Below are 144,179 nucleotides of genomic sequence, written 5' to 3'. Positions count from 1 at the left end.
AGACTTCTGGGACAACATTAAACACACCAATATTCACATTATAAGGGTCCCAGAAGGAGAAAAGAGAGAGAAAGGACCCAAGAAAATATTTGAAGAGCTTACAGTTGAAAATTTCCCTAACCGGGGAAAGGAAATAGCCACCCAAGTCCAGGAAGTGCAGAGAATCCCAAGCAGGATAAACCCAAAGAGAAACACACCAAGACACGTAGTAATCAAATTAACAAAAATTAAAGACAAACAAAAATTATTAAAAGCAACAAGGGAAAAAGGACAAATAACATACAAGGGAACTCCCATAATGTTAACAGCTGATTTCTTAGCAGAAACTCTACCAGTCAGAAGGGAGAGGCACGATATATTTAAAGTGATAAAAGGGAAGAAACTACAACCAAGATTACTCTACCCAGCAAGGATCTTATTCAGATTCGACAGAGAAATCAAAAGTTTTACAGACAATCAAAAGCTAAGAGAATTCAGCGTCACCAAACCAGCTCTACAACAAATGCTAAACGAACTTCTCTAAGTGGGAAACACAAGAGAAGAAAAGGACCTAAAAAACAAACCCAGAACAATTAAGAAAATGATAATAAGAACATACATATCGATAATTACTTAAATGTGAATGGATTAAATGCTCCAACCAAAAGACGCAGGCTCGCTGAATGGATACAAAAACAAGAGCCATATATATGCTGTCTACAAGAGACCCACTTCAGACCTATGGACATGTACAGACTGAGAGTGAGGGGATGGAAAAAGATATTCTATGCAAACGGAAATCAAAAGAAAGCTGGAGTTGCAATTCTCATATCAGACAAAATAGACTTTAAAATAAACACTATTACAAGAGACAAAGAAGGACACTACCTAATGATCAAGGGATCAGTCCAAGAAGAAGATATAACAATTGTAAATATTTATGTACCCAACATAGGAGCACCTCAATACATAAGGCAAATGCTAACAGCCATAAAAGGGGAAATCAACAGTAACACAATCATAGTAGGGGACTTTAACACCCCACTTTCACCAATGGACAGATCATCCAAAATGAAAATAAATAAGGAAACACAAGCTTTAAATGATACATTAAACAAGATGGAGTTAGTTGATATTTATAGGACATTCCATCCAAACACAACAGAATACACATCCTTCTCAAGTGCTCATGGAACATTCTCCAGGATACATCACATTTTAGGTCACAAATCAAACCTCAGTAAATTTAAGAAAATTGAAATCATATCAAGTATCTTTTCCAACAACAGCACTATGAGATTAGAAATGAATTATAGGGGAAAAAAACATAAAAAGCACAAACAATGGAGGCTAAACAATACCTTACTAAATAGGCAAGTGATCACTGAAGAAATCAAAGAGGAAATCAAAAAATACCTAGAGACAAATGACAATGAAAACACGATGATCCAAAACCTATGGAATGCAGGGAAAGCATTTATAAGAGGGAAGATTATAGCAAGACAATCCTACCTCAAGAAATAACAAACATCTTAAATAAACAATCTAAACTTACACTTAAAAGAATTAGAGAAAGGAGAGCAAACAAAACCCAAAGTTAGTAGAAGGAAAGAAATCATAAAGATCAGAGCAGAAATAAATGAAATAGAAACAAACAAAAACAATAGAAAAGATCAATAAAACTAAAAGCTGGTTCTTTGAGAAGATAAACTAAATTGATAAACCTTTAGACAGACTCATCAAGAAAAAGAGGGAGAGGACTCAAATCAATAAAATTAGAAATGAAAAAGAAGTTAAAACAGACACTGCAGAAATAGAAATCATCCTAAGAGACTACTACAAGCAACTCTATGCCAATAAAATGGACAATCTGGAAGAAATGGACAAATTCTTAGGAAGGTATAACCTTCCAAGACTGAACCAGGAAGAAATAGAAAATATGAACAGACCAATCACAAGTAATGAAATTGAAACTGTGATTAAAAATCTTCCAACAAACAAAAGTCCGGGACCAGATGGCTTCACAGGTGAATTCTATCAAACATTTAGAGAAGAGATAACACCCATCCTTCTCAAACTCTTCCAAAATATTGCGGAGGAAGGAACTCTCACAAACTCATTCTATGAGGCCACCATCACCCTGATACCAAAACCAGACAAAGATACTACAAAAAAAGAAAATTAGAGACCAATATCACTGATGAATATAGATGCAAAAATCCTCAACAAAATACTAGTAAACAGAATCCAACAACACATTAAAAGGATCATACACCATGATCAAGTGGGATTTATCCCAGGGATGCAAGGATTCTTCAATATACACAAATCAATCAGTGTGATACACCATATTAACAAATTGAAAAATAAAAACCATATGATCATCTCAATAGATGCTGAAAAATCTTTTGACAAATTTTGACACCCATTTATGATAAAAACTCTCCAGAAAGTGGGCATAGAGGGAAACTACCTCAACATAATAAAGGCCATATATGACAAACCCACAGCAAACATCATTCTCAATGGTGAAAAACTGAAACCATTTCCTCTAAGATCAGGAACAAGACAAGGTTGCTCACTCTCACCACTATTATTCAACGTAGTTTTGGAAGTTTTAGCCATGGCAATCAGAGAAGAAAAAGAAATAAATGGAATAAAAATTGGAAAAGAAGAAGAAAAACTGTCACTGTTTGCAGATGACATGATGCTATACGTAGAGAATCCTAAAGATGCCACCAGAAAACCATTAGAGCTAATCAATGAATTTGGTAACGTTGCAGGATACAAAATTAATTAACAGAAATCTCTTGCATTTCTATACTCTAACAACGAAAGATCAGAAAGAGAAATTAAGGAAACAATCCGATTCACCATTGCAACAAAAAGAATAAAATTCCTAGGAATAAACCTACCTAAGGAGGTAGACCTCAGAAAACTATAAGACACTGATGAAAGAAATCAAAGGTGACACAAACAGATGGAGAGATATACCATGTTCTTTGATTGGAAGAATCAATATTGTGAAAATGACTATACTACCTAAAGCAATTTACAGATTCAATGCAATCCCTATCAAATTACCAATGGCATTTTTCAGAAAACTAGAAGAAAAAATCTGAAAATTTGTAAGGAAACAAAAAAGACCCCAAATAGCCAAAGCAATCTTGAGGGAAAAAAGTGGAGCTGGAGGAAACAGACTCCCTGACTTCAGACTATACTAAAAAGCTACAATAATCCAGCCAATATGGTACTGGCACAAAAACAGAAACATAGATCAATGGAACAGGATAGAAAGCCCAGAGATCAACCCACGCACATATGGTCACCTTATCTTTGATAAAGGAGGCAAAAATATACAATGGAGAAAAGACAGCCTCTTCAGTAAGTGGTGCTGGGAAAACTGGATAGCTACATGTAAAAGAATGAAATTAGAACACTCCCTAACACCATACACAAAAATAAACTCAAAATGGATTAAAGACCTAAATGTAAGACGGGACACTATAAAACTCTTAGAGGAAGACATAGGAAGAACACTCTTTGACATAAATCACTGCAAGATTTTTTTTGACCCACCTCCTAGAGTAATGGAAATAAAAACAAAAATAAACAAATGGGACCTAATGAAACTTAAAGGCTTTTGCACAGTAAAGGAAACTATAAACAAGATGAAAAGACAACCCACAGAATGGGAGAAAATATTTGCAAATGAATAAATGGACAAAGGAATAATCTCCAAACTATACAAACAGCTCATGCAGTTCAATATTAAAAAAAACAAGCAACCCAATAAAAAAATGGACAGAATCCCTATATAGACATTTCTCCAAAGAAGACATACAGACGGCCAAGAGGCCCATGAAAAGTTGCTCAACATCACTTATTATTAGAGAAATGCAAATGAAAACTACAATGAGGTGTCACCTCACACTGGTTAGAATGGGCATCATCAGAAAATCTACAAACAACAAATGCTGGAGAAGCAGTGGAGAAAAGGGAGCCCTCCTGCACTGTTGGTGAGAATGTAAATTGATACAGCCACTATGGAGAACAGTATGGAGGTTCCTTAAAAAACGAAAAATAGAATTACCATATGACCCAGCAATCCCACTACTGGGTATATACCCAGATAAAACCATAATTCAAAAAGACACATGCACCCCAATGTTCATTGCAGCACTATTTACAATTGCCAGGTCATGGAAGCAAACTAAATGCCCATTGACAGATGAATGGATAAAGAAGATGTAGTACATATATACAATGGAATATTACTCAGCCATAAAAAGGAATGAAATTGGGTCATTTGCAGAGATGTGTGTGGACCTAGAGACTGTCAAACAGAGTGAAGTTAAGTCAGAAAGAGAAAAACAATGACTGTATATTAATGCATATATGTGGAGTCTAGAAAAATGGTACAGATGAACCGGTTTGAAAGGCAGAAATAGAGACACAGATGTAGAGAACAAAGGTATGGACACCAATGGAGGAAAGCACAGGATGGGGTGGTGGTGGTGGTATGAGTTGGGAGATTGGGATTGACATATATACACTAATATGTATAAAATAGATAACTAATAAGAGCCTGCTGTATAGAAAATTAAATTATATTTTAAAATATTACTGAATAAATTATCATCTTCACTAATACACGTATTCTCATATTTCTCTACTCTTACAAATGCCTTCTCCAAAGTTTAATAAAATGATCTGTACTACATTTCTACATTCTGTGCCATTCTCTACTACACGACATAATTCTGTAACATTATCTAATATGAACCAAGTCTAAAACCTCAGGTTCGCTAACATAAATCAACATTTCACTTGTAAGATTCACTGAAGTATAAACTGCTGTTAAAAGGAGTCTCCTTGTAATAAGTGCTCCCTTATTTTTAATAACCAATCACCAGGGATGTTATCATACCAGCTTTAGTTTTTCATAAGCTTCCTGATAGTATTGATCCAAGTATGACCAGATGGCTTCTTACAAATAAACTCCAGGTGGAATGATATTAGTTGATTTTTAATCATTCCTCTTCTAAATATGTTTTGTTTTTCTTTCACAGAGAAACAGAATTGAATCAATCCTAGACTGTTTGGAGCCAGTAGAACTTACAGAAACAATGGCTATTGGGGAATGGACATTTTAATATACATTTATGTATTAAATATATATTTAATCATATATAATATGATTTAGTTGACAATAATTATTAAAAATCAACCTAATATCATGAAGACAGTATATTGTTATTCCCAATAATCAAGCCTGGCTCTACAGAGTTGTTCCAACAACATGATTATTCTTGGTGATACCGTTATGTGAAGAGTTATCCTAATCACATAGCCTGAAAGATTATTAAACATATACTTGGTCAAACACTTAAGAACATTCATTCACTTAACTATTTCTTCCTTCTTTTCTTCATTCAATAAATCCAGGAGATAGTCTCATCACTGGGGATACAAAGACACACAATATGCAAGTCCGAACCTTCAATGTCATGGCAGTGTGCTGGGAGATGTGTGCACATATATGAACAGCTACAGTGATGTATGAACATGTTTATGCAGTCCTCTGCAGGCAGAGCCATGCCTGCCCAGAGAGGGAGTGTCTCCCAAAAAGTTTCAGGGCAGAGGTGGCATATGAGCAAAGAAGATAATTAAAATGTGATTCCCTTCTAATTTCTAAAACTTCAGTGCTTTATAATTGCTGAATCTATAAACGAGGTAAACACATCATGGTATCAGAGTTAGGAGCTTTTCCATAGAAACAGGGATTCAGAGAAGAAAGGAGGTATCTCCTCTATGTTGTCCGGGAGGAGTGACAATCAGCCAGGCAAGTAAGGTGGGAAATAGCATTCTAAGCCAAACCATAAATCACCTGGGAGATAAAAGTGGGGCATTTGGGAAATTTCTAGCCTTTAGACTAGAGTGATGCTTGTAGACTGGTTCTTTCTGCTACGTGCCACCTAACCCTCTCTCTGCTGCATTCAGCGAATTGATGTTGTTGCTGATGGCTGCAGCTAGGTGCAAGTGTAGAAACAGCAGAAAATTGGGAGTTAGCTTTGCTATTTATAATTCAGTTGACTTTTGGCAGATGGCATTTTCCCTGTTTCTCCAGCTACAAGATGGGAATAAAGATAATCAGCATTCCTTTCATATGTCCTTTTAACGTGGTTAAATCTATTTTTAAAAGTATAACTTATGTGAAAGGGCTATGCAAATTACCATTCAAATGTTAAATAACATTTTCTGGATTAAAAAATAAAATGAAGAATTACAGCTAGTAAAAATGTCAAAAAAAAAGGAAGAGGAAGAGCGATGAGTGAAGAAAATGTGTAAATGATAACGTGGGACACTATATACACTCTAATATTTGCAAGGCTGCTATGTAGATGTTTTCACCTTTCTAAGATGAGTACTCATAATGTTGCAGAGATTGATTGGGGCCCCGTATCTTCAATTTACTATAACAGAGTAAGTCTAAGTAAGGAATTTACCCTAAAATTCAGTTTTTCTTTAAATTAATTCTATTTCTTTCCCCTTAGTTGGTATCAGGGCTTTTTACTGTCACAGTAGCCTTGTCAGAAAATAACAAAAACTAAGTTATTCACGCAACATTTAGCTCTTGTTGAAAAGAAGCCTAGATGCCTTTGAATGATGCATTCTTACTTTTATATTCAATGACATTTGTTTACCTTGATTCAAAAATGGCAAACTCAGGAAAAAAAATTCTATAATTACTTTTTCCAATAAAGGGAATGTTAAGTTTGAACAATACCACAAACCAAACAAAGCATAGTAGGTTACCAGAGATATCTTTTCCTTTCTGTTACAAAATGAACCAATCAATCAATCAATCAATGAGAGAGAGAGAAAAGAGAGAATGAAGGATAGTCCATGTCTTCCAATAAATTTAGAGAGAGGGAAAAAATATCAGTAGGAGTTGAAAGAACTCAGCAATATCAAAAGTTGTGTGTATTTCCCATAGGAATTTGGTCTATAAATAACTGTGCTGGCAACACTATTTTAAAATCAGCTGCAGAGCTGCAGAAGGTGTTTTTAAGGGATTGGGGAAATTAAAGAAAATTCATATTTGTAAAGTTTGAGCCTGGTGACCTGAAATGTTCCATTAAATTAATCAAAGATTCAAGAAGATGCTGTCTTCTGGTCAAGTCTGTGCATTCCCAGTCCCCTTCTTAGCATTAATTCTTTTCTGTGTATTCACTTAGGCTTGCAGGGCCCATGGGATGAGCGAGTTGCTTTTATTAAATGTTGTATTTCTACCCTATCCTCACTGCAAGAAATTTGAAAGACACTGCAATGATTTCACTAACTATTTTATATAATCTCCCATTGTAAATTCTCCCTGAAATTTTGTCCATACAGAAAAATCTTTGAGCCAGAAAAGAAGGTTAAAAAAGATTAATCTCAAAAATATACAAATTAATCACATGCAGCTCAAAATCAAAAAAACAAACAACCCAATCAACAAATGCGTGGAAGACCTAAATAGACATTTCTCCAAAGAAGATGTACAGGTGGCCAAGAGGCCCATGAAAAGATGCTCAACATCACTAATTATTAGGGAAATGTAAATCAAAGCTACAGTGAGGTAACACCTCACATCAGTCAGAATGGCCATCATCAAAAAATCTATAAACAATAAAAGCTGGAGAGGGTGTGGAGAAAAGGGAACACTCTTGCACTGTTGGTGGGAATGTAATTTAATATAGCCACTCTGCAAAACAGTATGGAGGTTCCTTTAAAAACTAAAAATAGAACTACCATATGACCCAGCGATCACACTACTGGGCATATACCCACAGAAAACCATAATTCAAAATTACACATGCACCCCAATGTACCTTACAGCACTATTTACAATAGCCAGGACATGGAAGCAACCTAAATGTCCATCAACAGAGGAATGGATAAAGAAGATGTGGTACATATATACAATGGAATATTACTCAGCCATAAAAAGGAATGAAATTGGGTCATTTGCAGAGATGTGGGTGGACCTAGAGACTGTCATACAGAGTGAAGTAAGTCAGAAAGAGAAAAACAAATATCATATATTAACGCATATATGTGGAATCTAAAAAAAATGATATAGATGATCTTATTTGCAAAGGAGAAATAGAGACACACAAGTAGAGAACAAACGTATGGATACCAAGAGGGTAGGGAGGGATGGGATGAATTGGGAGATTGGGATTGACATATATACACTATTGATACTATGTATAAAATAGATAACTAATGAGAACCTACTGTAAAACACAGGGAACTCTACTCAGTGCTCTGTGGTGACCTAAATGGGAAGGAAATCCAAAAAAGAGGGGATACATGTACACATATAGCTGATTCATTTTGCTGTACAGTGGAAACTAACACAACATTTTAAAGCAACTACACTACAATAAAAATTTTAAAAAAAAGAAACTAGGAAAGTATTAAAGCAACCCTTCCTTAAATGTAATTAAGAATCTGAAAATGTGTATTTGATGCTCAGCGTTGTATTTATCTTTTATAAGTAAAAGTATTAAATGCTGTTTATTTGCATAGGAATAGCCACTAAAATTTAATGATCCACTATTATGTGCTAGGTAGTGTACTACGCTTTAAATCAAGTATCTCATGTAATTTTCTCAGGGGTCCTGTGAAATACAGCATTATTATCCCCATTATCTGAGTGAAAAACAGGAGACTTTGAAGGATTAGGTAACTTGAGCATCACGGCACAGCTAGAAAGTGATGGACAGTTTAGAACTCAGAGAGTCTGACTTCAAAGCCAGTGTTAAACCATATCGTTTGCTGCCTCCATCAACCTTGTTACTGCACCTGGCCACCGGTCCAGTCCATCCTATTGGCTGAGGTCAATGAAAGTATTCTAAGGAGATGCACAAACACCTAGATCCAACGAGCACTATGCCAGTACCAATCATTGTCCTTTCTCTTTAAGTCCAGAATATGTTTAGTTCTAAGTTTCTTGTAGGACTAATTCACAAATGCACTGCAAAAGAATTGTCTCCAAACCTACCATCAAAGACATGCACAGATCCACAGGATTCTCCTTTCTTATACCAGGAATTCATAGATGATCTAAAACAATTGTGCCTACATCTCCTGCTCCACAATCCAGAAAAGGTTTTATTACCTGAAATACGTTGATCTGATGTTTTTTTCCATACTACTGATTTTTGTAAGCTGCCGAGATCTCAGTTGCAGCTCCCAAGGAACTCCCTGCTAATAAAAACACATTACAAATAAATAAGCAAGATAAGAACTTGGGTCTTATTATACATTTCTTTCCTAACCTGACCTTGAAAAATCACTCACTTACTTGGCCTAAGAAATCTTAGCTTTTGTTTGAATAATGGCAAATTAGGAAATTCCATTTCTCAGAAATCCACAGTCTCTGCCTATCTCCATTAATAGCTACCATATATTAAGTTCTTCCAAACTGCGGAAAATGTGATACTCTACCTATATATGTTTTTAAACTTATTTATTTTATTTATTTTTATTTTTGGCTGTGTTGGGTCTTTGTTGCTGAGCACGGGCTTTCTCTAGTTGCAGTGAGTGGGGGCTATTCTTCGTTGCGGTGCGCAGGCTTCTCATTGTGGTGGCTTCTCTTGTTGTGGAGCACTGGCTCTAGGCGTGGACTTCAGTAGTTGTGGCACGTGGGCTCAGTAGTTGTGGCTTGCGACCTCTAGAGTGTAGGCTCAGTAGTTGTGGCGAATGGGCTTAGTTGCTCCGTGGCATGTGGGATCTTCCTGGACCAGGACTTGAACCCCTGTCCCCTGCAGTGGCAGGCAGATTCTTAACCACTGTGCCACCAGGGAAGCCCTCTACCTATATTATCTCATTTATTTCTCAAGAAAACTCTAGGAGCGTGATGATCCCCATTTCACAGAAGAAAAATCCACTGCAAATGAGACTCCATGTCTCACTTATGGTGAAATAGCTGAGACTTGGTTCTTTTAATCATGGTCCTCTCACTGTAAAAACACATTTCAACCACTATTTTTGCACTATCTCTCTACTTATGCCACTTGACTCTTTCAATATTTTTATTAAGAAAACATAAATGTCTACTTATAATTCCCTTATAAAACACTTTAGTGCTTGTTGCAGAGGGTTGTTTTTTTTTTTTTTTTGATTTAGCTTTTTAATATAATGATCAGAGAACTGAGCTTTATTAACATTCATTTGGATGAAATTGGCTGGAAATTAACTAGAATTAAAATTATTAAATTTGAAGTTTAAAGTAGTGTGTCCTTTCCTCATTTCATTTTGAATTCTGCAGACTTGATACAGCTTCACATAAATTAAGGAAAATCCTAGAGTCCCACCCACAGAGCTGACAGAGGCAAGACAGAGGAATAGCCCCTGTCCCTTTGCATTATCACAATTACCTTTGACAATGTTGCTTTTAGGCATGTTGACAAAGCCCAGACATTGTTAGTGGCTCTCTCCTTCCAGAAGTGCAGACTGCAGAGGTTTACTGAGAATAGACATTTTCTTTTACAGAAGGAGAGGGACATTGCACACTCTTTAAAACTATTAATAGACACCTAACCCACTGACATAAATGTCTTGCCAAAGAGGACTCATTAATCCCACTTTGGAAAAATGTTTAAGAGAATTGAAAGCAAGCAATTCTGTGTATATACAATACCTAATGTTCCTATAAAGCAGGCAGGAGTTAGTAAGTTGATCATTGAGAATTCTGTTTATATTTCTATTAGAAAGGGAAATGATTTCCAAGATTAAAGACCATGTTTCTCATAAAAAGTACTCTTTTGTTTAAATACTGAGTGAAGACCCCTTCTCCCAGAGCTATTTTTGGAAGTCTGATATTTCTTGAGGATTCCACGTCCATCTTTCCCACTCTCTAAAATATGAAAATATTTCAGTGTCTCCTACAAATCAACATGTCCAAAGCTAAATATCAGAATTTGTCCCAAACCAGCAATTTTTCTCATGTTCTATATTCATCATATAGAGTTACCGTTCTTCAGAATTACTACAAGCTAGTTTAATTGTCCCTACATATTCCTTTTTGTCTTCAATCAGTTCTTACATTCAAAGTATACTTGTTGATTTCCTAAAATGTGCGCCATGCTGTTATATGGCTATGTGGGGGCTACAGCAGTGAAAAAAGAAAAAAAGAAAAACAAACTCCCAAATTGCTTACATCATTGAAGACATTGTAGTAGAGTGAGTGACACAATTAAGAAATAAAATATGGAGAATATCAGTTGATGATAAAAAGCCATGGAGAAAAACAAGACAGGAAAGGGGTATACATGTGCTAAGGAGAGTTTACAGACCTGGATGAGACATGGCATGGTTGTCAAGGGCTCCTGGTGGTAGCTGCCAAGATAAGCTAAAAGATGAAAAAAATTTGCTCTGTTGGTTTCAACATGAAAGAAAGTAGTGAGCATGTATACTGGGGAGGAGAGAGGAGTAGTGGTCTTGAGCTGTGCACATTCTCCAGCTTCCTCTTCAAACTTGCCAAAGGTGATTTATGAAGCCAGTGATGTGAATCCCTATCTGACTTATCCAGAGCAAGTGGAGGCCAAAGATTCCTTCATGACATCAACAGCCAGAGGTGTGGAGGTCAGGAGAGGGGGGTGCAGGGCACATCTGGTCATATTTCATACTCACCAAACTCCTTTGATTGTGTGTCTCTTACCACAACTACTTTACAGTCCCAAATTCCAGATTCAGAAAACTGCATTTTAGTTGTTCTTCCATCCTTCAAACTAGGATGGGGGTAAAAACTCAATCCTAAAACATCTGACTGCATTGAAACTGTCACTTTGTACATAACCCATTAGAGTGTAAAATCCTCAGTGCAAAAAAGGTGTGTTATTCAACTTTTTATCCTGTATGCCTTGACTTAGAGTAAAAGTGAGCAATTATTTGTTTGTTTTACCTGAAGGGATAGACTATAGCACTGCCCTCAGAATTTTCAACAGTTAGTTTTTGCCTATAGAGACTACAAACCTTAACCAATCCTCCCAAATTATAAACCAACTATGTTTCTGGCCTGACCTGACTCCTATTATATTACTCCACACAAACCATATTCAAACCATATTGAACTGACTTCTTTTCCCCAAACACAATCAGATATATTTTCAGCTCTATTTTGCTCAAGTTCTTCTCTGAGCCTGGCATACTATCTCTCTCACTTCCAATATGTCATTCTTATTTACTATTCTAAGCCAACACCAGTGTTTTTTTTCCTATAGAGTTTTTCTTAATATCTATTGCATTCACCTATGTTATTAACTGTTTCCTCCTTTGGACTCTCACAGACTGATGTCAGAGAACTGAATCCATCACACTGTGATTATAATTAGTTGTTTACACAATTGTCACACCAAGAGAAACACTTTCTTATCTATCAGCATTTTTTTTTTCTTTCTTGCTTCTCCTAGGTCTCAGGGGAATCAAGTCCATCTTAAGATGGACATGACTGATGCAATTACAGAGAAGAAGAAAGAGAGGGAAAAATAAAAGATTTAGGATTTGTTGGTTTGGGCTGCCTTACAACTAAACAAGATGTCTATTGAATTTTCCCCTTTCAACACTTTGAAGGTCTTGGAGGAAGGAAGGTATTGTTGGAGAAGATTTTTGAATAAAGTTTGATTCCACACTGAGGCATATAAAGAGAGTTATTTCTTCCTTCCTTTGTTACTTAATTACATTTTTAAAAATCAGTGTTTTTCCCACAAAAGAGAACAAGAGAAAACTCTTCTCCAACAAGGAGAAAAGAGTCAAGGGCATGTGTGGGTTACAAAGAGAATGTGAACATAAGTGAATATTTTGATAGGTAATAATTTTAAGATTGATTTCACTGGGAGACATATACGTACTGAGTTAAAAATTAAATAGTTACTTTTGGAATCCTCATTAATAAACATTACATTTTGTAATCCACTTACATATAGTCTCAAGTAAGTTAATGAAAAATCTAATAAATGAGAGATATCGAAGAGAAGAGGTTCCAGAAAGTCTGTTATTTTCATAAAAAGAGCATTGTACTGTCATATGCACATAGAGAAATACATTTCAAAATAGAACAGTTATGTAATCTGACATCAGTACCCATGGCAACCTGTAAGGAAAACTGCCAGTTTCTTGGATGAGGGCAGAATCTATAGTGACATGCCTAAAATATTCTAGTTAGGTCTCTCAACAAAGTGAAACCAGTTAAATGTTTTACGAAACCTTTGTTGTCGTTGTCATTGTTCTCAGCGTTTTGCAGGTGATCCAAGGAGAAGTTTTAACATGTATGTGGCAAATTATTTGGCAAATCTGTGCTAGCAGACCTTAACAACCCCCTGTTCTGGTCAGCCATACCTCAAATTTTAGATTTCCGCCGCTGTTTCTTCCACAGTTCTGTTCTTCCTTCTTCCATTTCTACATTCTCTAGTCCGTCCTAATGACTTACTACCCATCAGAATTAAAAGCCAGTCAACACTTTTTGAATACTTACTACATGCTCATATCTATTATATTAAGTCCTTTGAAGACATCAGTATCATACCTGCCATATTATCTGTTGGAAATCGTTTTTATGGGCTAATTTAAAACAGAGGCTCTGGTTCAATTCTACTTGTCCACTCTTAAAGTTTCAAATTAAACATTTTTTATGATGAGAATTTAATGATCAGTACAAAATTACTTCTAGGCTATTATGTACTTTCTATTAGCAATGGTAAACACATACCTAAAGAGGGTAGATACGTAACATAAATGTGTTAAGGAGACTATATTTAAGAGAATAAGAAATAACAGGGACTACAGTAAACTGACAGTGTGTACATCACATACAGGCTTTGAAATTCAAATTTTATACTATTTTTAAACCGCTGTATAGGTTACGATGAAGGCTGTTTCCCAATTTTTAAAATGAGAGTTTATTATTATGATCATAATGCAGAATGAGGTTTTCAGGTAAATATTTTATGTTAGAAAAATTTTAGATTTACAGAGTGGCTTCAAGGGTAGTACTGAGAGTTTCTGTATAAACTGAACCCAGTTTACACTATTGTTAACATCTTACACTAGTGTGGTACATTTGTCAAAACTAAAGAACTGACATTTTACTCATTATTAACTAAAGTGCACACTTTATTCATGTTTTCTCAGTTTTGACTGTGATTTTCCTGTTTTAAGATCCTATAAATATGTCACTTTTAATCATCATGCCTCATCTTAGACCCCTCTAGATTAAGATCATTTCTCAGTTTTCCTTATTTTTGATGATGTTACAGTTTTAAGAAGTACAGATCAGGTATTTTGTAAAACGTTATTTATTTTGAGTCTGTCTGATGTTTTTTTCTTGTGGTGAGCTGCGGATTAGGGGTTTGGGGGAGGAAGAACACAGATGCAAAGTATTATTCTCATCACAACATGTAGAGGGTACATACTATCAATATCACTGATTATTGCTGATAATCTAGGTCTCATGACTGAGGAAGTGTTTGTGAGATTTCTCCACTGTAATGTAACTCCTTTTCCGCCTTTTCGTATTGCCCTTTGGAAGAGTTACTTTCAAGGCGTTTACTCCTTAAGGAGCCCATCTTTAGGGAAAATGAATTAGACTCCATCTCCTTGAGAAGAGAGTCTCTGCCTAACTCATCTGGAATTCTTCTGTATGGGATATTTGTCTATTCTCCCTCATTTATTCATTTATTTAAACATTTGTTTATGTTAATACAAACTCATGGGTATTTATTTTATATGTTGGGTTATAATCCAATGTAGTTTTATTTATTACCTCCCTCAAATTGTCCCAGCTTTGGTCATTGGAAGCTCTTTCAGCTATCTTTTGTGTCCCTTTGACACAAGCCCATCATTTTTTGTTTGTTTGTTTCTTTGATTTTGTTTAGCACTTCCTTACTTTCTGGTATTATAAATGTTTGAGGCCAATCTTGCATATTCCCTATGCCAGACATAGAATCAGCCATTTCTCTGAAGAGCTCAGTTTTCTTTTGTTGTGGAATGGTACTAGAAACCAAGATCTGGGCACTGGATTTGTTCACTGCTACTGGAATGTCATTGCTTCAAGGCATCTCAGCAGACAGAGCTAACAAATATATGTGTCTAATCACCTGTGTATAATACATCTATAATAACTGATATTTCATCATCTGAATCTATAGTAAGCTAACCATGAGTAAATATTGATGTCTCTAACTCTAATCTAATAACTCATGATTCATTCTTGCCTTCCCCCCTTGCTTATCTGTAACTCCAAACTCTAACAGTAAGAATCTTGTCTCCCACCACCCAAGATACATCAGCTTACTTGTTCAATCCCAGTATCCATGTATAGTGGTTTCAAAAATTTTAACCTATAATCCCATGGGAAACAACTTTACCAAAGCAAGTACAGTGCTTATATATAATTCCATTTGTCTTTAGTTTTACAGTTTCCACTAATTTCCAAGAGTACTGAGGTCAGTACCTTTTTACATTTCCTGCTTCTGTGAGGTTATGTCATGAATTTTTAATAAGGTTGGATTATTTTATCAGAGTCTGCATCCCAGCCTGGATTCCCAGATCTCCTCATTTATTTTTAAAATTTGCAAACATTAAGGTTCCACTCTTTGTACTGTAAGGTACTATGGGTTTTGACATAGTGTCATGTATCCACTACTACAGTATCATACAGACTAATTTCACTACCCTAAAATTACTCTGTGCTTCATCCATTCAACACTCCCCATATCTAAACCTTTGCAAGCATCAAACTGTTTTCTACCTCTATAATTTTGCCTTTTACATAATGTCATGTAGATGGAATCATACAGCGTGTAGCCTTTTTATACTGGCTTCTTTCATTTAGCTATAAACATTTAAGATCTTTGAAGTTCTCATCACAAGAATGAAGAATGGAACTATGGGAGGTAATGGATGTTAAATAAATTACTGTGGTAATCATTTTGCCATATATACATATATCAAGTCATTATATTGTACACTTTAAACTAATATGATCTTATATATCAATTGCATCTCAAAAAACTGGGAGAAATAAAGTGGGTCTCTTGTAGACAGCAAAAAAAAAATTCATCTACATTGTTGCATGCATGAATAGTTCATTTTTCTTTAAATCACTCAATAACATTTCTTTTTTATGGATTTCTCAAAGTTAGTTTATCCATTTACATTTTGAAGGATATCTTGATTGCTTCAAGTTTTTGGTGATTATGATCAATCTGTTATAAATATTTGTATACATGTTTCTATGCAGACACAAGTTTTTTAATCAGCTGAGTAAATGCCCAGGAACAAGATGCTGTATGATGAGTATGGTAAAAATTTGCTTAGTGTTTTCAGAAACTGCCAAACTGTCTTCCAAAGTGGCTGTACCACTTTGCATTCCTACCAGGAATGAATGAGAATTCCTGATGCTTCTTATCCTTGCCAGCAATCAATATTGTCTGTTTCTTGGATTTTAGACATTCTAATAGATGTGTAGTGATATCATATTTTTTTGTGTACAATTACCTAGTAACAAGTGATGTTAAGCATCTTTCCATATGTTTATTTTCCATATGTATATATTCTTTGCTGAGGTGTCTATTCAAGTTTCTGCTACACTGTTGAGTTTTAAAATTTTATTTTGTATTCTGGACATAAGTCCCTTATGAAACGTGATTTGCAAGTATTTTTTTTTACCAGTCTCTGACTTGTTCTTTTCATTCCCTTAACAGCTTTTGCAAAGAAAATATGTTTAATGTTAAAATTCAATTTACATTTTTTCTTTTATGATTTAAATTTTTTATTGTCATGAATTGTTCTATCTAAAAACTTACATAAAATTTGATTATTTTTTTCCTGACATTATATAGTTTCCTGTTTTAAATTTAGGTGTATTTGTTTAATACATTTTGAGTTGATTTTTGTGAAAGGTGCAATGTCTGTGTTTAAAACCACTTTTTTATATACAGACATCATCCAATTGCAGTACCATTTATTGGAAAAAGATGATCCTTTCTCCCTGGAATTGCCTTTATCAAAGATCATTTGGTTATATTTTTTTGGTTCATTTTTGGCATCTTAATTTTAATCCATTGGTTGATGTGTCTGTTCTTAAGGCACTACTACACTGTCTTGATTATGGTCACCTTGAAAGAGGGTAAAGTGAATCCTCCACATGCATTAGCTATTCTAAACCTTTTGACTTTCTAGATGAATTTTAGAATCAGTTTGTTGACATATGCAAAAAAAATTGCTGGGGACTTGATTAAAATTGTGTTGAATCTACAGATACAGTTGGGAAGAATTGGTATCTTAAAAATATTGAGATTTCTAATATATGAACATGGAATATCTCTTCACTTGTTTAGATCATCTGTGATTTCTGTTTTCTGAGTTTTATAGTTTCTACACACAGATTCTACATATATTTTGTAATATTTATACTGAGCTATTGAACTTTTTGGTGCTACAGTAAATGGCTTTATTTTTTATTTCCAGTTCCAATTGTTTATTGCTGGTATATAGGAAAGCAATTGACTTTTGTATATCAACCTTGAAACCTGCAAAGTTGTTATACTAACTTATTATTTCCAGGATCTATCTGTGTGTGTGTGTGTGTGTGTGTGTGTGCGTAGATTTGTTGGGGTTTCTGTAGAGAAAATCATCCATCATGTCATCTGAAAATAAAAACATTTTTAATTCTTTTTTTCCAATTTGTATATCTCTTCTTTTTCTTGTTGTATTGAATTAAGTAAGATTTTCAGGATAATACTGAACAGGAGTAATGAGAGAGGATATTTTTGCCTCATTTGCCATCTTAAAAGATTCATTTTTTCACTATTAAGTATGATGTATATGATGTTAGAGTTTTTCAAATATATTCTTTATTAGGTTAATGAAATTCCATTCTATTCCTAGTTGGGGGGAGGTTTATGTTTGCTTGTTTTGGAACCAGCCTTACATTCTTGGAAAGAACCACACTTGTTTGTGGTATATAATTCTTTTTCTATACTGCTGGATTCAATTGACTAATATTTTGTTAAAGATATTTACGTTTATGTTCATGAAAGATATTGGATTATAGTTTTCTTCTCTTATATGCTTCTATGTAGTTTTATTATTAAGGCAATGCTGGCCTCATAAAATCACATGCAATATGTCCCCCACTTCTATTTTATGGAAGAGATTGTTTAACATATGACATCGGCACTATCTCTATTTTAAATGCATGGTTGAACTTAACAGTAAAACCATCTGGGATTTGTGTTTTCTTTTGGGGAGGATTTTTAGCCATTAATTAAATGTCTTTACTAGATATGGAGATATTTGGTTCATCTATTTGAGAGTTTTGGTAGTTTGTTTCTTTCAAGGAATTGATTCATTTCATCTAAATTATCAAAATTGTGGGCATAGAGTTGTTTGTAGTGTTAATTTCTTACCCTTTGAATGTCTATGGGATTAGTAATTATCCTCTTTTATTCTTGATATTGGTGATTTGTGTCTTTTTCTTTTCTTCTAACCTGAGAAAAAGTTATCAAGATAGTGATTTTTTTCAAAGAACCAGCTCTTACTTTCATTGTGTGTGGGGGGGGTAGGGGACGCTGCAAGGTTGAGATTTATCTTGTTTGGTCTTCTCTGAGTTTCCTAGATCTTCTGTCCTGTTCTCTTTCCTTCCTTTCTGGTGCTCCTGTTATGTGTGTTACACCTTTGGTTACTGTCCCCCAGTTCTGGAATCTTCTGATTTGCTTGTTGTTATTGCTTTTGTTGTTTCATCTTATTTCTCTTTGGATTTTAGTTTGGGAAATTCCTATTGACCTATCTTCAAGGTCACTAATTCTTCTTCAGATGTGTTGGATCTATTGATGAGCCTGATGAATGCATTCTTTGTTACTTTTTTCCCCCTAGCATTTTCTTTTGATTCTCTCTCATTGTTTCCATATCTCTGCTGACAGTAGACACCTGGTCTTGTATATTGTATTTTTTCCCCATTAGGACCCTTAATATATTGATCATAATTATATTAAATTCCTTTTTTGATAATTCCTATATTTGTTTCATATCTGAGTCTGGTTGTGATACTCACTTCACTTTTTGGACTGTTTTATTTATTGCTATTTGGCACGCCTTGTGGTTTTTTGTTTAAATCTGGACCTGTTGTATTGGATAATATGTTCTGAGGCCTTTAGTGTTTATCTGGCTAGGGGTTAGGCTGTTTAATGTTTTTGCATCTATAACTACCAGAGGTTTCACATCTCTCTACTGTCCTTGTTTTTGCCTTCTCGCTTGGCTTTGGGCTTGTACTGTTTTCTTGTACTCTTGCTCAGAGAGGATCTGTGCCACTCTTTCAGCTGCAATCCATTATTATTATTACACTAGTGCCTTGCTGTGTCATGGTATGGTGTGGATGCGAGGGACATTTTACAGTGTTCTGATTAAGTCTCAGTCCTTCAGTGGGCTAGTGTCTCAGGGGTATGACCTTCACAAGAATTTTAGTCTCTCTTCCGAGGTCATAGTTGTTACTACTGGTTTTTAAAACTGTTGTTGTTGTTCTCTGCTTACCCACTCTGTTTTCTGGTTGCGGCTGGTGGGTTTTACTAGAGTGAAAGCATGTGACAGTGTAGGGATCCCCTTATGCCTGCAGGTCCCTAGAGTTTCCCATTCTTATGTTAGTCTGTAGTTAACCTTCAGCACTTCATTAAAATTGTCACTTAACTGTTCCTAACAGTTTATGATGTCCAGCAGCTTTTGCTCCTGATGAGTAGATCTCAGCTGTGTCTCTTTGCACGTACTTCTCTGTCCAGATTTTAGAAGATGCAATTTGCCCTGTAACTTCAGTTCTATGATAAGTCCAAGAAAAGTCATTGATTTTCAGTTTAGTCAGGTTTTTCTTGTTGTGAGAGTGAAAGTGATGACTGCCTCTTTACATGTTGGACCTGAAACGGGAAGTCCTAGGTTACCAATTTTTAATTGAAATATTTTTAATATCTGAACCCTTCTATAAAATAGCGTTATCATATCTGTTCCTTCTATAAAATAGCGAAGGAGTGGGAGTACTGGAAAAATCTAACAATCTCATGACAATAAAATACAAACTATAGAGAGTCTAACTTCAGCTGTCTAACCACCAAGGTTGAGGAAACAGAATTTGAAAATATATTTATACCTTACTAATGTAGTAAAGTCTCAAAATTCAATTATACTACAACTGGGATATACAGAAAACAAACAAGATGCATAATTCTATCTGTAATTAATCTCTTATTCCTTAACATGCCACTGACTAGTTACTTGGAAAATCAATAATTTCATTTAGACCCATTTGGTAAACTCCATCTGAGGAAGTAAACAGCCCTTCTGGGTAACATTATCACATGGTTGAAAAATTGTCAGTATTTCTCTGGGCCCCTGATGTTTTCCACAAGATGACAGCTAGCTTCTTAATGGAAGAGATGTGGTTTAGGACAGTTCAAGGCTTATTTTTTATTGAGAGAGATAAGACCTGCAGATTCTTTTGCTGACATTGTAACATTTGGTAACATTGTCTTTCTTATGTGGTTTTACCAAGAGTTTGGTGGTCTGGGGCTTCCGTGGTGGCGCAGTGATTGAGAATCTGCCTGCCAATGCAGGGGACACTGGTTCGAGCCCTGGTCTGGGAAGATCCCACATGCTGCGGAGCAACTAGGCCCGTGAGCCACAACTACTGAGCCTGCACGTCTGGAGCCTGTGCTCCGCAACAAGAGAGGCCGCGATAGTGAGAGGCCCGCGCACCGCGATGAAGAGTGGCCCCCGCTTGCCGCAACTCGAGAAAGCCCTCGCACAGAAACGAAGACCCAACATAGCCATAAATAAATAAAATAAAAATTAAAAAAAAAAGAACTTGGTGGTCTGAGGAGGACAGAGACTGTGTATTTTAAAAGTTTAAAGAGACAACATGTATTTAACTTTCAAACGATCACACTCATTACACTAACAACCCTCTGAGATAGGTTTGGCCTCCACAGATGAAGAAACTGAGATTCGTAAAGAGTGTGTTTTCCCTATTCATTCAAGGAACAAGGTGTGATGGCAATTTTGGTATCTAGGGCTGAATGCAGAGCCTGAGTTATTTCTTCCTTGATGCTTCAGATTTTATCACCTGCAAGGTTCTCCTCATCCCTAAATTCAGAGAAGAGGAGAGCCCCATGTACCTTCATAGCACACATTCAACATTCATGCAACAAAATTTATTAGTCATATACTATGTACCAAGCCCAGCACTAGCCACCAGAAGTGCCACTGTGAGAAAGGCAGGCAGAAGTAGTTTGTGAACTTAGGAAACTGATAGTCTTCCAGAAGATTCAAGAATGTGAACACAAAATTAAATGCATCTATATGAGTTTTCCAATGGAGAAATAGCAGTGTATTCTTTGTATTTTGTTTTTACTTTCTTTCCAAAGCTTTTATTTTCTCCCTACATTATACCTCAGGCATTTTGGTAATTGCCTTTATCTATGTGCAGGTCTTTTTTTCTCTGCTCTTACTCTGCTCCTTCAGGCTTCAAAGGCCTTAGTAAGACCTTTCACTAAATAGAGAGCCATGGAGTTGAAATAACACTGGATTGAGAGTCAAGAAATCTTAGGTTTGACTCTCAACTCATTTGCTTTATTAGTTGAATAACCTCAGGCAAGTCACTTGACCACTCTTAAGACTTAGTTTTGTTCATCTATAAGCTGAAGGTGATAATAACCACTTTACAGAATTGTTATCCTAATTAAATAAGTTAATAACACTTTTAATTATGCAGAAAACGACAGACATATAAGATTGTAAAGAATTATGCTGCAAGTGTTTAACATTCAAGAGAGTCCAATTATATACTGGGAAGCACTGAAAAACAGACCGTAGTTGAATATTACAAACCTTTTTTTACAAAATATCTTATTAAAGCCTTTTAAAAATAAATAGTAAAGATTTTCTTATAAATGCAAGCCAACCTAGCTTGTGCACAAATAAAGATTTTGCCATTCCAGTCATGACTGTATATACAAAAGAAGTCCTTAAAGCATCAATTCCTTCAGAGTGAAATGTGGTCTGTTTATGGTTGTTTTCTATAGATTTTATCTTTCAACATATTAAATATTGTCAGAGAAAATATGACAGAACTATTCCTAGTACATCAGTTCATAGATTATCAAAGAAGGTTTCCTTGAAGAAACGGCTCCTCTGACAGGGTCCTGCCACAGAATCTCATATGACAAGATTTAAGAGGCAGTTGCCTACAGTTCTTTTGTAGCAATAATGAGACCTAGAAAGTTGTGCTCCAACATGATTAATGTTGCTTAATGTTTCTTCTCTCTGTATAGCATGTGCTTCCCCTCCTCAAACCCCAGGCTACTTTGGAAAGCATCATTATCCTTGTGCAGATGAGTTCGGGATCAACTAGCATAGTTCTGTTCATAAACATCTAGAAGAACTAGAGGCAAGGAATGTTCAAGGGCAGAGACAAGAGAGGGAAGGTTGGGGAGGACACACACAGTTAACTCCTAAACTAGTAACCAATCCTCTCCTTGCAGTGACTTACGTTATTGAAAGTCAATTCAGAATTCAACACTCAACTCACTTTCTGGATGCCATAAATTTGATCTAAGAAAAATTTATAAGATGGCTAGTGTCCCAGATATTGGAATTAAATGAGTTGTTGAGGCTTACAGAAAGAAAACAAGGTTTTAAAGACCAAATAACATATACAACTTTTTTTAAAGACAGTGGTGATTGTAATGGGGAACTATAAATATGATCAGACCAGAAGCAGAATATCATAGGGAAAGAGGTTATACAGTTTTAGAAGATCATGAAACTAGATAATATGTCATAACATAGCGTCACAAGCTTAGTTTATTGAACTTGGGAGAATATTTTTATTCATAGTTACCCTGACATGGAATGCAGAAAGCCAAAATCAAACAAACTGTCTTCAGGTATATCCTCAAAGAACCTAAAACAGGTCAGATGAATACCTAGAATTTTAGTTAGAAATTACCCAAGGAATGTGTTGGTCACTTCAAATTTCTCCACGAATCTCAAGAAAAGTCATTTGTAAGGTCAAATGGAAGAGTAAACAACAAAGTCATGAGCATATGTCACTCTCACTAGCAGGTCTGGTAACTCCCACATGGTTGATACTGGAGTAGGGGTGGCAAAAAGCTGTTGTGTTATAAATTTAAGGAGTTGCATGGGTCACACTACTGGTTCCAGAAAATAGCTGGAGAAATCCAGAGATCAATAATGAAATTTCCTTTGTAAATAGCAAGAGCCATGGTGATCGAACTCAAACAAGAATCCTGCTGTTAAATAAGCATTTTTTCTTTTCACATAAACATGAAATATATCCTAAATTACTTATGAGATGCAGTCATGAATTCAAGCACAGCATTTTTCCCTGACACCATTGCTGCACAGTGCCAAAAGGCTGGCTAGGGATAGTGCCCAATCTGTGACTGTGTCAGGTACCCATCCAAGGATTGCACTTTGTTTCCATGGCCTTGGTCAAGCACTGAGCTAACCTACCATATAATCCTCAATAAAATATGAGCCAATATCATATAGCTGTCTGGCCAGAAATGTCTAAAGAATTTTTGAGTCTCTATTTCTGGAAAAATGGACTGAGTCAAAACTTGAGAAAAGTGAAAAGACTTGCATTCGGGTCTAACCACCAATTATGTAAATACAAGGTGGGAAGTTCAGAGTTAAGCACAAAAAATAGAAAGCAGAACCAGGGTATTTAGTCAGTATAAGTTCCTAATCAATCAACCATGTGATACGGTTTCCCAGATTTGAACAAAGGAGCAAGCCACTTGGACAGTTGTTGGAAGCATCTATCTATAAAACACTTCGTGTTGTTTTTCAGAAGAGGAAACAGAGGCATGCAATTTAAATAACATGTCCAAAATCTATTCCTATAGCTGAAAATGGAGCCAGATCTGACCCCAAATGTTGTATGTTCTTTCCTTTTCCTGAAGTCACACTAATGAGGGAATTCAAAGCCATAATACATAAGAAATAATATGATTGGAAGAACTCTAGACGTTTCCCCTAAGGATTAGAAGACATGGAAAAATACAAGACATGGTGAAGACAAGGAAAAATCATGATTCTATGATCTAAATATCTGATGATCCATTAATAACACAAAAGATAATAATGGAGGAGCAAATGGATGAAATTTAAGGATGGCAAGGTATCTATTGAGCTAGAAAAATCAAAAGAAATGAATGAGTTACTAACATGGTTATGAGCTTCCTGACAAGAAACGTGCTCAGGTAGAGGCTATTTGTCAACAGAATTATTATGGAAGGGATGTAAATATTGTGAAATGTGTCATGCTAGATGATATTAAACTCTGTCCCTCAAAGTTTTTGAGTCTATGATACTCTGGAAGCACACAGATAATATAGGAAAATCTCCAGACTATCCTGTGAGGACTTTTGTTCTGACTCCTTTCCTTGATCCAAGTTAACCAAAGAATGGCTACCAAAAGATAGATGAAAAAAGAAAGAAGGAAAGAATCCCTCTTGGCTTCAGCTGTGCAGCTTTGGTTTCCATGTTACATAACACCATTGCCCATGATGCTTGGTTTCCCAAGAGATGCTCGGCGATATGATTTAGGCAAGTGCATCATGTTACTCACCTCAATACCTGCTTGATTTCTTGCTTCCCCTGAGGACCATATAACAGCTTATCGTTGGTCTAATAATACTCTGCTCTGAGGTTTCCTACCTCTGCTTCCTTCCATTACTGATTGGCTGCATTACCCTGATCAAGTTACAACTGTCTCATGGGTGTGCTGAGCAGTGCTAGCAGTCTTTCATTCTAATTTACTGTAGGAATAAAAAGTAACTCAAGAATGATGTATAGAGTGGTGACAATGCACAGGAGACTTGGTGAACTCTAGAGTGTGCTGTTTGCAGCAGAAGAGATATCCAGGTTAGTTGAATTTACATTCACCTCAGAAAATAAAAATGCAAATATTCATTGTATCACATATATATTAGGTAACTTGGATATGCATTGCAGAGAGCTAAGTTGTTATAAGGACTCAATATGGGGTCGTTCAAGGTTTTTGATCATGGGAGCATCTCACGTGGATACAGAATCACTAATAGGGTCCTGGAATTCTGATAAGGGGTATTTTCCAGAGTAAGAAAAGATAAAGGCATAATAGTTCTAAACCAAACACTATCATATACTACTTGCCTGTATTATTATTACTGATAATCCTCATGATGACCATAGAAGGTATGTAAAATTATCTGCACTGTGGGGAAAATTTCATCAGTGATAGATAATGATCTGTCCCAGTTCAGCTCTTATTGTGTTATTTTGGGCATATGATTTAACTCCATTTGAGATGCAATTGTTAATATATAAAGCATGTATGCTAGTAATGCATACATTTTATTGCATATGTATACATAGTATACAGTATATACATACAATCATAAAATCTGTAAAAAAAGTAAACATACTACTATGATAATGATAGCAAAGCATTGTAGCACAGCAAAACACCATGATTACATAAGCTGAGAAAAGGCAAACTTGGATAAAATGTGATTAACAATTGCCCATCTTCTTTCCCTCAGCCAACCCATGTTCTCAAATGGCGGCAGGATAAAGTTCTTGTAATTTATGGGAATGGGGTTACAGTGAAGGAATTAGAAGGGAGGGAATAGTAAAAAGAAGGATGAAGAAGGAAAAGTCAGGCTGAGAAATAATATGAGACCCCTTCTCAGGAAGAGAGTCAAATTGTCCCTGTGTCATCAGCAATCTCTTGGCTTAGTCTCCCCCAGTAGAGCTGGGGAAACAAGTGTCAACTAATCATGAAGTTCCTGGAAGTCCCAGATAGCTGAAGGACTCAGAATGATTCCCATAATTATTTAATCTACAGCATAAAAACACCACCAGAGTACACTAAACAGCAGCTGTAACTGAGGCATATTTGGATCACTGCAGCTACCCTGGAATTCCCATTTATCAGCTGTGCAAGTTTATTCAAGTTATTTTGTTAACCTCTTACTAGTCAATCCTTCATTTTACCTGAATGAGATTTTTTTGGCCAAATCTATCAAATTAATACAGTGTTTCCCTTTAATAATAACTAACACTGAGATCTTCTTCTGTGCCTATCATTGCCTCTTAATCATCATTCTTGCATTCTCTCATTTAATAATACTAATCCTGTGACATTTGTTCCCTTATTATGCACCACTTATAGATGAGGGAATGGAGGCATAGAGATGCTAAACTAAAGGCAATCCACAAGGTTACACAGTGTTGCAGTTATCTATTGATGTGTAACAAACCACCCTAAGATTTAATAGCTTAAAAACATCAACCTTTTTATTTGCTCACAATTACTGGTCAGAGTTTTGGCTGGACGTAGGGGGACAACACCACAATCTGGGGCCTCAGGTGGGGAGCTTAAATGATTAGGGCTGGATGGGATGCCTGGGATGAACCATATGTCTGGTGTCTGAATTCAGGCTGTTATCTGGGTTCCCTGGTATTTCTCTGTAAGGCTAGTGTGAGCTTCTCTGCGTGGTGATCTCATGGTTGAAGGAGAAATTGTACCAAATGACAAGTCCACTGTGAAAATGCTTATTAAGCCTCTGCTTGCATCATGTTTGCTAATATCTCATTGGGCGCAAGTCATATGCAAAAGTATGGTCACCATGAGAGAAGACTTTGTTTACAAAGTCAAGCCAAGAAAAATAATATAGGTATTTTAGGGGACTATGAGATCCATGGGGGGAGCAATTATACCAGACGTGTGTATGTGTGTGTGAAGGGGAGAGGGTTTGTCACATAAGACTAGAGGGGAAAAAATCATAGAACTATAGAGTTTCAAAGAGGAATCATCTATCTAGCGCAGCCTTTCATTTTGCACAAAAATATATTAGGGCCACAATAGGAAAGGAGCTAAAGGCACAGATCCAATTATTGACAAACACTAGCCTCAGAATGTACATCACACCAAACTCCAAAGGAGAAGCTCTAATAGAGAGTTTGCAGCAGGAGATAATATTGGATAACACAAGAAGAATGCAGGGGCTGAATGAGACTCACAAAGAATGAGAAGAGACAAAGAGTAAAGTCTAAAAGTCCAGTCCTAAGAAGTTTAAGTAGTCCACTTGAGACTCCATTAGACCTGCAGTGTCCTTTCCTGCCCTGGGGAGGCTGAAAAACCATATTCCCTCTTCCACAGCAGTGGCCTGTGTGATTATTTGGAGTACTGTCTACAGATCTACATTTGAGTATCTGTCTTGGAGCAAAAGCTCCTGAGAGTAAAAGGCAGCTCATCTTAAATACAGAGTAAAGTAAAATGCACTATGCAACAAAAGCTTTAGGATTATAAAAATGATGGAACACATATGGTCCCTTAAATTCACTTGGGACCAATATGTCTAGAGAATATGCTATGTAGAAAATTATTAACTATTTTCCATAGAACTTTTACAGCTTAATCAACATAAAAGAAAACTATAGGGTAGGTGTGCTTCTAATCCCTACCCCCCCCTTTTTTTCACAAAGGAAACTAAGAGTGAAAAGGCTAAACGATGTGCCCAGTGTCACACAGCTAGTAAGTGTCCCAGCTAAGATTTAAAATTTGACCATTATCCTCGTGCTCCTCTTCCTTTGATGCAATGAAACCATAATCACATGGAAAGATAGGATAGCATGTTTAAAACACACTGGGATTTGAATGCCAGGTCAGACATTTATCTTTAACATGGTCTTGTAGAAATAATATCACCTCTCTGAATGTGAGTACTTTTAGTTGCAAAATGAGAGGCTAGACATGAATATTTCTAACGTGCACTCCATCCCCAAAATGTTTCTAGCATTCATTGACAATTGAAAACGCAGTTATTCAATGCAACGCCATCTGGTGTTCACTGCTGAGATTACCTGATGGTTCTTGCTAAACAAAAAGAAAATAATCAGTTAAAAGAAGCACAGATACAAACTACTAGATATAAAATAAATAAACAACCAGACTTACTGTATAGCACAGGGAACTATATTCATTATCCTGTAATAAGCCATAATGGAAAAGAAAAAAACACACTAAAATACACAAATAATAAATATGCACTATTTACCCAAAATCTACTCCACTGTGGATTTCATTTACTTCCTTGTATAATGTTTTTAAAGTTGGTGTTACAATATCAAGAGCATTACGCTAACAGAATGGCTGTGCAAAGTTGCATGCAGGGATAGACACTACCCTTACATACAAATGGGGTCGATTATACCTGCACATTCATATTCCCAATAAAAGCAGTAATAGGTCCCATCACATTTCTATGTAATTAGTGTTAAATACATTTTAATCCCATGTAGCTACATGTATTTGAACAATAACCAGAACTATTGTATTTGAACTGTGTAATTATACACTGGATCACTCAGTGGCAGAAAATGTATAATTATGAAGTTCTCCACAATATCAGAAAAAAACAACCATGCCTATGCAGTGGTGGAGGCAATCACAATAAGATTATGCTGCCTGTGATTCCGCATCTCTTAGTTTAGTGCCTACTTAACTTTCTATACAGTGTAATTAGGCATGGGGTGGGGTTGGAAGACAAACCGTATCTAATATGTTAACAATGCCTCTTATTCACAGATAGCTAAAGAGTATTCCACCAAGTTCATGCCAACAGTTTCCTTTGCACAAAATATAAGTGATTTGCCACTCCACACGGAGTAACACTATTATATGTCATGCCTCTTAATATGAGATTCTAAAAATATTTTCCCAAGCCACACAAAATGCATCCTTGGTGTTGGTTTTATATAGGTTTTCTATATTCATGAAACATAATGACACAGGGGAGTTAAAGTGGATAAAGTATGCTCAGTAAGTAAGAAGGAATGCAAACTGAATACAAGCTAAATGCTGAATTTCTTGTTTGCTGTCTCAAGAAATGGGAAGCTCTACAATGACTTTCAAAAGGACGTGGCTAAAGAATTTGGTTTATTTTCTGTGACTCTGTGGCACTTAAATATAAATTCTTCATTTAAATGTGTTTTAAAATTAAATATCTACAGAATTTGAGAGAACAGTTTTTATAGCAGCTCACATAAAATCTTAGTGGAGTATAAGCTTCACGTGAACCAATGAGAAGATATATTTAAGGAAAGCGTCTTGGGCAACATTAGAGAACATAATGTCCAAATCTCAGGAAGCAGCAGTCCCACAATGCTTTGGTTGGGAGAGTGACTGTCTTATCAAAGGTGGAGAAATGAGATAAGTAAATAGCAGCTGGAAGAACGTACGTTTAGCCTGGGCATAGACGGAATTCATACAAAAAAATGCAGATTTTGGAGTCATTAAAAGTACTACATGAAGACAAAAGGTGATGAAATAGAGAAGATTCAGAAAGCAGAAACTGAGATAAGGTGACAAAGGAATGACTTTTCTGAGAAAGTAAGAGTTGAGCTGAAAGCTAAATCATGAGAAGGAGGCAGCGTTGCTGGAACCTCATGGAAAACATTTCAGGCAGGGGCAAATGCAAGTGCAACGTCCTTGGGGCCAAATAGTGAAAGAAAGACAAAGAACTTGAAGCAAAAAGAGCAAGAAGGTGCCACTTTCCTACTGGATGTGTAAACCAGGTAAGCATCCTGGGTTCAAAAGAGGCTAGCGTTGTTTGGGAGTTAAACTGGGTAAAGGTGAATGGATCGGAACATTAAAACTATAGCATCAAATCTTATGTGAAAATAGGTCACATAATGGAGTCCAATTTATTCTCCTCGGTTGCAAAGAAGCGATTAATTACTCTAATTTAAAATATCTTAAGGCTACAGAGAAATTCACTTTACTTTTGTAACCTCGAGTTTTGGAGGTATTTCCTTTGCCATTTATTTTATTTCTATACAATTAAATGAGCATTAATGAGATGATGAAAAACATTTTCAGAGTGTTAAAAGTTATCTGTGAATTAATACACATGATTACTGCGATTTCATATTTAATCAAAATGCTTTTGAATATTAAGATGTCCAAGAGAGTTGTTTTTTTCTTTCTATTTAAGTCAGCAAGTTAGGAGATTCTACCATTTCTTCCTGCAGAAGTTACAGTCTTTCTTAGGGAGACCATATTGTGCAATGCAATGAGCATTCGCTTGCTAATACTAGCTCTGACTGCCACTTGCAAGGCATAAGAACTTGGGAAAGTCATTGAATCTCTTTAGCTTGTTGAATCATGATGTAAAATGAGACTGCACTATATGGCATCTGTTTCTCTGAACATCCTTACTCTTTTAGTAGAACTGTATTATTACCATGGAATAGACCATATAGTTTTTAATCCTACTTCCTGCATCTTCCATATCTAATCATCACAGCTCTTTAGCCTTCAAACAATCTCAGGAATCCTTATTATTCTTCTTTTCTTTCTCAAATGAGTGGACAATATCTTCCTTCTTCTCTCTTTTACCTCATTTTCCATTCTCACTAATTAGTGGACTTATAAGCCAAATTAGTTATGATCATTTAGACATTGATTTTTAACTAAAAAATTATCATTGCATAATAATCTTTACTATTTTATTAGGAAAATTCTGTTGTTTAATTACAAGAGGCAATTATCTATAAAGTATATTTTTAAAAAGCAAATTTAAAAATTCTCATCTATTTCTGTGGACTATATTACTTAGAAACACTAGTGTGAATAGTTTTGCTCATTCTGAATTATGGTATTGGTGGCAAGAGTAGTTACTTTTCTCAAACTTAGGTCATGCTCTAGAGTCTAAACATAACTTTCTGCAAATAGCATTTAGATTATTATGCAGTCTGATTTAATGATTCAGAAAAGAAAAGAGACTCAAGCCCTTTTGTGGTTAGCAACAGATTCATGGGTTGAAGAGCAAAATAGGGCTTCCTTTCATTAGACAGGTAGAGAAAATCTATTCACGACCACTTCCCGTATATGATGTTGGGAACACATAGTTCAATCCATATTGGAGTATCCTTGTTCCCTTTGGTCAGAAAATTTTGAAAAGGCTTCTCTTAACTGTGGTACAGTATATACAACATAAAACTTACCACTTTAACCATTTTAAGTGTACAGTGCAGTGGCATCATGTACATTCGCATTATTATGCAACCATCCTCACCATCTCCAGAACTTTTTCATATTGCAATGCTGAAACTATGTACCTATTAAACAATAACTCCCCAGGCCAGAAACTTTTAACTTTCATAGTGGCAAACAGACAGAAAAGACGTATAAGAGTCAACCATGGGAGGACTTACTCCCTTCTGAGGCTAAATAGGAGATCTCATCCAGGAGGGAATACAGGATGCGGGATCAGCAGAAAAGCAGACTCTCCTTTTTTTTTTTTTAAATTAGCTTATTTTATTTATTTATTTTTGGCTGCTTTGGGTCTTCATTGCTGCACGCGAGCTTTCTCTATTTGTGACGAGTGGAGGCTACTCTTTGTTGCAGGGTGTGGGCTTCTCATTGCAGTGGCTTCTCTTGTTGCAGAGCATGGGTTCTAGGTACACGAGCTTCAGTAGTTGTGGCACGTGGGCTCAGTAGTTGTGGCTCGCAAGCTCTAGAATACAGGCTCAGTAGCTGTGGAGCACAGGCTTAGTTACTCCGCGGCATGTGGGATCTTCCTTGACCAAGGATCAAACCCATGTCCCCTGCGTTGGCAGGTGGATTCTTAACCACTGCACAACCAGGGAAGTCCAAGCAGACTCTCCTTTGATCTTTATGGTTTATAGGTAAGAATCAAGATTAACTTATTCCCTGCCTTCCTTTTTGGGCACACTTGCACAGAGAAACAGGAGGAGCAGACTATAAAAGCATACGGATTGTGTGCATTATTTTCTGGATATAAGTGACCCAATGTTCTTTTTTACATATGCACACTGGTCTGCTGATGAGCAGGTAACAAAACCCAGTGCAAAGAGGTGCATCTCTCCTCCCGGAAGTCGTTTATCCTTACATGGGGTACCTACATTTAACCTCATCTTGTAGTGGAAAACCACAACCTTCTCTGAAGTTGTTCTCCTCTTAAAATAAATCAAAAATGAAAGGGAGCAAAACAAACCAGAAGAAAATGAAGGGAAAGAGAAGATAATATTTATTATATGGCATTATGTTAGAATAAGTGTGCTATCTCCTTTATCTTTACAGTTTTGTGAACTCTGTATTTTTATTCCAACTTTGTAGGTAGTAAGGTGAAAATTTATGGAGTTTCAATTTACCTAAAGCTACACGTCTATTAGAGTCGGGGTTCAAAGGGCCCCTAGCCCTTTCCATTTGCTCTGAGGTCTGGAGAAAGGTGTCTGGAGGGGCAGTCTTCTAGCACTTTCCCACACTTATGAGAGGATCATGTCACTGTTGTATACATGGCATCAACTCATCATGAAGTACATGCTGTTCACTGACAAAATTAGAGATGAAACTAGATAGCTTTTTCAAATGTGCTTTAAGCGCATGACTCTACAAAGTTCATGATAATTACCATGTCACTAATGTAAGCATTTTCTACTTTTAGAAGCATAAAATGTAGACAACTGAGTTGGCATTCTCAATATATTTCATGAAAGTTTTACTATTGAAAACTCAACTCATGGAAACATGAATATTCCAAGTTGAGACAAAAATAAATCATCATTGAATGGTTTTCGTGCTATGCAATAACTTAGTGCCTGATCTTTTTACTCTTCAGTGTACTAGAAAATCCAACTCTCTTGTCAACACCCTGGGGAAAGAATGATATGTCTCAGGAGCTATATGGATATGTGTGTTTGCGGTAGAGGATGGAGGTAAGAACTGAAACAGACTTGGAGAGAAGCCTGTCTTCCCAGAAAGAATTAAGAATCATTTGATTCTTGACCATGAAATTTCCCTCCAGACAAGGAGAACATTTAAACTCTGAAATCATACATGGTTGCAAAAAACTTGCCTGGATAACAGCCAATAATTTTGGGGTGAGACACATCTCTGAGACATTAAGTCAGACCAAATGTATTCTTTTCATGGAAGAAGAACAGGAAGGAAAGAAAATCAGATGGTCTGGTTTCAATACTTGGTAAGATGTTCTTCAGGATTTTTTGGAGGGGAGAGGTGCTATCAGGGAACTTAGATTTAAGATAAAGATCTATTACTGACAGGGAATTTAAATGTAAATCCCTCTCTAATAAAAAGATGCAGCATATGTTATTGTAGGGCAAATGTTGAGCTAAGCATAAATAATGTCTGAGTTTTTATTCCAACTATAGTGTTTTTTTAAGAACAACCATTTAGTACATTGGACACATACTGGTACATTTTGTAAATTGGACACATACTGGTAGAGGCTATTAGCTAAAAGCCCTAGATTTATCCATTATAATGCTTTTTAAGCAAACTTGCTGAATGTTCATTATTTTTGTCTAAGTTGAATGGAAGTGGGTATGAGATGGTTTAAATAAACTCTTGAGTTATTGGTCAAAGGATGCCTAGAAAAATTCTGAAATGAGATGCCTGAAATCGAGAGAAAGAAGAAGGTTACTTTAGTTTAATCATGTTGTATCTGAGGACTATTAGATATATCCAATTTATGGTAAAACCTTTTAATAAGCAAATTTCTATTTCAGAATTTATAATAATAATAAAACATCTGAGCTACTCTAATTTTCTAAACAATAAATTCTTGAATGGAAGATACGTGTTCTATGACTGTTGCAAGAATCACAAGACCAGAAAGAGTCTGGGAAATGTTTAAAATCAAATTCATACCTAATGTTTCAAACTCACTCTGCAAGTTACGGTCATGGGTTATGAATACTGGAAAAGGTAGGATGACTGAGTAGACTTTTATACAGAAACTACTAGTTGAGCAAAGTTGAGTAAATTATTTACCCTCTCTGATTCTTATATTTCACATCTGTAAAGTAAGATGTGTGGGTAATGATTAATGATATCTGCCCATTCCTTTGCACAGAGCTATTGTAAGAATTAAGTGAAGTAAAATCAAATGCACAAAAAGTTTCTATAAGCTATATGACACTATTATTATGTAGCATCATGACACTGGTAATAACTGTGTAGCATTAGTAGATACTGCTAGGTGTTACTGTTGTAATGATTACAACTATTTCTACTAAAAGAACTACTGCTACTTCCATTACTTATGCCACTACTGAGGCCATTTTAAAATAAATGTGCTATTAACCTCTATCAGGAGATGGTCAGTTGTCCATTTGATTGTCTCTCACTCCAGATTCCATTACAAAATAATAGGATATAAAGGGAATAAAATGGTATACATCAATAGAAATGGGACATAATGTGATGATGGATTGCAAGAAAAAATATTGAAAGATGGAAAGCAGGTCAAAGAGTAGTCACTGGTTTACAATGAGGAAGAAGATACAACACAGGTTCAAAAGAAGGGGTTTTGAACTGATTTTCTCTGAAGAACTCCAGAAAATTATAAGACCCAGGAAAGTTGGGAATGACAAACAGAGTGGGAATGAAAACAGAGGGATCACTTGAAAATTATTGAAATGAATACTTGACTCACCCCTTTCACCACCCAGTGCAAAGAATATCAGCAGTCAATGGAATACTACTCAGCCATAAAAAAGAATGAAATCTTGTCATTTGCAACAACATGGATGGAACTGGAGGGTATTATGCTAAGTGAAATAAATCAGAAAGACAAATACCATATGATTTCACTCATATGTGAAATCTCAAAAAAAAACAAAAACAAATGAACAAATATTAAAAAAAAAAAAAAAGAAAGAAACAGAGTTGTGGATACAGAGAACAAACAGGTGGTTGCCAGAGGGGAGGTGGTTGGGAGGATGAGTAAAAAAATAAAACATACCAACAGTCAGATGTGTATTTTACAAGCAGGATTTTTATGCTTTCTTCTGGAGAAATTCATCTAGAGGCACAGGATTCAAAATCAGCAGATATGGGAAAAAGTGCAGGTGATGCACAGAGTTTAAAACAAGGAAGGAAAATAAACATTTGCACATTGAGCCTCCTGCTGGGAGCCTGAGCATCAACAGTGGCTGCCAAATCCTTCCCTGGGAGGTCTGCTGGAAGCATCATCTCTAGGTAAACTGAAGATCTGCAGAGAAATAACACGTACATATTCCTGTTTTCAAAGAGAGTAACCCAGCAAAAGAGCCAGCTGTCCACCCAATTACTGGATCTAGCCCCCTATATTTTGGCCACCAGTATGCAAAGGGCTTTCACACTGATATTTTAATGACTCCTTCTTATATAAGAAGAGAGAGTTAAAGATACCTGACAGTTGAAGAAAGATCTCAAAATGAAAGGCAGAGAAAAAATGTAGAAAAATCATAATTCAGTCTTGAGAAAAGAGAGAACTCTTTTAAATAATTACTTTCTCCACAAAGAAGAGTTAATGCATGCAATTTTTTAAAATGCTATGAAAATAAAAGTCAGCAAAGAAGGAAGAACTCTTGGAAATCAAAATATTGCAAAAAAAATATAGTTTGAGGGGCTTCCCTGGTGGCGCAGTGGTTGAGAGTCTGCCTGCCGGTGGGGGGGACATGGGTTCGAGCCCTGGTCTGGGAGGATCCCGCATGCCGTGGAGCAACTGGGCCTGTGAGCCACAACTACTGTGCCTGCGTGTCTGGAGCCTGTGCTCTGCAACAAGAGAGGCTGTGATAGTGAGGGACCCAGCCTGAGTGAGCCAGAGCCCACTAATCATCTGTTACTTTAACCCCATCCTGTCTGGGAGGGAACAGATACTCTCAGGAGACCTACACGCAGAGGTAGTGTTAAATCCAAAGCTGAATCCCAGAAGCTGGGCAAACAAAGAAGAGAAAAGGAAATTTCTCCCAGCAGCCTCAGGAACAGTGGATTAAATCTTCACAATCAACTTGATGTACCCTGCAACTGTGGAATACCTGAATACACAACGAATCATCACAAAATTGAGACGGTGGACTTGGAAGCAACTGTAGACTTGGGGTTTGCTTTCTGCATCTAATTTGTTTCCGGTTTTATGTTTATCTTAGCTTAGTATTTAGAGCATATTATCATTGGTAGATGTGCTTATTGATTTGGTTGCTTTCTTCCTTTTTTTAATATATGTATGTATATTATTTTCCTTTTTCTCTTTTTTTGAGTGTGTATCTCTATCCTTCTTTGTGTGATTTTGTCTGTATAGCTTTGCTTTTACTATTTGTCCTAGGGTTCTGTCTCTCCGTTATCTTTTTGTTTGTTTGTTTGTTTTTTTTGTATAGTTTTTAGCTTTTGTTATCATTGGTGGATTTGTTTTTAGGTTTGGGTGTGCTTTTCTTTCTTTCTTTCTTTTTATTACATTTTTTAATAAGTTTTTATATTTTGTATTTTAATAACTTTATTTTATTTTATTGAATTTTTTTCTTTCTTTTTTCTTTCTTTTTTTTCCCTTTTCTTCTGAGCCGTGTGGCTGACAGGGTCTTCGTGCTCCTGCCGGGTGTCAAGCCTGAACCTCTGAGGTGGGAGAGCCAACTTCAGGACGTTGGTCAACCAGACACCTTCCGACTCCACATAATATCAAACAGCAAAAGTTCTCCCAGAGAGCTCCACCTCAACGCTATGATCCAGCACCACTCATTGACCAGCAAGCTACAGTGCTGGACACACTACGCCAAACAACAAACAAGACAGGAACACAACCCCACCCATTAGCAGAGAGGCTGCCTAAAATCATAAAAAGGTCACAGACACCCCAAAACATACCACTGGATGCAGTCCTGACCACCAAAAATACAAGATCCAGCCTCATCCACCAGAACACAAGCACCAGTGTCCTCCACCAGGAAGCCTACACAACCCAGTGAACCAACCTTACTCACTGGGGGCAGACAACAAAAACAAAGGGAACTACGAACCTGGAGGCTGTGAAAAGGAGACCCCAAAAACAATAAGTTAAGCAAAATGAGAAGACAGAGAAATACACAGCAGATGAAAAAGCAAGGTAAAAACCCACCAGACCAAATAAATGAAGAGGAAATAGGCAGTCTACCTGAAAAAGAATTCAGAGTAATGATAGTTAAGATGATCCCAAATCTTGGATAATAGAAAGGAGAGAATACAAGAAACGTTTAACAAGGACCTAGAAGAACTAAAGAGCAAACAAACAATGATGACCAACACAATAAATGAAATTAAAATTCTCTAGAAAGAATCAATAGCAGAATAACTGAGGCAGAAGAACGGGTAAGTGACCTGGAAGATAAAATAGTAGAAATAACTACCACAGAGCAGAAAAAAAAAAAAAAAGAGTGAAAAGAATTGAGGACAGTCTCAGAGACCTCTGGGACAAAATTAACCACACCAACATTTGAATTGTAAGGATCCCAGAGGAAGAAGAGAAAAAGAAAGGGGTTGAGAAAATATTTGAAGAGATTATAGTTGAAAACTTCCTTAACATGGGAAGGAAAGAGTCAATCAAATCCAGGAAGCACAGAGAGTCCCAAACAGGATAAATCCAAGGAGAAACATGACAAGACACATATTAATCAAACTATCAAAAAATAATTCAAAGAAAAAATATTAAAAGCAGCAAGGGAAAAGCAACAAATAACATACGAGGGAATCCCCATAAGGTTAACAACTGATCTTTAAACAGAAACTCGGCAAGCCTGAAGGGAGTGGCAGGACATATTTAAAGTGATGAAAGGGAAAAACCTACAGCCAAGATTATTCTACCAGCAAGGATCTCATTCAGATTCGACGGAGAAATTAAAATATTCACAGAAAAGGAAAAGCTAATAGAATTCAGCACAACAAAACAAGCTTTACAACAAATGCTAAATGAACTTCTCTAGGCAGGAAACAAAAGAGAAGGAAAAGACCTACAATAACAAACGCAAAACAATTAAGAAAATGGTAATAGGAACATACATATAAATAATTACCTTAAATGTAAATGGATTAAATGCTCCAACCAAAAGACATAGACTGGCTGAATGGATACAAAAACAAGACCCGTATATATGCTGTCTACAACAGACCCACTTCAGACCTAGGGACACAAACAGAGTGAAAGTGAGGGGATGGAAAAAGATATTCCATGCAAATGGAAATCAAAAGAAAGCTGGAGTAGCAATACTCATATCAGGTAAAATAGACTTTAAAATAAAGAATGTTACAAGAGACAAGGAAGGACACTACATAATGATCAAGGGATCAATCCAAGAAGAAGATATAGCAATTGTAAATATTTATGCACCCAATATAGGAGCACCTCAATACATAAGGCAAATGCGAACAGCCGTAAAAGGGGAAATCGACAGTAACACAATCATAGTAGGGGACTTTAACTCCTCACTTTCACCAATGGACAGATCATGCAAAATGAAAATAAATAAGGAAACACAAGCATCAAATGATACATTAAACAGGAGGGACTTAATTGATATTTATAGGACATTCAATCCAAAAACAACAGAATACACTTACTTCTCAAGTGCACACAGAACATTCTCCAGGATAGATCATATCTTGGGTCACAAATCAAGCCTTGGTAAATTCAAAAAAATTGAAATCTTATCAAGTAACTTTTCTGACCACAACTCTATGAGACTACATATCAATTACAGGAAAAAAATTGTAAAAAATACAAAAACATGGAGGCTAAACAATACACTACGAAATAACAAAGAGGTCACTGAAAAAAATCAAAGAGGAAATCAAAAAATACTTGGAAACAAATGACAATGAAAACACCATGAGGCAAAACCTAAGGGATGTAGCAAAAGCCGTTCTAAGAGGGACGTTTATAGCAATACAAGCCTACCTCAAGAAACAAAAAACATCTCAAATCAACAACCTAATCTTACACCTCAAGCAATTAGAGAAAAAAGAAGAAAAAAACCCCAAAGTTAGCAGAAGGAAAGAAATCATAAAGATCAGATCAGAAATAAATGAAAAAAGAAATGAAGGAAACAATAGCAAAGATCAATAAAACAAAAAGCTGGTTCTTTCAGAAGATAAATAAACTTGATAAACCATTAGCCAGACTCATCAAGAAAAAAAGGGAAAGGACTCAAATCAATAGAATTAGAAATGAAAAAGGAGAAGTAACCACTGACACTGCAGAAATACAAACGATCATGAGAGATGACTACAAGCAACTCTATGCCAATAAAATGGACAACCTGGAAGAAATGGACACATTCTTAGAAAAGCACAACCTTCCGAGACTGAACCAGGAAGAATTAGAAAATATAAACAGCTATCACAAGCACTGAAATTGAAACTGTAATTAAAAATCTTCCAACAAACAAAAGCCCAGGACCACATGGCTTCACAGGTGAATTCTATCAAACATTTAGAGAAGAGCTAACACCTATCCTCCTCAAACTATTCCAAAATATAGCAGAGGGAGGAACACTCCCAAACTCATTCTACGAGGCCACCATCACCCTGATACCAAACCAGACAAGGATGTCACAAAGAAAGAAAACTACAGGCTAATATCACTGATGAACAAATATGCAAAAATCCTCAACAAAGTACTAGTAAACAGAATCCAACAGCACATTAAAAGGATCATACACCATGATCAAGGGGGGTTTATCCCAGGAATGCAAGGATTCTTCAATATACACAAATCAATCCATGTGATACACCATATTAACAAATTGAAGGAGAAAAACCATATGATCATCTCAATAGATGCAGAAAAATCTTTTGACAAAATTCAACACCCATTTATGATAAAAACCCTCCAGAAAGTAGGCTTAGACAGAACTTACCTCAACATAATAAAGGCCATATATGACAAACCCACAGGCAACATCGTCCTCAACGGTGAAAAATTTAAACCATTTCCTCTAAGGTCAGGAACAAGACAAGGTTGCCCACTCTCACCACAGTTATTCAACATAGTTTTGGAAGTTTTAGCCACAGCAATCAGAGAAGAAAAAGAAATAAAAGGAATCCAAATCAGAAAAGAAGAAGTAACGTTGTCACTGTTTGCAGATGACATGATACTATACATAGAGAATCCTAAAGATGCCACCAGAAAACTACTAGAGCTAATCAATGAATTTAGTAAAGTAGCAGGATACAAAATTAATGCACAGAAACCTCTGGCATTCCTATACACTAATGATGAAAAATCTGAATGGGAAATTAAGAAAACACTCCCATTTACCTTTTCAACAAAAAGAACAATATACCTAGGAATAAACCTACCTAAGGAGACAAAAGACCTGCCTGCAGAAAATTATAAGATGCTGATGAAAGAAATTAAAGATAATACAAACACATGGAGAGATATACCATGGTCTTGGATTGGAAGAATCAAATTTGTGAAAATGACTGTACTACCCAAAGCAATCTACAGATTCAATGCAATCCCTATCAAACTACCAATGTTATTTTTCACAGTTCTAGAGCAAAACATTTCACAATTTGTAGGGAAACACAAAAGACCCCGAATAGCCAAAGCAATCTTGAGAAAGAAAAATGGAGCTGGAGGAATCAGGTTCCTGGACTTCAGACTATACTACAATGCTTCAGTAATCAAGACAGTATGGTACTGGCACAAAAACAGAAATATAGATCAACGGAACAGGATAGAAAGCCCAGAGATAAACCCACTCACATATGGTCACCTTATGTTTTTTTGTTTGTTTGTTTCCTTTTCCCTGCATAGGAGATATTGGTTTTTTCTTTTTTTTTAAATTTAATTTAATTTATTTTTTTTATACAGCAGGTTCTTATTAGTTATCCATTTTATACATATTACTGTACAGATGTCAATCTCAGTCTCCCAATTCATCTCACCACCACCCCTCCTGCCACTTTCCCCCCATGGTGTCCATACGTTTGTTGTCTACATCTGTGTCTCAATTTCTGCCCTGAAAAGGGTTCATCTGTACCATTTTTCTAGGTTCCACATATATGCATTAATATACCCTATTTGTTCTTCTCTTTCTCACTTACTTCGCTCTGTATGACAGCCTCTAGATTCATCCACCTCTCTACTAATGACCCAATTTCGTTCATTTTTATGGCTGAGTAATATTCCATTGTATATATTTAACACATCTTCTTTATCCATTCATCTGTCGATGGGCATTTAGGTTGCTTCCATGACCTGACTATTGTACATAGTGCTGCAATGAACATTGGGGTGCATGCATCTTTTAGAATTATGGTTTTCTCTGGGTATATGCCCAGTAGTGGGATTGCTGGGTCATATGGTAATTCTATTTTTAGTTTTTTAAGGAACCTCCATACTGTTTTCCATAGTGGCTCTATCAATTTACATTCCCACCAACAGTGCAAAAGGGTTTGCTTTTCTCTACAGCTTCTGCAGTATTTGTTGTTTGTACATTTTCTGATGATGCCTATTCTAACGGGTGTGAGTTGATAGGTCATTATAGTTTTGATTTGCATTTCTCTAATAATTAGTGATGTTGAGCATCTTTTCATGTGCTTCTTGGCCATCTGTATGTCTTCTTTGGAGAAATGTCTATTTAGGTTTTCTGCCCATTCTTGGATTCGGTTGTTTGTTTTTTTGATATTGAGCTGCATGAGCTGTTTATATATTTTGGAGATTAATCCTTTGCCCGCTGATTCATTTGCGAATATATTCTCCCATTCTGAGGGTTGTCTTTTCGTCTTGTTTGTAGTTTCCTTTGCTTTGCAAAAGGTTTTAAGTTTCATTAGGTCCCATTCGTTTATTTTTGTTTTTATTTCTATTACTCTAGGAGGTGGATCAAAAAATATCTTGCTGTGATTTATGTCAGAGTGTGTTCTTCTTAAGTTTTCCTCTAAGAGTTTTATAGTGTCCGGTCTTACATTTAGGTCTCTAATCCATTTTGAATTTATTTTTGTGTATGGTGTTAGGGACTGTTCTAATTTCATTCTTTTACATGTAGCTGTCCAGTTTTCCCAGTACCACTTGTTGAAGAGACTGTCTTTTCTCCATTGTATATCCTTGCCAACTTTGTCATAGATTAGTTGACCATAGGAGCATGGGTTTATCTCTGGCCTTTCTAGGTTCTCTGGCCATCTCTTATGATGCTTTGTATTTCTGCCATGTCTGTTGTAACTTCTCCTTTTTCCTTTCTAATTTTATTGAGTCCTCTCCCTCTTTTTCTTGATCAGTCTGGCTAATGGTTTATCAATTCTGTTTATCTTCTCAAAGAACCAGCTTTTAGTTTTATTGATCTTTGCTATTGCTTTCTTTGTTTCTATTTCATTTATTTCTGCTCTGATCTTTATGATTTCTTTCCTTCTACTAACTTTGGGTTTGTTTGTTCTTCTTTCTCTAGTTCCTTTAGGTGTATAATTAGATTGTTTATGTGAGATTTTTCTTGTTTCTTGAGGTAGGCTTGTATTGCTATAAACTTCTCTCAGAATTGCTTTTGCTGCATCCCATAGGTTTTGGATCGTCGTGTTTTCATTGTCATTTGTCTCTAGGTATTTTTTGATTTCCTCTTTGATTTATTCAGTGATCTTGTGGTTATTTAGTAATGTATTGTTTAGCCTCCATTTTTTTTGTGTTTTTTACGTTTTTCTCCCTGTAATTGTTCTCTAATCTCATATCATGTGGTCAGAAAAGATGCCTGATATGATTTCAATTTTCTTAAATTTACTGAGGGTTGATTTGTGACCCAAGATGTCATCTATCCTGGAGAATGTTCCATGTGCACTTGAGAAGTGTAATCTGCTGTTTTTGGATGGAATGTCCTATAAATATCAGTTAAATCTATCTGGTCTATTGTGTCATTTAAAGTTTGTGTTTCCTTAGTAATTTTCTGTTTGGATGATCTGTCCATTGGTGTAAGTGAGGTGTTAAAATCCCCCAATATTATTGTGTTACTGTCGATTTCCTCTTTTATAGCTGTTAGCAGTTGCCTTATGTATTGAGGTGCTCCTATGTTGGGAGCATATATATTTATAATTTTTATATCTTCTTCTTGGATTGATCCCTTGATCATTATGTAGTGTCCTTCCTTGTCTCTTGTAACATTCTTTATTTTAAAGTCTATTTTACCTGATATGAGTATTGCTACTCCAGCTTTCTTTTGATTTCCATTTGCATGGAATATCTTTTTCCATCCCCTCACTTTCAGTCTGTATGTGCCCCTAGGTCTGAAGTGGGTCTGTTGTAGACAGCAAATATATGGGTCTTGTTTTTCTACCCATTCAGCGAGCCTGTGTCTTTTGGGTGGAGCATTTAATCTATTCACATTTACAGCAATTATTTATATGTATGTTCCTATAACCATTTTCTTAATTGTTTTGGGTTTGTTTTTGTAGGTCCTTTTCTTCTCTTGTGTTTCCCACTTAGAGAAGTTCGTTTAGCACTTGTTGTAGAGCTGGTTTGGTGATGCTGAATTCTCTTAGCTTTTGCTTGTCTGTAATGCTTTTGATTTCTCCATCGAATCTGAATGAGATCCTTGCCGGGTAGAGTAATCTTGGTTGTAGGTTCTTCACTTTCATTACTTTAAATATATCATGCCACTCATCTCTGTTTGTTTGTTCTTTAATTCTTCTAGGTCTTTGTTAAACATTTCTTGCATCTTCTCGATCTTTGCCTCCATTGTTTTTCCGAGTTCCTGGATCATCTTCACTATCATTATTCTGAATTCTTTTTCTGGAATGTTGCCTATCTCCACTTCGTTTGGTTTTTTTTCTGTGGTTTTATCTTGTTCCTTCACCTGGTACATAGCCCTCTGCCTTTTCATCTTGTCTATCTTTCTGTGAATGTGGTTTTTGTTCCACAGGCTGCAAGATTGTAGTTCTTCCTGCTTCTGCAGTCTGGTCTTTGGTGAATGAGGCTATCTAAGAGGCTTGAGCAAGTTTCCTAATGGGAGGGACTGGACACCTTATGTTTGATAAAGGAGGCAAGATTATACAATGGAGGCAAGACAGCCTCTTCAATAAGTGGTGCTGGGACAACTGGACAGCTACATGTAAAAGAATGAAATTAGAACACTTTCTAACATGGTACACAAGTATAAACTCCAAATAGATTAAAGACCTAAAGGTAAGGCTAGACACTATCAAACTCTTAGAGGAAAACATAGGCAGAACACTCTATGACATAAATCACAGCAAGATCCTTTTTGACCCACCTCCTAGACAAATGGATAAAAAAACCAAAAATATACAAATGGAACCTAATGAAACAAAAAGCTTTTGTACAGCAAAGGAAGCCATAAACAAGATGAAAAGACAACACTCAGAATGGGAGAAAATATTTTCAAATGAAGCAACTGACAAAGGCTTAATCTCCATAATTTACAAGCAGCTCATGCAGCTCAATATCAAAAAAACAAACAACACAGTCCAAAAATGGACAGAAGACCTAAATAGACATTTCTCCAAAGAAGATATACAGATCACCATCAAACACATGAAAGAATGCTCCACATCACTAATAAGTAGAGAAATGCAAATCAAAACTACAATGAGATATCATCTCACACAGGTCAGAATGACCATCATCAAAAATCAACAGACAATAAATGCTGGAGAGGGTGTGGAGAAAAGGGAATACTCTTGCACTGTTGGTGGGAATGTAAATCGATACAGCCACTATGGAGAACAGTATGGAGGTTCCTTAAAAATCTAAAAATAGAACTACCATACAACCCAGCAATCTCACTATTGGGCATATACCCTGAGAAAACCGTAATTCAAAAAGAGTCATGTACCACAATGTTCATTGCAGCTCTATTTACAATAGCCAGGACATGGAAGCAACCTAAGTGTCCATCAGCAGATGTATGGGTAAAGAAGATGTGGCACATATATACAATGGTATGTTATTCAGCCATAAAAGAAATGAAATTGAGTTCTTTGTAGTGAGGTGGATGGACCTTGAGTCTCTAATACAGAGTGAAGTAAGTTAGAAAGAGAAAATCAAATATCGTATGCTAACACATATATATGGAATCTAAAAAAAAAAAAAAAAAAAGATTCTGAAAAACCTAGAGGGGCAGGACAGGAATAAAGACGCAGACATAGAGAATGGACTTGAGGACACTGGGAGGTGGAAGGGTAAGCTGGGATGAAGTGAGAGAATGGCATGGATGTGTCTACACTACCAAATGTAAAATACACAGCTAGCGAGAAGCAGCCACATCACACAGGGAGATCACCTCGGTGCTTTGTGTCCACCTAGAGGGTGGGATTAGGAGGCTGAGAGGGAGACGCAAGAGGGAGGATATATGGGGATATATGTATATGTATAGCTGATTCACTTTGTTATATAGCAGAAACTAACACACCATTGTAAAGCAATTATACTCCAATAAAGATGTTGAAAAATATATCATGCATAGAACTTGAGGAGGAACTAAAGTTCCTTGAGTTTGTTTAGTGACAAAACTATTTTTATTTTGTCCTGTTTGATGGCTTTTTCCTTGTTTCCTCATTGTTTCATTTCTCTGATTAAATTTATTCTTTGACTAAAGTTTTTCCACAGATGAAAAGCAGGAGGAGGAATGGCAGGGAAGAATAATAGGGTCCTGCTTCATTTCAACTCTACTGCATGTATCATTTAGAAAATAAATAATTTAAGAAATTTGTTTCACATTTTTCCTTGCTGTTATTGTTGTGTGTCATTCTATGCCATTTCAAAACAGTTGATTGAAATGTGACTATCAAGCTAAAATACTATTTGACAGTATGAAGCCAAAAACAAGTTTTCCTTGACTTCATATTAAACAATTAAATTTTGTCAAAATAATATGTAAACTCATCCACAACACCCAGTATTTTAAAAATTGGTTATCTCACATGACAAAATGACAGGACAATATATTTGTACAATTTGACATAGACCCTGAAAATCTTCCCCATATCATTCTGAATGGATGTATCATAAAATTCTTATAAAATCAGAATTGTTTTTGTCTAAAAGACAGAAAATTGAATGATAGAAGCCTTCTGCTAACAATACACATAGCATCCCTATAGAACACATTACCAAAATATAGCTGCAACCAAGAGATATAAGAGGTAGACTCCCTTTAACAATCCAGCATTACTATAATTCAGCCAAGGCCTTTAGAGGTCAAATGGAATCTCCTAACTAAGCATTATAGAACATGGAAATTACTGTTACTCTCTTATAAGATGTCTTTATCAAGTTATATTGTGATCTTTAAATCCCTCCTTTAGTCTTTGTTTCGAGTCACACAATCTACCTAGAGTCAAATTACAAGCTTGTACTTTTAAGACAGCAGAGGCTGTTAACCACTTCATTTCACTAGAGAGCAGGGGCAAACATCACTAAAATGAACCAATACAAAGGTCTAATGAGATACTGACATTTAAAGAGGAAAGATTTGTTTCATACGACCAAGATCCATGCTCCATGGACCCTATGCAGATAGAGGGTTGCAACCAAGCAAAATGTGAGGGTTAGATGCTGGGTCCTTGATACCACTGAATCAGCAGGACAGAATGGTTGGCTTGCGAGTTTAAATTGTGCATGTTTTGGCACATTTCCAGTGCCACTTACAAAATAAATGATTCCCTTGCCATCGTTGAACATTCAAGGCACGTTCATCATTAATTCCTAGGTCAACCAAAATGAAGAGAGTACACGGCATTGAGAAGTCGTTTGACTTTTACCTTGTGATGGTAATACAAAGCTTTGGACAAGTATTCTTTTAAACTTCCTTCCACCCAGTTTTAACCAGACATCCATGCTCTTTCTTTAGTTCAGTGTCTTTCTTAAGGTGTGCTTTTCCATTTGAACCCTGAACCAGAACACGCATATCAAATCTATTTTCTCACACTTCCAGGAGAAGGCAAGTTTTATATGTATCTTAGGCTAATTGTCCCTTCAAATCCTGAAGAGCTCAATGTCTTCTATTCTCAGATTTTAATTTACACACTTCAATATTTTTGTTATGTCTAAATCTAAACAAACCCAGGAAATGCTCAGTAACAAAGTTGGGTTACACACAGCTGAATCTTTTGAGAACTCAAGTCATGAAATGTAAACTATGATTCTGATTTCCAGTGATGATTTATATGCAAAATAGTAAGAGTTTCAGTGTTAGAGTTTTGATATCATAAAAGAAAAACAAAAATATACACCAAGTTATAAAACAACAGAGGTTGTTCAGAAAATTAAAATGCATGCTTTTGGGGGGAGAATATTTGACCACTTAAATCCCCTACAAAGATTAAAACCTTTTGTCTACTTTCCTAAAGTAGATTTGAGAAGACTCTCGACATTTCTATAGTTTGTTCATGTGAGTTGAATACAAAAATGAAAAAGATTGGAATGGCAGAAACCATTTTTGGAATCCCATATGGTTTAAAAATCTACTTATTATTATGGTGATTAATGAAAACCAGGAGTCTAAGTTATTTGTAAAAGCACTCCCCCTTTTCAGTTTTGTAAACTATGTGCACATAAAACTAAATATTAACTGAAAAATCGAATCAATTATCAAGATATTTTACAATATTTAGTAACAAAAATATCCAGACATTAAGCTGACCATTTATTGACATTTTCGAACACATGTTTTGAATGAGAGTCACAAAAGTTATGTTAAATTTTTTTTTTTCTTTTAAGATGAAAGCCAAAATGGGAGTGTGCCTACTTACTGATTTTTTTTTTAATAAGAAAATGATCTCAACATAATCATTACTCTCGAAACAGCACAGCTTTTTGTTACTGCTTCGCTAGTAATTCATCACATTATTTAAAAAACAAAAACAAAAAAAACTTGTTTACCAAGAGTTCAGAACATCTCCATGGAAAGCAAAGCATTCACACATCCAACTGACTGTCTCCATAGTGCATTACCCAGATATCTGTAAATGATATCTCACTATCTAAGGACATCTGTGAATATGCTTTGGCCTCAACAGCAAAGCAATGCAATGCCAAAACAATCAATGTTGATTTATACAATCTTTATGTCCTTGGCTGAAGGGCAGAATAATTTTGGTAATACATAGGCAAAAAATAAAAGGCTATTTAACCAACCTAGTCAGTCAGGCTATTTTATTTTACAAAAACTTTGACAAAAGATATTTATAGTGACAGCCAGTTACAATGTATACAACTAAAAAACTTGCAAAAAATAATAATAATCAGTGAATAGGTTTAGTAATCAGAAATCAGAGAAAAACCTTCTTAGTTATTCTTTATTATGGCATAAAAATGAAGAAAATGTTATTGAAGAATAACTATAACTGACAGAAAATTATCCTAACAACTTAGTCTATATTGCCTATATTGAGTGAAGTAGGATGATCCCATAATATTCCTAACTTTCAACAGCATTAAATGGAGATTATATACACATATGTATGATTTTTTAGACATATATATATAAAATTTTTCTTAATGGATTTCATAGCATGTAGAAATATATATATTTCAATGATATATTCTGCAGTAGTAAGAAATTCTGCTTTGCCTCTCAGTTCAATATTACAAAAGAGAATTTGTTTTGTCAGTAGTTTAGGATGGACTGATATTTGGTCTCCCAGTATCCCTATTACACAGGTGGTGAGCTTTCATCTTCTTATGATATACCCAAGACAGTTGAATAGGACTTTTCCCTCCTTTTGTCTGACTTATTACATATTTGCAGTAGTTCGCTGGCTCTTCCACAATCAAGCTTACGGGAACAGCTAAACTCAGATTTACCCATTTATGATCCTGTTTTGCGGTCTAGTCAGTAGTAAACGTGACCATAACCAAATGCTTGTTGACAAATGGATGAATTACCACAGTACCTACTCAGATAAGTCAAAGTAGAGCAACTATTTTCTTGCTGAATGATGGACCTCAAAGTGAAATGGTAAAATTGGACCTGAGTAAATTTTATTTGGATTCATCTATTTAGGGATTTGAAACTGAATAGCAACTAAACAGCAGATAGACAATCTCTGATCATCAAACTGTTCTGTTTTATTTAAAAAATTTGACGTTGGGATCATGGGCTGGTAAGCAGCAGTGACACAGAGACATTCAATCATTTAGCAAAGACTTATAGGACACTTATTCTCTGTTCTAAATGCTGGAACTATGAAAGTGAACAGGAAAGACATGAACTCTCGTCTAATGAGGGAAAGAGAAAAACAGTTTAAAAAAATAGACTTTTAAAAGAAGAAGAAATTGTGGAATTTGATGAAATAGAAAATAAATGTGGGTTGAGATAGGTATTTACAAGAGAAGAGCAAGAGAGAGTGTGTGTGTTGCTTAGAGAAAGCCTTTAAGATAAAGAGAAAGTCTCTTTATGCTGAGCTATAAAAATTAAGAAGACAATTCTTTGAGGAGCAGGGAACAAGCATTCCAGACAGAGAAATTAGTATGAGCCTAACGATAGGAAAGTCACAGAATGGAACATTACACTGACTACAGCTGCACACATAAATGTCTATTTATTTTAACATTTTATCTCAAATTATTTTCCCCTTTCTTTTAAACTGTGTTCTAACTTACTACTTGGAACTCAAAGAGAAGGTTAGTTTATTCATTATGGAAGGGAGTTCTTGGAGATGGGTTGTAAATGAATATGTTGGCATAGGAAAATGGTTCATATTTTTTTCTAAGCAGGCATTGCTTAGATGCTCAAGACTCAGATAATCATGCCATGCTTTCATTTTTAATCTTCACTGGAAAGAAATTCTTCCTTGTGATTAACTTAAATTCTCATGCCATACATTTTTTTCTGCTCTATTTGTCATCCCTTGTATAAAGAGAAAATTAAAGTTGAGCATTTCTCAGTGAATTGTCATAAAAAAATAAGTATGTGTTTTCCTTTTCCTCTATGCTTTTCTTCCTGTATCAGACAGGGTTAAACCAGAGAAGCAGAACCATTAAGAGATATTCTCAGAGGTTTATTACAAGGAGTGTATGTATGTGATTGTGAGGATGGTTAGGAAAGTCCAGATACATAGGGCAGGCTGGCTGTCAAGAAGGGCAGGCTGGTACACTGGAGCATGGATGGAAGCTGCTGTCCACAGGCAAAATTTATTCTTTTCAGGGAAGCCTCAGCTCTGCACTTACAGTCTTTCAACTGATTGAATAAGGTCCACCCATACTATCTAGAATCATTTCCTTTATTTCAAGTAAACTGATTATGAACTTAACAAATGTATTCATAAAACTCATAGATTTGTGTTTGATTGAATAGCTGGGAACTGTAGAATCACCAAGTGGACACATAAAATTGACCATCCCTCTACCCTTACTTTTCCTCTCTTCCCTTAGTAAAATATTGGGTCCAGGGTGCATTGGTTGGATGTGAGTATGATGGGGGTCCACATAGAAAGGTAGAGTTAAAGACCTACAGTAGTCTAGCTTGAGGTATCAGAACCCAGTTAGAGAAAGAAAGCAATGCATGCAAGGGGATGGCAGTAGCAGTGATTCAGAGGAAGAGACATTTGTGCAAGAGGGTGACCCAGCATGGGAGAGGAAGCTGTGTGGGATAAACAGGGACTCCACAAGGTAGAGGTAAATACAGTGATGTTCTGGTATGAGATGTCAAAGCCTCAGAGGAAAGATGAGTATGTCCACATGGGGGAGAGTGGGAGTGGTGGCCATACCGGTGTTTTATTTTTGTGTATATATGCACATGTTCTCTAGAGCAGAATTATCTCAGTACCAATAAGCACACCTAGAGCCCAGATCTTGGCTTCAAGTATCATTCTCCACCCACAGAAACCATGGCTTCCTGGGGAAATAGCTGACTCTGGGACTGGGGAAGGATAAGTCCAAGATAAGCCTGGAATATTTCATTGTTCTAAAAAGTAAGGAAGTGCTCAAAGAATGAAAGGGGCATGCATTGTAAAGCAACTATACTCCAATGTAAATTCACTTAAAAAAAGAAAAAAAGGAAAGGGACATGCTAAAAGAATACAAAAGCCACCTTCTCCAGGGCCCTCGCTGGGTAAATTTGAGAAAATCCAGGCACCGAAATAAATAACAATAGTAATGGATTATTATTTATAGAATAAAATGAGCCTCTACTTATGTAAATAAATGAATTTTAAGTTGATAAGGAATAGGATATTTCCATAGCCTCAAAATATCTCCAACAAAATACTTATTAATTACAAAGGAAAGAAAAAAAATGAGTAATTTTACACTAGAGAATCTCAGCAGATACTATCTTAATTAAATGATCAAAGTCAACATCACCGGTAATGGGAGGAATTAAAATCACACATCACCTGAGATAATGCAATAAAGAACAGCATCACTTCTTTCATATTTCTCTGTATTTAATTATGAGAACACATCAGACAAACACAAATTGAAAGACATTCCACAGGCTAGTTGATCTTCCAATTTATCAAGATGATGAAAGTCAAGGAAAGATGGAGGAACTGTTCTAGATTAAAGAAATCTAAAGAGACAGATGCATATTCATCTAACTCTTCCAGGAACTTTGAGAAGAATACAGGGAGAATATTTTTATTCTGATTAGATAAGGAGAGACTTGGTGATCCTAGAAATAAAAGGACTTGTGTGTGCTTCTAGTTATGGAGGAATTGGTCAATTACACATATATTCAGTTCTTTGAAAAAGTAGGGAACCAGTGATTACTATTTTTAAGTTTTATTTTCGGTGTATCCTGTGAACCAGTGCTTTTCATACATTACTGGGCATACAAACTACCCAAAGGTCTCAGTGAAACAATTCTGATTCTGTAGATTTAAGGTGCATCCTGGGGCTTTGAATTTTAAAAAGCTTCCAGGTAATGCTAATGCTTCTGAACCATGAAGCATGCTTTGAATCACAAGGTTCTTCACTAGCATAAGGCATGGTTAGGGTAGGATCATAATATAAATGGTACTAGTCTTGTATGACTATTATAATTTGTTTAAATATATCACAAATGGAAGTACGGGTTTATTTTTATGGGTTTAATTCCTCAAGAAAATTATATGTTCATGCTACTCAAGTTTTATGCAGACACTCAAAGTTGCTATGATATGTACATGCATGAATGTAAATGCAAGTAAAATGAATCTTTCTCTTTTAATGGCTGATCAAAGATCTGAATCCACTTTTCCTTTCTCAGAAAATTTAATCTTGTGATCTCCAATTGGCTAGATGCATTATGGCTTATGCTTTGCCTGCCCCTGAAACAACAAAAGTAGGCCTCTGCCATCGAGGGCTATTAGATTAAATGGACAATTAATGTGATTTCCTGTGCCAACTCTTGTGGAGTTTAGCCAAAAGGCTAAATAAAGTGACACAGACTAAACATTTAATGTAAAATGGAAATGACGTGGAGACAAAGTCCTAGGAAATTTGTTATCTGGGAAAGAACTGTACTGCATTCAAGGAAGAACTTTTCCCTACAATCTTTGCAACTAACAATTATAAGCAACTGGCAACAGAAGTGCCTTCTAAGAGGCCAAAGTGCTTTGATCTAAAGAAATAAATCTTTGAATTTGAGCCAGTGAGTACATTAGAATCTTATTCTCCAGGGATATTGTTTTACTTGCCATGCACCTGTTTTCCCAGAATCTTCCATATGAAGTAAATTCCCTAACCTTATTATAAGCCTATCTCTGCCACAGATATTTCACAATTTTATTGGGTATCCAAGTTATTAAATCAAATTAAGTCACTAAAGATTATTTATAAGAAACATACACACACACACACACACACACACACACACACACACACACACACCCCTAAATGGGGATAAACATAAAGCAACATAGAAAGTTTCTAGGCAAGATGAAGGAAAATACAATTATCAAATCTAAGATATTTAACAAATCCAGGGTTTCCACCAAGCCAGACATAGGTCTTAGACAAGCCATTTGGAAAAACATCTCATCGACCCCCTAATATTTTAGCCAAAAACGTTTTATTAAAAAGTATATTATTTACAAGGAGAATAAAACAGGTGAGAAAACATCTAGAAATAAAGAAGTAAAAAGAATATGGCAATAAGTCTATGCAATTAACAAGGATAAGAGCAATTTGATTGAGCAAGATGTAGCCAGAGGTAGGACAGAGTAATAACACATTTCCTATAAAAAAAAAATCTAATACTTAGCGTTTTCTTTAATTTTTTTCTCCACTCTTTAACTTTACTATTATTCTAGTTTTGCATTAATAAGACCCTGTTTGTTAGAAATAAATCTATTTATTCTAAATAATTCAATAGAATATAGGAAAAAGGACAATTCTGAGAATATGAAATTCTTGGTGTATCTAATTCAATTTGCCTCTAAAGACCACAAAGATTAGTGTCTAAGAAGCTCACTCATGCATGTGACAGAGAATCATTCCTTTTGTCTGAGTGTCAAAATCTATAACATAGAATAGTGAGGATGTAGCAAGATACTATTTATCCAGACAAGAGGTTAAAGGGTCATAGAGTCCCATACCCTCAAGTATTTCTTCCCCTTTCCCCACTAAGGTCTTCTGGCAGGAGCTTCCGACTCTGTGCAGATCCAAGAGTTCTGAATCAGGAATTAAGAGGTATCAAGTCCTGGAGTACTCAGACTGGTACATGATGAAATCAGTGGAGCTTTACAGGCAAGCATTTATTTATTTATTTATTTATAATATTTCTTTTTTTCAACTTTTTATTTTATATTGGAATATAGCCAATTAACAATTTGTGACAGTTTCAGGTGCACAGCAAAGGGACTCAGCCATACCTATACATGTATCCATTCTCCCCCAAACTCCCCTCCCATTCAGGCTGCCACATAACTTTGAGCATAGTTCCCTGTGCTATACAGTAGGTCCTTGTTGGTTATACATTTTAAATATAGTAGTGTGTACATGTTGATCCCAAACTCCCTAAGTATCCCTTCCCCCCATGCTTTCCCCCGGTAACCATAAGTGCATTCTCTAAGTCTGTGAGTCTGTTTCTGTTTTGTAAATAAGTTCATTTGTATCATTTCTTTTTAGATTCTGCATATAAGGGATATAATACAATATTTCTCTTTCTCTGTCTGACTTACTTCACTCAGTATGACAATCTCTAGGTCCATCCATGTTGCTGTAAATGGCATTATTTCATTCTTTTTAAAGGCTGAGTAATATTCCATTGTGTATATGTGCCACATCTTCTTGATCCATTCCTCTGTCGATGGACATTGAGGTTGCTTCCATGTCCTGGTTATTGTAAACAGTGCTGCAATGAACATTGGGATGCATATATCCTTTTGGACCATGTTTTTCTCCAGATCTACGCCCAGGAGTGGGAATGCAGGGTCATATGGTAGCTCTATTTTTAGTTTTTTAAGGGTACTCCATACTGTTCTCCACAGTGGCTGTAAAAATTTACATTCCCACCAACAGTGTAGGAGAGTTCCTTTCTCTCCACATCCTCACCAGCACTGATTGTTTGTGGATTCTTAACTGATAGCCATTTTGACTGGTGTGAGGTGATATCTTGTTGTAGTTTTGATTTGCATTTCTCTAATAATTAGCTATGTTGAACATCTTTTCATGTGGCTCTTGGCCATCTGTATGTCTTCTTTGGAGAAATGTCTATTTAGGTCTTCTGCCCATTTTTTCAGCGGGTTGTTTATTTTGATGATATTAAGCTTCATGAGCTCTTTGTAAATTTTGGAGACTAATCCCTTGTCAGTCACATCATTTGCAAATATTTTCTCCCAATCTGTGGGTTGTCTTTTTGTTTTGTTTATGGTTCCCTTTGGTTTACGGTTTCCTTTGCTGTGCAAAGGTTTGAGTTTAATTAGGTCTCATTTGTTTATTTTTGTTTTCATTTCCATTACTCTTTGAGATAGATCAAAAAAGATATTGCTGCGATTTATGTCAGAGAGTGTTCTGCCTATGTTTTCCTCTAGGAGTTTTATAGTGTCTGGTCTCACATTTAGGTCTTTAATCCATTTTGAGCTTACTTTTGTGTATGGTGTTAGGGAGTGTTCTACTTTCATTCTTTTACATGTAGCCATCCAGTTTTCTCAGTACCATTTGTTGAAGAGACTGTCTTTCCACCATTGTATAGTCTTGCCTCCTTTGTCATAGTTTAATTGACCATAGGTGCGTGGGTTTATTTCTGGGCTTTCTATCTTGTTCCATTGATCTATATTTCTACTTTTGTGCCATTACCATACTGTTTTGATGACTAGAGCTTTGTAGCATAGTCTGAAGTCAGAGACCCTGATTTCTCCAGCTCCATTTTCCTTTCTCAAGATTGCTTTGGCTATTTGGGTCTTTTTTGTCTCCATACAAATTTAAAGATTTTTTGTTCTAGTCCTGTGAAGAATGCCATTGGTAAGTTGATAGGGATTGCAATGAATCTGTAGATTGCCTTGAGTAGTATAGTCATTTTGACAATATTGATTCTTCCAATCTACGAACATGGTATATCTTTCCATCTGTTAGTGTCTTCTTCGATTTCTTTCATCAACATCTTACAGCTTTGGGAGTGCAGGTCTTTTGTCTCCTTAGGTAGGTTTATTCCTAGGTATTTTATTCTGTTTGATGCAATGGTAAATGGGATTTTTTCTTGAATTTCTCCTTCTGATCTTTCCTTGTTAGTGTATAGAAATGCAACAGATTTCTGTGTATTAATTTTGTAACCTGCAACTTTACCAAATTCATTGTTGAGCTCTAGTAATTTTCTGGTAGCATCTTTAGGATCTTCTATGTATAGTATCATGTCATCTGCAAACAGTGACGGTTTAACTTCTTTTCCAATTTGTATTCCTTTTATTTCTTTTTCTTCTCTGATTGCCATAGCTAAGACTTCCAAAACTATGCTGAATAAAAGCAGCGAGAGTGGACATCCTCGTCTTCTTCCTGATCTTAGAGGAAATGTTTTCAGCTTTTCACTATTGAGTATGATGTTAGCTGTAGGTTTGTCGTATATGGCCTTATTATGCTGAGGTATGTTCCCTCAATGCCCACTTTCTGGCAAGTATTTATCATAAATAGGTGCTGATTTTTGTCAAAACATTTTTCTGAATCGAGATGATCATATGCTTTTTATTCTTCAGTTTTTGATGTGATGTATCACACTGATTGATTTGTGGATATTGAAAAAATTCTTGCATCCCTGGGATAAATCCCACTTGATCATGGTGTATCATCCTTTTAATGTATTGTTGGATTCAGATTGCTAGTATTTTGATGAAGATTTTTGTGTCTATGTTCATCAGTGATATTGGCCTGTAATTTTTTTTTTTTGATATCTTTGTATCGTTTTAGTATCAGGGTGATGGTGACCTCATAGAAAGAGTTTGGGAGTTTTTCTTCCTCTGCAATTTTTTGGAGTAGTTTCAAAGGATAAGTATTATCTCTTCTCTAAATATTTGATAGAAATCACCTGTATAGTCAACAGGTCCTGGACTTTTGTTTGTTGGGAGTTTTAAAACCACAGTTTCAATTTCAGTGCTGGTGATTGGTCGGTTCATATTTTCTATTTCTTCCTGGTTCAGTCTTGGGAGACTGTACCTTTCTAAGAATTTGTCCTTTTCTTCCAGGTTGTCCATTGTATTGGCATACAGTTGCTTGTAGTTGTCCCTTATGATCCATTGTATTTCTGCAGTGTCAGTTGTAACTTCTCCTTTTTCATTTCTAATTTTATTGATTTGAGTTCTCTCCCTTTTTTTCTTCATGAGTCTGCCTAAATGTTTATCAATTTTGTTTATCTTTTCAAAGAGCCAACTTTTATTTTCATTGATATTGGCTATTGTTTTCTTTGTCTTTATTTCATGTATTTCTGCTCTGATCTTTATGATTTCTTTCCTTCTACTAACTTTAGGTTTTGCTTGTTCTTCTTTCTCTAGTTGCTTCAGGTGTAAGTTTAGGTTGTTTACTTGAGATTTTTCTTGCTTCCTCAGATAAAATTGTATTGCTATAAACTTCCCTCTTAGAACTGTTTTTGTTGCATCCCATAGGTTTTGGATAGTTGTGCTTTCATTTTCATTTGTCTCTAGGGATTTTTTGATTTCCTCTTTGATTTCTTCAGTGATCCACTGGTTGTTTAGTAGCATATTGTTTAGCCTCCATGTATTTGTGTTTTTTTGTAGTTTTTTTTTCTTGTAGTTTATTTCTAATCTCATAACATTGTGATCAGAAAAGATGTTTGATGTGATTTCAATTTTCTTAAATTTACCAAGGCTCACCTTGTGGCCCAGCATACGGTGAATCCTGGAGAATGTTCCGTGTGCACTTGAGAAGAATGTATATTCTGCTGCTTTTGGATGGAATGCTCTATTAATATCAATTAAGCCCATCCTATCTGGTCTAAGGTGTCATTTAAGTCCTATGTTTCCTTATTGATTTTCTGTCTGGATGATCTGTCCATTGATGAAAGTGGGGTGTTAAAGTCCCACACTACTACTGTGTTACTGTCGATTTCTTCCTTTATGGCTGTTAGTATTTGCCTTATATATTCAGGTGCTCCTATGTTGGGTGTATATATATTTACAATTGTTATATCTTCTTCTTGGATTGATCCCTTGATCATTATGTAGTGTCCTTCTTTGTCTCTTATAACAGTCTTTATTTTAAAGTCTATTTTGTCTGATATGAGTATTGCTACTCCAGCTTTCTTTTGATTTCCATTTGCATGGAATTCCTTCTTCCAACCTCTCACTTTCAGTCTGTATGTGTCCCTAGGTCTGAGGTGGGTCTCTTATGACAGCATATATACGGGTCTTGTTTTTGTATCCACTCAGTGAGTCTATGTCTTTTGATTGGTGCATTTAATCCATTTACATTTAAGGTAGTAATCAATATGTGTATTTCTATTGCCATTTTCTTAATCGTTTGGGGTTTGTTTTTGTAGGTATTTTTTCTTCCCTTCCTCTTTTGTTCTCTTCTCTCGTGGTTTTGTGACCATCTTTAGTGTTGTGTTTGGGTTGCTTTTTCTTTTGTTTGTGTGTATCTATTGTAGTTTTGGGGTTTGCTGTTCCCATGAGGGTTTGATATAGCAGTCTATATATGTATAAGGTTGTTTTAAGTTGCTGGTCTCTTTCCCACCTAAAGAAGTTCCTTTAGCATTTGTTGTAAAGCTGGTTTGGTGGTGCCAAATTCTCTTAGCTTTTGCTTGTCTGTAAAGCTTTTGATTTCTCCATCAAATCTGAATGAGAGCCTTGCTGGGTAGAATATTCTTGGTTGTAGGTTCTTCCCTTTCATCACTTTAAATATATCATGCCACTCTCTTATGGCTTGCAGAGTTTCTGCTGAGAAACCAGCTGATAACCTGATGGGAGTTCCCTTGTATGTTATTTGTCAATTTTCCCTCGTTGCTTTTAATTTTCTTTCTTCGTCTTTAATTTTTTCTCAGTTTGATTACTATTTGTTTTAGTGTGTTCCTCCTTAGGGTTATCCTGCCTGGGACTCTCTGTGCTTCCTGCACTTGATTGACTGTTTCCTTTCCCATGTTAGGGAAGTTTTCAGCTATTATCTCTTCAAATATTTTCTCAGGTCCTTTCTCTCTCTCTTCTCCTTCTGGGACACCTATAATGTGAATCTTTGTGCATTTAATGTTGTCTCAGATGTCTCTTAGGCTGTCTTCATTTCTTTTCATTCTTTTTTCCTTTATTCTGTTCTGTGGCAGTGATTTCCACCATTCTGTCTTCCAGGTCACTTATCTGTTCTTCTGCCTCAGTCATTCTGCTCTTTATTCCTTGTAGTGTATTTTTCATTTCAGTTATTGTATTGTTCATTTCTGTTTGTTTGTTCTTTAACCCTTCCAGGTCTTTTTAAAATATTTCTTACATCTTCTCACTGTTTGCCTCCATTCTTTTTCTGAGGTCCTGGATCATCTTCACTATCATTATTCTGAATTCTTTTTCTGGAAGGTTGCCTATCTCTATTTCATTTTGCTGTTTTTCTGGGGTTTTATCTTGTTCCTTCATCTGCAACATAATGCTTTGCCTTTTCATTTTGTCTAACTTTCTGTGATTGTGGTTTTCGTTCTTCAGGCTGCAGGATTGTAGTTCTTCTTGCTTCTGCTGTTTGCCCTCTGGTGGATGAGGCTATGTAAGTAGCTTGTGCAAACTTCCTGACTGGGGGCACTGGTCGTGGGTAGAAATGGGTCTTGCTCTGGTGGGCAGAGACATGCTCAGTAAAACTTTAATCTGCCTGTCTGCGGATGGGTGGGGCTGTATTCCCTCCCTGTTAGTTGTTTGGCCTGAGGGAACCCAGCACTGAAGCCTACAGGCTGTAAGATGGGGCCAATGGTGGTCTCCAGGAGGGCTCATACCAATGGGCAGTTCCCAGAACTGCTGCTGCCAGTGCCCCTGTCCTCGTGGTGAGCCACAGCCATCCCCCACCTCTGCAGGAGATGCTCCAATGTTAGCAGGTGTGTTTGGTTCAGTCTCCTATGGGGTCACTGCTCCTTTCCCCTGGGTCCTGGTGCACACAAGACTCTGTGTGTGCCCTCCAGGAGTGGAGTCTCTGTTTCCCCCAGTCCTGTGGAAATCTTGCAGTCAAATCCCCCTGGCCTTCAAAGCCAGATTCTCTGAGGATTTCTAGTCCTGTTGCCAGACCACCAGTCTGGGAAGCCTGACTTGGGGCTCGGAAACTTCACTCCAGTGGGAGAGCATCTGTAGTTTAATCATTATCCAGTTTGGGGGTCGCCTACCCAGCAGGAATGGGATTTGATTTTATCGTGATTGCGCCCCTCCTACCATCTCATTGCAGCTTCTCCTTTGTCTTTGGATGTAGGGTATATCCTCCTTGGTGGATTCCAGTGTCTTCCTGTCATTGGCTGTTCAGTACTTAGTTGTGATTTTGGTGCTCTCGCAAGAGGAGGTGAGCACACGTCCTTCTACTCTGCCATCTTGAACCAATCCCTTAAGTAATATTTCTTCGCTGGTAAGGTTTTAATTTGGGGAATCTCAGACTATTTATCTTACAATTAGTTCATGGGTATCTGGCCCTCCCAACATGCTTGTGATGTCAGTGAATGATACCACCATCTTCTCTGGTCCCCCAATCATAAAACTGGGGTTATCACCCTCTCCTTTCTTCATGTCTTCTAACCAGTCATGTAATCCCATCAGCAATCATTTTTCTATCCCAAGGGTGTGCTCTTAGATATTTTACCAGTGAAAAAACTGTGCATATATGTATGTAGAGAAGTTTATTACAAATGTTACTGATATAGATGATGTGTCATACACAATTTATAAATAATCATAAAATATACAATACTCTATTTAAATTCCATATAGCCAGTCGGGTCTCACAGATGATTTAGGTGATTTTTGCTCAAGTTTTGTGTACAGAACCAATCTATGGTTGCAACTGAAGAAAATGGATGACCAAATGTTGTTCCTACAGAGATGTTGCTTCATATTTTTATTTGTATTAATGATTAAGATGAAAGTGAAGCAACTAAGATGGATGTGGTAACTAAACTCAGTAAATACTGCAAGTGATGGCTTTGCTGAATTAGATAATAGTTTTTGAATACTGGTAGAATATTTACTTAATTTTTTGCACTATTTAAAATGTAATGTTACAGATATGACATACTGTTATGTTTAACCTGAATTGTTCTCTTTTCTCACCACTTTCTTCAGTCTAGAAAATAACTTCGTAGTTATTTTCATAGCACTTTCAGATTTCTGTGGTGTAAATACTCCCACCATGCCTGGTTCTAAACTAACAATGTGATATTGTTGAATGCAACATTAGAAAGATGTGAACAGTGGCATAAAATTACATAGCATTTCTGCAGTATGGATACAGTAGATGTAAGTAAACTAGAGAACATAAAAAGTAATAAAATGTAATAAAATAGGAAGGAAATGATGAATTTCCAGTATTTTTTACCTTTGTTTTTAATATAGTATACTTTTATATAATTTTATAATTTGGTTTTTTTAAAAGTCATGCTTAACACCATTTTGAACAATTCTTGAAAATTTAACAATAGGTTCTCATGAGCCAGTGGGAGTTGGGTCCAGCACACTGGTGTATTACCTACCATCCAGCATACCCTAAATACCCTTACACTACCTAGTCGACACCTAACACTTGTTTTCCTGGGCTGTTATGGCAACGTAGGAACTGACATTATTGTGCCCTACGCTTGACTCCCTTTGAAGCTGGAGGGAGCTTACACAAGTCTTTAAATGACACTTTCCTGCTTAAATTCTTTTAGTAGTTCACTTGTATTTTGAAGATGAAATCAAATACTTTTTTATTAGGTACACCTTCAAGTTCTGAAAAGTATATATTTCTCAATTTCACCTCCAAAACACTACCAAATGAACTGCAATGCTCTAGGCAAAAACAAACAAACAAAACACACACACACACACACACACACACACACACACACACTGTTTCCTGGACACTTTACCCTTCCTCACAAATGCCTACATTTGATTTCATTACTTTTTTTCTGCCTCCAACTTTATTCCCCTGAATTGTGTTAAAATACTTAAACAAACCCTTGTCATTGAAACCTCAATTGACCTACCTTGACTGAGCCAGGTAGACATTTTCTGTGTTATATCCATCAACAGCCCATTCATATCTGCAGTCGAAACTTTAACAGTTGATTTACTTGACTACATCCTTAAATAGTTTGAGAGTTACTTGTGTAGAAGCAAATTGACATTAGTTTCCTTCAATGTGCAGGACACTGCTCTAAGCACTTTCCATACTTATCTCATTTGCCTAAAGGGACAATTAATATTTTACACATTCGGAAACAGAAGCTCATAGAGCACATATGCACTGCCCAAGATCACAAGACTCCCAAATGGTGGGGCTCAGAATAAAACGCAGGGGAGCATAAAGATGGAGTTGCTTTCTGCAACATACCTTGCTTCCTTATTCATCTCCAGATTCCAGGAGTCTAGCACAGTATCTGGCAAAAAGTGGTGCTCGGTAACAGTGGAGAATTTCACGAAGAAATCCAGTGATTCTCAAGTGTGTTCCCTATGGAACAGTGTTACCAGAAGAGCTGATTAAAGTGCAGGTTCATATGGCTCACTCCAGACCTGCAGAATAAGATTCTTTATGCACACAAAATATTAAGGACTTTTGAATTGTGTGTGTGTGTATGTGTGTGTGTGTGTGTGTGTGTGTGTGTGATTAACTTTAGAAATTATTTCATATTCTTTCATACTCATTCACTGTAGCCTGATATACAGTGGCACAGAATTACACAATGTTTCTCCCATACAGATACATTGGACAGAAATAGTCTCAAGAGCAGCCTCCACCTTCCCTCTCTGTGAAGAGTCAGAGAATCATAGGCTTTCTAACACAAAATCTGACTGGTTTTGTTAGCAGACCCCCCACTGGGCATAATACTGGGAACCAGATGGCCTCCTTACAGAGGAATGACCTATGATGGAGCCAGCTGGAACTGACTGTGCTTATCACTTCCCAACTCCACGTTCACTGACTTCACATTGTTAGCCTGAAATTGGTTTTGGTGGGATTATTTACACCATGGAAATCGGCAAAGGCTACAGATTAGGCCTTTCTCCCCTTCCCCCAAGAGCCACTTTCTATGTATTTACCAGCATGCTTCTGAATCACCAACCTAGGACCTGTGGTCACTGTGGAACAATTTTTTTTGAAAGGTTGGTGATAGTGTTTCTCTTAGATTTCCTCTGCATTATGTCCTCTGGATCAATTAGCAGAAACCTCTTATTTCAAAAATACTACCATATACAATTTTCCTAGTTCAGTCAGCATTCATTTCTTTGTGTTATGTGTTTTCGCTTCACATTCTTAAACTTTCAGCAGCAGTTTAGTGCTGTTTTTGATTCATGGTGGCTGCTTATATTACCTTCCCATTTAAAATCATGGGTGAAATCAGTGTCATTTTTTTCTCTCTGAAGTTGACCTTGCTAATATCATTCCATAATCTGAAAATCATTTTCTATCTTATTATTGACTGATTTTAAGACTTCACTAAACAGCTAATCCATGTGGTACTATGTTTTGCCAATTCATTTTAGTAAAATTTAAAAGTAAGATTATAGGAGGAGGCAGACAACATTATCTTCACACAGTATTTGTTGTTTTCCCTCCATTATCAAATTTTGTTTTAACTTCATGCCAAGTAGAAGTTATACTGGAGTAGATAGATTGTTTTAAAGCCATAAAATGTATTTTCCTCCTTTGGACAATTAAAATTTTTAGCTCATTAAAATTGGAATTGTGAATTTTAATTATTTAGCCTGGAAAAGAGAAGGCTAATTTTGCAAAGTAAACTGGACATAAATTCAACCAATAGAGCTAAAAACAAAAGATATTTCAGGAAATATTATTGCCAAATAGTACCACTGGTTACCAAGAGTAGTTTAAATTTCCTTTCTTTGTGTGATTCTTGAACAGTTTGGATTCTTTGATTGCATATAGCAGATGCTAACTTGAGACAACTTTATTTAAAAAAGAAAAAAATATTACAGGGATATGTCATAGCAGCTAAGTCAAGGAATAAAAAAAAATGCAGCTAGCCTACATTAAATGGATTGAACACAGGAAATGGAATGCTAAGTGAAAATCTGGAAGAATTCTTTTTCTACTTCTCATTTCTCTTCTTTCTCTCTGATACTCTATTGTGTCTCTGTATACTAGCTTTTCTGCTCCTCAGACCACAGTTTAAGTGATTACTTCTTCACAGCTCCTGATAAATCTCCTCTGCTCAAGACACAAGCCCAGAATGAGACTGAAAAAATTTTAGTTCCAATTCGAAATTTTCTGGAAAAGGACCCTGACTCTGTTTATACCTAGTATCTTAGTATCTTACTACATAATACAAGCATAACTGTTAGAGACTGTATTTGTTTTCTGTACTGTGTAACAAATCACTACAAAGTTAGAGATTTAAAATAATACATACTTATTATCTAACAGTTTCTGTGGTTAGGGATTCCAAGCACAGCTTAACTGGGTCCTCACAAGTCTGTAATCAAGGTGTTGTCTGGGCTGCATTCTTTTCTCTCTCTCTCTTTCTGTTTTTATTGAAGTATAGTTGATTTGCAATTTTGTGCTAGTTTCAGGTGTACAGCAAAGTGATTCAGTTATATATATATTCTTATTTATATTCTTCTCCCTTATAGGTTATTACAAAATATTGAGTACAGTTCCTTGTGCTATACAGTAGGTCCTTGTTGGTTATCTATTTTATATGTAATAGTGTGTGTCTGTTAATCCCAGTTGAAGACACAACTAGGAAATATCTACTTCCAAACTCACTATTTGTTTCCTTGAATGACTGTATGACTGAGGTCCAGGTTCTTACTGGCAATTGACTGAAGCTTCCCTCTGGTCCTAGAGGCCACTTGCAGTTCCCTGCTATGTGGCACTCTTCATAGAAAGTTCATAATGTGGATGCTTGCTTCTTCAAGACGGAGAACCTGTCTCTCTCACTGAGATACAGTCTATAAGAAAAGATAAACAGAAAGTGGCACCTCATTACTTTTGCCATTTAACAAAACCTAACCAAGGGAAGGTTTTGCCATCACTCTTTATCATGTTCTATTAGTTAGAAGCAAGGTACTTGTTCTACCATCACTTAAAAAATTTAAAAATGGTCTTACACATTAAAGGTTACCTTAGTGTATGTCCATCACAAGGACCCACTTCTATGTCCTATAGATATGGGAGGGAAGGGAAATAATTCTCAGAGGAATTATTACAAACTAGATGAGCTGGCATACGTAATAAAAGGTAACCATAACATCTGCTAAGACCAAGTGACATTGAGATGACTTGGTGCTATTCTGTCAGGAGTTAGTAACAGCAAGCGTCTGTCACTAGCTTCTGAGCTTAATAAGAACATCTCTAATGTTTCGTCTTTAAATAATGTTTTAGGTTTGGGTAGGTGTTCTTTACCATGTTGCCACAGCATCCTTTTATTTCTAATTAACAAAGATCTTTTAATTCTGAATGGATTTTAAATACCAAATGTCTTTTAGGCATCATTGAGAGTTGTCATTTTTCTACTTTGATTATTAATGCAATGAGTTATAAGGATGTATTTCCTCATTTGAACCATCTTTACATTTGTGGAATAAATCCTGCTTAGAGTTGAGATACTTGTAAATATTCCATGAGAGGGAGTTGATTTGAGATTTTAATTATCTACACTTACAGTGGTCTCCAATATTAGTTTTTTGAATGTAATTTTTATCAGCTTTTGGTGTCAAGATGATATTAGTATTGTAGTAACTTTTCCATTTTTGTATGCTCTGGAATGGTTAAAAGAGCAAGGAAAGCGTTTCTTGAAGTTATGGTTGAAATTGCCCCAAACTTGCATTAATTCAAAAATTTTAATGAAGATAGGGAATCATTTCTAAGACAGGGTTAAATTACTTTCATGGTTATTGGCCAATTAAAGTTCTGTCTTTCATAGGTCAATTTTTTTTACATCAATTTATGGCATATGTTTGGATTGCCACAACTTGTGATAAACTCTCACCCACCAATTGACCATGTACCTCACCCACTGGAAACACCTTGCCTTAGTCTTTGACCTTTGTATCAGGCTGGGAAACTTTCTCTAATTTTTCTGAAAGAGATGGATAGTAAATATTTTATGCTATGTGGACCAATAATAAAATTTAAAAATATGTATAGGTAGATATACAACCAAGAGAATATAGCCATTTAAAAATACAAAAACCAGTCTTTGCCTCTGGGTCTTTAAAAAAGAAAATAGAATATGGTCTGGATTTTGCTAGCAGTTCATACCATTTATCTTAATTTATTGAAAATTTAGTACGGGTAAGCAAGTAGAATAGAGCAAAAGAAGTAATATAAAGAGGTTTAGTATTCCTTGAAAGACTATAAAGAGTTCAGTTTTTGTTGTTGTTGTTTTGTTTGCTTTTGAGAGGAGATTGGAAGCTTCAAGAAAAGTTTTTACCCCTGGTTCTTTATAATTTTTTAGACATACATGCATAAATAGATGTTTACATAAACACATACATATAGGCATTACATATATGTTTTAGTATCACTGTTAATTTTCTGTTTCTTTATTGTGTTTCTTCCCTCTTTCATTTCTCCCACTTCTCCAAAACCATGAAAACATAATTTATACTTTCATATTTTCCTCTGAGATTATACTGTCATACAAAATTTACACACTTATTAGAAAAATACACATTTATATCCATAAGTATACCTATCATTGTTTGTGTTTTATGAATATAAAATAATTTAAGCACACTCCATTCTGCTTTTTTCAAAGTATTAAGAATACCTCATGTAAATTCCTGAAAGTGAACTTGGGAAATTTCTAATTCATTGTTTCTAAAGATTGTGTGTTCAGAAACCATTGTGTGTTTAGAAAATCTTTACAGTGTTCCATAATTTAGTCAGAAATTAACCACTTGAGAGGCACTCATTATGCCTTCAGCATTGTTTTGTTTAGAATTTGTTTTCCTTGACATTTGGTGATGTACATACTTGTTTATATCCTTACCAATATTTATTCTATGCGATTGATTCCAATGAGAATTTATAGTTAAAAGATATATTTATTTATAATTTTATCAGATGTTCCCAGTTTACTTTCTAATAAATTGAAGTAATTCACATTTCTCAAAAAAAATATGAGTAACTTTTGCCCACATCCTGCTAGTAGCAGATATTGAACCTGCTAGTAGTAGGTTTTAAATTTTTTTTCTTTTTAAAATTTTTTTTCAGTGCGGATAATATAATGCATTGTTTTATTATAAGTTTATGAGATTTTTTAAATATTTGAAATAAAGTTTATTGAAAAGCAGTTAGAATTATAATATAAAAACTCTTGAAAATCAACAAGAAGATAATTAAGACTCAATTTTGAGGAGGCAATTCACAGAGAGCAAATCAAAATCTCAACAATCCAACAGAAAATACACAACTCAAAAGGAAAATAAAAATTAAAATTGTAATGGGAAATATGTCCTGTGATCTATTTCCGAATTCCCTCTCCTATTTCTATTGATTTGATTAAAGCAACACGATTGTTCTTCAAATTTTTCTTTACTATTTTCAACAATGATTCTTCCACATAAAAGTTAATTCTCTGATTTTAAACAGCTGCAGGAAATTTATATCCTATTTCTATAAATTCTTTTTCAGCATTGATTCATATGACCAAATTATTTTCTCCTTTCATTGGTTATTATAATGAATAAGGTTGAGAGGTTTCCTGATATTGAATCATGTTTCTGCTACTAAACCCTGGTACTGAACCCAGATATTCTGATCTTGGAAATTTTCCGTTTGTTTCTATGGCCTGAAAAGTTTTTAAAATATGAATACCATCTGCTATTTAAAGGAGAATGCTAACTTTTTAGTAAACCCTTCTGATCCTATTGGCTTTTTACAATAGATTTATAATCACTTTGCAGTCTCTTCTATTATAATGATTCTATTGTAGATTTCTAATTCTCTTGTGTCGATTTTTGTAATTTATACTCTGTTTGGAAATTATTCACTTCTAAGTTTTGAAATAAAACGTCTTAGAGTTGTAAGGCTATTCTCTTATAGATTTTTAACCCTCTCTTTTATCTGTAGTTGTGTCCTTTTCTCCATCTTTTCTATTTTTACTGTCTTTTTTTAAAACTCAGATTAACGCTCACATATTTACTTGTAATATCTTTTGTTAATCTTGGCAAAATACTATGAAAGTTATTGTCATCTCTGGTTTACAGATGAGACATGAATTTCTCCTAATCAAAATGACTGATATTTTCAATTATAAAATCCATTTTTTATACTGGAAAAGTGGTAGTATTTCATAATGCTGGTAAGCTTGTATGTTAAGATAGTATTTTGGCTACCAACTAAACAACAATTGAGGAAAATTGTGACAATGCCTTTGTTTTTTAACATAGCTATTGTACTTCTAAATTTTTATGTAAGGATATAATTAAGATTATGCAGAAAGATTTCACTAACTTGGAATGCTTACTGTCAAATAATTTAAGATATTAAAAAACTTTGAGACAAAATAAATGACCATGAGAAAACTTTGGATAAATAAACAATGGCACAGTACTACAATGAAATGATGAAACACATTAGCTATGCAATCATTTCAAAGCTTTTCTAGCATTACTGATATGGCAAAATATTCACAGAATAATACTACGATGACAAAATTTAAATCTGATATGATCCAATTTTAAAAAATCTACAAATGGATGCATGTAAAAACTAGCTGATATGTTCATTAAGAGGTTTAACACTGGTGTAATTATTAGTGTTGTTTATTTTTTATTTGCTTATTTTTTCTATAACCATTATATGCTCATGTAAGAGAATATCAAAACCCATTTATTTAAATATTTACACTAATATAATGGTTTTGACCCCATGATAAGTAACAACATCTTTGAGTTCTCAAACTTTCTGACATATTGAATCAGTTCAGTGAGACAGAAGAACTTATAGAGTATTTATGCTATCACCTTATTTATCTACTTATTGACTCCACCAAAAGTGACACATTTACTTGAATGAAAAGACCCAGAACAAATATCACCAGCAAAGTGTTCTATTTCTAAATCTCCCAGCTAAAATTGTTCCCTTCATACTCTGCCCTTTATCTCTATCTCTCTTCAAGGCATTTATTACTTTATAATTTTAATACAGATACTTGTAGAGCCACCGCTATTGGACTGTAATCTCCATAGAGCATGAAAACATATTTTGGTCACATTTGTATCTTCAATTGTACATATCACAGTAATTTAAATAACCTAAGTAATGGATTTTGTGATGGAATAAATGAATGAATGAATGAATGAATGAATGAGAGTTAGTTAGGAGACTGCTACTGTGTTTGAGGACTCACGAAGAAAGAGGTGTGTCATAGCTTGGGATCATTATAATTCCAAATTTAAAGATTAGAAAACTAAAGCTTGGAAACTTTAATTTGCCCCAAATCACATAGCTAGTATGTTGTAGAGGTGATTTTAAAACCCAGGAAATCTGATTCCAGAGATGGTCCACTTAATGTACCACCCCCAGAACTGCAACAAGACAAATTACTAAAAGGTGAATACTGTGTGTTCCCTGAACCTATCAGAAGGCTTACCAAGAAGAGTCAACCATCCATGGCAACTAAAGGCAACAGAATTAAAGTGAAAAAGCACTGTCCATAGATATTGTCTGAGTTTGAGACTATATCTAAATTTGATGGCAAATATATGAGGGAGAGGGAGACTACAGAACCTTAACCTGAAGACCAGAGAAATGTATTATAAACTAATGCAATTCCATTCTTGCTTTGTAAACCAGTCTCTGGGAGCTTATGTAATGTATCAGTCCCTATGAGATAGAGCTACTTCACATATTCTGGAAATCAAGTTTCAGAGTTTGCAAGATGGGCCCAAAATCTTGACAATAGGGAATGCACCAAAGAATGAGGCCTGGAAGTGTGGTTTTTTTCTCCTGAAATTACGTTTTTTTGTTTGCTTGTTTGTTTTTTTGTTTTTATTTAATACCTTTTACATTTGGACATTCATCTTATGCTTTTTACATTGTGCTTGCTGTCTTGCCAAAATAAGAGTTACTGTGTCTCAAATTTGATTTTTTTCAAAATGTCTTATTTAATAAGAAGCAAAGCTAAAAGCGTAGTTCTGTCTATGCTTATATTTTGGTGTGAGATTGGCGTATTTCTACTTCACATTGAATATAGCCAGATACCGAAGTAATCTTTGATTATGGTTATTGGATACAGGTGACTAGGGCCTGAACCCACCCATCTAGGTTTTTAGATTTGAATATATGTATAAGCGTAATAGCTTCCTTCCTTGCCCAATTAGCAGGTGATCTAAACTCATTTGACATGGGTCTGGCTACATCTGAGTAACCATTTCTTTCAAGGTTACAAACTTATGGCATTCATCCCTTTCTATAAAAAAGTTCATCCTGAGAATCAAGAATCCGTAGGGTTAATTTTGTCACCTGGAACACGCTTACATCATCCACCCCTCTGACTCTTAGTTTTTTTGTCATCCATCTCACAGATTTAAAGGAGACTTTAATAATAATGTTAAAATTTTTTACATTGAAATTATATAAAACATTTGATATAATCAAACCTCATTAGCTAGCTATTTTAAGGAATTGAAATCTACTGGAGATATAAAAATTGGTCTCTAGAGACCTTTTGATAGATATTAGTGACCGTGGACCAGAAGTTATACCAGAAGAGAACGCATTTTGTCACACCAAAGAAAAAAATTTTGTAAATTCACAACTCACCCAGGTTTCAAAGTCTTTGTTGTAAGGCCGATTTGCTTTCATTAACTGAAATTCTACAGTAGATACTGGTGACCTAAGAAAAGCTGCTTAGTTAGGTGTCAAACTAATGAGGTTCTATTACAGAGGTTTGTTTTGTTTGGTTTTGTTTTTTCATTTAAATCTGAAGGAAAGCAAGTTTAGGTCTTTTAAACACTAAAGACAAAAATTTGACTTATACTAGTGTTTAGTTTGGTGCCAAACTTCCAATGAAATTAATATTTGTATATCCTGAATTTTATTCACAGAGATTATCCTAATAGACTGACCCTTCACTTGAGTACATCCAACTGTCTTAAATTTTCCTAGTTCAAACTGCCCTGTTCCTTGACTAAAATGATGTTAATTTTTCTTTCTTTTAAGTGAGAGAGAAAGAGAAATTAAGGCAAAACTCTCTGCTGGAATGCTAAAAGATTGGGCTTTTTAATTGTAAAATTTGTAGTTATTATACTTAGACTCATTCCATAGTTAGAGTAACATTTCTCAGCTCTGCTTCAAGTTTGTAAACAATGCAAACCCTCTACCAGACCACAGAAATGAGTGAAGGATAAAGCACAGAGAGGCAGGGACAGAAAAGAATCTACTTGAAAATGGTCTTGTTGAGAAAGGAAGAATGAGGGAGTGGTCACTCTTGAGACCTGTTCTTTAAACCCACAAGACTAGGCTGAAATCTCTTGGAGTTGTAAGATTTGCTTTGTGATTGACGTCAGAAAGTGATAGCAATTTGCTATACAACCGAATTAAATTTTAAAATTTTCTATGCTTTCCATGTACTATTAAATACTGAAGAGCAACAGAATTGGGAGTTTTTCTCTCGTCAACAAGGTTTCCAAAAGGGCGGATTTTTCTCATTACTGAAGCTTACTGATTTACAAGTATCTCTTAAATGACTTTAGATAACCACATTGAATATTTAATATTATACTATCATTAGTACACTTAGTATTCATCTAAATCATACAATTGTGTCAATTAAGTTGGCCGCCTTTTAAAAACTTACCTCATTGATCTTTAATTACACTTATAAGAATTACACTGGGAGCAGCTTGAAGATGGCGGAAGAGTAAGACGCAGAGATCACCTTCCTCCCCACAGATACATCAGAAATACATCTACACGTGGAACTGCTCCTATAGAACACCCACTGAACGCTAGCAGAAGACGTCAGACCTCCCAAAAGGCAAGAAACTCCCCACGTACTTGGGTAGGGCAAAAGAAAAAAGAAAAAACAGAGACAAAAGAATAGGGACGGGACCTGCACCGGTGGGAGGGAGCCGTGAAGGAGGAAAGGTTTCCACACACTAGGAAGCCCCTTCGCGGGCGGAGACTGCGGGTGGCGGAGGGGGGAAGCTTCGGAGCCACAGAGGAGAGCGCAGCCACAGGGGTGCGGAGGGCAAAGCGGAGAGATTCCCACACAGAGGATCGGTGCCGACCAGCACTCACCAGCCCGAGAGGCTTGTCTGCTCACCCGCCAGGGCGGGCGGGGCTGGGAGCTGAGGCTCGGGCTTCGGTCAGATCGCAGGGAGAGGACTGGGGTTGGCGGCGTGAACACAGCCAGAAGGGCGCTAGTGCACCACAGCTAGCCGGGAGGGAGTCTGGGAAAAGGTCTGGAGCTGCCGAACAGGCAAGAGACTTTTTCTTGCCTCTTTGTTTCCTGGTGCGTGAGGAGAGGGGTTTAAGAGCGCCGCTTAAAGGAGCTCCAGAGACGGGCGCGAGCTGCAGCTCTCAGCGCAGACCCCAGAGACGGGCATGAGACACTAAGGCTGCTGCTGCCGCCACCAAAAAACCTGTGTGCGATCACAGGTCACTATCTACACCTCCCCTCCTGGGAGCCGGTGCAGCCCGCCACGGCCCGCCACGGCCAGGGTCCCGTGATCCAGGGACAACTTCCCCGGAAGAATGCACGGCGCGCCTCAGGCTGGTGCAACGTCACGCCGGCCTCTGCCGCCGCAGGCTCGCCCCGCCTCCTCCGTACAGCTCCCTCCCCCCGGCCTGAGTGAGCCAGAGCCCCCGAAGCAGCTGCTCCTTTAACCCCATCCTGTCTGGGCGGGGAACAGACGCTCTCAGGCAACCTACACGCAGAGGCGGGTCTAAATGCAAAGCTGAACGCCGGGAGCTGTGCGAACAAACAAGAGAAAGGGGAATCTGTCCCAGCAGCCTCAGGAACAGCAGATTAAAGCTCCACAATCAACTTGATGAACCCTGCATCTGTGAAATACCTGAATAGACAATGAACCATCCCAAATTGAGGAGGTGGAATTTGGGAGCAAAAGATATATTATTTTTTCCCCTTTTTCTCTTTTTGTGAGTGTGTATGTGTATGCTTCTGTGTGTGATTTTGTTTATATAGCTTTGCTTTCACCATTTGTCCTAGGGTTCTGTCTGTCCGTTTTTTGTTTTTGTTTTTGTTTATGTTTTACTTTTAAAAATTTTTTTCTTAATAATTATTTTTTATTTTAATAACTTTATTTTATTTTATTTTATCCTCTTTCTTTCTATTATTTCTCCCTTTTATTCTGAGCTGTGTGGATGAAAGGCTCTTGGTGCTCCAGCCAGGCGTCAGTGCTGTGCCTCTGAGGTGGGAGAGCCAACTTCAGGACACTGGTCCACAAGAGACCTCTCAGCTCCATGTAATATCAAATGGTGAAAATCTCCCAGAGATCTCCATCTCAACGCCAAGACCGAGCTTCACTCAATGACCAGCAAGCTACAATGCTGGACACTCTATGCCAAACAACTAGCAAGACAGGAACACAGCCCCATCCATTAGCAGAGAGGTTGCCTAAAATCATAATAAGGCCACAGACACCCCAAAATACACCACCAGACGTGGACGTGCCCACCAGAAAGACAAGATCCAACCTCATCCACCAGAACACAGGCACTAGTCCCCTCCGCCAGGAAGCCTACACAACCCACTGAACCAACCTTAGCCACTGGGGACAGACACCAAAAACAACAGGAAATACGAACCTGCAGCGTGAGAAAAGGAGACCCAAAACACAGTAAGTTAAGCAAAATGAGATGACAGAAAAACACACAGCAGATGAAGAAGCAAGGCAAAAACCCACCAGACCTAATAAATGAAGAGGAAATAGGCAATCTACCTGAAAAAGAATTCAGAGGCCAAGTAAAAACTAACACTGCAGAAATACAAAGGATCATGAGAGATTACTACAAGCAACTATATGCCAATAAAATGGACAACCCGGAAGAAATGGACAAATTCTTAGAAATGCACAACTTGCCGAGACTGAACCAGGAAGAAATAGAAAATATGAACAGACCAATCACAAGCACTGAAATTGAAATTGTGATTAAAAATCTTCCAACAAACAAAAGCCCAGGACCAGATGGCTTCACAGGCGAATTCTATCAAACATTTACAGAAGAGGTAACACCTATCCTTCTCAAATACTTCCAAAATATAGCAGAGGGAGGAACACTCCCAAACTCATTCTACGAGGCCACCATCACCCTGATACCAAAACCAGACAAAGATGTCACAAAGAAAGAAAACTACAGGCCAATATCACTGATGAACATCATAGATGCAAAAATCCTCAACAAAATACTAGCAAACAGAATCCAACAGCACATTAAAAGGATCATACACCATGGTCAAGTGGGGTTTATCCCAGGAATGCAAGGATTCTTCAATATACGCAAATCAATCCATGTGATACACCATATTAACAAACTGAAGGAGAAAAACCATATGATCATCTCAATTGATGCAGAGAAAGCTTTCAACAAAATTCAACACCCATATATGATAAAAACCCTGCAGAAAGTAGGCATAGAGGGAACTTTCCTCAACATAATAAAGGCCATATATGACAAACCCACAGCCAACATCGTCCTCAATGGTGAAAAGCTGAAACCATTTCCACTAAGATCAGGAACAAGACAAGGTTGCCCACTCTCACCACTATTATTCAACATAGTTTTGGAAGTTTTAGCTACAGCAATCAGAGAAGAAAAAGAAATAATAGGAATCCAAATTGGAAAAGCAGAAGTAAAGCTGTCAGTCTTTGCAAATGACATGATACTATACATAGAGAATCCTAAAGATGCTACCAGATAACTACTAGAGCTAATCAATGAATTTGGTAAAATAGCAGGATACAAAATTAATGTACAGAAATCTCTGGCATTCCTATACAATAATGATGAAAAATCTGAAATTGAAATTAAGAAAACACTCCCATTTACCATTGCAACAAAAAGAGTAAAATATCTAGGAATAAACCTACCTAAGGAGAAAAAAGACCTGTATGCAGAAAACTACAAGACACTGATGAAAGAAATTAAAGATGATACAAATAGATGGAGAGATATACCATGTTCTTGAATTGGAAGAATCAATATTGTGAAAATGTCTATACTACCCAATGCAATCTACAGATTCAATGCAATCCCTATCAAACTACCACTGCCATTTTTCACAGAACTAGAACAAAAAAATTCACAATTTGTATGGAAACACAAAAGATCCCGAATAGCCAAAGCAATCTTGAGAAAGAAAAACGCAGGTGGAGGAATCAGGCTCCCTGACTTCAGACTATACTACAAAGCTACAGTAATCAAGAGAGTATGGTACTGGCACAAAAACAGAAATATAGATCAATGGAACAGGATAGAAAGCCCAGAGGTAAACCCACGCACATATGGTCACCTTATCTTTGATAAAAGAGGCAGGAATGTACAGTGTAGAAAAGACAAACTCTTCAATAAGTGGTGCTGGGAAAACTGGACAGGTACATGTAAAAGTATGAAATTAGAACACTCCCTAACACCATACACAAAAATAAACTCAAAATGGATTAAAGACCTAAATGTAAGGCCAGACACTAAAACCCTTAGAGGAAAACATAGGCAGAACACTCTCTGACGTAAATCACAGCAAGATCCTTTTTGACCCACCTCCTAGAGAAATGCAAATAAAAACAAAAATAAACAAATGGGACCTAATGAAACTTAAAAGCTTTTGCACAACAAAGGAAACCATAAACAAGACCAAAAGACAACCCTCAGAATGGGAGAAAATATTTGCAAATGAAGCAACTGACAAAGGATTAATCTCCAAAATTTACAAGCAGCTCATGCAGCTCAGTAACAAAAAAACAACCAACCCAATCCAAAAATGGGCAGAAGACCTAAACACACATTTCTCCAAGGAAGATATACAGATTGCCAAGAAACACATGAAAGGATGTTCAACATCATTAATCATTAGAGAAATGCAAATCAAAACTACAATGAGATATCATCTCACACTGGTCAGAATGACCATCATCAAAAAATCTAGAAACAATAAATGCTGGAGAGGGTGTGGAGAAAAGGGAATACTCTTGCACTGTTGGTGGGAATATAAATTGATACAGCCACTATGGAGAACAGTATGGAGGTTCCTTAAAAACTGAAAATAGAACTACCATACGACCCAGCAATCTCACTACTGGGCATATACACTGAGAAAACCATAATTCAAAAAGAGTCATGTACCAAAATGTTCATTGCAGCTCTATTTACAATAGCCAGGACGTGGAAGCAACCTAAGTGTCCATCATCGGATGAATGGATAAAGAAGATGTGGCACATATATACAATGGAATATTACTCAGCCGTAAAAAGAAACAAAATTGAGTTATTTGTAGTGAGGTGGATGGACCTAGAGTCTGTCATATAGACTGAAGTAAGTCAGAAAGAGAAAAATAAATACTATATGCTAACACATATATATGGAATCTAAGAAAAAATAAAAGGTCTTGAAGAACCTAGGGGCAAGACGGGAGTAAAGATACAGACCTACTAGAGAATTGACTTGAGGATATGGGGAGGGGGAAGGGTAAGCTGTGACAAAGTGAGAGAGTGGCATGGACATATATACACTACCAAACATAAAATAGATAGCTAGTGGGAAGCAGCCGCATAGCACAGGGAGATCAGCTCTGTGGTTTGTGACCACCTAGAGGGGTGGGATAGGGACGGTGGGAGGGAGACTCAGGAGGGAGGAGACATGGGGACATATGTATATGTATAGCTGATTCACTTTGTTATAAAGCAGAAACTAACACACCATTGTAAAGCAATTATACTCCAATAAAGATGTTAAAAAAAAAAATTACACTGAATAGGAAAGTTGCTAAGTGACACAATTCCGTTTTGTTGCCCCCAAATTTGTGATCACGTCATATAAATAGCAAAATAGGGCTGAAATTTTCAGTGAGATATTCTTTCTTTATATACTGTACAAAGTTTATATTTTTCTTCATAATTCTTTTTTTATTTATTTATCCCCCAAAATTTAATGAGTACATACTCTGTTTCAGACACTATACTACTAGATACTTGGTATAAAATGATGAATAAGGTGAATAATTTTCCTACCTTTATGGAGTTTACATCATTAAAAATAAATAAGAGATAGATAAGAAGTAAAAATAAATAATTCAGATTGATACTAGGGGAATTAAGCAAAAACATTTTTCTGATAGATATAATAAATACTGAAGGGATTCAGAACGAGCCTCCCCAAAATGTGCCACTTAGGCATGCAGACTATCTTGAACTGAAGACAGTCGAAACCCAGTGGACTCAAGAAACACTTTTACCTCTCCCTTAACTACCCTAAAGAACTTAGAGGTCCTGGCCCAGAAAGAGAGCTATTACCCAGAGGTAACTTTTTATCTGAATGACCTATCTTTATGTCAGGACACACATCTAATGACCAAACATCTGCTCTTCTTATCATCCTGTGAATCACCCTCCTCCCCATTGAAGCCCAGGCTTCTATCCCATTCCTTAACTCCATACGGCATATAAGATTGAGTGGATAAAAAATAGTAGGTAACAGAATTTATAAATTGGAAGACAACTCAAAGAAAATTTCCAGAGAGTAAAAATAATGTAAAATACAGAAAATAGCATCAGAGATATATGGACAATATATAAAGGTCAAACAGAAGTTTAATTAGGGCCACAGATAGAAAGAGGAGAGATGATAGGGTAAAGGAATATTTTAAATGATGAAAGCTGAGAATTTTCCCAAACAGATGAAAACTATCACCCATAAATTCAAGAAGCTCTGCAAACCCCAATCAGAATTTAAAATATATATGTATATACTTGTTCACATCAGAGTTAAACTGCTATAAAACAAAGGCAAAGAGAAAATTTTAAAAGCAACCAGAATTATATGCACTTTTCTTTACACATGTTATATTTCAATTAAAAGATTTAAAAATTGCAGAAAAAAAAAAGATTTTAATTTCAAAGTAGCAAAAAGACATCAGCTGTCTGCTCAACAGAAACAATTAGCAATCAAGATATATAATGATAGCTTCAAAGTTCTGAGAAAAAATAACTGTCCATCTTGAATGTTACACCCATTAAAAGTATTCTGCAGAGATAAAGGTAGAATTAAGAGGTTTTCTGACAAAAAGAGAGAATTGGTGACCAGTAAACTGGTACCAAAAGACACAGTAAAGAAAAATTTTAGGTAGAAAGAAAAGGATCACAAAGGAAAAAATTGAATGAAAGGAAGGCATGAAGTACAAAGAAAAGAGTAAACATCTGGGGAAATATAATGAATACTCAAATCAATTTTGAAACAAAAATCAAAAGCAAAGGGTGAAGGTATCATGGATATTTGCATATGTCCAAACTCATCAAATTGTACATGTTACATACGTGCAATTCTTTGTATATCAATTATACCTTAATAAAACTATTTTAAAAATAAAATAAAATTTGACCACACAAAACAATAATTGTAATGCATTGTGGGATGAAAATATATAAAATTTTAAAAGGCATGACAACACTAACACCCAGGGTGGGATAGAGGAAAATGCAGTAAGCGTGTCGTAGGGATCTTGTATTATTGGGGAAGTTGTAAAGTAATAATTTGTGTTGGACTGTAATAAATCAAAGATAGATGTTTAATCTCAAATGTAACCATTAAAAATTATAAAAATACATATGCAACAAATTAGTGTATGAGAAAAAATGTGAAATGAAAATATTTGATTAATCCAAGGGAAGCTACAAAAGTAGAGAAAAAAAAATCATGAAACACTTGGCTTGATTGAATACAAATAACAAAATGATAAATGTAAACCCAACTACATCAATGGTTATATTAAATACAAATAGAATAAATGCTCCAAGTTAAAAGCTAATATTGCCAGACTGGATAAACAAATAAACAAAAGCAAAACAAAAATTTTTAAAAAATTATGCTTAAAAGAGATATATCTTAAATATACATAGAGAAGTAACCAAAACAAATATGGGACAGATATGCTAATATCAGACAAAATAGAGTAATGCAAAGAAAATTGCTAGAGATAAACAGTGACATTACATAATCATAAAAGAGTTGATCCAACAGAAATATCATAATTCTACATCTGTATGTACACAATCACATAGATTCAATACACAAAAAACAAATATTGACTGTTAAAATAAGAAACAGACAAATCTACAATCATGATGGAAGTGTTAAAAACTTTTCTTTTGTAACTAATAGAATAAGCAGACAAAAAAAAGTAGCAAGGATAGAGTATGTAAGAAACACAATAAAATGGTGATTATGGATATGTAATTTAGACATGCAGAAAACTGAATCTAACAATGACAGAATAAACTAAAAATAATTTTTTTTCCAGTACCTACTTCAAGATATCTAAAACCAAGGGAGAAGGCATTAGAAACATTTTTGACTTGCAGTGAAATTTTATCCAAGGACATACTTAAACATAAGTTCCGTTAAATGCACTAAAAAAAACCCTATAATTGGTAACCTCTCTTATCACAAGGAATATTTCCATTTGCATTTGAACAGTTAACTTTAAAAGGTGAATCTTTGCCCCCAAAGTCTAGCTTCTGAGATAACAAACACTATGTTCTTTTTTGGCTCCATTACTGCAGTTTGAGATAGGTATGACAACAGTTCTAATAAAGAGAGAATTCAGCTCGTATGTCATCCTTGTTCTTTGTTGTGAATAGTTTAATAAAATTTAAATTACAAGCAAATTCCAAGTTCGTGTAGCATTTGGTTAAAATCCTGAGTTTTGGAGTCTAACAGACCTGGATTTAAATACAATCTTGATATTTGATAACTGTGACGTTGGGCAGATTAGCTAACTTCACCATAGAATGGAAATAATAATGCCTATTTCATAGGGTTGTGATGAAAATTAAACAAGCTAATATATATAAAAAGCTTATCAGAGTGATGGCATATTATAAATCCCGACAAAGTTGTGCCTATTATTCTCCTTTTCATCAGCTCAGGACATCACTAAATTCATCATCTTATAGTCCCGTATCAATATATTACTCCTCCTCAGGTAGTGCAGCAGGGGGCAGGGATGTAGGGAAGAGGTGGAGGAAAGGAACAAAGGACACTGTACATTATTTTGAAAAATAAAGCAAAGAAAATGATTCCCCAGCAATTGAGAAATGAAGTGTTAAAAAATTACAATCATGCTTAATTCCAGGAGCTCCACTTATAAAAGCAGAATACTTTACACAGTCATAGAATGTGTTGAAACTTAATTCATACTCACTGTCCAGACTGAACATGGGATATGAATGTTAATCTTTCTAAAATGTACTATGTCTTACTTGGCCAGCTTTTTCGTGGAATAGTGTATTTGATGAACACTGGCAACACTTGGCCAGCAGGCCCTCCTTTATCCATGCTGTCATTATTGACCGATCTCCATTCTAATTAACAGGTCATTTTTAATCTCCTGATAAGTCAGTAACTTCAATCAGATTCAGACGAGATCTTATGGATACTGGAGCCATCGTGTACCATCAAGGAACAAATGTTCAGGCCTACCTCATTTTACTGCACTTTGCTTTATTGACACGTGGAGATATTGTGTTTTTTACAAAACAAGATTTGGGACAGCGCTGAGTCAAGCAAATGTATTGGTGCCATATTTCCAATAGTATTTGCTCACTTTGTGTCTCTGTGTCACATTTTGGTTAATCTTGCAATGTTTCAAACTTGTTCATCATTATCACCATTGGTGTGGTGATTTTGTGATTAGTGACCTTTGATGTTACTATTGTAATTGTTTTGGGGTGCCCCTAACTGTGCCCATGTAAGAGCACAAAATTGACTGATAAATGTTGTGTGTGTTCTGCTTGCTCCACTGACTGCTGTTCTCCATCTCTCTTTCTCTCCTCTGGTCTCCCTATTCCCTGAGGCACAACAATATTGAAATTAGGCCAATTAATAACCCTACAATGGCCTCTAAGTGTTCAAGTGGAAGGAAGAGTTGCATTTATCTCACTTTAAATCAAAAGCTGGAAATGATTAAGCTTAGTGAGAAAGGCATGTCAAAAGTCGAGATAGGCCAAAAGCTAGGTTTCTTGCACGAAACAGTTAGCCAAGCTGTGATTTCAAAAGAAAAGTTTCTGAAGGAAAGTAAAAGTGTTACTAGAGTGAACACAGGAAAGGTAAGAAAGTGAAACAGCCTTATTGCTGATATGGAGAAAGTTTTAGTAGTCTGGACAGGGGATCAAACCACCCACAACATTCCCTTAAACTAAAGCCTAGTCCAGAGCAAGGCCCTAACTCTCTTCAATTCTATGAAAGCTGAGAGAGGTGAGGAAGTTGCAGAAGAAAAGTCTGAAGCTAGTAGTGGTTGGTTCTTAAGATTTAAGGAAAGAAACAATCCGCATGACATAAAAGGGCAAGGTGAAGCAGCAAGTGCTAATATAGAAGCTGCAAGTTATCCAGAAGATCTAGCTAAGATAATGAAATAAGGAGGCTACATTAAACAACAGATTTGGAATGTAGACAAAATCACCTTATACCGGAAGAAGATGCCATCTAGGGATTTCATAGCTAGAGAGGAGAAGTCAATGCCTGGCTTCAAAGTTTCAAAGGAAAGCCTAACTTTCTTGTTAGGAGTTAGTGCAGCCGGTGACTTAAAGTTGGAGCCAATGCTCATTTATCATTCTGAAAATCCTGGGGTCCTTAAGAATTATGCTAAATCTGTTTTGCCTATGCTCTATAAATTGAACAACAAAGCTTGCATGACAGCAAATCTGTTTACAACATGGTTTACTGATTATTTTAAGCCCACTATGGAGACCTACTGCTCAGAAAAAGAAAAAAAAAAAAGATTCCTTTCAAAATATTACTGCTCATTGACAATGCACTTGGTCACTAAGCATCTCTGATAGAGATATACAATGAGATTAATATTGTTTTCATCTCCGATAATACAACATCCATTCTGCAGCCCAAGGATAAAGGAGTAATTTTAATTTTCAAGTCTTATAATTTAGGAAATACATTTTGTAAAGTCATAGCTGCCATAGATGGTGATTCCTCTGATGGATCTAGGCAAAGTAAATTGAGAACCTTCTGAAAAAGATTCACCATTCTAAATGCCAGTAAGAGCATTTTTTTCATTCATAGAAAGAGGTCAAAATAGCTACATTAAAAGGAGTTTGGAAGAAGTTGATTCTAACCCTTACTGATGATTTTGGAGGGTTCAAGGCTTGGCTGTAACTGCAGGAATGGTGGAAAGAGTAAGAGAATTAGAAGTGGAGCCTGAAGATGTGACTGAATTTCTTCAATCTCATGATAAAACTTGAGCAATGAAGAGTTGCTTTTTACGGATGAGTAAAGAAAGTGTTTTCTTGAGATGGAAACTACTTACAGTCCTCTAGTTAACACTCAGTAGAATCATTTGGTTACGTGTCTCTACCACTTGACCGTGAGTCAGTTGAGGTTAGTGGTCAAGTCTTATGCAAATATTTGTACCTCTAGCCTAAGACAGTGATGAATGAGTAAATTAATGCTGGGAAAGCATTTTAAATGGAAAGTTTTTTTGAAACAGAATATGTTATTATATTCCCACCTTTATTCTTTTTTTAACCTTTACGTAATATGTACTATTTTATAGCACCATCCAAATGAAAAAAAATTTCAACATCTCACATCCCTTTTTTCCCCACTTCTCACTCCCACACTATCTTTGCACAGTTGAAGAAGCAATTAAAAAACAGACCATTAAAAATTCAGTGGTGTTGGAGGAGGGTGAGTGTGAGTCTGAAACTTTATCAACCAGCTAATTTCACTTCCTATCATGGGGCAAGTGGACACTTGCTTTCTAATTCTTCCCCAAGCATGAGAGAGAGACAGAGAGGGAGAGAATCACTAGCAATACTGCATACTCCTAATAATAAGCTATAAATCAGGTCACTTTTCCTTACAGAATAGCAACAGCATTTTACAGTCAGCTTTTCAAGGTCTTCAATGAGAAGATAATTTTCCATATAGGAAATATAGGATACATGCAGATAATTTAAACTATGCCATTCAATATTCCCTGCATTGTGACTGCAATAAAACAGGAGGAATGCTGCAAATTTAATTTGACACATATTCTTTTCCAAATAAATATACTAGTAAAATGCAAGTGAGGATAATGATACCTACCTCACAAAATATTTTTAAGATCAAATGAAAGAGTAATGCCAAAGATGCTTTGTAAATTGTAAAGTGTCAGAGAACAATTGATTATCAGTAGTCATTATTAGTAGTACTTTAATTTTGTATAAGTGAAGTATCCTATCATTTATGTGATATAGTTTAAAGGCACCGTGAAGGCATCATGTTAAGACAAAGTGCCCTGATAGCCTCTGAATACAATTAATGTGCTATTTACTTGTTAGAAATAAACAGATGAATACCATTTGGAAGAAGATGGATTTCTTATTCACTCACAAGCTAGTATGAATTAATTAAATAGGATTATTTTCATCTCAAAAACTAGTTAAAAATAACCTATTGAAGTATGGGAGGAATGGAGGAGAGGCAAAGTTATGGCAAGGAACAGAGTGAGAGAAGCAGAGTTTGTTAATGTAACACAGGAGAACGCTGTGTAAATACAGAGTAGAGAAAGCAGCAGCAACAGGAAGTAATGTAAGAAAAAAAAATCAAAGTTAACAAAACTTGAGCAGCCTTTAAAAAGTGTAACTGGCCATCTGTCAAAGAAAGAGACAACTAACCTAAGGAGAAAAAGCTACCACTACTTTGACAAGGAAGAACTTATTGTATTTAGTTTGGCCCAAGTAAGAGAGACCAAAGCTATGACCTCCAAGACTCCACTACCACCACCCCAAACTTTGATGCAGTGGATAGATAATCAAGATTATTTTCTGATGATACCGTATAAGTGAAGGCTCCAGAAAGATATGGAAAAGAATACTGCAAACAACAAAGGAATGTGTTGTTTCAGCTGACAATACAGCTTTTTGTGTCAACTGTGAAAAGAGGAAGTCACAAGAAGAGGTTGCAAGTATGTTTTTTAACAGATGAGGTGTTAGGATCACTTTCTGCCTTGCTTTTCAGATGACACCTTGAGTGTGATATGAGATTTTGGCACCACACCTAAAGAGAGACACCAGCAAATAGGAATTCATTCATAACAGAGCATTTGTTATAGTGAACTAAAAAAACATGTTAAGCAAGAAACAGTTAAAGGAGCTTATATGTAAGGGAGACTTATATATTATGGGAAATTAAGACATGGGAAAAAAAGGTACAGGGATGGCTGTGGATAAAAGAGGTATTCAGTGAAGCAGATATGAGGGGCTATATCCCAACCCAGCACCCTGTTCATACAGCAGGGGTGTGACTCTGGGAAATGTGGGCATCTGTACACACCCCAAATTGTAGATCAGTGGCACAGAAGGTCTGCCAATGAAAAGAGGCAAACTTAAGAACAATAATTGCAAACAAATTATATCAGGTCAATGAAAGAAATAGCTCTCTCAGACAAGACTTCTGGAATAGTGATGTGAGGAGTCCATCAGACACACTCTCCCCAGCAAAACAATCATGATTGGAGCAAATAAAAAGCAAAAACAAAAACAAAAAACAACCTTTAAGCGTCTAGAAATTGTCCTAAGGGTGCACAGAAAATGGAAAAACATTTATGGAGAAAATCTAAAAAATCTTGCTAAGAACAGCAAGTGTGTGACATTTCAGCTACTATCCATTCACTCCACACACCCTAGCCTAGCATGACAGAAGTTCCCCTCTGGTCAAGTGTGCGAAGAATGGGCTACCTTGTCCCCCAGCTCCTAGTTTAGTGCTCCAGTTTCTTGCTGGAAGAAACAGACAGTCAGCGTTTCTCACTCTCCTCACCCCTCCCATCAGTTCCCTGTTGCAGAAGTTCTAATCTGTTCTAGGCAGTGCAGCCCAGGGTTTTGGAGCTTATTTGATCACAGTGAGCTCCCCCTTATAAGGAGGAAGAGCTACCTGAAGTGAGGGAGGCCAATAATACTGGGTCCATAAATGTATATTTGCTTTCCATTCATCTCTCAGTTTCCTTAAAAGACACAAAATATATAAAATAATAATTATAACTGATCATTGTTGGATTTGTAACATATATTGATGGCATGTGTGTATCAATAATAGTTTCAAAAAAGGGAGAGAGAAAATAGAGCTATATGGAACTAAAGTTCTATAAGCAGCAATCATAAGAGAGCTGGAGTGGCTGTACTCATATCTGACTAAACAGAGTTTAAAAGAAATGTTCCAAGAGTTAAAATAAGACATTCTAGTATGAAAAAGAGTTAATCCATCAGAAAATATAATGATTATAAATATATATGCACCTAATAATAGAGTCCCAAAATACATGAAGTAAAGCTGACAGAATTGAAGGGAAACATAGACAAATCATCAATAAGAGTTGGAGATCTTAATAGCCCCCACTTCCAATATTAGAACAGCTAGGTAGAAGGTGGATAGGAAAATGAAGATTTGAAAAACACAAAAAACCAACTAGACCTAAGAGGCATCTATAGAACTCTCTACCTAACAACAGAAAAACATGTATTCTCCTCAAGCAAACATATAACATTCTCAAGAATAGACCAGATACTAATGCAAGGCCATAAAACAAGCCTCAATAAATTTAAAATGATTGAAATCATACGAAGTATGCTTGTTCACCAGAATAGAATGAAATTAGAAATCCATAACAGAAGGAAATTTTGAAAATTAAAAAATATACGAAAATAAAACAATAAATTTTAAATAACCAATAGGCCCAAGAACTCACAAGGGAAATTAGAAAATGCTTTGAGAGAAATAATAATAATAATAATAATAATAATAAATATATATCAGCAGTGCTTAGAAGAAAATGTATAGCCATAAATACTATAATAATATTTTTTTAAATCTCAGATCAGTATCTTAACTATACTACCTAAAGATACTGGAAAAAAGAAAGCAAACTAAACTGAAATTAGGTAAAAGAAAATTAATAATAGACATTAGAGTGAAAATAAGTGAAGTAGAGTAATGAAAAAAAGTAGAGAAAATTAATGAAACAAAATTGGTTTTTTTTTAAAAAAAAGATGAATTATATTGACAAACACCATGTAACATCAAACTTAATTGTGAAAGACTGAATGCTTTTACCCTCAGATCTGGAACAAGGCAACAATGTCTGCTCTTGCCATTTCTAGTCAATATTGTATTGGAAGTTCTAGCCTGCAAAAGTAGACAAGAAACATAAATGGCATTCAGACCTGAAAAAGAGAAGTAAAGTTATCTCTACTTGCAGATGAAATGATTTTGTATGTAGAACACTTTTAAGAATCCATGGGAGCAGTGTGACTTACGTAACTAAAAAACAAGTTCAGCAAGTTTACAGGATGAAAAAACATTTTAGAAAATTTAGGTGTATATCTAGTTACTCACAATGAAGAATCTGACATGAAAGTAAGAAAGTGATTCCACTGATAACGGCTCAAAAAGAATAAAATATTTAGGAATAAATTTAACAAAAGAAATGTAAGATTTTCACACTGAAAACTTGAAAATATCGTTAAGAGAAATTATAGAATACCTAAATAAATGTAATCACATTCAATGTCCATGGCTCAGAATACTTGATATTGAAATTGTTAAAATAACAATATTCCCCAAATTGATGGACAGCTTCAACACAGTGTCTATCAAAATCCTAGCTGGCTTCTGTTTTTGTAAAAATTAACAAGCAGATCCTAAAATTCATATGGAAATTCTAATCAATAGAGAAGCCAAAATAATCTTAAAATTTTTAACAGACTTGAACCCAGAATTCCTATTTTTAAAACTTACTATACATCTACATTAATCAAGACAGTGTAATACCAGCATAAAGATAGACATATAGGATAATGGAATAGAATTTAGAGTCCATACATAAACTTTTGTATTTTGGTCAATTGATTTGTGACAAGGGTGCTAAGACACTTACATGGGAAAATGATCATTTTTTTCAATAAACTTTTCTGAGAAAATTGTGTTTTCATTTGCAAAAGCAATGGAGTTGGATCCCTTCCTTATCCCTGTCGATGAAAGTTCAATTAACGATCAAGAAGAAAAAATGGAATTTTACTCAAACCAAACTAAGGATTATAACCCAGGAGACAGACTCTCAGAAAGTTCTGAGAACTATTCTGCATGTTAGAAGTCGAAGGCACAGTAATATACATTTTCTAGACAAAAGAGCATACATCAAAATGACATATTGTTACTTTACATAAAGTTCACCAAGGATACATAATCCAGGTAAGCACGTACAAAATAAAGTGAGTAGCAAGTCACCATGACCCTCTACGGAGTTGGAAAAAATGCTATTCTTTTAAGAAGTTATATTGCTAGAGTCAGAAAACATAGATCATTAAGGTTGAGCAGGCACTCCCATCTTTGAAGAGGTCTGGTTAATGTGTAATGCAGATGTACACTGCACATTAGGGAGGGAGAGAGGAGGCCCAAACGGACAGAGAGAGAGAGGATTTTATGTTTACATTTTCTTGTCTTCCCTTAAAATATAAATTTTATTTTATCATCCCATACACAAAACCTAACTCAGAAAGGATCATTGATCTAAATACAGGTGATAAAAAAAATAAAACTCTTAGAAGAAAACATACGAGTGAATCTTCATGACCTCAGATTAGGCAAAGCCTTCAGAAAATCTACACCAAAAGCACAAATGACAAAATTAAAAAATAGATAAATAGGACTTTATAAAAATTAAAAATTTTTGTTTTGAAAATGATACCGTGAAGAAAGTTAAAATCAACACACATATTAGGGAAAACATATTTTCATGACATTATCTAAGACTTGTGTCCAGAATATGTAAGGAACCCCTACATAGATAAAGAAGCTCAGCATCATTAGTCATTAGGTAAAAGCAATTTCAAAACACAGTGAGGTAATATTTCATACCCACTAGGATCACAAAAAAACAAGACAGACAATAACATATTGGCAAAGATAAAGGAGAAATTGGAATCCTTATACACTGCTGGCAAAATATAAAATATTATAATAGAGCAGCCTTGAAAAACAATTTGACCATTTCTCAAAATGTGAAACATAGAGTTACCATATGAACCAGCAATTCCACTCCTAGGTGTTTATCCAAGATAAATGTAAATGTACGTGCCCACAAAAACGCCTACATGAATGTATGTAGAAGCATTAGTCTTAATAGCCAAAATGTAGAATAATTCAACGTCCATCAACTGATGAACGGACAAAATGCAGTATAATCATACCATGATTATGATGAATAATAGACAATTATTCAGCAATAAAAATGAATGAAGTACTGGTACATGCTACAGCATGACTACACCTTGAAAACAGTATGATAAGTGAAAGGAGTCAGTTTCAAAGGACCACATATTGTATGAATCCATTTACAAAAAATGTCCCAAATGCAAGTCTATGTACAGAATGTAGAGTATTGTTTGTCTTGAGCTTGGAGGGGAGATAGAGTTTGACTGCTAATGGGTACAGAGTTTCTTTTGGGGTGACAAAAATGTTCTAAAAATAGAATGTTAGAAGTCACACAACTCTGAATGTTCTAAAAAAAACCATTTCATTGTACACTTTAGATGAATTGAATGACATGTTCATTATATCTCATTAAAGCTGCCTTTTTAAAAAAACTCACAATGAATTTGATCATAATATATTAAACAAATGAAAATCTAAAATAAGTTCACATCCTGAGATTATTTTTATTGATCTATGATCATCAGAATGAAATCTTCCATACTTCACATCTGTTCTTAGGGTATTATAAATTCCAAGTATTCCTCTTAAAAGGGTTATATTCCTTAATTCTTTCTTCAATGTTTAAAGTAGTCTCTAAATTAAAAATTGCTAAAAATATTTTAGGATTTCTTGATTCAACTCAGAAATTAGAATACAATAGGCAGGTAAACTTGTGTACTTTCTGTATGCATTTCTATCATTAGATATCTAATTGTAATATTATTTTAACTAATAAAGTTTAGCTACAGAAGGATAGTCTGTTAAGATTGCTTAAATTGGGGGCTGATAATTTAAACTACTGTTCTCTCCAAATCACTTTAAGTGTACTAAGTTTCTCAAAGTTGTAGAACCAGGGAGGGTATTTACCATAGAAAATAATTTTCTATACTCTGAAAGCTGAAGTGTGAGACACTGTTCTGAATGTTATGCATTCTTTGTCCAATGGTCAAAATTGATCTAATCACTGTAGAACAACTGGTCATTCAAGGAAGATTTATATTATTATTCAAAATCATAGATGATGTTATCATCTAAACAGTATTTAATATTTCATCTAAAGCAATGTTCTGCAAATTCATTTAAAATTTTGATTTCAGGGAAACAGTGTTCTATTCATATTAATGTGTATATATCCTCTAATTAGACAATCAGAACTATGTATTAAGCGATTTCTAATATACCTTTGAAGAAAGCATACTATAAAGTATAAATCATTTAATATTTTTACCTTTGTATAATCATCTTCACATCTGTGACTAGAGAAAATTAATGAATTTGCTAGAAATTCACTAATTTTTCATATTTTTGATCTAGCTTCTAAACTTCCAGAAGATAAGAATGATGCATTTCTTATTATCTGTTTATCCTGAGCCTACCACTGTGCCAGCTAAATAAATATATATATTTTTTTAATTACAAAGAACTTTAAACAAAGAGAGTTAACCAAAATAGAATTCCCTGTTTTGGGCAGCAATGACCTCCTCCATACTAGGAGGTTTAAGGATGGTTGGCCAGGACTTTGCATGTACTCAAGTATGTTGTAAGGGAGCAATCAATCACTTAAGGGTAGTTCAGGCTACGTTAAATCCATGGTCCTTTCCAGCGCTATGATTCTGTGCATATGGGGATATTACACACTTATGCAGAGACATGTTTGTGTATTTAAAAAAATTTTCCAACGTTCTTCCCAGTGAAACTATGTACCATTTCATCAGTCAGTATCTTACCTAGAAGCTTGTAATTCAATTGAATGCACATGAAAATACCACTGCTTTTATAAAGAGCACTATCTGGTAAAGAAACAAGAATTAATCAATTCTTTAATTCAAAGTTTTAAACATGGGTTGGAGAGAGAAATTTGGATAGACTGAGTTTCCCTAATGCAGTTTTAATAGCTGTGTTTACAACCGTATTTCACCATACAATGTCTAAGTCTAAATGTAATATGTAATTAATTTCATGAAAAGCATGTTTGTTTTTAATTGAAATAATTTGTACTCTCTGTAATTTTGCCAGGAAACTCAACATGCTTATACTTAAACATGTCAGAGGTGAATAGCTACACATTATGTATTCGTGAGTATTGCGTTCCTGTGCTGGCAACACTAGTATTGTACATAATGTGCCCTGCAATCCAGAAAGACATTTACATTGTAATGACTTACCTACAGGTTATCAAGAACTTAGTACAGAAAATCTCATGCCAATCAGTGTGCGGGAATAGGGGAACAGTTATTTTTCATAGACTCTTTGCTAAGAAAGTGAGTTCTTTTTCACCAATTTTGGAAACTATATATACTCACTATGTTTGAATTGAAAGTAAAGCTCATCACATTTATATGAATAATATATGCTTATAATATATTATTATATATAATGCTTATAGAGTCATTTGCTGTCATTCACAAAGGAATGTCAAATATATTATCTTATTTGAAATTCACAACGAATTTCTGAGCATGATTGGACAACTATTATTATACCTATTTGAGAGATCGGAATGCTGTGGCTTAGGAAGTTGTGTTTTCCTTAAAGTCACACTGCTAATTATTAACAAAGCTAGTACAAGAACCCAGATCTTCTGCATCATCTAGCATGGTGTTTGGTAAAGAATAGGTCCTTACTGAATATGTGCTGAGTACATTCATGTTTGAAAATTTGGCCTTAGTATAGAGGGCTCTGTCTACTGCATTGTGTTACAATGGCTTTGTATGGAATTCTTTTCAATGGTGTCCTCTGAAAGACTTCATTTAGAAGAGCTGATGACTTCAGGTTTTGCTAACCAGGTAACTAAGGTATCTGACTATGAATTTAAATAAGTGGGAGTTTCAAATATGTTGTTTTTAAACAGGTAGATCATCTTTGTTAGGTGAGGATGGGGAGGCTTCAGCAACAAGAAGTTTGCGGTGTTTCATTAAAAATATGAAACACCAATAATCATATTTTGCTAAATTGTACCACTCTGTCTTCTTCTGTCCATAGCATAGACATTATGAGAAAGTCAGGGAAAGGTTAACAGATGTCACTGTGAAAAAGTAAGGGAAAGAATGATTACAACTTCTCAAGTCTTGTTAGTGCAAAACCACAATGGCTCACTTTGATATTTTTCAGAAAAAGGTCATTTGGGTCATCCATGTGCTGGCATATTAACTTAATTTCTGCCAAATGAGAGAGTCCATGCAGAAGTCATGATTTATTTTGGGTGGACACAAGTCAAAATCTCTTTGCTAAAGAGATGCTGTATGCAATTCTGACGTGTGCGGTCTGATGAGGTGAGAATAGAGGTCAGCTGACCTGAAGACTGGAAGATCCTTCTTTCAAGGCCAAGCAGGGCTGCCTCAGAAAGGTGCATTGAAGTGGCAGCCATCCAGGCCCTTTGTCGGGGACATGATGACGATTTGAGCCGGCCTTGATCCCTGTCTTGCATTTTTCTCTTTTGAGTTATTCCTGACCTGAATCTCGTCATAATTTTTTCCTTCCCAGTGATAGCATCAGCTTAGTGTCAGAATGACAGAACTTAAGGCCCAGTTTGAGTCACAGATTCCAGCACTGGTGGGAATGACAAGGAACTGGATACATCAGCTAATGGGTTTCCAAGAATAGCTGGAAGGAGACACAAACCAAGAGACAGAAAGAGACTGTAGTGCCAGGGAATTAAGGGTCAGCAACTGAGAATCAGTATAAGTTCTTGTATTGAAGACCTCTGAGAAATTATCCCTGCAGCTCTGCTTTGAGACAAAGGCTCCTTTCTTATCATCCAAGAGTATCCTGTGTTTAATTCTCTGTTGACAGCACCTTGTAGAGATTAAGAGGGGCAGGTTGTAGAGTCAGGCAGACCTGGATTTCATTCCAGCTTCACCACTAACCTTGATACTTTGGACAAATTTTAAATCTTCGAAGCCTCATTTTCCTGCCTTCGTAAATTAGAAATAGTAGTACTTTACTCACAGAATTGTTGAATGAATTAATACAATACATATACAGTGTTTATCTAGCATATATATATACTAATTTTGTATATACATGTGTATTTCTATATAGTGATATAATATACATATAGGAAATGTATCATAAAGATTAAGTGCACACTATACAATAGACATTATTATTATTATAGAAATTGGAAAACCGTCTCTAAATCAGTTTCCTCCCCCCATCCCCACCAGGGCACAGAGCTAGAGTTTCCCTCTTGTTATAGATATAATGGTCCAGGAAGATGTCCACATCCTAATCCTCAGAACCTGTGTATACGTTACCTTACATGGTAAAGGGCACTTTGCAGATATGATTAAGTTAAGGATCTCAAGCTTGAGAGATTATTCTGGAAGACTTAGTTGGGCCCAATGTATTCACAATGGCCCTTATAAAGGGAGGCAGGAGACTAAAACATCAATAGGAGAATAAATAACAATGGAAGCAAGAGGTTGGCATGATGTGAGGAAGGGACCACAAGCCAAGGAACACACGCAACCACTAGAGGCTAAGAAAGACAAGGAAATTGTTTCTTCCCTCAGAGTCTTGATTTTGCCCAGTGAAACTGATTTCAGACTTCTGACATCAAGAACTGTAAGAGAATAAGTTTGTATTCTGTTAAAACACTACATTTCTGTTAATTCTTTACAGCAGCAATAGGAAACTAACAAATCTAGATAACTTATAGATGGGTATGGACACGTGAGCAAGATACAACCAGGAAATGTTGATGAAATCAATGTATCTGACAATAGACCTAGCCTATAAAAAGGTCACATAATTATTCACCCTCTTTGGCTCTCTATCCACCAATTGGGAGCCAAGAATTTAGAGGTAGACTCTACCTTGGAGCTGCAAGATGAGAGAAGCCTTAGTCCTTAAATCAACCTGTGGAAGACCATCTGCTAATATCTCACTTTACTGAAATGAATTTTTTAAATATCTTTACCATGAGACAAAATGTATCAAAAAAGGAGGGTGTATCTTATTCCTGTAGCCCTACTGGTTAACATTATGCATAGGTGCATAGGAAGCAGATACATTTAATCAAAATCAGCAATATTGATTTAAACTGAACTGAGGAAGTCAGAAATGTAAGATAACAAGAGCAGCCTGGGAAGCAGAGGGCAGAGTAGATATGATTTTTCAAGGGCAAAGTTGAGAATAAAGTCAGGATCAGGGGTTAACTCATAATGGATATGGGCCAGTGGCCTGTGGCCCATGGGCTCATTATGTAGAGAGCCAGATCAGTCATCCACTACACAAATGATGACCATAGTAAAGTGGGATGAAAGGGAAGACATGAATCTGGGACCTCTATTCAAAGTTAGTAAAGGAAATTGCTAGTTTGAATATACCATTATTATCAATCTCTTGATCAGAAATCACTTAGCCTTCCCTAAGTTATTCGTCTTTTCACACATGCTATTTCAGTGTTAGCATAAACAAGATCATGAGATACTTTCTGCCCTGGTTCGCATGGGAAAGCAATATAAAAAGGTTCACACTGGAATGAAACTGATTTTTTTTTTTTTAACACCAATCAAATAAACCAAGACAATCATCCACTTAAAGAATTTTTTTGCTCCAAGTAATGTCTGTGATTCATAGAGAACATTTACTTTTCCTGTTTTCAATCTACCTAAGGTCTGCATTATTTGAAGAGCAATCCAAAACAAATTTTTAAACTAAATGCTTCTCTGATCTGTCACAAAGTTTTGCTTTTATCAGACAGTTCTCAGGCCTTATAATAGGCAATATCATTGTCATTGCAGTCCCAAGATATATCTCTTTCTCAGTGATGCATAAAAGGATTTTCCTCTCTTCAGATGATAATTAAATTAAAAGCAAAGTTGGGAAGAAGGCTTTGAACTGCTGTGGTGAGAAAGGTTACTGACTGATCAGCATCTGTTAGCACAGCTGTGTAGAGAAGAGACTTTCCAGCCTGATCGCCACAAGTGCGTTCTTCATATCAAGTGAGAAGGCAGTTGGTTTTTCTTCCTTTAAACACTTTGCTAGCGATGCTCAGGAAACAGCAAACATACAGGCATTTGGAGGGATTTGTAGAGACTTAGGTGAAACATCAAATTAAATTGTCAAGAAAACCCACAAGAGGAAAATGCCATAAAACCCAAGATGAGGAAGTGAGCTGTGGTGGTGGAGCTGACTGACTTACATCCTTTCTGTTAAAAGTGTCATGTGTCACTTTGCTCATCTCCTTGATCTTTGTACCACCAGAGGGGAGGGAGTTGCATGCAGTGTTTATGTTTAATATTATTCCTATAAGTTGCATAGTCATATCATTGTTTTTTATTCAGTGATCTGATATCTTTTAATCTAAAACAAATATCCAAGTGGTAATGACCAAGAGATTTTAGCATTGCCTAAAGAAAAGGAAAATGTATGCACCAGAGGCAGCAAGACATGGAATGCTGGTAACAGTGGGTTTCAAAGAGATAACAATCTAAGTTTAACTAGTGGCAAGAAGTTTTGCCTGGGTACTTCTCATCCAAAGCTGGGGAATTGGAAGACAGATTTTACTAAAGTTTCTTTAGAGGATGAGAATTTGCCAATTGTGCAATTTCATGTTCAAACTTGCTTCCAATCACTTCCATTAAATTCTAATAGAAAAAAAAGAGTGGACTGAACCTACTGCAGACTGGAAATTGATTTTTAAAAATAATTTTCAAGTATGGCATATCATATTGTCATTTGTTTCCTTTAATAAATGCAAATGACTCATCAACCCCACTGTAGAAAAAATAAAAATGAGGATTTTGTTTATCATAGAGTTTAGTATACACTGTAGAAGTTTGATGGCTAGTAAAAATCACAATATTATCATTCACTGAGTAATGTCTACATGCCCATGACTGAATCTGTTTATATTCCTGGAAAAACAAAAGGCAGTGGGTTATGGATGCCTCAGCAAATGTAGGAGCTTTTAGTTGCTTTTCTAAGCACTTTACATATATTGTCTCATTTCATCCATACAACAATCCTTAGAGGCAATTAATATCATTATTCTATGTGATCTTTAAAGATAAAGTATGAACTTCATGAATCTAACAATTTAATAGAAAAAACACAAAACAAAACAAAAATGCCTTCTTTATGGTCTCCTAGTCTTCTCTGACAGATTTTTCTAACTTCAAATTAGGAGAAAAGACAACAGACTCAGCACTTTTCTTCCAGAGCTTCTTATGCCAAGCAGTCCAGGACTTCAGAAGTGAATTAATAAAAAGTTAACCTTCATCAATCACAAAAGGTGAACCTATTGCCTCCATCTCCGGCTATTTACAGTTTTGTTACTAGGAGAGGATTACTCAAGTGATACTTAAATGAAGAATTAAACTAAAAGCTTCTCTTGATTAAAAATAATCTTATAATATCTGTTACTGTTGATTGTTCATGAAAGGGTCCTTGCAATATACTGAGAAGTTTTTTTTGTTTTTCCAGACACAAGTGTAAAAGAAGAATCACATGAAGTGATATTTATGGATGTACTTTTATTGATAAAAGAAGATCCCGTGTAATTGGAACCCTCCAGGAAAAATCCACAGCTTACCTTATTCTTCCAATAATGTATTTGGAGTAAGCAGAATACCATTAATTGGGTCTGTCTTTTCTAGTTACTGGCAGCCTCTAGAAGAACAGCGCAACACTTTCACTCCTTCAACTCACAAACATCATGAGAATAAATCAGAATCAAGGGTAAGTTATGAGACTTACTGAGAAGCAGAGGCCTGACCTGTACTGGATGAATTCCAGGATTTATATTGGGCATAGTCTTGTTTGGTGATAAAGGTCACAGGGCACAGGCTATTGTCTTTTTACCTTGGAGTTACTCCAGAAGTCAAAGCCACACATCTTCCAACTTTATTTTTTAGAGCAGTTTTAGGTTTACAACAAAATTCACAGAGATTTCCCATATGTCCCCTGCCCTCACACATGCATCGCCTTCCCCACATCAACATCACTCACCAAGATGGTACATTTTTTTAATCTAAGATGAACTTACACTGACACATTATAATCTTCCAAAGTCTGTAGTTTACCTTAGGTTTTACTCTTGGTGTTGTATAGTCTACGAGTTTAGACAAATGGATAATGACATGTATCCACCATTATAATATCATGCACGGTATTTTCACTGGCATAAAAATGTCTGTGCTCTGCCTATTCATCTCTCAGTTTTGACACCAAAATACAATGTAATAATAGCTTCACTTTACACTTGGTCGTTGTTCTGTTCTGTTTCTAAATCCTAAAACAATCGATGATTTTAAGATACACCTTCAATTCAAAAACAAATTTTCAGGATCAACAAAATACTACACTAAATGCATACAGTAAATTTTGTTATTTCTTGTGGTTTGTCTGCTTTGTAAATTAATCAGACAATAATGAGATATAGCTAGGTGCCATTCCCTCTCTCTCTCTCTCTCTCTCTTTAATCAAGAATAGCTTTGTGCAGATTTGATGTTTGAAGAAAAGTCACTAGAGGGGCTATGCTTAGTTAAGGTTATGTAAGGTGAATAGACACACAATCCAAGGAAAAGCTAGAGTGGAACTCTGAAGTTTATTGAAAGCTGCCCTGTCCCCCAACCCAAGGACCCTTAGCTCTCAACACTGCAGAGAAGCACTGACGTACTTAATGCCTCATCTCCCATAATGTAGCCATGGAGGTCTGCTAGAGAAGAGCTAGTGACCCAGACAAAGATGTCTTCTGCAAACGTCAAAGGAGAATGCATTAGGAGAGAAGAGTGGTACAGGTATGAAAAGTCCCTCATTTTTTTCAGGGGAGCACTAGCACATAGCACAGATGTGACTGTGCACATGAGTCTAAACCATTCAAATAAATGCAACCCCAGAGCTTGGCAAGCTGCCCTCTGGTACCAGGAAGGCTTCAAGTCAGCTGTGGACAGGCCTGTGATGGTCTCTGCTGGAGTGAACTTCAAAAATGACTCTGGCCACTATAACCAAAGCACCTGGATTAAAGTCTGCAACGATATTCCAATGATCATTCTCTATCTTGTAATCCTTTCTGCTCTATTTGTCAAGGAACAGGACCCTTGGACTGATTAAGCCCCAGAAGTCCAGGAGGGGACGGATGTGGTGAGGCAAGGCATAAAACCTTTCACAGTAAAAGCCCACTAATAAAGACAAATAAATATGCAGGAAATGAATTGAAAAATTAATTAGAAGATATGATTTCACTGGTGTATGTTTGCCTCACAAAATTTATGCATACAAAATAAGTATTTTCAATATAAAATCCTTGTGTAACAATTGGAAGATACATTAAACAATAATTATACAGAAAAAATTAAGTTAAAATTAATCGAGACGTGGTTCTACCAATATAAATAATACTGAAAAAGTCACAATCAGATAATCACATAACTAAATTCATACATCTATAAATAGTGACAGCCAGAGCCACTGTGAATTACACCCAAATCTCAGCCTGGTGATCATAGCATTTCTTTATATATCAAAAATAATTAATAATAGTACGTTAAAAATAGTTCTAAGAATGCTACATTTTTTGTGTATGTCCAAAAATTTTAATGTGTATATAAGTATAAAATATAATGAAATGCATTTTCTTCAATAATCTCACATGAGGGGTACTGTGCCTGAGTCAGCATGTGGGTATTCAAAAACCCCCAGGTACTCCATTCTATTAGCTAAATTCACTGCATTCCATGTAGTCTCAAAAAGTACTACTTGCCATTGAGATCCATCTTAACAGTTTAGCTAGTTCAAATTTTAGTAGTAACAACAATAATTTATGCAAAACTGATGCTAGACATAATTAGTTGCCTTATATTTTAACTCTAATCCTTATAGCAACCCTGAAAGGGAGGAAATATCAACATCATCTTTAGAAAATATAGTGTATTCATTCATTTACTAATTTATTGATCCTGTAAATATTTAATACTTTGTTATTTGCAGACATTTCTCTGGATACTGAGAATTCAACATCAAACAAAAGAACTAAAGTACCTAGTCTCATAAGCAAATAAATATACAAAATAGAGGCAGGTAGTTATGATCAAATTAAGAACTACCACCAGAGTTACAGGATAGAAAGTCAGGATGGGGATAAGTTTTATTTTAATATTATGCTCATAGGAGGGCTCTCTGAGCCCTTCGTCATACCACAGATCTAAAATAAACATCTTGAGGAAAGAAATTCCAGGTAGAAGGAACAGCAAGGGCAAATGTTCTGAGATAGGAGTGAATTCAGTGAGTTCAAGAAAAACCCTCCAAAAAGTAGTCATAGAGGGAACTTACCTCAACATAATAAAGGCCATATATGACAAACCCATAGCCAACATCGTCCTCAATGGTGAAAAACTGAAATCATTTCCACTAAGATAAGGAACAAGACAAGGTTGCCCACTCCCACCACTATTATTCAACATAGTTTTGGAAGTTTTAGCCACAGCAATCAGAGAAGAAAAAGAAATAAAAGGAATCCAAATCAGAAAAGAAGAAGTAAAGCTGTCACTGTTTGCAGATGACATGATACCATACATAGAGAATCCTAAAGATGCCACCAGAAAATTACTAGAGCTAATCAATGAATTTGGTAAAGTAGCAGGATACAAAATTAATGTACAGAAATCTCTGGCATTCCTATACACTAAATGATGAAAAATATGAAAGTGAAATTAAGAAAACACTCCTATTTACCACTGCAACAAAAAGAATAAAATACCTAGGAATAAACCTTCCGAAGGAGATGAAAGACCTGTATGCAGAAAATTATGACACTGATGAAAGAAATTAAAGATGATACAAACAGATGGAGAGATATACCATGTTCTTGGATTGGAAGAATCAACATTGTGAAAATGACCCTACTACCCAAAGCAATCTAGAGATTCAATGCAATCCCTATCAAACTACCACTGGCATTTTTCACAGAACTAGAACAAAAAAACTCACAATTTGTATGGAAACACAAAAGACCCCGAATAACCAAAGCAATCTTGAGAAAGAAAAACGGAGCTGGAGGAATCAGGCTCCCTGACTTCAGGCTACACGACAAAGCTACAGTAATCAAGAGAGTATGGTACTGGCACAAAAACAGAATTATAGATCAATGGAACAGGATAGAAAGCCCAGAGATAAACCCACACACATATGGTCACCTTATCTTTGATAAAGGAGGCAAGAATATACAGTGGAGAAAATACAGTCTCTTCAATAAGTGGTGCTGGGAAAACTAGACAGCTATATGTAAAAGAATGAAATTAGAACACTCCCTAACACCATACACAAAAATAAACTCAAAATGGATTAAAGACCTAAATGTAAGGCCAGACACTATCAAACTCTTAGAGGAAAACATAGGCAGAACACTGTATGACATAAATCACAGCAAGATCCTTTTTGACCCACCTCCTAGAGAAATGGAAATAAAAATAAACAAATGGGACACAATGAAACTTAAAAGCTTTTGCACAGCAAAGGAAACCATAAACAAGATGAAAAGACAACCATCAGAATGGGAGAAAATATATGCAAATGAAGCAACTGACAAAGGATTAATCTCCAAAATTTACAAGCAGCTCATGCAGCTCAATATCAAAAAAACAAACAGCCCAATCCAAAAATGAGCAGAAGACCTAAATAGACATTTCTCCAAAGAAGATATACAGATTGCCAACAAACACAAGAAAGAATGCTCAACATCATTAATCATTAGAGAAATGCAAATCAAAACTACAATGAGATATCATCTCACACTTGTCAGAATGGCCATCATCAAAAAATCTGCAAACAATAAATTCTGGAGAGGGTGTGAAGAAAAGGGAACCCTCCTGCACTGTTGGTGGGAATGTAAATTGATACAGCCACTATGGAGAACAGTATGGAGGTTTCTTAAAAATCTAAAAATAGAACTACCATAAGACCCAGCAATCCCACTACTGGGCATATACCCTGAGAAAACCATAATTCAAAAAGAGTTATGTACCACAATGTTCATTGCAGCTCTATTTACAGTAGCCAGGACATGGAAGCAACCTAAGTGTCCATTGACAGATGAATGGATAAAGAAGATGTGGCACATATATACAATGGAATATTACTCAGCCATAAAAAGGAACGAAACTGAGTTATTTGTAGTGAGATGGATGGACCTAGAGTCTGTCATACAGAATGAAGTAAGTCAGAAACAGAAAAACAAATACCATATGCTAACACATATATATGGAATCTAAGAAAAAAAAAAAGGTCATGAAGAAGCCAAGGGCAAGACAGGAATAAAGATGTAGACGTAAAGAATGGGCTTGAGGACACGGGGAGGGGGAAGGGTAAGCTGGGACAAAGTGAGAGAGTGGCATGGACATATATAGACTACCAAATGTAAAATAGATAGCTAGTGGGAAGCAGCCGCATAGCACAGGGAGATCAGCTTGGTGCTTTGTGACCACCTAGAAGGGTGGGATAGGGAGGGTGGAAGGGAGGGAGACGCAAGAGGGCAGAGATATGGGGATTTATGTATATGTATAGCTGATTCACTTTGTTATAAAGCAGAAACTAACATACCATTGTAAAGCAATTATACTCCAATAAAGATGTTAAAAAAAAAAAAAAATATATATATATATATATATATATATATATATGCTGAGTTTCCACAATAAGTAAGTAAGTAAGTAAGTAAGTAAATAAATAAAACTTAAAAAATGCTAGGTTGTTTGGAACATAGAGGTCATGGCAAAAAGTAGAAAGAGGAGAAGAAAGAATGCTAGGTCAGGGCCAGATAAGATAGGGTCTTAAAAGCAATCATAACGAATATATAATTTTAATTTGAGCCAAGGAAGGCTTTCAGCTAAGGCATTATATAATCTATTTTGATTTTGAGGTTCACTCTGGCTATAGAGTGATAATGGAGATAAAGTTTGTGTAGAATAAACTGTAAAGAATACATAAGTTAAAGCAGGGAGACCAAATCGGAGGCTATGGCCCAGTGAAATAAGATGATGTCTTTGACCAGAGTTTTTGGTCCTGGAGCTGATGAGAAAAGGTAAAGTTCCGAATACAGTTTGAATATGAATTTGTGGAACTGAGCTAAGGAAGTCAACCATGAGTGCTAATTTGGGGTCCTGAACAAGTGTGTGAATTATGATAATATTCATGAATATGCAAAAAACATAGCAAAAGGGAAGAAGGGAAATGAGAGTACCAATGATCAGAAAATTAAGCAACTTGCCGAAGATGACTAGATGACTACTGGAGTTTAAATTTGGACCCAGCTTGATCTGATCTTGTTCCAAAGCCTACCCTCTTTGCATTCACTATACTATAGAAAGTCCTGAAGGCATAAAAACTGCCCATGTGTTTCCTCTACAAAATAAGTGAAAATTCACTGCTGAGCTTAGTGGATTTCCAGGCTTTTGGTAAATCCACTGCACTATTTTTCAATATTATGAGAGTTCTTGGGAGAAAGCAGAAAGGAGATGTTGACCCTCTTGAGCAATTGACAATGGACACAGATTAGATAGAATTGCACTTAATTGCTAGGAAGATATTGACACTGATAAACATTGATACTATTTATGGTTTAGATGCTGCAGGGAGCCTGGGAAATAATGTGCAAAAAACATTTTCACTTATCTTGCTTTCTTTGGATATATTCTCAAAATATACTTGCAATAGTTCCTTGAGGCTATTATAACAAACATTTTCACACCCAGAAGCAGTAGGGGAAGTAGCAAAAGAATAAACTAACGCAATCAAAGCAACAGCTAAAAAATTGTGATAGCTACAACCTGTGACTTAACTGTGTTACATAGGCTCCTGCTCTAAGGAGCTCATGCAAGCAGAGGAGCTCCAAAATGCAGGTAAACAGGAAACATTTCCCCTGCTGCTCCTGAGGATAATAGACCTGGGTCAGTTCAAAACCTCCTGGAATTTATTCAGCATTCTTGGCACGAAGGCAATACTGACGGAACAGAAGTTACCTACTGGTATGGCAGCCTTTATCCATTATCCATGAAAGGTACCGTCAGATGCCCTGAGGCTTTAGAGAGAAGTAAAACCATATGTTCACCGCTTGCTAGGGTGACTGTAAAAAGCCATAGCCCTTGAGCCATACTGATGATGTTAGTTGGATAAAATGATGGCACCATAAGGTCTTTCTTTGTGAATTTTAATAAGTTAAATGTTCAGAAACATAAGGTTACGCACCCCCAAAGACTCCGGCCTCACTAATCTATTTGTTTCCCAGCATCGCTGTCAAGTGGGAGAGGATGCACTTCTTGAACGCTAAGGTAACAGATGATTTTCATGGTCTTTATCCTGACATTTATTTGTTGGTAATAAGACAGTGTTTGGGCTAGGTAATGCTCCAGCTTCTCAGCAGATGGTAGAAATTTACAGAAGAATAAGCAGGGCTTTTTCAGCAGCTGGGTTTTTAAGTAAAAGACTGTGTCTGTACAGGATTTTGGAGGTGGTCAGATCTATGTTCAAATCCGAGTTGTTCCTCTTACTAGGGGCAAGACCGTGGGCAAGTTGTCTAACCTCTCTGTATTTCTGTTTTATCATCAGAAGCATGGGACTAATAATACCTACATCTTATGGTTATAAGGATTAAATAATAATGTCATGAGGCATACATAGCACAGTGCTGAAAGTATAATAAGTACAAGGTAACTCTTCCCAGTCTGTCGCCTCTGTGACACTTTTCTGACTGTGCAGACTTAAACTTCTGTTAACAATAGAAAGTAAATAAAAGCTGTGATGTATTTGTAAACCATTAAAACTTTAACTACATATTTTAAACAGTTTTTCTGACCCCATTTTGTTAAACCGTGCAAACATGATTTAAATCTCCTACAAATACTAGTCAACGACTTATAGGGACCTGGAAAAACACCTCAGTGGACCGTTTGATCTGGCATGGAGCAAAGTGTCTGGGACTCTGCCCTGACCCTCAGTCTAAGAGGCAACATAAAGGATTATAAATAGCTGCTCCAGCTCCGGCTTCAGCTCCCAGTGGCCAAAAAGGAAAGGGAATGTCAGGGGAAACTCCTGGGAGCACAGATGCAGTGGGGGCAGGTCGTGGTGGAGCGATGCACTGAAATAGTCCATTACAATATTCACTGAAACAATCCAATGCCTGTTCATGCAAGCGTCACTTATTGATCACTTGGTATGTATCAGGCACTGTAGAGAATGCTCACCAGGAAAGGCAGCACAGCTTAATGTAAAGACTGTAGGCGCCAGAGTCAGACACATCAGGACACATCGGGACTCTGTTCACAGGCATTTCGTTGGTGTGCATGGGGAAAGCTAAAAACTGAACTCGCCCCAACTCTATTAATTATGGATTGCTTATCTTATATACATAACTCATTCCTTTTTGTTTCTGGAAAGCATAGAAGTCCTGTACTCCTAAAAGCAGTGACAGAATCTCCTGCTTTGAGACTTTCTTACCTCTGGTGACACAGCAAGGGAGGATCCAACTTTTAACTCTGTAAACTATATGCGTGGAAGCAAAAACACACACCTATTCCTATGCCTCCCATTGCCAAGTAAAAATATGAACCCTTATCATGGTATATAGAATTTGTCACCATTTGACTCCCATTGACCTGTGAAGAATTTTCTGTCGAATACCACTTCCCATCCTGAATATAACACCTTTAATACACAAAAATGTATGCAAACCTTTAGACAGTGGTGTGTAGTAGGTGAGAAGTAAATATCAGGTCCTTTTTCTTCTTTGCAGATGCCCTCCCTGAGCTGAGCATGGGCTGGAATGATGAGCAGAACCTACTTTGGTTGTAGATAGCCAAAAAAAAAAAAAAAAAAAAAAAAAAGCACAGAGTCATGTTTTATATTCACTGCAAAGTCTTTGTGCCCTGCACTGTAGAGAGGAATTTCCCACATAATCTACCCCACTCCCTCCCTAATTATGAAAACCCAGACCTTTACAGAAAGGAGCTTTATATCAAACTTTTTTCAATCCCTTGGCTACATGACTAAGACCTGCTCACCCTCCTTCTCAATGAGTTGCTTGAAAGGTCTTGGCAAAATCACACAGCCTCCTCAGCTAAGTGGAACCAGCTCCTGAAAGAGTACTCCTTATAAATTGTCTTGTCCATATGTTTCTGGAGGATGTGCCATCTGGGATTAGAGTGCTCACATTTTATGAAGCAGGAAAGCAAAAAATATGTTCACAATTTAACAGTTCCATTTGATGGGAAACTGGAATTGAATGTATTTATAACAAACTTATATCATCTCAATATGTGAACCCACTGTGCACCAGAAATCCTATTAGACACTCTTTGGAGTTGAAATGAATGAAGAGACATTGTGCTTGCCTTTAAAGAAGCAGAAAGTCCAAAGAGAGACAGAGAGTAAACCTGCCTCTGGTCAACCTGCCAGTAATATACAAACAAAGTTATAAAAAAATATCCTAAAGGCAGATTTCATCATCCATGCCAGATCCAGGAGATTGGTCGCAGCTGTTGGCATCCTTATATTGGGAAAGAATCTGAGGTTCAAAGAAATGGGGTGTCATTACGATACCTGCCATGAGCAGGCAAGAGTGGTGGCCCATGTGTCATGCCTTGTCTTCTTTGTCATAGCTGAAAGAAGCAATGACCATGCTTGACAGTTATTTGTAAGTGATGCTAACTTCACCCAGCTGCATTCATTTAACAGCATTTATTAAGAACCAACAAATGCTAAGTGATACATAGAGTAAAAAACGACCATAACCCAGTGCTTGCCCTCAATGTGCTTATCAGGTCCCCCTCCTCTAGCCCTCTTTGGCATCTTTACATGTACCTGTTGTGTGATTTCTCACATTATGTAATTTCCTAATTAGTTGGCCATATTACTTCAGTGTGTCCAAGCTACAGACCTCAGCCCATTATCATATCATTAAGCTGAGTTCTGTGGGTCATGACAAGGATTCTTCTGGCTATTATTAACAACAGAATAGAAAGTGGAATGGATGGAAAATATCAGAGTGCTTTACCCAGAAATGTATTATATTAATGTCTGTATGTACCTACACAAAAATATGTATGCATATGCTGGATTTAATTGTATTTTTAGAGTGGATTATAGTTTAGAAAATTTAAATGCCAACTCCTATTTATCTAAAAGTATTCAGGGACTTTTCTGGTGGTGCAGTGGTTAAGAATCTGCCTGCCAATGCAGGGCACAATGATTTGATCCCTGGTCTGGGAAGATCCCACAAGCTACGGAGCAACTAAGCCCATGTGTCACAACTACTGAGCCTGCGCTCTAGAGCCCACGAGCCACAACCACTGAAGCCCACACGCCTAGAGCCCATGCTCCACAAAGAGAGAAGCCACTGCAATGAGAAGCCCGCACACCACAATGAAGAGTAGCCCCTGCTCACCGCAACTAGAGAAAGCCTGCGTGCAGCAAAGAAGACCTAACGCAGAGAGGGCAGACAGCAGAAGCAAGAAGAACTACAATCCTGCAGCCTGTGGAACAAAAACCACATTCACAGAAAGATAGACAAGACGAAAAGGCAGAGGGCTATGTACCAGATGAAGGAACAAGATAAAACCCCAGAAAAACAACTAAATGAAGTGGAGATAGGCAACCTTCCAGAAAAAGAATTCAGAATAATGATAATGAAGATGATCCAGGACCTCAGAAAAAGAATGGAGGCAAAGATGGAGAAGATGCAAGAAATGTTTAACAAAGACCTAGAAGAATTAAAGAACAACAAAAAAAGAGATGAACAATACAAGAAGTAAATGAAAAATACACTAGAAGTAATCAATAGCAGAATAACTGAGGCAGAAGAATGGTTAAGTGACCTGGAAGACAGAATGGTGGAATTCACTGCTGCAGAACAGAATAAAGAAAAAAGAAGGAAAAGAAATGCAGTCAGCCTAAGAGACCTCTGGGACAACATTAAATACAACAACATTCACATTATAGGGTCCCAGAAGGAGAAGAGAGAGAGAAAGGACCCGAGAAAATATTTGAAGAGATTATAGTCGAGAACTTCCTTAACATGGGAAAGGAAATAGCCACCCAAGCCCAGGAAGCACAGAGAGTCCCATACAATTTAAACCAAAGGAGAAACACTCTGAGACACATAGTAATCAAAATGGCAAAAATTAAAGACAAAGAAAAATTATTGAAAGCAGCAAGGGAAAAATGACAAATAACGTACAAGCGAACTCCCATAACATTAACAGCTGATTTCTCAGCAGAAACTCTACAAGCCAGAAGGGAGTGGCATGATATACTTAAAGTGATGAAAGGGAAGAACCTACAACCAAGAATATTCTACCCAGCAAGGCTCTCATTCAGATTCGATGGAGAAATCAAAAGCTTTACAGACAAGTAAAAGCTAAGAGAATTCAGCACCACCAAACCAGCTCTACAACAATTGCTAAAGGAACTTCTCTAAGTGGAAAACACAAGAGAAGAAAAGGACCTACAAAAACAAACCCAAAACAATTAAGAAAATGGTAATAGGAACATACATATCAATAATTACCATACATGTGAATGGATTAAATACTCCAACCAAAAGACACAGGCTCGCTGAATAGATAGAAAAACAAGACCCATATATTTGCTGTCTACAACAGACCCACTTCAGACCTAGGGACACATACAGACTGAAAGTGAGGGGATGGGAAAAGATATTCCATGCAAATGGAAATCAAAAGAAAGCTGGAGTAGCAATACTCATATCAGATAAAATAGACTTTAAAATAAAGAATATTACAAAAGACAAGGAAGTCACTACATAACAATCAAGGATTCAATCCAAGAAGAAGATATAACAATTATAAATATATATGCGCCCAACACAGGAACACCTCTATACATAAGGCAACTGCTAACAGCTATAAAAGAGGAAATCGACAGTAGCACAATAATAGTGGGGGACTTTGGACAGATCATCCAAACAGAAAATTAATAAGGAAACACAGCTTTAAATGACACAATAGACCAGATAATTTTAATTGATATTTATAGCACCCTCCATCCCAAAACAGCAGATTACATTTTCTTCTCAAGTGCACATGGAACATTCTCCAGGATAGATCACATCTTGGGTCACAAATCAAGCCTCAGTAAATTTAAGAAAATTGAAATCATAGCAAGCATCTTTTCTGACCACAACGCTGTAAGATTAGAAATCAATTACAGGGAAAAAAGTGTAAAAAACACAAACACATGGAGACTAAACAATATGTTACTAAATAACCAAGAGATCACTGAAGTAATCAAAGAGGAAATAAAAAAAATACCTAGAGACAAATGTCAAGGAAAACATGATGATCCAAGACCTATAGGATGCAGCAAAAGCAGTTCTAAGAGGGAAGTTTAGAGCAATACAAGCCTACCTCAAGAAACAAGAAAAATCTCAAATAAACAATCTAACCTTACACCTAAAGGAACTAGAGATAGAAGAACAAACAAAACCCAAAGTTAGCAGAAGGAAAGGAATCATAAAGGTCAGAGCAGAAATAAATGAAATAGAAACAAACAAAAACAATAGAAAAGATCAATAAAACTAAAAGCTGGTTCTTTGAGAAGATAAACAAAATTGATAAACCATTAGCCAGACTGATCAAGAAAAAGAGGGAGAGGACTCAAATCATTAAAATAAGAAATGCAAAAGAAGTTACAACAGACACCGCAGAAATACAAAGCATCCTAAGAAACTACTACAAGCAACTCTATGCCAATAAAATGAACAACCTGGAAGAAATGGACAAATTCTTAGAAAAGTATAACCTTCCAAGACTGAACCAGGAAGAAACAGAAAATATGAACAGACCAATCACAAGTAATGAAATTGAAACTGTGATTAAAAATTTTCCAGCAAACAAAAGTCCAGGATTAGATGGCTTCACAGGTGAATTCTTTCAAACATTTAGAGAAGAGCTAACACCCATCCTTGTCAAACTCTTCCAAAATATTGCAGGGGAAGGAACACTCCCAAACTCATTCTATGTGGCCATTATCACCCTCATACAAAAACCAGACAAAAATACTACAAAAAAAGAAAATTACAGACCAGTATCACTGATGAATATAGATGCAAAAATCCTCAGCAAATTACTAGCAAATAGAATCCAACAACACATTAAAAGGATCATACACCATGATCAAGTGGGATTTATCCCAGGGATGCAAGGATTCTTCAATATATGCAAATCAATCAGTGTGATACACCATATTAACAAATTGAAGAAGAAAAACCATATGATCATCTCAATAGATGCTGAAAAAGCTTTTGACAAAATTCAACACCCATTTATGATAAAAACTCTCCAGAAAGTGGGCATTGAGGGAACTACCTCAACATAATAAAGGCCATATATGACAAACCCATAGCAAACATCATTCTCAATGGTAAAAAACTGAAATCATTTCCTCTAAGATCCGGAACAAGACAAGGATGTCCACTCTCACCACTATTAATCAACATAGTTTTGGAAGTCCTAGCCATGGCAGAGAAGAAAAGGAAATAAAAGGAATCCAAATTGTAAAAGAAGAAGTAAAACTGTCACTGTTTGCAGATGACATGATACTATACATAGAGAATCCTAAAGATGCCACCAGAAAACTACTAGAGCTAATCAATGAATCTGGTAAAGTTGCAGGATACAAAATTAATGCACAGAAATCTTTTGCATTCCTATACACTAATGATGAAAAATCTGAAAGAGAAATTACAGAAACACTCCCATTTACCATTGCAACAAAAAGAATAAAATACCTAGGTATAAACCTACCTAGGGAAACAAAAGACCTGTATGCAGAAAACTATAAGACACTGATGAAAGAAATTAAAGATGATACCAACAGATTGAGAGATATACCATGTTCTTGCAATGGAAGAATCAATATTGTGAAAATGACTATACTACCCAAAGCAATCTATAGATTCAATGCAATCCCTATCAAATTACCAATGGTATTTTTCAGAGAACTAGAACAAAAAATCTTAAAATTTGTATGGAGACACAAAAGACCCTGAAGAGCCAAAGCAGTCTTGAGGGAAAAAAACGGAGCTGGAACAATCAGATTATCTGACTTCAGACTATACTACAAAGCTACATTAATCAAGACAATATGGTACTGGCACAAAAACATAAGTATAGATCAATGGAACAGGATAGAAAGCCCAGAGGTAAACCCAAGCACCTATGGTCAACTAATCTATGACAAAGGAGGCAAGGATATACAATGGAGAAAATACAGTCTCTTCAATAAGTGGTGCTGGGAAAACTGGACAGCTACATGTAAAAGAATGAAATTAGAACACTCCCTAACACCATACACAAAAATAAACTCAAAATGGATTAAAGACCTCAGTGTAAGACTGGACACTATAAATCTCTTAGAGGAAAACATAGGAAGAGCACTGTTTGACATAAATCACAGCAAGATCTTTTTTGATCCACCTCCTAGAGTAATGGAAATAAAAACAAAAAAATAAATAAAAATAAAAAAGAAGACCCAATGCAGCCAAACATAAATAAATAAAATAAATAAAAAAATAAAAATAAAAAAATAAAAGTATTCAAAAGAAGTGTATACAAAGTGTATTTCAAAATGGAAGGAACGTGGATTAAAGAAATAATAACACTAAACAAGTTATAGTATTTAGGATGTGATATTCTTTTATCTGCCCCTAGAATCCATAGTCTCCATTAAAGAAAGAGAGAGTGACTTCAGCTCTTCTGTGAGGACAGAGCTGCCTGCATTTCCTCACTACTAACTCCCACTCTATCCTGTGTATCACTCAGGATATCACTCCATCATATCACTCATCATAGTGTGCCCAGTTAATCAGTTTACTTATGTGTCTTCTCAGTAGACTGAGGGCACCTTGAGGATAGGGAACTTTTTATCCATTTCTGAATCCCCAGGATTTAGCTCAGAGACAGGTATTTGTAGATACTCATTAAACATATACTGAAACACACAGACCTATGGGAGACTCCACAGGAAAAGGGATTTTGCCCTTCTGTCAGGCCAAAAGTGACACAGACAAACTATAAGATGATAGACTGATTGACTGGCTTAGACCAGAATGATTAAGTGAACAATGGATCTACTGGCAGATTAGTAGATGTCGGCATGGAACACTTTATGAAAATATTAAATGCTTTTTGAGAGGTAACTTAGACTTGCTGCAGGTGTCTGGGCATAATTTTGAAGTGATATTCTATACTATGCCTAAGATAGTTTGTATTTATTGATGAATGTTGAATATCTTATTAAGAGAGAAATTCAAAACTTAACCTAAAAAATGTATTACAGGAATGTAAAAGTGAGGAGTTGGGGTGAAAATTAAATGCAGAGAAATAATCTCCCTTAGAGTACTTTGGAGAAAGTATTGGCATGATATAATGATGGACTACTCAAGAAACTTCACGTGTATATCCTTATAATAGATGTTTTACAGGTATCTCCAAAAATGAGTCATCTTCTCAGGAGTGTGGTGACAGTGATATTACAGTCAGGGTTAGATTTATTGTGGTCAAACTACCATTGGCTTTCTCTGATTATATAAGAATTACAGCCAACTTGGGCAGATGAAATTAAGATTCTGGAGACTGTGAGCTCTGAATCTGACTGAAATCACCATACACATCTCAGGCCAGGATCTCATTTCAGCTAAATTCAAGTTCTAAGTCCAAGGCAGGTGAAAATCATAAGAAGTAAGACCCTGGAATACAATCCCGAGTAAAGTTCAAGGAATCAGTTCCCAGACTTCACCTAACACGGGGTGAAGTTTTATCAATCCAAAAATAAACTTACTATTTGCTTTCTATTTTTGATAATTAAATTTTCCTGTAAATTATATTAAAATGTGAGTGTTGTGTTACTGCTCTGTACCAGCATGTACTGTAATTTTATTATAAACTGTAGGTGAGGACGTGCAGGCAGCCTGGCTGGCATTATAGAAACATTTATTTATACACTATCTACCATATGTCAGCCATGATGCTTCATTTTTGTATGTGTTATTTTATTCAAACAAATATGCACCTTACAGATGGATTACAGAGAGATGAAGAAACTTACCTAAGGTCACAAACATAGAAATCAGCAAAGCCAGCACTGGAAGTCAGATCTCTTTAAATCCAAAGTACAACCATGTTCCTTCCACTACACCTCACTGCTCCTCTAAAACACACCTTTCGGCAGGCTACCATATGCCAGAGATGTTCTCATGTTACTTTATTGATATAACCAACTTCCATCAGTTTCTTATTAGTAACTCATTTTTGTAGATGGAAAAAGAGAAATGCAGCGAGAAGAAATGCCTCTTCTAAAATTATATCACTGTTAAAAAGTAAAATAGATTTAGATACAGATCTGTCTGACTCCAAGAAGTGGAGTTTTAGACTGCCTTTAGCACTATGCTGAACAAATTCACTAATACAGGAAGAACAATTTACTTAAAGCCTCATTCTTATTAAACCTGAGGCTATAGGACTTGGGCAAGTCCTTTGCCCTCTTTGAGTCTGTATTTCCCCCCATCCCCTACTATCTAATTAGGCTGTTGTTATGACCATGTTAAAGAAAATATAAATCATTGGCTTAGAAAATCGTGTATGAGACTGTATAAAGAGTTACTCCACTTTATCCTAACATTTAATGGTTCAAGACATAATTATTTTATTATCACTGAAGGCTTAATCTGTTTAGCATTACTTTGATATGAGATTTTGATAAAATGTATTAAATTATTCTCTGTTTATGTTAATCTCCTTTATAAAATCCCTTTGTTCAAGTTTTACTAATTCTTACTATTTAGAAGGGAACTCAGTCTATAGAATCTCACAATTTTTCTTTAAGAAATAGAATTTTCTTAGTATGCCAAATAATTGAAAACAAGTTGTTGATAAATTGAAGTCCAGCTTGGACTATTTTAATCTATTAGATATATTTACTTGGTATTATTCTTATCTGGAAATAAGTAACTTATATGATCTTATTTTTAAAACATCATAAAATTATACATAAGATTTACTTTAGTTTTGTTCCATATGAAACACTGAAATATATCTGTCTGGGAAAAATACTCCTGTGTTTCTCCTTTACTCACACACACAAAATGCTTCTGATGCCAGATATGTGGGACTTTCTTCCCCCCACACCAAACAATTCTTTGCAACACCAGCTGTGTATCTTACAATTCAATTCAATTCTAACACTAATCAGAGTCAGTGCAGACCCCACAGGTTAAGGGTTCAGTCCCATAATACTGCCCCCCCCCCCACTTCAGATAACAACTGAAATGAATAGGTCCCCAGGTTATCCACAACTTCTGTTTGACTCAGCTACAAAGAGGACTTTCCCACGACCCCCTCCTTGGATTCTATCATTTGCTAGATATAGCTCACAGAATTCAGGCAAGCACGTACTTACATTTACCAGTTTATTATATAATAAAGGAAAGAATAAAGCATACAGATAGACAGCCAGATGACGAGATACATAGGGAGAGATATGGAAGGGTCCTGAGCACATGAACTCCTGTCCCTGTGGAGTTGGGGTGCACCTCTCTCCTGGCACATAGATATGTTCACCACCCAGGAAGCTCTCTGAATCCATCCTTTAGTAATTTTTATGGAGGCAGCATCACATAGGCATGATTGGTCATTAACTCAATCTCCAGTCCCTCTTCCCTTCCCAGAGGATGGAAAAATGTGGCTGAAAGTTCCAAGCTTCTAATCATGGCTTGGTCTTTCTGGTGACCAACTCCCATCCTGAAGCTATCCAGGAGCCCACCCAGAGTCACTTCATTAGAATAATAGACACTTCCATCACCCGGGAAATTCAAAGGGATTTAGGAACTCTGTGTCCAGAAACAATAACAAAGGCCAAATATTGAAATAATAGATGCTCTTAGGGCTCTTAACACTTAGGAAATTAGTAGAGGTTTAGGAGATCTGTACCAGGAACTGGGAGCAGGTCTATATTTATATACATTTTTTTCTATTATTTCACAATGTTTGTTCTTTATATATGGTGCAAAGCTAGGCTTCAAAACAATTCAGGCCAATAATTTGCAAATTATATTTCAGTGGCCCCTGAATTAATGAGGTTTAGGTGTCTCTATTTGACAAATAAAATGGTTGAGGTAATATTACAAAGAAGTAATAATCATTGGATTATTACTTCTTTTATACCTAATAATTGCAATACATTTCTTACAAGATTTTTATGATTGTATAACACAGTTGCAAGTATGTAATTTAAAAAAAGGAATCCTCTTTTTTTTTTTTTTTTAATCCTTCAAATAGGCCCAAAGAAAACTGCTGAGTGGGCAGTAAGTAGTAAACCCACTTTTCTGACTGTTGGGTTGGAAGCTGGGGCCATGGAACTTCATTAAGGGAGCTGCCATGTCTCCCCACTCACAGTTGTTGCAAACATTCTCCTTCTGCCATGGGGTAGCCTCTCTCAGAAGACAGTGCGGTACCTTGTGAGATGGAATAAAACTAGGCTTGCAGTGTTTTCCCAATTCTCAATATAGATAACTTTCAAAAAATGTTTTTCAGGAGGCCACAGCTACAGAGTTAACTTCTCCTGAACTCCACCCAAACTAGCTTCAAATATATATATTCATAAGGTAACATTTCTTTGTCAATCATATTAAAAAAATACACAATTGTCATGAACAAACCAAAATTGTTTCCTTTCCCAGCTCCCAAAATACTAACACTGAACCTCGCAACCTCTCTCCTATTACTGGGTGAGCTTTTCTATTTATGCAGAGGTATACGGAAAACCAAGTTTCCTAATAGTTCAAAGAGACATTTTACTAATAAAAATAAAGGGTCTAAAGTAGTTTTCTCTACCTGTGTAGACAATTTTATAATAGACATCTTTTAAAATAAATATAATCCACTCATTAGAAAACTTACTTTTCACAAAGAATTTTCACAATCATCTCATTTGCTCTTCCCAAGAACCCTGTAAGAAAACAAGGCATGGATTATTACATTCATTTTACAGATAAGGAAACAGAGGTACAACAGAATAAAATAAGGAGTCAAGGTCTCAGAATCAGGAGGTGGTGAAGCCAGAACAATAATAGTACAAAACTGCCTTTAAGGTTCTAGATTCAGATTAGTGTCCACCTATGTTAAAAAAACAAACAAAGAAAGAAAACCACTCATACTTCTGGAATTGAGTGCTGTGGAAACAAGAAGAAAAAGAAAGAGGAAACAGAAAGATGCCTATGAGAGGAGGCAGTATTATCCTAGTCTAGGGAAATGTCAGGTCTTTATTCAGCTCTCTTGAGTGTCTGTTTGGATAGGTAAGCCTATCCGACAGCCTGGTTCCTAGGGCAAAGAGAATATTGCTGCAGGATCCAACCATGGTAGCAGGGATATGAGACTCCTGTACAACAGGGAGATATGGGTTAAGACATTAAGGGCCGTGTGAAGGACGAGTCTGACGTCTATACTTATGATATATTCTAAGCCATGTGATCTCCCCCAAATCCTGCATTAATGAATGTAAATGAAGAGAATTGAGGAGAAATGGGCTGACACACTTATTCAGGGCTGCCTAAACTATTGGTGATAAGACTGCAATAACATTTTTCTTAAATTTGGAGGCTGGGATTGACCCTTTATAATAATATATGGGAAGCCATAAAACGTCTCCTTAGAAAAATGTACAAATGCATTTTAACAAACACTATTTCCTAGATTTCTGGTATGTTTCTAGATTTCCTTATGTCAACTTAAAAATCTCCATGAAATCTGTAAACCTGAAACTAAGAACAACTGACCTACAATCTGATAATCAATGAATTTAAGCAAGGACTTCAGCACTAGAAGACAGACATTTAGGCAGTCTGATGTTAAAAACGATCAGCCAATTATTTTGATTTAATTAAAAATCAGTTCATTCTATAAGGGAAAAGAAATCTACTGGTCACCGGGCAAAAACAAAACAAGAACAAAAGACAATCAAGCATGTATTTAAATTTGTTCATGTTTCTAACAGTAGTTTAATTCCTTTCTTTCTTTCTTTCTCTCTTTCTTTCTTTCTTTTTCTTTCTTATCCCGCGTGGCTTGATAGATCTCAGTTCCCAGACCAGGGATCGAATCCAGGCTCCTTGCAGTGGAAGCATGGAGTCTTAATCACTGGATCACCAAGGAATTCCCTAGTTTAATCCCTTGATCTCATAGTTGGTCAGTTGCTCAGAAATGAAAAGAATACACACATATTTAACCCATTTTCTTCCCATATCACCAGTATACTCTGCACATTGTACTATCTAAGACTGAATCAAAGACAGGACAGAGTACAGGAATACAAGGGATTCTGTGATGTCAAATGGTTCACAAGTAGGTCACCCAGGTTAAAGGTCCATCAGATTCCTCTCTTTGCCCTCACAACTGAAATTTTCCTCGTATTCAACCTCTCTGCATCTAGAGCAGTAGCAGCTGCTTCAGTGTGTACCAATAAGTGTAAACCAACCACATCTTGGCTCCAAGATCCCCCAAAGGTGGGCACTCTTAGGATCCTTCCTATGTCGACTGCTTCGACATGGCTGCAGGATATAACAGAATATGTCTTTGAAATTTGCATTTCTCTAATTAGTGAATTTGCACATTTGCTACCTCCACAGCAACCAGCTGCCACTTGTGTCTCCTGCATGTATGACACCCCGAAACACCACAGAGACTTCTCTCTGAATCCTCAATTAAAGTGCAAGATGGCAGCTTTGTTAGCCAGTCAGAAAAATATATGCCTCTACTTGTTTTGCTTTCCCTTACATAAACTTAGAATTGACCAATTTCCAAAGTGTGAAAGAAGAAAATATTAGAACTACTATTTCCTGATTCCTCCAGCCCAGGATGGGTGGAAGGACAGAGTCCAAAGTGCTCTGCTTATGATATATTCAATTAAAGGGAGAAATGAATGCAACCAGGAATAGCTTAAAATGAATTGTCAATAGAGACAATGTAGGTATTGCTGAAAACTGTGATAAATACAAAGCATATGTTTTGCCTAAAGCAGTATTATTTTGGCTCACTCTGATTTCTCCCCAAAAGGCAAGGAAATGTGATTATTCCACAAAAAAGTGAAAACTATCAAGAGATAGCACCTACGTAGACCGTGACAAAGTGGTGAGTGATGATATATTCCTCATCCTTAATTCTCTGGGACTACAGCAAGACATTCAAATAAAGATGTGAGGTTCCTCTAAATAGTGCATGTTCTGCTAGATTCCATTTTACTCAGCTGAGTATTTGCCATTGGATACAAATGAGCAAGCATTGGGGAAAAAGTCCAATGGCTACAAAATTAAATCCAAATAAAGGAAACTATCATATGAAAACATCATCTCCTTTTCCCCCACTATGAACAACCAGTGACCCCGTGAATATTAACAGTGGCAAAGACCTAAGACATTATTTTGTACCTTATCTATTATAGTTCTCACATTATGGAGACAGAGTTTGAAAGAAATGAAGTGACTTGGAAAAAAACACACACTGTATAGGAAACAAACCTGACTTAAGCATCACCTAGCCTTCACTAAGCAAGTGTGAAATGTTTCTCACGTTTCAAGTATTATGCTAGATGCTGATGATGTAGAAAAAAAATATAGAATTTCTCCTTAAAGAGTCAGTCTAAAGGAGGAGCTTAACTTGTAAAAAAATCAACAAAAGCCTATGAGAGTCCCACTGTTCATTTCCAATTTCTGATCAATTAAACAGATCAGAAAATTGAGGTTTTGAGATGTCACACAGCTAGTGAGTGGAACACTCAAATCTGGCTGACTTCAGACTCCATGTTCCTAACCTGTTCTTTTTAAGTGTAAGAGTTTTCTGATAAACATGTTTGAGTGTATTTGTGTGTGTGTGTGTGTGTGTGTGTGTGTGAGGTGGGCAGTGGTGGGAGGAGATTACATGCAGTATGTGTATTTTCATTGTTTTTCTAATCCCACTCCAGTGAGCTGTCCAACAACCTCTATGAGAAAATAAATACCAGCGTTTGCCCACAAACACTGACCTTTGACCAGAAACATTTTGCAGAGGCACAAATAAAATTGTATTAGTCAATGCTCATTACCTTGAGCAGGATTGTATGTGCGTGTGTGTGACAAGTTTCTACTGATCCTACCTAGGCTACAAAGAGGCAGAGAACCCATCTGTCAAGAGCTTTCTAAAAACCTGCTCTGCTTCATCTCACCTAGCTCCTCACCCTAAGAACTAGAAACTTGACAGGAAAAAACAAGCAGCCGTTACCCGCAGGGCCTGTCTTGTTAATGATGTTGGCTCTGTTCCATTCTGGGATGGTCAGAGCTATGCTGCAGTTTCAACTGATGTTGTAGAATGAATTCTGTTAGTGAGTAGAGAGATGTCATCTCTATGATCTCGGCAAGATGGATAGACGGTAACAGGCTAAACAGAGGATGGGATCCATGACTGAATGGATGTTTACTAAGGATAGTATTCGTCCCTATAGAATAGTCAAATTTACATTTTGTAGTCAGAAGAATAGGAGGAGACTCCAAATTCAGCCAGAAGCTGAATTACATAGAAGAAGTAGTCAGACTGATGTGTTAACTGTCTATGATATTTTTCTCAGTAGGAAACCAGACTTCTTTTAAGAATGTTCTTTAGACAGAAGATCCACCAGTGTAATTTCACTTAATAGCAACAACTACAATAATAATGATAAATAAGATTTTTTAAAAATTTATAAACACTAAATTGCAAAAATTATCCATTTCAAACTTCACAGTGTGTGGTTTCCCTTATGCCCATTTCGTAGATTGAAAGAGGCAACAAAACAATTATTAGCTCAGTGGCTCAGAGCTAATTAGTGACAGACTGAATCAACTTCAGGTCATTCTGGCTCCAAAGCCATGTTTTTCTGTTATGCATTAATTTTCCAGGTTGCCAGAACAAAGTATCACAAACAGTGTGGTTTAAAATAACAAAAATTTATTCTTTCACCGTTATAGAGGCTAAAAGTCAAGAAGTTGGCAGGGTTATGTTCTCTTTTATTTGTTCAGCAGTCTTCCTACTTCTTTTTCTAATCAATTCATCTATTTTTCTTAATACGTGCTATATCTCTCAAATTGACCTAATTTGCGAATTTCCCTTACTATTTACACCATTCTAAGAGAGAGTCAAACTGCTAATTAAGTTGGATCTAATACAAATCTCATGACACCCACCCAGACACCCTAACAAGGTGGGCTTAGGGTGTCTGGGTATATATTTATCAATTATTTTTGTTGTTAGTCTTTGATCAATTTGCTCTCTGGCATCTCTCTATGAACATGGTTTGATTTTTAGAGAATAGGAGTGCATAAAATGTCTCTATTGAGTCATACATAAAAAGATAAATAGGCATCTTTTGAACATTTTAAAATTAATTCCTGCCCTGTCTCCGGTCCACACAAATTATATTAGGTTTATTGCATTTACTGGATAATTTGGATTTTAATATCAATATTTTAGAACTATGGGGTTAGATGGGAACTTAAGGTTATGTCTATATGTGACATCCAGACACAATAATTTCAAATTGGTCCTTGTTAGGGAATGACACTTATCCTAATCCTTTATCCCCCCTTTTTTTTTTCTTAAAGGGGAAAGAATGACTTATCCATGCCTAGAAGGGAACAACATCAGGAAGACCTCCATCCCACTCTCCACCCCCATCTCTGACTTATTTCAACTGGTTAAATCAGTAGCTGGTGAGAGTGGTGAAGGGTTTGATTAATTAGCACTCTAAACCCTAACATACGGTGTCAAGGGATAGAAAATTTGGATAAATAGAAACCGACAGTAAACAGGGTACAAGATATCAGCCTTCTAACCTAAAGTGCAGGTTTCCTAATAAAGGAGTGTTGGAGAACACTAGTCCCTTCCTCACTGAGCTGAATGACTCCAAAGCAGTGCAGCTATAGAAGTGCAGCTTCCCCACTGCTGTCTGTGTCTAGTGCAAGGTAGACAGGGCATATGGATGGCCATCTATGGTAAACAAGAATAGGGAAAATGAACTCAATTGATCTGAATACAAATAGGTCCAAGGCAGAAAGAGCAAGATCCAAAAAGCCAGGATATACTTTATCTCTGTTCTAATTTTATCAACAAGAAACATCATTCTTCCTTGGTAAAGAGGAGGAAATCAATGAGGGTAGAGAGACTGAGAGGTGTCTTCCAATACCTTTTCCTTCTCAGGGATGAAACAGGAATGCCTTACCTCTACCTGCTTCTTTGAAATAAAGTAGGTTAATCAGAAGGCCCTTTCCCTTCCTCAACAGCTGAACAAACTATTCGACAGGTACTGACCAAGTGTTTGGTCAATGGTATCTACCCCATTCTAGTGCCTAAAAGTCCAAGCAGCAGTTAACACCAGTAAACTAAGGAATTTTTCATGGTGCTTGCCTCTCTCTCTCTCTCTCTCATCCTTCAAAACCTTTCTGTGCTCCAGTAATTTTATCGGATATCAAGATACTATTTCTCTTGATCTCGCTGTACTTTCTATCTCACTTTATTTTTAGTTTCTCTCCTTGACACTCTCTCAGCTTCACACCTTTTATCTAGAGGGCACATCTCAGTTAATCCTCACCCTAGTCCTGTGGGACTTCTTCAGCCCAAATCCATGGTCTGAGATCCAGTTTATTCAAGAAAGGAGAATGAGAAAATGTGTTTCATCTAGATTCAGATCCAAATTAACCTAATGTTTATTTAGATCGATCTATCTATCTATCTATCTGTATATCACAGACACTACATTATCCCGACCGTACTTTGTTCAACAACCCTGTGAAAGGAAACTTTTACCTCAACAGCAGATTATAATAAGTAATAATTATTGAATGTTTCTCATATATCAATCATATTCTAATTGTTTTACTTTTTATCACATTAATCCTTACAATAAATCTATGAGTTCAGTGCTATTCTAATCATTATTTTAGTGATGGGGAAACTGAGGAACAAAAGGTTGAGAACTCTCTCAATATTATAAGCTAGAAAGTGACAGAACTGGGATTTGAATCCAGGAAAGTTTATCAAGATGGGGAGGTTAAGGTTACGACAATGGTATTACTTGACCAACTTCACAATTAACAAAGCCTGGTACCAGAATTCAAGCCCAAGACTGTTTTTCATCAAGATCTCTTTTCTAATATACCTTAGTGTATGATAAATCAGGAATAAGGAAAGAAAATTGGATCATATGCTTTCACTTAGCAATATAAATACCTGAACAATAGATAAAAAATAGCCTTGACTGAATATAAAGAATTCGAGATTGTGTTCATGATTCACTCATTTATTCAATAGAGAGCCCAGTCTATTGCTAAATCACAATGGCCTCATCAGTGGCTCCTGCAAACACCCAGCAATTTTAAGCTTTCAGTACACCAAGGCACTTGGTATTCACATCTTAAAAGTTTTCTACTAAATTTTAAAGTCTTGATTTAGATGGTGGAGGCACAACACTGGGAGATTTTCAACATATAAAGTTACTAGAAGGAAAAATCAGAAGGTGTACTACTCAGTTCAATTCACTGGCTGACATAGACACCACAGAGGCCCACTGCTTGCCTGATAAAGGTTGTGAACTGTGAAATTAACCCCTTGATTTCCTGGGATATTAAAAGGAGATTTCCTTCCAGCCCCTCAACAAACATATATGCTCAGGTTTTCTTGCTGCAGCTAGGAAAAAATCATCCTACCACTAGTAAGGGAATAGCAGTCAGAGAGTTCTTTAATCTTATAGCTCATGGTGCTTTGTTCCTTCCAAATACTCACCCAGCCACTGCTTCCAGAGTAGAGCCAGAGAGGAAAAAATGGAGCAGATTTATTGTGTGGGAAACATGGAAGACTGAAAAACAATGCAAATTGCCAGTGATGGAGAATTAAAGATGTGGTACAGACATTATATTTTACACAGGGCTCAGAAAATCATATGAACAAGGTGAGTTGGGGAAACGAAACTTACAGATGGAACTTGAGGCAAGCCTCAAAAGTTGAGTAAGATATGAAAGAGCAAAGACTGAGACAAGGGTGTCTTAGGTGGCTGGAAAATCCAGAGGACATGAATTGTCAACTCGTTTTCAACCAAGGAATGACAAATGACCACTACCTGGAAGACTCAACATGAAAGTAAAACCATAGTTACCTCCCTCTCACTTTAGTCTGAAACTAGTCCATGATGACCATTAACTTGATGCTCCACTGACTTTCATAAAATTCCGCTACTTCCTCTAATAATAATTTCTTCCTAGCCTCTACACACTCTTATTAAAAAGTCTGCTTGTTCCCCCTTCTCAGAAGTCAGTTCTCATTACATCTGCATAGCAGTGGTAGGATATATGATATCATACCTCTGGCATCAGCTGATTGGAAAAATGTTGGTGCCAAGTTAGGCCAACCTTCCTCTTTCTCATGGACACTTTAGGACTTTTTAACTGGGATTCCATGTACTGCTGGGTTAGGTATTACTATAGATCCACCAAAGGAGAGAAAGTAACTCTCCAGAGACAAGGAGAAAAGTGAAGCAGGCATGCAAAGAAAAAGAAAGATGAGAAACCATGCAACCTCAGAAACACAGAGAAGGTAGCCCTTCTCATATCTGATTCCAGGAATATAGGAGGCCCTTTATTCTCCTGGAATCTGTGAAATATCCCATGTATGCATCACCTTTTGTTCCCCCAGTTTAGTGATTATTCCACCACACCAAAGCCTGTAACTGACACTTATCACCTTCTCAGTATCTTTTAACCCTCTCAATTTCCTCTCATTTCTCCCTTAGCCCTGCTTAAATTGTAAGGTCAATCATTTAAAAATGAATTCCTTGTTTATTTTCTCATCTCCTTACCTCTAACTTTGAAATACTCCTTTTGTTGAAACTTACACCTTAGTTAAATCCAATTTTCCAGCTATTCGATGTCTGATACCATGCAGCTAAAAGTAGCTAAAAAAACCTCACAGTCACAGTATCTGAATCTATTTTAATATAGTGACCTTTGATTTCAAGTGAGCCTTTAATACCGCCCAAAAATCTTACTACCTTTCCCTGGAGTATTTACTTTCACAACTTTAATATGATGATTTCATACTTTCTATCTCCTCAGACCTCCAGTCCTTATTCTCCTAGCCTCCATCCTCTCTCTAAGATAACATTTCTTCTACAACCTGAAAAAGCAAGAACAATTACAAAAGCACTTCCAGAAACTCCCACCTCCATATCTCACCCCGTGCACATGTTCTTTCTTCCTATCAACATAGATGATGTGTCTGTAATCCTCACATAAAGAGTAGATTTCTTTTGTGTAATATATCCCATATACTCCCCTACTCAGTATCCCAACTTTAATGTCATAAAAAGCAGTTTCCTTTTACATTTCTCTTTGTCTTATAGTCCAGATCCACTAGATCAGCAACATCTGTCAGTTTACAAATCAAAATGTAACCAGAACGCCAGAACTCACCATTTCCCCTTCTCTGAACTGCCATCATCTCTTGCCTGGAATACTGCAATAGCTTTCTAACTTGTCTCTTTGCTTGTACCTTTACCCTCTGAAGTTTATTCTCAGCCAACCTCAAGAGTGATCATTTTAAAATTTAAGTCAGATTATGATAATATTTGCCTTAAGTTCCTGCATTAGTTCTCCACTATGCAAGTAGTAAAAGTTAGTGTCTTTCTATTGACTATAAGGTCTTATGTGACACTTTTTGGCCTCATTTTTTACCATTCTCCTCCTCGACTTCTTAGATACCAACCACTCTAGTCCTCTTGTATTTCTGAAACATATCAGGCATTCATCTGTCTCAAGCTCCTAGAATTTGCTTTAATCTCTGCCTGGGAATTGCCTTCTCCTAGATATACACCTGGATCACCCTTTCACCTCCTACAGGTGTTTGGTCAAACGTCTTTTCTCAGAGACAACTTCCAGCAAGTGCTTCCTGTCAAAATACTTCCTGAATTTGCAGTAGGTTGACCAACCATCCTCATTTGCTTCAGACTATCCTGAGTTCAGCATTCAAAGTCTTACATCTCAGTAACTCCCTCAGTTCCGGGCAAACCAGGATAGTTGGCCACCTTAATAGCAATCACTCTCATTCATCCATCACCTATACTTCCCTTGTTCTATTTTCCTCCATAGTACATTTTACCACCTATGTACCAAATAATTTACTTGTTATGTTTATATGCCTCCTCCTCTCATTTTTTTTTCCACTGTAAACTCCAGAAGGGTAAGGATTTTAGTATGTTTTGTTTCCTTTTGTATTTCTTACTACTTAGAATAGTGCTTATAGGAGGCAATCCTTAAATAATTGTTGAACGAATAAACCAATAATTTAATAAAAGAACAAATAGTTCTCACAATTCCCTGTGTTTGGCTAAGTTAGATTAATTGGGTTTCTCTTCCTTGCAACCCAATGAACTGTAAGACTCTACCAACTTCCTCTTTGGGGACAGACTAAATTGGTTCTTACATCTGTGCTATTGATGCCAAATTCCTCTGACCAGATTTCTGAATCAGCTTTGATTCAGTTCTCTATAGGGAGAGTTACCATCACACAACAAAGATCACATGGCAAGGGGTACATGAGCTTTACTGAAACACATGGAAAAAAAGGTGAGCAGGGTGGTGGGGTTCTGGTCCAAGGTGGTGACATAGGAGACTGTTGAAATTACCTCCACCTATGGATACACTGAATCTACAGCTCTACATGGGAACTTACAACTCCTAGCTTCACCCTGAGGAGTGAAGGGTTTGGACCCAATATCTAGCACCCCAACTTTTAAGTCTTCCACCAGAGTTATGGGCCTCCAAAATACCCAGCTCTGAAAGCAAGAGGGACTTGCTTCCAAAAGACCCACCAGACTACAGCAAACAAGCAGTTCTGAATGGGATCGCAAGGTTTGGCCATGACTATCCGCTGTGGACAGAGAATGTTGCCTGCCATTTCAGTAAACAAAGGATGTATTCACCAGAAATCTATCAGCTACTGCAGCCACCCCCAGACAGTGTACCCTGAGGGGAATTCATGATGGAGAAAAACAGGATACTTTTCCTAGATATTTAAGATGCATGCCAAAGGAATAATTTCAATAATCCCAGACTCCTGCATCTTCTTATGCATAGAAAAGCACTAAAATCATTAACTTGTCTGTTTTTTTGTGATTAGCAGTATCTTTTGATGTTCAACTACATGGGGTATTTTTGTTTGTTCATTTGTTTTGTTTTGTTTTTGCAAAACTCCTGTATATCCTGGCTCTTTCCTTACCTCTTTTGAACAGTTCCTCAGAGCTATCAGAGAGGCTGTATCCCAGCCTGTAGTCCTCAGTAAGACCACCGAATAAATCATAATTCTCAACTTTTAGGTTGTGCAGATTTTTTTCAGTCGACATCCCCAAGGGTCTAAGCAGAGGCAGCAGACAGAAATGCCCAGCTCCCAGTCTTTCCCTGAAAGAGGTACTTTTGCATATCTTGAGCCTCTGCTTGAGGGTCATGCTTCTAACTGAAGACACATCTAGGAACATACTGTAATCTTTTCCAGAGACTTAGAAGGCCTGCAGGTGCCATCTCTGCATTTTTATCTGGCCAGCTCCAGGGTGCATATATCTGATACCCAGGGTGCATATATCTGATACCCTGGCTGTTGCAGCTGCCACCCAGGGGACACACCCTTGATCACCTGCTGCTGGTGGCTAGTGGGGCTTCAGTTCTAGGTCCCACACGATTATAGCAAACAAATGAATACTTCTCAACTAGCTCTCCTTCCAGTTCTCAGTGCAGAGGGAGCAGAAAGAAATGCCTATCTCCCAGTCTTTCCCTTAAAAAGGCCTATTTGCATACGTTAACAGGGGCTGTCTGAGGGTTGGCTTCTAATTAAACACACATCTCGGGACAGACTTCAGTCTATCCTGGACACCAGGGAGGCTGGCAGTCACCATCTCCAAATTTCCCTCTTGCCCGTTCTAGGTCACCAGTGTCTACCTGGAACAAGTTTATACACACATCTGGTGCCCCTGTTTTTTCAGCTGCTGGCCAGAAGATGCACCACTTGATCACCTGACTCTGTTGGCCAGGGAGCTTACATTCATGGGTCCCACAGGATTGTAGCAAAAAATGAAACAGTTATGTGACTATTCCCCCAGGGCTCAGCACAGAGGGAGAAGATGGAAACACCCAGATCCTAGTATTTCCCTGAAAGAGGTCTGCTTTAAAAGCTCCTCTCTGAAGAGCCAGCTTCCAATCAACCAGCATCTAGGTGCTGACTGAGATCTTCCTTTTGGGACCCTGAGAGGTCTTGGCTCACCCTCAACTACTAGGAACCACTAAGAACAAAAAAGGTTGTCATGGAATCACAAAGGTTTAACAGACAACCAAGAGATAGGGCCAGGCTGGATGACCTTAATGAAATGGAGGTGAGTGATTTACCTGATAAAGAGTTCAAAATAATGGTCATAAAGATGCTTACTGCAGTTAGGAGAACAATGTATGAACAAAGTGAGAATTTCAACAAAAAGTGATCCAGCAATTTCACTTCTGGGTATACACCTGAAGGAAATGAAGTTACTATCTTGAATAGATATCTGCACTCTTATGTTCATTCCAGCATTGTTTACAATGACCAAGACATGAAAACCATGTAAGTATCCACTGATGGATCAATTGATAAAAAAATCTCTCTCTCCATATATATATTTCTGCTATTAAAAAAAAAAAAAAAGAAATCCTGACAAATGCAACAACATGGATGGGCTTTGAGTGTGTTATGCTAAGTGAAATAAATCAGACAGTGAAAGACAAATACTATAAAATCTTACTTATACATGGAATCTTTAAAAAAAAAAAAAACTCATAGAGAACAGATTGGTGATTGCCAAAAGTGGGGGCGGGGAGTAGGCAAAACGGTTGAAAGTGATCAAAGGCTACAAACTTCCAGCTATGAGTTAAATAAGTCCTGGAGCTATAATGTAGAGCATGGTGACTATAGTTGACAATGCTCTAGATTACATTTGAAAGTTGCTAACAGGGTAGATCTTAAAAGTTCTCATCATAAGAAAAAAAAGTTGTAAGTATGTGTGGTGATGAATAAACTTATTGTGGTTGTCATTTTACAACATGTACATAATCGACGTAGCTGGGAGATACTGTGGGTTCCATTCCAGACCACCATAATGAAGCAAATATTGTAATAAAGCAAATTACACAAGTCTTTTGGTTTCTCAGTGCATATAAAAGTTATGTTTACACTATACTGTAGTCTATTAGGTGCACAATAGCATTAGGTCTAAATAAACAATGTGCATACTTTAATTTAAAAAATACTTTAATGCTAAGAAATGCTAACCGTCATCCGAGCCTTCAACAAGTCATAGTAGTAATGTCCATGTCAATGATCACTGATCACTGATCACCCTAAGAAATATAATAATATTGAAAAAGTTTGAAATGCTGTGAGGATTACCAACATGTGACACAGAGACACTAAGTGAGCAAATGCTGTTGGAAAAATGATGCCAATAGACTTGCTCGATGCAGGGTTGCCACAAATCTTCAGTCTGTAAAAAACATAACATCTGAACATCGAAATAGGGAAAAGCATAATAAAATGAGGTATGCCTATATACCAAATCATTATGTTGTATACCTAAAACTAATATAATGTTATATGTCAATTATATTTCAATAAAATTGGAGGATAAAAAGTGGGGACTGAATTGTGTCCTCTCCAAATTCCTATACTGAAGCCTTAACTGCCAGTATCTCAAAATGCAACCATATTTAGAAATAGTGCCTATAACGAAGTAATTAATGTAAAATGAGGTCTCATGGGTGGGCCCTAATCCAATATGACTGGTGTCTTTGGAGGAAATTAGGACACAGACACTCACAGAGGGAAGACCATGTGTAGACATTAGAAGAAAATGGACCTAAAAGCAGAGAGAGGACTTAGTAGAACCCAACCTGGTCAACACATTGATCTTGAACTTCTAGCCTCCAGAAATGTGAGAAAATAAATTTCTGTTGTTCAAGCTGCCCACTCCCTGGTACTTTGTTATGGCAACCTTAGCAAGCTAATACAGGGACTTAATTAGGAACAGTGGCCTGGAAGAGATTTAGATATACAGGTTCTAATAATAGAAAAATCAAAGGCTAAATCCTAAATCCTATTAGTGACATTTCCCACTTTGATACACAGAAGCCCCCCAAAACGGTCTGTCTGAATATAAATGTTCAAAGCATAGTTTGCCTAGTAGGACAAGAGATTTGACATCTGAAGAATTGGTTCAAGTCCTGTTTCCGTTTTCTCACTTCATGATTTTTAAGAGTCAATAATCTATTCTGAGCATCATTTCTTTTTCACCGATTAAATGTTAATAGTGAGATAACAGTACCAATTTTCAGGATTGTTGAGAATATCAGATATGATGCTCAAAAGTAAAGGACTTAATATTAGCATTGTAATTAATAATGACTACAATAATAATATTATATGTTTGTGTTCATTAATATTATTCATGAATTTATGAATGTTATTTTTATTATTAATTTCAGTATCATTTAAAGTAAATTTCTATGGCAATGTTTGATTAATAACAGCACTGATGTTTTAATGAACAGTTTGTTTTGTTTGGATGCATCTAAATTAGTTGTATTCAGGTATTATCTCCAGCTCCTTACGCATTAATAATAGGAGAATGATTTAAATGTTTTATTTATACGCCTAGTAAATTAACTGACCTGTAAGTCTGCAGCAATCTGAATTTTGAGAATACAAACTCAACATCAGAGAGTTCTAATAGGCCTATCTAGCCAGTTCCGTTATAACTCGATGAAGGTCAATCAATTTGATGACTGTAGGTTTAAACTTCTTTAATGGACTTAAACATACATTCTACCTTCCCCCCAAGTTTTTATATGGCTGTCGAGGTGCTATGGTACTTACTCTACAGATATAAAAACAGAAGACTCAAGAACAGAAAGGTTTAGTCATTTGTGTACCATAGTCCCACTGTTAGAATCGAAATCCCAGTTTTGTTCCCTTGCCAATAAAATAATTCTAAAAACTGTCTGCTTTCTTTTAAATTGTCTCTATATTTTTCTACTGACATTTTATTACATCATTTCCTTTTCTGTTTATCTCATCTTTCTTATATTACCCTACTAGATTCTAATATCTGCTCCTATTTCTAAACTCATACTAAGAGGATAAGAAGGAAAGGACTTTAATAAAACACAAGGAAACAGAAGTGCAGAGTGTGCAGGGAAGATAAATTGATAACCTAGAATGTGCCAGATACTTAGTTACGCTCTTTACATGCACTTTGACATCCGTACTTCCAAAGGACCACTGGATACATGTCTCTTTCCTCTACTTGCCCCACTCCCCACTCCCAGAAAGTAAGTTTCACAGAAGTTAAAAAGTAGTAAGAGTTAGAACAGGGATTTCAAACAGGTCAAGGTGATTCCCGAGTCTATATTCTCTCTACACATGAAGCTGTCCCTCAAGTAAAATGTTACTGTGTTGCATCTACCCTAGTTTCTTGCATGCTCCCTTTGGTAGCATGGACCCCATAGGAACACCTTACTAAGATTTTAAGTCTTTCCAACTCACTGTTCTCTCAGAAGAGATTAGTTTTTCTGGGCTCCTTGGTGCTCCCTTCTTTCTAATCGCCCCTGCTGAGGTCTCTGAAGTTAGTCTCACACATCTGTGTTTCCACTAGTAAACTTCTTATCTCTTTTGATCTGTAGCATCAGATCCTCAGGGCAAGCTTTGAGGATCCAATCAACTATTCCCCACACACTATAAAATAATCATTTATACCAGTTTCTTTCTTCTCTTCTTATCTTTAACCAACTCATTACTTTTAATTAAAAAACAAACAAACAAAAAAAAAAAAACTCAGCATCTTGAGTTACCTAATCATCTCAGTTATCTCTACATTCCAGTAGTTAATCCTTGAAGTAAAACCATCAATATTCACTTGAGCCCGCATAAATCGCTAGTTTGCAAACTATGAGGAAATATGAGGTTCTATTTTTAACTTTTTTTCCTTTTTGGCCATGGGTTTCCATCATTGCCAAGATATTTTAAGTTGCTTTATTTAATACCTTTACCCTAAATACAACCTATTATCTTCTTCTTCACTCATCATACCCAACAGAGGTTTGTTGTTTCTTTTTCTTTTTTAAACTGCAAAAGAGGGAAAAATACAACTGTCTAAACAACAATGACGTTTTGATTCTAGAGAGAAATTCACTTAGTGCATTCCAGTTTCAAAGGTATGTTAAGCAGCCTCTTGGCCTAACGGAACTCAATGTCTGGTGTGGAAGACTAGTCACTACAGCAGAATATGGGGAGAAAAGAAAATAAGTATCACAGGCAATTTGCCATAGGAGCACATCGAGGAAATGAATAACTCAGCTCGATCATTTCTAAGAGACTTCATAGAAATGATGCTTTAGTATCATCATGAAAGATAAATAAGAAGCAGAAAGGGAGTCAGAAAGTAAGTCATAAAAAGCTGACAAATTCATCTGGCCTATGACACAAGAGCTCTGTTGGGTGAGGAAAAGGACTAGGTTTGGGTTCAGTAAACCTGAGATAGAATCTCAGCTCCATTAATTGCTGAGAGACCTGTGAGAACTTTGACAAATTACTTACTTTCTAAGGCATGATTTCCTCATTTTAAAAAGAGTAATAATCATTTCTACTTCATTGAGTTAATTTGAGGATTAATCAGGAAATATCTACTAAATTCTCAATGTATAGTGATATTCATTCAAAGTCAGAGTCTTTTCCTGGCAACAAATGCAGTGAACAACTTCTCTGAAATAAAAGGAAAGACACCAGAAGTAAGAAATCATTCACTCTGAGTCTTCAATGGACTCGTACTGCAGCGTGATGGGCAGAGCAAGAATTTGGTAGTGACTATAAGACTGGAAATCTGGGCTCTCATTTGTTTGCTGAGTGACTCTGGGCAAGTTATTCATCCTCTCTAAATCCTCAGTTTCTCATCTATAAAGAGGCAACCCCAATACAATTGTCATCAGTATTATTATTATTATGAGAGAATGCATGTATGTAAAAGTCAAATGCAAAGAAATCCTTTCTATCTGCAAATATTCTCTGGCTATCTTTTCACCGCTTCACTTCATTTTCCCTATTGTGTGGTTGCAGGAATCAAACCTTCTTTAGTTCTTCGCCCAGCCTTCCTTAATACATTTAGATACACTCCAAGTAAAGGCTTGTTTGGCCCACCACCTTCAAGCTTCACCCGCTTACTATTTATCCACCTGTCCATTTGAACAATCGATTTAGCACATATGCTACAATTAGACTGAGATATAATCAGCAGGGCAAGGACTCTGTACACATTTGTTGGGTTCTATAAATCAATATGCTAGTTCAGCATCCCAGATAAAAAGACTATACATGGTTTTTTCAGGACAAAATAAAAATATGGTCAGATGTGGTTTTTATTTGAATTTGCTCCCAGACTTCATCAATTGTTGCTAGGTCAAATTTGCACAAAGCATGCCTGACTGTAAAAATAATACTCCACTAATTAATTATTTAAACAAGTGCGAGTCTTCCCTTAAGCCAAATTTTCCAATTATAGTATGGGAATAATGATACCATGAGGTCTTCAAGGCAGGAGCTGTGTCATATATTTATGCTACCAAAACTAGCAGATAGATGAACATAGGTGTCACATAAAGAGGTAAAATAACATCTGTTGAATTAATTATATACATCTTGAGATTGCCCTGAGGAATGACTCATAAAAATAATATTATCTAATATTAATTAAAAGTATACAAAATGCTAGATATTATGTTAAGTACTTTACATATATTATCTCCAATCATTAATTTTTTGAGGTAGGTACTATTATTTTCATCATTTTATAGATGAAAAAACAGTTTTATAGTCTAGTGGCTTGTCCAAGATCACATAGCAAGTGCCAGAGTCAAGACCCAAACCAAAAATCTGACAGGAAAGAAACAAATATTCATCACAATGCTTGATGGGAAATGAAATAATAGAATTAAATTATTAATGCCCAAATTTAGAGCTCCATCCCATTAAGAGCTCCTCCCTTGAATTTCAGATTCACATAATTAGCCATACATCATTTCCACTTGCATATCTAAAAAAACATCTCAAAGTGGTATGTCTCAAAATCAACATTTGCTATTCCACACATCCATACCAACTCTCCCTTCGGTGTATGGCATTCCACTCCCACCATGTTCAGGCACAAAATGTGCATTTGTTATTTTCCTCTCCCAGTCCATAACCAAGTTATAAGTATCCCCAAATGGCTGCATCTTCAAAATTTTTCCTAATTTGACTACTTCTCATCACCTCCACCACTGCTACCCTACTCCAAGCTATTTTTCACATGACCTACTGCGATAGTCTTCTAACTGCCCTTGACCCCTTCTGCCCTTGACCCCTACGTGGCTTACAATATATTATCCTATCAAATTAGAAACTAACACCACCACTAAATCCATACTAATGGAATAACATGAAGCAGTAAAAGCGAGTAAAAATAATTTCATATACATTGAAATGAAGTAATCTCTAAGATATATTGTTAAGTGAGAAAGGCAAATTACAGAATATAATATAGTGTTAAAAAAAGATGCCTTGAATATGTATATGTGTTTCCTTATATCGACAAAAGTAAACCCTGAGAGTATAAACAAGCCAAGAAAATGTTATCCAAAGGAACAGGAGGGATCAGCAATGGAAAAAATTCCTCTCAGTATACCTTGCTATATAGTTTTGATTCCAGACAAATCTAACGGTAGCATGATTTCAAAAATAAAATTAAACTGAGACATAAAAAAGCAATCCTTAAAAGTGAGAGCAAATAAATGAATGAACCTAACCGTATATCAAGTTGGTGACATAACTACCTAAAAAAATACTTTTTCTAGTGACTTCAAAACACAATATTTTGACTACGTAGGAAAAATTGAATATATTCAAAGGACAAATAGAGCTGGGAAGAAATCTTAAGCTTCACTCAGTAGTCTTATTTTGAGTAGTAATGTTAGCATTTCTATTTTGAAATTATTTCATACATTATAGAATAAAAAAAAAAATCATTATTTAATGTCATTTGGAACCAGTATTTCCCTGTTAAGAGAAAAGAGTTATAAGTATAGAATAAATAAATTTTAACTATTTTACATTTCATTTAGATATACAAGTATGAATTCTGATATTTTCCCTAAAATACTTATTTCCTTGTTCTAGCCATTGAAAATACCAAGAAACAATAATGAAACCAGAGCAATGAATACATCTACTGTTCTGATAGTGGTCTTCATCATTCCTCACTAAAAGAAAGTCAGTTTTTTGGTAGGATTGGCTAATTCCAGGATGAGACAGGAAAAATAGATGAGAAAGCGCATCTTACTGTGTCACAAAACAAACTTTCAAAAAAGAATGAGGTTGTGTCAAAAGGACAAGAGTACAGATCCTAACTAAAGGGTTTCTTATTGGACAAAACAGAGAATTTGAGCATCAAAAACAATAATTATTATAATAGATTGAAGCATACTGAGTATATAAAATGAATTCATATTGATATTCCAAAGAGAGAAAGATACAGATAGAGAGGTAATAGACATTGCTGGTAAGTAGGAAACAAAGTCCTTTCTCTGAAAATGGCCATTCAAATAAAAGACTTCAACATATATATCACCTTTCCTGTGCAAACTGTATTTAGAGGGAACAATAGCACTTCGTATTTAGAGAAAATTCTTTTATACATGATTCCAGCTGATAAATATGGAAAGACTGACAGAATTAGAAAATTGTCATTTAGTAAACCCTAATGAAATAATTGATTCAGGCAAAAATCATCAATCGTTGATAAGATAAAATGTTGATGGAAGATTTTACAATGAAAGGTTAAGGCAGTCATGAACTCAAAACACAGATTAATCATAGCCTAACTAATAGTGGAGCAGCCTGACACTTTGTGCCTCGTGCTGTGGTGCAATCTGAAGTACACAGCCTCATTCTTTGGGAAAAAAAATCCAATCAAGAATTCTCAGCTAACCTCCAGTTTATAAAAAAATTTTTTTAATTATTTTTAAAAATTTAAAAAGATAGAGAGAAAGGGGAAACATGTGACACCACAACAAAACAAACAGAAAAATTCTTCCTATGAAACAGTCTACAGTAAAAGTGACCACATGTATTCAAAAAATCAGTGGGCATGGTGAAAATATGATGATGGTGGGAAAGAGAAGCACTGCTTCCAATTAAAGGAGATTTAAGAGAAATAGTAATCAAATACAATGTGTATAATCAGCTTGAGGTCTTAGTCCAATATGGTAGCTGTAGGTGGCCATGTTTAAAGAAGAAATTTAAGTAAGGACTGAATAGTACATTTACAAGGAAACACTAATTTTGCTGAGTGGAATAATAACTTTTAGAGATACACATTCAGGAAGTAGAAGTGATATAATATGAGATTTGGGATTTGCATTTATCTTAGCAAAAAATAAATGCTTAAATAAAATAGCACCAAAAATAAGCTGGATAGGTAAAATTGTGGGCATGGCAGTTTCTTAATAATTATTGGCTGTAAGTGAAGGCTATATGTATTCAATGCACTATTCTCTCCACTTTTGTGTGTGTTTGAATGTTTTCACATAAAATATATAACAAAAATAAAATAAAAAATGTAATAAAGTTATAGATTATTAAATATTTGATCATATCTCCACTTGCTCAAAACACCCCAATGACTTCCTGTTAGGATAAAAAACGAATCTCAAGTTCTTACGTGGCCTTGTATGACCTGGACCCTGGCTTTATTCCCAAGGACATCTCCCACTCTACTCTATCCCCTGCTCCAGACACTCTAGTCTATTTGTTTGTCATCAAACACAGCCTAGTGTGGATCCATCTAGGGTCTTTTTCACACTTTTCTTTCTTACATGTTCTTCCCCTAGTATATGTAGTACACTAGAGAAGAAGTTGAATGACAAACATTTAAATAAGCAAGTGAAATTGGTGGCAGATTTTGTTTTAACTAATAAGGTACACAGTATTTAAAAGGAGATTCCCAGAAGACTCAGATTCACTTTGTTCCTTATTTATTTCTTTCTATCCGTCATTGTCTCTAATTCCCAAGGCTTTTGCAATCCTTATTTCTTTCTGTCCTTCGTTGTCGCTCAGCTCCAAGAGGTGATGCCTCTTCTTCTCTTTAAAAGCACTGAATCACTAATCAAATTTTTTTCTAAAAAAAAATCACAAACATAGTTAGGAAGAAAAAAGGTATATTTGCCAGTGACATAAAAATAACTCTCATCCAATTGAACTAGGTTAACATCTTGAAAAATGGACATTGTCTATTCTTGGGTTTTTGGCATTCTAATAAAAAAGTATGATACACTTTTAAACATCTTTTTTTTTAACATCTTTATTGGAGTATAATTGCTTTACAATGTTGTGTTAGTTTCTGCTGTATAACAAAGTGAACCAGCTATACGTAGTATACATATATCCCCATATCCCCTCCCTCTTGCGTCTCCCTCCCCGCCTCCCTATCCCACACCTCTAGGTGGCCACAAAGGACAGAGCTGATCTCCCTGTGCAATGCAGCTGCTTCTCACTAGCTATTTTATATTTGGTAGTGTATATATGTCATTGCTACCCTCTCACTTCGTCCCAACTTAAACTTCCCCTTCCCTGTGTCCTCAAATCCATTCTCTATGTCTGCATCCTTGTTCCTGTCCTGCCCCTAGGTTCTCCAGAACCGTTTTTTTGGTTTTTTTGATTCCATATATATGTGTTGGCATATGGTATTTGTTTTTCTCTTCCTGACTTAACTTCACCCTGTATGACAGACACTAGGTTCATCCACCTCATTACAAATAATTCAATTTCATTTCTTTTTATAGCTGAGCAATATACTATTGTATATATATGCCAAATCTTCTTTATCCATTCATCTGTCGATGGACACTTAGGTTGCTTCCATGTCCTGGCTATTGTAAATAGAGCTGTGATGAAAATTGTGGTACATGATACTTTTGAATTATGGTTTTCTCAGGGTATATGCCCAGTAGTGGGATTGCCGGGTCATATGGCAGTTTTATTTTTAGTTTTTTAAGGAACCTCCATACTGTTCTCCATAGTGGCTGTATCAATTTATATTCCCACCAGCAGTGCAAGAGGGTTCCCTTTTCTCCACACCCTCTCCAGCATTTATTGTTGTAGATTTTTTGATGATGGCCATTCTGACCGGTGTGATACCTCATTGTAATTTTGATGTGCATTTCTCTAATGATTAGTGATGTTGAACATCCTTTCATGTGTTTGTTGGCAATCTGTATATCTTCTTTAGAGAAATGTCTATTTAGGTCTTCTGCCCATTTTTAAATTGGGTGGCTTGTTTTTTTTAATATTGGGCTGCATGAGCTGCTTGTAATTTTGGAGATTAATCCTTTGTCAGTTGCTTCATTTGCAAATATTTTCTCCCATTCTGAGGGCTGTCTTTTCATCCTCTTTATGGTTTCCTTTGCTGTGCAAAAGCTTTTAGTTTCATTAGGTCCCATTTGTTTATTACTGTTTTTATTTCCATTTCTCTAGGAGGTGGGTCAAGAAGGATCTTGCTGTGATTTATGTCATAGAGTGTTCTGCCTATGTTTTCCTCTAAGAGTTTTATAATGTCTGGTTTTACATTGAGATTTTAATCCATTTTTAGTTTATTTTTGTGTATGTTGTCAGGGAGTGTTATAATTTCGTTCTTTTACATGTAGCTGTCCAATTTTCCCATCACCACTTATTGAAGAAGCTGTCTTTTCTCCATTGTATATTCTTGCCTCCTTTATCAAAAATAAGGTGACCATATGTGCCTGGGTTTATCTCTACTTTCTAACATGTTCCATTGATCTATATTTCTGTTAAGGTGACAGTACCATACAGTCTTCATTACTGTAGCTTTGTAGGATAGTCTGAAGTCGGGGAGCCTGATTCCTCCAGCTCAGTTTTTCTTTCTCAAGATTGCTTTGGCTATTCAGGGTCTTTTGTGTTTCCATACAAATTGTGAAATTTTTTGTTCTAGTTCTGTGAAAAATGCCATTGGTAGTTTGATAGGTATTACATTGAATCTGTAGATTGCTGTGGGTACTATAGTCATTTTCACAATGTCGATTCTTCCAATCCAAGAACATGGTATATCTCTCCATCTGTTTGTATCATCTTTAATTTCTTTCCTCAGTGCCTTATAGTTTTCTGCATACAGGTCTTTTGTCTCCCTAGGTAGGTTTATTCCTAGATATTTTATTCTTTTTGTTGCAATGGTAAATGGGAGTGTTTCCTTAATTTTACTTTCAGATTTTTCATCATTAGTGTATAGGAATGCAAGAGATTTCTGTGCATTAATTTTATATCCTGCTACTTTGCCTAATTCATTGATTAGCTCCCCTAGTTTTCTGGTAGCATCTTTAGGATTTTCTATGCATAGTATCTTGTCATCTGCAAACAGTGACAGCTTTACTTCCTCTTTTCCGATTTGGATTCCTTTTATTTCTTTTTCTTCACTGATTGCTTTGGCTAAAACTTCCAAAATTATGTTGAATAATAGTGCTGAGAGTGGGCATGCTTCTCTTTCTCCTGATTTTAGAGGAAATGGTTTCTGTTTTTCACCACTGAGAATAATGTTGGCTGTAGCTTGTCATATATATCCTTTATTATGCTGAGGTTAAGTTCCCTCTATGCCTACCTTCTGGACTGTTTTTATCATAAGTCGGTGTTGAATTTTGTCAAAAGCGTTTTTTTGCATCTATTGATATGATCATATGTTTTTTTATTTTTCAGGTTGTTAATGTGGTGTATCACATTGATTGATTTGCATATATTGAAGAATACTTGCATTCCTGGGATAAACCTCACTTGATCATGTTGTATGATCCTTTTAATGTGCTGTTGGATTCTATTTGCTACTATTTTGTTTAGGATTGTTGCATCTATGTTCATCTGTGATATTGTTCTGTAGTTATCTTTTTTTGTTTCATTTTTGTCTGGTTTTGGTGTCAGGGTGCCAGTAGAATGAGTTTAGGAGTGTTTCTCCCTCAGCTATATTTTGGAACAGCTTGAGAAGGATAGGTGTTAGCTCTTCTCTAAATGTTTGTTAGAATTCGCCTATGAAACCATCTGGTCCTGGGCTTTTGTTCGATGGAAGATTTTTAATCACAGTTTCAATGTCAGTGCTTATGATTGGTCTGTTTATATTTTCTATTTCTTCCTGGCTCAGTCTCAGAAGGTTGTGCTTTTCTAAGAATTTGTCCATTTCTTCCAGGTTGTCCATTTTATTGGCATATAGTTGCTTGTAGTAATCTCACATGATCCTTTGTATTTCTGCAGTGTCAGTTGTTACTTCTCCTTTTTCATTTCAAATTCTGTTGATTTGAGTCTTCTCCCTTTTTTTCTTGATGAGACTGGCTAATGGTTTATCAATTTTGTTTATCTTCTCAAAGAACCAGCTTTTAGTTTTATTGATCTTTTCTATCATTACCTTCGTTTCTTTTTCATTTATTTCTGATCTGAACTTTATGATTTCTTTTCTTCTGATAACTTTGGGGTTTTTTGCTCTTCTTTCTCTAATTGCTTTAGGTCAAAGGTTAGGTTGTTTATTTGAGACTTTTCTTGTTTCTTGAGGTAGGGTTGCGCTGATATAAACTTCCCTCTTAGAACTGATTTTGCTGCATCCCATTGGTTGCTCGTCACCGTGTTTTCATTGTCATTTGTTTCTAGGTTTTTTTTTTGTTTGTTTCATCTTGAATTCTTCAATGATCCCTTGGTTATTTAGTAGCATACTGTTTGGACTCCACGTGTTTCTATTTTTTACAGTTTTTTTCCTGTAACTGATATATGGTCTCCAGGCGTTGTGGTCAGAAAAGATACTTGATATGATTTCAATTTTCTTAAATTTGCCAAGGCTTGATTTGTGATCCAAGATATGATCTATCCTGGAGAATGTTCCATGAGCACTTGAGAAGAAACAGCATTCTGTTGTTTTTGGATGGAATGTCCTATAAATATCAATTAAGTCCATCTTGTTTAATGTGTCATTTAAAGCTCGTGTTTCCTTATTTATTTTCATTTTGGGTGATCTGTCCATTGGTGAAAGTGGGGTGTTAAAAGTCCCCTACTATGATTGTGTTACTGTTGATTTCCCCTTTTATGGCTTTTAGCATTTGCCTTATGTATTGAGGTGCTCTTATTTTGCGTGCATAAATATTTGCAATTGTTGTATCTTCTTAGATTGATCCCTTGATCATTATGTAGGGTCCTTCTTTGTCTCTTGTAATAGTCTTTATTCTAAATTCTATTTTGTCTGATGTGAGAATTGCTACTCCAGCTTTCTTTTGATTTCCATTTGCATGGAATATCTTTTTCCATCCCCTCACTTTCAGTCTGTATGTGTCCCTAGTTCTGAAGTGGGTTTCTTGTAAGCGGCATATATCTACAGGTCTTGTTTTTGTATCCATTCAGCCAGTCTATGTCTTTTGGTTGGAGCATTTAATCCATTTATATATAAGGTAATTATCAATATGTATGTATTTATTACCATTTTCTTAGTTGTTTTGGGTTTGTTATTGTCAGTCTTTTCCTCCTCTTGTGTTTCCTGCCTAGAGAAGTTCCTTAAGGATTTGTTGTAAAGCTGGTTTTGTGGTGCAGAATTCTCTTAGCTTTTGCTTGTCTGTAAAGGTTTTAATTTCTCTATTGAATCTGAATGAGACCCTTGCTGAGTAGAGTAATCTTGGTTGTAGGTTTTTCCCTTTCATCACTTTAAATATGTCCTGCCACTGGCTTTTGCCTTTGGAGTTTCTGCTGAAAGATCAGCTGTTAACCTTATGGGGATTCCCTTGCATGTTATTTGTTGCTTTTCCCTTGCTGCTTTTAATATTTTTTCTCTGTATTTAATTTTTGATAGTTTTCTTAATATGTGTCTTGGCGTGTTTCACCTTGGAGTTTTCCTGTGTGGGACTCTGAGCTTTCTGGACTTGATTGACTATTTCCTTTCTTATTTTAGGGAATTTTTCCAGTATAATCTCTTCAAATATTTTCTCAGACCCTTTCTTTTCCTTTTCTTCTGGGACCCCTATAATTCGACTATTGGTGCATTTAATGTTGTCCTAGACGTCTCTGAGACTGTCCTCAATTCTTTTCATTCTTTTTTCTTTATTCTGCTATGTGGTAGTTATTTCCACTATTTTATCTTCCAGGTCACTTATCCGTTCTTCTGCTTCAGTTATTCTGCTACTGATTCCTTCTAGAGAATTTATAATTTCATTTATTGTGTTACTCATCATTGTTTGTTTGCTCTTTAGTTCTTCTAGCTCTTTGTTAAATGTTTCTTATATTTTCTCCATTCTTTTTCTAAGATTTTGGATCATCTTTACTATCATTACTCTGAATTCTTTTTCAGGTGGACTGCTTATTTCCTCTTCATTTGTTTGGTCTGGTGGCTTTCTACCTTGCTCCTTCATCTGCTGCATATTTTCCTGTCTTCTCATTTTGCTTAATTTACTGTGTTTGGGGTCTCCTTTTCACAGGCTTCAGGTTCATTGTTCCCATTGTTTTTGGTGTCTGCCCCCAGTGGGTGAGGTTTTTTCAGTGGGTTGTGTAGGCTTCCTGGTGGAGGGTACTGGTGACTGTGTTCTGGTGGGTGGGTCCTGTTCTTGTCTTTCTGGTGGGCAGTGCTGCATCCAGTGGTGTGTCTTGGTGTGTCTGTGAACTTAGTATGATTTTAGGCACCCTTTCTGCTAATGGGTGGGGTTGTGTTCCTGTCTTACTAGTTGTTTTGCATGGGGCATCCAGCACTGGAGCTTGCTGGCCATTGGGTAGAGCTGGGTCCTAGCACTGAGATGGAGGTCTCTGGGAGAGCTCTCACCATTGATATTACTTGGGATGGAGAGGTCTCTGGTGGTCCAATGTCCTGAACTTGGCTCTCCCACCTCAGAGGCTCAGACCTGACACCAGACTGGAGCACCAAGACCCTGTCAGCCACACGGCTCAGAAGAAAAGGCAGGAAAAAATAAAGAACAAAAATTTAAAAAGCAATAAAATAAAATAATTAAAATTTAAAAAATTAAAAAGCAATTAAAAAAACAAAAGAAGAGAGTAACCAAACCAATAAACAAATCCACCAATGATAACAAGTGCTAATAACTATACTAAGATAAACATTAAAATCAGAAAGAAGTCCGTTGCTGACAGCAAACCTAAAGTCTACAGTTGCTTCCAAAGTCTACCACCTCAATTTTGGGTTGATTCATTGTCTATTAAGGTATTCCACAGATGCAGCATATCTCAAGTTAATTGTGGGGATTTAATCTGCTGCTCCTGAGGCTGTGTGGAGAAATTTCCCTTTGTATTCTTTGTTCGTACAGCTCCTGGGGTTCAGCTTTGTTTTAGGCCTCACCTCTTGTGTAGGTTGTCCTCAGGCTTATGTTCCCACCCAGACAGGATGGAGTTAAAGCAGCGGCTGATTAGGGGGCTCTTGCTCACTCATGCCAGAGGGAGGGAGGGGTATGTTATTTATATTTGGAATGCAGGGCAAGCCTGCAGCGGCAGATGCTGGAGTGACATTGCAACCGTCTGAGGCATGCCATGTGTTCTCCCAGGGAAGTTGTCCCTGGATCAAGGGACCCTGGCAGTGGCAGGCTGCACAGGTTCGCAGGGGGGGTTTGGATAGTGACCTGTGCTTGCACATAGGATTCTTGGTGGCTGCAGCAGCAGCATTAGCATTTCATGCCTGTCTCTGGTGTCCGAGCTTATAGCCACTGCTCGTGCCAGTCTCTGGAGCTCATTTAGGAGGTGCTCTGCCATCTGTGGGCAGACAGGGAAGGAATCCCCTCTCCTCGCTCACCCTGGAACAATGGTCTCTTGCCTCTTAGGCAGGTGCAGAGTTTTTTCCCAGACTCCCTCCTGGCTAGCTGTGGCACACTGGCCCCCTTCAGGCTGTGTTCATGCAGTCAACCCCAATTCTCTCCCTGGGATCTGACCTTTGAATCCCAAGCCTCAGCTCCCAGCCCCCGCCCACCCCGGCAGGTGAGCAGACAAGCCTCTCGGACTGGTGAGTGCTGGTCGGCACCAATCCTCTGCGTGGGAATCTCTGCTTTGCCCTCTGCACCCCTGTTGTTGCGCTCTTCTCTGTGGCTCCGAAGCTTCCCTCCCACCCACCCCCCGTCTCCGGCAGTGAAGGGGCTTTCTAGAGTGTGGAAACATTTCCTCCTTCACAGCTCCCTCCCAGAGGTTCAGGTCCCATCCCTATTCTTTTGTCTTTGTTTTTTTCTTTTTTTCTTTTGCCCTACCCAGGTACATGGGGATTTTCTTGCCTTGGAAAGACTTCTTGGGAAGTCTGAGGTCTTCTGCCAGCGTTCAGTAGGTGTTCTATAGGAGCTGTTCCACATGTAGACGTAGTTCTGATGTATTTGTGGGGAGGAAGGTGATCTCCCCGTCTTACTCCTCCACCATCTTGAAGGTCCAAACATCTTTTAAATGAAGACAGTATCAAACGTTTTGAACCCTTCACTCAGTGCATCTTCCCAAATGTACACCATTCGGAAGACTGCTGCCATCTATGTCAGTGCAGGTGTGAAATTAGACTCATAGCTGTATATATTGTACTCTCCAAGAAATGAAAACGTATTGGAATTAAAATTGTGTGTGGCATTTAGAAGTTGTATCTGAAATACCCTAATAACTCTTAAAATGAATAGACTAGAAAGTTTGTGTAGCAATGAAACATAAAGATGAGCTCCCAGCTCTCAAGACCAACTGCTTTTAAGGTCTGATATTCCATATAACATTATGATTGCTTGGCATTTCTCCTCATTTGCCACATGCCCTATAAATCAATAGAAGAGATTTGCTATAACAGGGGTTAAGGAACTTGCTCTTACTGATTGAATTACTCTAAGAGAATCTACCCCCTTAAGCTATTATAAAACCAAGTTAATAACATTGACTAAATGACAACTGAATATGAGGCAACTTTGTGATTCATGTTATTATAGTCCACTTTTTTTTGGGAAAAAATGCTTTTCAGCTCTTCTTTTATATTCTCTGAGAAGATAATACATTTTCTCAAATTAAAATGAATGTAAGATGTAGCTGTGACATTTCTCTCTCAATTTTTAAAATTAAATTGTCACACTGCTAAAGTTCTAATTCCCTTTAATTAAGTAACCATTAAAAGGGTTCAAGTTGAGCATTCAAAAAAATGCTAACAGATATGAAACAGATTCATTAATCTGGAGATCAGTGCTAATGGTCATGTCGTTACTGTCATTTGTATTCATTTGCCATTTAAAATTAGAGGAATGTCCACTAAAGTTAAATTCTGACCCCACTTTACAGGCAACTGTGTAAGTGACAGTTGGAACTGCAGACTGCCAATTTTTCTTCTCTTTGACATCACTTAGCATATGGTACCCAAAGATTTTTATGGATTTTGTTTTCAACATCAAAAGTAGTAGTAAAGCTATAAAAATATTTATTTGCCCACTATTAAGTCTGTAATGGAGCCAAACAGCTTACCTGCTATAATTACCTAAAATCTGTTGGCAAGCAACCTGTGAACTAGCATGGCCCATGCTTCAAGCCTTTCAAGGCAACCTCATTCTTTGTGAATACAACCAAAGTGGATTTATAGAAGGCGTCAGCATCCCCAGCAAGACTGAACTCTTACCTCTGGCAACACTTAAGGCATGGAGAATGGAAAGACACCCAGAGTCCCATCAAAGTCCTGATTTCTGCTCTTCTATACAAGTTTAGCTGGAGACAGACAGGCAAATTATTTAATTTGGATCACAGAGCAGGATTAGAAATACAGATATTCAAATTTACTTTTATTGATTGTTGGTAGGTCAGGAGGTTTGAAATGGATTTACATGATGTCTGCCTAGATGGTCAATTGAGTTCATAATCATGAATTGATGCAGGGCTCCCACTTGCACTGAATTATGGGGATTTCCTTTCTCAGGTTCCAAATATGTACTTTTTACATGAAATCTAATGTACTTTATAAGAGTTAGACTTTAGAGTCAGAACTGGGTTTGAATCCTACTTCCACCATTTTCTAGTGGTAGGTTTTGGACCTTAACTTCGCCAAGCTGACATTTCCTCATTTACAAAATCAGCATGGTAAAAGCAGAGATAACTCTATAAGGTGTTGTAACAATTAAGTAAAAATTGCCTATGAAATAGTTAAGCACATTGTTTGGTACATAATTATTCAATAAAACTAGCTTTTAAAAAATCATCCCATACTCATCTAATAAAAGAGAAGAAAATCTGCCTATCCATCAAAAAGCTGTGCCATGCCTCTTCCTCCACAATGTCTTCACTGACTATCTCAGGAATAAAGTAATCTCTCTTTTATCTGCAGGTATCTCTCAGTGTATATCTCTTTCCTTTTTTCGGCTAATACCTCAGTTTTGTTTACCTCCCATAAACCTCAGGGACACATACCTCACTCCCAGCTCCAGAACTGGTCTGTCTGGTTTAAGGGTAGCATGACATGAAGCAATACAGTGTGTAGATTGAGTGCAGATTCAATGGCTTGACTTGGCTGACTCACATGCTCACTTCCTGACTTTGAGAAAAGTACTTAATCTCTCTCTTCCTTAGTTTCTACAACTTTAAAGTGGTGAATCATAATAATATTAATACCCATATCACAGAGCTTTTATGAGCATGAAATACAGGTGAAGCACATAGAACATTGTCTGCACCTAGTAAATGCTCGATCAATGTTGCTAGTATTATTAAGGGCAACCCGTTCCTCCTACTTATACATGATTCAGAAGTGGGCACATGACCCACTTGTGGACAGTGAGACAAGAAGGATCATCTGGGAAGCCTGTAGCATAAGCTTCTTTGCTAATAAGACAGATTCACATGAAGAAAGAATCTCTTTTTTCCACTGTATGTTGTTGGGTCTGGCTATGACCCTTGGTGCCATCTTGCTGTTAGCCTGAGATCAAAGGCAACACTGAGAATGACTGGGCAGAGATGAAGACAAACAGTGTCTTTCATCACATAAATAAGCTGCTTGCTATAACTGTCCTGGATCTAATCCTACCAAAGATAGGGCATCTCCTTATACTTTAAGTCTGTTTCAGCAAGAGTGTCTATCCTAATTTAAATATCGGCAATGTGGACTTATTACATGTTGTCTTGTATTTTGTTATTTGTGGATAATTTCTACTTCTTCCATCCTCCCTCCTACCACCACCAGCTTGTAAAATCTTTGAGAAAAGGAAGAATGGATTGATAAAATATGCATAG

The sequence above is a fragment of the Eschrichtius robustus genome, chromosome 11 (genome assembly GCF_028021215.1).
Source record: "Eschrichtius robustus isolate mEscRob2 chromosome 11, mEscRob2.pri, whole genome shotgun sequence".
In the NCBI taxonomy this organism is placed as follows: Eukaryota; Metazoa; Chordata; class Mammalia; order Artiodactyla; family Eschrichtiidae; genus Eschrichtius; species Eschrichtius robustus.
This window is presented reverse-complemented; position numbering follows the sequence as displayed.